The sequence below is a fragment of the Diadema setosum genome, chromosome 3 (assembly GCF_964275005.1).
Source record: "Diadema setosum chromosome 3, eeDiaSeto1, whole genome shotgun sequence".
NCBI lineage: Eukaryota > Metazoa > Echinodermata > Echinoidea > Diadematoida > Diadematidae > Diadema > Diadema setosum.
The window spans coordinates 45,699,566-45,843,744 of record NC_092687.1 but is presented as its reverse complement, the minus strand read 5'-3'; the positions used below and the strand labels follow the sequence as shown (position 1 = coordinate 45,843,744).

The following is a 144,179-nucleotide window of genomic DNA, read 5'->3' as shown; positions in this document are numbered from 1 at the left end:
AGTCTTCTTCTAGAGTATTTTTTTTGACGAAAGAAAAGAAAAGTGCTAAGTCACCAGATAACAGTTGTTTGTTTATTTGTTTGTTTGTTTGTTTGTTTGATTGTTTGTTTGGGGTTTTTTTGAGGGGGGGAATTGTCTTGGTTTTTCGCCTTAAAGTTTCATAAGAATTGTCTCAGCAATGCTTAGAGCAACTACAACTACATATACTCTCAAAGACAAGTACAACAATTTTTCTCCTCTATCGTCAACTTTTTCTTTGAAAAAAAAAAACCAGCACACTCTTCAATTTAAGGTATAGATGTCTCAAAATCACAGGAGAACCCTACAGGTTTGTCAGATTAACGTCGATTAACCATCAAAAAGCTATACTTTCATCAACAGAAAGTCTGATAGGTGCACAGTTGTCACTTTATTAAAAAAAAAAATGTCACATTCTAGTAAAATAATTCAACACAAACGTTTGATAGCTATATTTGTTTTGATTTGATTTATTAACAAAATGCATATATACACACATTACTCACAAATATGTTACTATACATTTGTGTATATCGTCATAAGCTTTGAAAGCTTGACAGGGACGTCCAGTATAGATAACGTACACATATTATGTACATGAACATCTTTCATAAATGTACTATGCACGTTCAATTGATTCATAGATAGGGAAATGTTATTGAGAGAAGGAGAGAGAAAGAAAAAGATTGAGAGGAAGAAATAAGAAGAGAGGTACTCTACATCATGGTGGTTAAAGGGAAGGTAAACCCAAAGAGCAATGTGGATTGATTGAAAGCAGCAACATTAGTAGAACACATCAGTGAAAGTTTAAGGAAAATCGGACAATCGATGCAAAAGTTATGAATTTTTAAAGTTCTGGTGTTGGAACCGCTGGATGAGGAGACTACTAGAGGATATGACGCATGAGTGGACAACAATACAAAGAAAATGTAAAGGAAATTCAACAAAAATGCACTTTTCTAGAATTATGAAAGAGCAATGGACCAACTTCTTTCAGAAAGCAGGGGGAACAATTGCTACCCTTAACATACGTCAATATCAAGTTGATGGAATTTGTAATTTTCATGAAAAATGGATTTTTGTAGAATTTTCTTTATATTTTCTTGGTATTGTTGTCCACTCATACGTCATAACCTCTAGTAGTCTCCTCATCCAGCGGTTCCAACACCAAAACTTTAAAAAATCATAACTTTTGCATCGATTGTCCGATTTTCTTCAAACTTTCACTGATGTGTTCTACTAATGTTGCTGCTTTCACTCAATCCACATTGCTCTTGGGGTTTATCTTCCCTTTAAAGGTATACAAGATTGACTATTCTGGTAACATAGAAAGATTCGCTGCTATTATGTACTTGATGTACGTATGACAAAATAAACCTGTGAACCTGGGGCTGGACAGCAGGCAAGGACCATGCAAATCGAATTGCTTTAACATATTCCCAAAGAATGGTATTCGTCACTAGTCTTTTAAAAGTATGATTTGATTGGCACCGTCGTACTTCATGAGAAAGAGAATTCCAGATGTCAGGACCGGCATGTCGTATGGATCGGTGGGCAAGGGCGGATTTTTGATTTTCTAGGTGCACGTTTGTCGAGGTTCTGGTGGAATCATTAAAACGAATTTGTTTAACAGGTTGGTGGTTCGTGGTAATGCAATCTATACATTAACACTGCTCTTTGGAGAAAATGAATGCCGTATATGGAGTGCGTGCGCAATTGAAAAAACGGGTGCTGTTCGTAATTCCAAAAGTTTGCTTTTCCGAAGGTTCTTTATTCCGAAGGTTCGTTATTCCGAAGGTTCGTTAATTTGAAACACACAAATTCCCTATACCTCGAGGTTCATTAATCCGGAAATGAAAAAGGGTTCGGTAATCCCAACATTTTTTTGCGTTATTCCGAAGGTTCGTTATTCCGAAGATTAGTTAATTCAACAATGAAATTCGGAATAACGAACCTTCCGAATTACGAATCTTCGGACTGAAAAGCCTTTGGAATAACGAACCTTCGGAATAACTAAATGGGTATAACTTTGGCAGGTTTCATTTTACTTGGAATAACACCAGTACTTAATGATAAGTTGACAATATGAGTAAGTGGGGTAACAATATTCAAACTACTTTCTTTAAAAGATTATTACTAATATCATCATGACTTATGGAATCACTATATTTAAGTGAATCATTAACGATATGTTGGTGGAAAAAATATAGAAAATTCACATGGGGTTTAGAAATAATACCTGAAATCTACCTTTGTGCTTGACACTTTGAAATTTGATTATTAAATGTACAGTGCGTATTAAGAAAAGGTATTCCAATTTTGAGGGCTAATACATTGTATTTCATAATTTTTAGCTATGGAGAGCTTAATGTTGATTGTGAGAAAAGAAGAACTATTTGTCTTTCCATTGATACGTAATTATGTTGACAAATGTTATGCACTACTGAGCACATGAACTTTTAAGACAGCAATGAAAAATTGTACCCTTTCCAATTTTGAGGGTCACATTAAAGAATAATTAATGTTTGACTGGATGGGTGAGATCTGGCAATGAAAGTGGTCAAATTAACAGGCCAGCCTGCATGACTGCAAGTTTGTTTTTAGGGTTTCTTCTAACCTTTTATCGTCCATAACCTTCAACACATCCATGTTCTCGATAACTTGGTCACTCCCACAAAGGTTATCCCATTATCCATTTTCTCCCATCATATTTTTCAAAACATGGCTTGCTGCCACGAGCTATGTGTTGAATATTAACAGAGAAATGGACTAATATAAGGATTGGCCTTGTGGGAGTGACCAGGTTATCGGAGAGGTAGCCATGTTGCAGGTTTAATATGGACAATAAGACATAAGAAAGAAACACAAACCTAAACACAAAGGTGCATTTTTACAAGCTGGCCTGTATATTTGAACATTTTTCAATGACAGATCTTGTTCAATTAGTGAGACATTCATTGTTCCTTCGTGTGACACTCAAACTTGGCATAAATGCAACTTGTCATTGTTGCCATAATCATGTTCAGTCATGCTTGATATTTGTCAACAGAATTAGGTACCAATTGAAAGAAAAAAAAAGTTTCTCTTTTTCTCAAAACCAACATTGAGCTCTCCATGTATAGCTGAAAGTTAAGAAATGGTAGCCCTCCAAAGTTGGATTACCTTTTTTTTTATACGCACTGTATAACACAGTGAGTAATATTATTATTGAAATAAAGTATATATTGAAAACAATCGAAAGAAAATACGCCAAACAGTGCCTGGAAATTTTTATCTTCGAGTTCTCTAAAATCAAAATGCTTTCGAAATTCAATATACATGTATTTTGTGACTTGACACGTTACACTGGTCTCCTCATCTTTTTTTTTTCTTTCTTTTGGGGGTGTTTGTTTTTCAGTACAGAGTGCAATTCATTCACATGAAAAAGCATGCTGGCTGAAGCATATTCAAACGAACAAATGGTTATCATTATCCTACGTGGATCTTCCCCGTGGCTATATTTAGATCGTGGAGAAAACCATAGCTCTGCGTTCAATGTCAGTGGTACAGTTATTGTCCGTGTTAGCAGTAAACAACCTTATGCTTTTTGTATTATTATCATTCCACTTTTGTCAAAGCTTCGCACATTGTTCTCTCCCCGTTCGTAAGGTCGAGACAACAATAACAAAAAAGAATCAACCTTGTAGGACCTACTGTTGTATAACACAAAATCAATAATGTTGTAGCACATGATGATTTTCCAGAAGGCCTGAAAGTGACATATTTCCATAAATTCTATTGATTTTGACCATAATTGCTTCTCTGGAAAAAGGATGGTATAAATATTGAGCTCCTTCACTTTGCGTGTATTTTACACTTGTACTCTGTAGAAGGTATGCACTCGTAATTTCATGCAAGTGGTATGGCGAGGTGACGACAAGGCAGTTGTCCCTCTCTCTTCTTACAAGAGCATAACACGACAGAAATACGAATGCAAACGTTCTATAGGTCTGGTATATACGATTAATATGAGATTTTACTTTTCAGTTAGTTGACTAAGTGCTTACAAACGTATTTGTAAACCGGAGATGTCATCTTTAACAAAAATGAGTATGCCTTCCAATGGAATCACATCAGCAGTTACAGTCTTACAAATATGTTTGCTGAAAGTGAGACAATTAATGAAAGTCTGTAATAGCACATTGTATTCTCTGCTTTGATAATCTTTCCTCTCAATATCATAATCCTAAAAATACGTTTAGAAACAGAAATTAACTTCAGGAAGGGATGGATTGATGTATGAGCAGGTAAAATGACATACCATTATGTTCGGATGAAGGACGGAACCAACAATTTAGATCGGTGACGAATAAGTATGTATCGCAATGAACTAGAGGCAATGCTTTTATGTTGTATTCGGTTCATTAAACAACACAATTGAAGACCTGAATATAAAAACGACCCAAGTCCAATTTTTGGCCAAATTCAGTTTGACATGGGAAATTGTAGCTTATGCATGGACTCATCTTGTGTATAAATGATAAATTCTAATTACCCCCGGAAGTGCCTGAAATGAATGAGTTAAATCTTATATTAATGTAAGAATGAAGGACTTGGGTCATTCGTACATTCATATAATAGCGCCCTCTCTCATCCTTCTCTCATCTCTATAGCAGAATATCATGTATATGAATCAAAGAACGACCCAAGTCCATATGAATCAAAGAACGACCCAAGTCCACCACACAAAATGGCCTCTCCACAATTAATGTAAATGTTAATTGTCATAATAATATATGTTCTAATTTGTATATACAATGTTGTCTTCCCATCACAGTTAAATAGAATATTATTGGACAAATAAAAAAGATATGAAGTTTTTTTTAGTTTACTCGAAATGGTCTTCCATGGACTTGGGTCGTTCTTATATTCATATACTCATTAGTGAACACATTATTCTATCTGTTCTACCGTGCAAAAGTGTAAAAATGCCCCTTATATTCTATTTTTTAAAGCAGATTTAATTGCAAATATCTTAAAAATTGGGGTTACCTCGATTTGCGATAAGACTCTTCATACACGTGCATACACTGCAAAAAGTCCGGTGTTAAAATTAACACCTACGGGTGTCACTTCAAAAATTTCAAACTGTTTTTTGAAGAGTTTCTTAGTAACTGCACTTCTTGTTGATTTTTAATTTAAACAAGACGATCAAGAATTTTACATTAAAATACTAGATTTTTGAAAAAAATGTGAAAATAAATTTACACCAAGGTAACACCAGCTGGTGTGGTTCCTTATTGAAGCTGGACGGGTGTTAAACCATTGATATTAACACCAGCAAATATCAAATCAACACCATGTGGTGTCATCTTTTAATTAACACCAGTACAGTGTCAAAATAACACCAGGTACAGTGTTAAATTAACACCACGAAGTGTCAGGTGAACACTTTTCAACACCATCACAGTGCATTTTTAACACCTGTGGGTGTGGTCCTTTATTGAAGTTTGATCGGTGTTAGATCTACCACCCGTGGTGTTAAATCTAACACCGATCTTTTTACAGTGTATAATGCACATGCACATTAAACATTCATTCAATTTTCTATGTCGTATCACGGGCGAATTTTGCTGGTATTCAAACATTACTAATGTTAGAAGGAAGGCCGGGATGGCCATGATACTCTCATCAGCTTCCGTTTAGAATACATAGCATGGCAGGAAGAAAACAAACAGAAGAAAACAAGAATGGCAAACCGATCAAAGAGGGAAGCTTTGATAAACCAAAAAAAAAAAAAAACATTATTGACAGGAAATGTATCAAGGTTATAATTATCATTAGCCAAACACAAATTGTTCGTATGATAAGGCTGACTATATACCAGGCACAAGACACATATCATCATGGAACGACCCGCACCCCTCTTCTTCTCGCTCTCTCTCTCTCTCTCTCTCTAACACGAAAGATATCTCTAAATGTAGCATAGTAATTCGTTCAATAATATGGGTCGGCAAAAATAAAGAAACAAACAAAGTGTGGGTTTGTTTTCTTTCAGAGAAATGAAAAGAAACAGTAAGGCTTATAAACAAAAATACAAAAGGAAAATATTTTGTTCTCGCTGAATTCCCCAAACCCTATCATGGACAGTACATACTCCCGTTATTAAGTAGTGTAGGATCGAAGGAAGAGCTAAATTCACATAATGTCAGCTTCACTATTTGTGACTGTACAGACACCCTGTGATATGAACTTCATGGTGGAATAAAGCGGATGACTAGTAACTGATCCGTGGGAGGTAGTGGGAATGCTGGGGGATGATTGTTCCAATCCTTGTGGGATTATATATCTATTGTGTGAAAATTATTTGCTTAAGAATGGTCTCATATTCAAGTAATGTGCAGTTTAATGTTTCCAGGTTAACATGCTTGTAGAGGGATGGGGCATTAAACTACACATTACTTGAATATGAAACCGTTCTGAAGCAAATAATTTTCATACAACAATAGATATATAATGTACTCTTAAATGAATCCCACAAAAATTGGAACAATCATCCCCCAGCATTGCCACTGATTCCCACTAATCATTTACAGCCATCCCCTTTAAATGATGTTCTCGTATTACACAGAAAGAATGTTTATGCAGGGGGTTACACTCACTGACCTTCACAGTACGTATTCAGATAAAAATTCCATAAGCCAATAGTCTTGAAGCCATTGCCCCGCCATCTTAGTATGCACATCGCCCATTAGTTTGTAGCTCACGCCGTCGGCATACTGTGATCTGCTTGTCAACCTGAGCTGGAAATGTGTGCTGCCCTGTAGAGTGTGCCTGGTAAGATGTGGGCACGTCTGCCTCGCGTCTTGTTTGTAGGGCTCACACATGTAAATAAAATAGAATGTCCCTGACCGCTTCACAAAATGCCAAAGATACCAAAATAAATGAAGAAAAGAAATTAGTTAAAAAATCAGAAATGCAGTTTGGCGAAAAAAAATAAATGAAAACTGATTACCTGCAGGTATTGAGTATGAATTCCTGTACAACATTCATTTTGGTTGGAAGATAAAAGCACAGGAAATGGGTGATTTTTTTTTTCGACCAGAACTCGTTGTCTGGCTTTGCGGACCCTTAGACAGAGTTTTAGCGGAAGAACCTGCCTTGGAAATTCGATGGATGAAAGGGTATATCTCACTTATCAAGGTTTGTAAATATGAAATACCTCATTTCTCCCAGCGTTTTTTACAGAATTCTTTGAATTTTGAATGTTAACTCAATTCTCTATGTGGAAATATTAACCCGTGTGAGCCTTATAGATCAATGGATATATCTGCTAATATTGGATACAAGAGATCGTACGCTGAGGCCGCACCTCACTCTTTACAAATAATTTACATAAAAGATAGCCTAGTGGTATTCCATTCGGTAATGAACCGAGAGTGCTCACCGGTCACTGTAATCGGTTACCAAGCAGTAACATCTTATCGGAGGTAAATATCAAAACTATACGTTTGTCAGCCTCAAGGTTTATGCTTAGGATAGAAATAAGGTTGAAAATAACAAAAATAGTGATTAATTTTGTATAATAACAGGAATTATAGTATCCTAGGATCTTTATGATATTATTGCAGTATCTATGCGCTTTGAATATAATTCAATTCAATTCAATTCAATTTAAACTTTATTTCATTTTTCGAAAAGAACATAGACATTTCACTTTCTTTGGTAACAGCGAATAAGTTTAAATAATAAAAACCAAATAAAATTGAGAACAATATAATTGAGGAACCTTTGGATAACAAATACGTTGTAGTGAAAATTGACTGAAGTGATAAAGACGATATAAATAAGTAAAATATCGAAAAAAGGAGGGACCCACTAAAAAGACAATGCTTGTAGAATGTGGGCCCCTCAAGTACAGAATGTCGATAGAAATTGAACTGATGCAAGAATGGGAAAAAAGACTGGGAATAAAGTCAGAGAAAAAAGTCTGGAAGCCCACTAAGATGATGAAGTATCAAACAGACACACATACACAGGCGAATGAAGATAAAACGAGACTGGGACGACGAGACTAATAAAGGGGGGCTTAAAGACAAGACAGAACGAGACAATACTAACATATCAGAAAGACAATACAACGGACAGAAAGGCAAAACAGATCCAGCGTTCCTCGACAGAATTTATTGAAAAAATGATGGGATGCGTGAAAAGGGTACGGAAATATAGAAAAATATAGAGAATTAGAGGCAGAAGTAACATTAATGAAATCAAATCTACTCTGTATGTAATAGTAATGATGACAAAGACAAAAAGGATCTATGACGTCACGTCAGCATTATCTTAAGTAATGAGAACGAAGCCCTTTTTTTTGAAGAGTTATGATGATTATATATAGTTGATTTCTACAATAAGTCTATGGCTGCCTGTGCGGTATTTAAGGGAAATTACAATCGATTATATCTGTTGATAAAACGAGGCCACAGACTGCTACCAGTTCACGATTTAGACTTAGGGAATTCTTCTCCATTCATTTTCATTTTTCGCATTGCTGTATAGATTTTGGGCTTTTCTACTGTTTTGTTTACATGATTTGATTTGACTTGATTTGTTTTGATTTGATTTGATATGATTTGATTGATTGGTTCCTGTATCATCAATTTTATAATTACATGTATATCATATACATACATTGTTCGTGCTATACATACATAGTATACATACATAAACATAAGTTGTTAACAAAATACTGTTTTTCATTGCCTTTACACAAGTACCTAAAAGCTTGAGCATCTACATATTATAATGCTATAATATACTCTACATATTGCAATGCTATATTATACATGAGGATTCTAAAAACAAACACAGATATATATAAATATAACTTACAACAAAATAATCTTACCAAGATATTCAAGAATGAAACCGCTGAACGACAATCACCAAAACATTTGGTTTCAAAAAGAGAAACATATCCCGCTTGTTGCATGATGAGACATAATTCGAAGAGAGTGATAACTATTGGGCATCAGTGATCAGTGATATCAATGATAGCTGTTAGATATAATTCTAATCACCTTATTTGTTTGAGATTTTTTAGCAGATTTAATGTTAGATACTGATCAGCTGACGTATCTGCCTTTCTTCATAAAGTTGCATAATTATGTCTTTACAACGTCGATATAAACATCCCATTTCCACCCGTACGATGGAATGCTTAATAGATCGTAGTTGGCAGGAACTCTGATTTAAAAAAGATTTGGTTTGCTTTACTATCATGATCCAGATGTAATTCTTCTGTGATATAAACCAATGTAGTTTTATATAGTTTTCTCATAATAATTACATTGTGATTTTTTTTTCTTTAAATTAACACAACATCAAAATTCAATTCCAAATATGGTACAAAAAATCTTGTCCAAGATTCCAAATTGGAATAAGAAATTATATTTCAAATTAGGAAATTAAGTGATACTCAACTAATCTATATTTTCTATTTCTAAAGCTCGTCCAAATAATACACATTATTATGTTGGTGATCGGCATCTCCGTTCGCATTGCATTTGTTTTTCTTCAGTCGGGTGAATAGTCCTGAGGGCACAGATATTATGCCCTTTGAAGTTTGATTTGAATTATTCTCAAAGCATCAGGACGACCATAACTCATTAAAGCAAAAAACAACACGTATATTAATATTTGTTATGACACATCCCAGAAAACTAGCTTTACATCGTCAATCCTGGTTATATATGCCATTCAACAGCGCCCCCTAGAATCCAAGGTCCGCTTGTCTATGTGTCTATAGCTGTAGTAAGAGGCATACAACATAATGACCCTTGTCGTAATCAAAATGATATGAAACCGTTGTGTTTCTAAAAGTGCTGTCTGTGCAGTCGGACAAGTTTATCACAAGGGCGTTGCCCACGGAAGACTACCATGAACTACGACACAGTGCACGGTGACTCCTTGGATACTTTTTAACTAAATCAGTTTAAGTTGTCTTGTCAAGGCAAGAAACAAAGCAATTGAAACACACACACACACAAACGAAATATTTCCAAGTACCGGATAACTTATTACATTACAGAGACCCGCACACGCTATCAAAGCTATACGGTTTTAATATCCAGACTAAAGGCAACTAAAGTACTAAAACCCATTTGCGGAACGATCCTGTAGCACCGACGAGGTAGGGCCCGACAACGGGTGAGTGCACGCTCAGCGAGGTCACCATACTTTAACACTTTACCTCGCACCTACCGCTTCCCCGGTGCAAGCTATTCCCAAATGCTCGACACAGGTGTGCCGCTCGCACAAACAAAATGTCAATCCCGTGTAGTCACAGCACGAGTGACAAAGTGAGTGACAAAGTTATCTACCAAGGATAAGGATATTCTAATCTTCCAGGGTGTCCAGAGCGGCCGTGAGAGAGCGTACTGTAGAGAAATCCAGTTTCAATTCATCCTTTAAAGATTTAAAGAAGAAATCGGGCACAGTGCTATGTTGCTTCTTCAGCTGTAGATGTTTGCAGCGTGACGTAATGCCATTGGTGGACAGCCATTCCTGAACTTCCGGAACTCCCCACTTCGTCACTTCCGGTTTGTCGGGAGTGGAAGTATCTTTTGGTGCTGCTGAATGTGGATGATAAGATAACGAATTACAATGGAAAATATTACTTTTTATCATGGTTATTAATGAAAAAAAATATGGTGAATAATATTATTTAGCTCATGTAAGAAGGGCAGGCATCAATCAACGACAGGAAAAGTATCATAAAAAGATCTAGACCAATGTGGCAATAATATTATAACATTCGAGAAGAAGACATTATCTCATCAAATCTATTTATGGTAGCAGCAGCTATAAATGATGGACACAGTACATTAGTCTTAAATGAAAATAATAGAATTTTCCCGCCACAATTCCCCCGAGCCAGCGGGAAGGACTAAACTCGGGTCCACCTTGATCGGGACAATCTTTTTCTTGCATTCGTAGGCGTACGAAGCCTCTACAGACAGTGCGTCAAACATGAGAAGAAAGAAATTCGATAGGCCTAAGTACTCTTGCCAATTTGATAGTCAGGATTTGTTTTCATGACATGTTTCATGCAGTGCCAATGACTTTGTGACCTTCATCCCCGTTTCCCACCGACATGATAAGGACCAGATCTACAACAACGGTGTGGCTAATTCTCTTGCCTAACTTTGTATACGTATCATTAAGTATATCCGGTACAAGCAAAGAAAGCATGTTATCGAATACTCCGCTCCAAGATTCCAAGATCCAAGATTAATGTAGTCCTTTATTGATGAGGAAGCACCTGTAATCGGGTAACAACTGAAACAGAATATGTTTTACCCATTTCCCATATACACCTACCCGAGTATACTCGGGCCATGTCTTCAACGGGTTAAAAACAGAAACAAAGCAAAATTACCGTATGCATTGCTGCCAGGACTTCACACATCTCCCTTTAGCACTCATTATAAAATGGGTTCAAGAATGTAGCCAATAGGAAGCGCTGAAATGAGTGACGTGTGCCTTGGTTACTCAGTCCCATTGCACTGCGTGTTAAATCCTATTGCCGATCGTCTGTGCGCGCGGCGGCTCCTTTGAATTGCATGCATACGCGCTGTCAATCCTGTAAACAACTTCTAGTTCGGGCTGCCGGCCGGCCGGCCTTTCTTCCCTTGTGCATAACATGAGTGGCACAGGTTTGGCGTACGTATACTCTACTTACGTACACTTAATTTGTACAGTACAGTAGACCAAGCGTTGTGGGACCGGACGCGTACATGGAGTCACTTTGAAGGGCAAATCCAACGATTTAGCAGGTTAATTCTCACGCCGTTTTCAGAGTATGTTGTCTAGTAGACCTATATGACGAGTCTATATCAAGTCTTTAAGGTAAAGGGTGCATATTCTATGTAAAATAAGTAAGTTTTCATGCGGGAACTCAAGTGTCCGGAAACCCAACCCTCATCATACTGTATGTGCGGGATTTCCGAGTGCGACGTGCGTAAATGTATGGGACGAACATCTTCGGACGTCTTGACCCACAAAGGTACGTGAAAAACGCTGAAAAATGCTGTTAGTTTTCGAATTTTCGACCCATTTTATAAAACAAATGATGCACAGGATTATTTCGTGGCGTTATGCACTTGTCAATTGAAGTCCCGGCCCATGGGTACCCGGGGATGGCCGGGACTTGCAACCAAGTTGGACGGGGATTTCAGCATTTTTTTCTCCCGGGTGGGTCGGGAATAGACCGGGCTTTGTAGGGGGAAATTCACTTAATTTGCCCCGGTGGGCCGGGGATGTACCGGAGTGTTGTCGGGGGAAATTCAATTATTTTGCCCCGGTGGGTCGGAATTGGACCGGGGTTTGTCGGGGGAGATTCACTTATTTTGCCCCGGTGGGTGGGGAATAAACCGGGGTTTGTCGGGGGAAATTCGCTCCAACCAAATGGCAGACATTTGGGGCGGGAATTTTGGCCGGGATTGAGCCAGATTTTGCTTGAGAGTTGATTATGACTTGTACCATATTTCCAGTACGGTAATGTGACCATAAATTATTTCGCTTGACTAGCAATTCCCCGCTATTGAGGACTCCGTAACGTTGCCCAAAAGTGAATCACGCATGAATCACGTAAAGAGCCTAGCGCGAAACATGCGCGATTTGCGCATTTCATGAATTTTTCTGAATTTTTTTCTTGTCCGCGGATGTGCGCCGGATCGGCGCTTTACGCGATTTCACGCGGGCGGGCTCGGTCACACTGCCCAAAAGTTGCGTAATCGCATAAATCACGTACCGGTAACTAAGAAATTTGGTTTTGTGTGCTTGTCCGTCGAGAATTTTACCATTTTCGCTGATTTACGCAATGAAAAATCACCGATGAATTGCGCAAGAACTACGGAAAGATCACGCAAAAATATAGCGCCAAAATCATACGTGAGTTGTTAGTGATACATTAGTGATTCTTCGATCAGTATTTCGTGAGTATTTACCGTGTTCTGTTAGAGATACATAGGCCTACGCCAATTTTTTTTTCAGTGATTTTCAGTGATACGTATAGGTGTTTCAAGCGCGAAACATGCGTCATTATTTATAGTCTCCTTTTTTGTCAGTGGAGAGTCGTTGGTGAACGCGATAGCGGCAACATTTTTGCGAACAATCGCTGATATTCCACGCATATTTCGCGCATTGTTCGCGTAAGAACCACGCAAACTACGCAAAAATCACGTAAAACAGCGCAATACTGCGTAAAATTTTTACGCGAAGCCGAGTTTTGAGCTCCTCAAAACATGGAACTGCGTAAAGTGCCGATCCGGCGCACATCGGCTGACAACTACGAATGTTCAAAATTGTAGACAAACTCATGAAATGCGCAAATCGCGCATCGTATCGCGTAAAACAAGGCTCGAATTTTACGTGATTCATGCGTTTACGTGACTTTTGGGCAGTGTGACAGGTCCTCAAAAGCCAGGTTTTTGAGCAGCTCAAAACTCGGCTTCGCTTAAAAGTTTACACACTTCTAGGCAGTAGGCCTATTGCGCTGTTTTAGTTTTTACGTAATTTTTGCGTAGTTTGCGTTGTTCTTACGCGAACAACGCGCGAAATATGCGTGGAATATCATTGATCGTTTGCGAAAATGTTGCCGCTATCACGTTTATGTGCGATTCATACGCAGTTAATCGTGATAAAAGCGCAGATTATGCGTGATTTTCCGTGGACCTCTGTCGTCAGGCGTCGCGCACAATCACGAATTCGCCCTGTTTGGGGCCTTTGCGTGCCTATGCGCTGATTAGTGATTTTTGAGTGATATTTCCGTAGTTCTTGCGCAATTCGTCGGTGATTTTCATCCCGTAAATCAGCGAAAACTCTCACCGGACAAGCACGCGCAAAACCACATTTCTTGCGTGATTCACGCAAACTTACGCGACTTTTGGGCAGTGTGACCGGGCCTTGAGGGTCGGGACTTGGCCGGGGATTTCTATACAAATATGCCCGACTTGTCGGGGACTTGGCCGGGGATTTCTGCACAAATATTGCCCGGACTGTCGGGGAATTGGCCGGGGATTTCAACTTCAATTTTGCCCGGCCTGCCGGGGACTTAGCGGGGGATTTCCGTGAAAATTTTGCCCGACCTGTCGGAGACTTGGCCGGGACTTGGCCGGGTAGTGTAACATGCAAAATTGCAAGTGGGATGCAAGTCCCGGCCATCCCCGGGTACCCAGGGGCCGGGACTACAATTGACAAGTGCATTAGTGGAGGCGTAGCTCACTCTCGGGTATTTACAATGTAGTGCAACATGCACTCGGCTTCGCCTCGTGCATGTTTCACAATTGTAAATACCCTCGAGTGCACTATACGCCTACACTAACGCACTCTATCCTGTGCATCATTTGTATACTAGTTACTAAGAATTCCACTAGCCGGAAAAACAACAACAACTGTTAAACAACATCTGGGCTCCTTTTTTTTTTCTGTTTGTGAGTAAATAGCGCCACCAACCTGATCGACAGTCTTGACTGTCCTGGTAACCAGGGCTGATGCAGGCCAAAACGATAGCCGCGTTCTCCACAGCCTCCGCCATGGCACCGATCTTATCTCCACCTGTACGTTACCAATATGGCCATAGACAGAATGATGGTAAAAGGCAGGGAAAAACAGTACAATATATATATATATATATATATATATATATGTGACCGTGCACCTCAAAACGAACATAAAGTCGCGCACACTGATTTTGTGTGAGGACTGAAAATACGTGAAATGGGTCAACCTATCCGAACTTGACTTTTTCATATTTTCTGAAAGAGCTGGTCTTCTTTTACATTATGCTAAAATTTGGTATCATAAAACGGGCGGGAAAGTGTGTTTTCTTAGCAGTTTATCTCGAACATTTTTGGTAGAATAGTTTGATTAGGTGTGTCTTTAGAATCCCTTTTTCATTTCTGAAAAACCTTGTCCACACTCTTCACTTTCAACTCTAATAACTTTTGAAAGGATAGTACTACTGCTTTGAAAGTTGGCACTAATTATGGACAGAATGTGTTAATGAGGCATGCCTAATTTCAGTTTAATCTGATAATCCCTTCATTGTTGTTACTCTGGTGGTTTACTTCCTGTTTTTTGTCCCATTCATAGCACAGCCAGCACGGTTTGGTAAAGATGAAGCGCTTAAATAGACACTGTACTTCAGAGCCTCTTTTCTCAGTTCACACTTTTCCTGAGTTTGTGCTTTCTTTCCAATATTTAGATAGGTTAGGAGAGTCCATTTGATTTGAGTTATACATCATTTTAAAGCTTAAAGTCTGCTCTTTCAGAATATGGTCTTAATTAAAAATTCATGTCTGGCGACTTTTTGTTTGTTTTGAGGTGCAGGGTCACATATATATATATATATATATTATATGAAGAGTTTGTTCGCAAAAACTGATGAGTCCATTTTTGAAGATTTTGAAGTGCGGTCTCGGTCATAAAATACAAAATAATACCTTTTAAATGACATATTGGTCCCTACATATAAAGGTACATTTTTGAAGTTATGGTCAAAAGAAGCAATATTTTCTTGTTATTGTCTTTATTTTTCCTGACCTTTAATCGCAACTATCTCCATTTGGCAAATATGGACTTATCGGTTTTTGCGAACAAACTCTTCATTATATAAATATATATATATATACTCCTTAAAATAAGTTCTGCAATTAAAGTTTAATATGTAATATTTACCTTGTACCCGCATTATCTTCATTAGATATGACATCATAAGAAAGCCTGATTGATTATCTTTGAAATGACACCTCACTTGCTATGATTGGGTGTTACTGGAATGCACAGTATGACTGAGTATGAGGGAAGGTCTAATGTAAAATGTTGCAAAATAGAGCAAACATGTTGTGTCAAACAGTATAATTCCCATTTGCTTTGTCGTTTCAGGAAAGGAATGTGTTTGAAAATAATGCATTGCGAGATGTTCATGAGATTCCAGGTTTCATCCATGAATTAAAAACTGCAGTAGTATGTACAGATTGAAATTAAACATAAAGGTTGACCAAACAGTCATCTAATGTCTAGGAAATGGGAGTTTTTGTAAGTTCTGTCATTTGAGCAGTTCTTATTTCAGTGGCCTTTTTTCATCAAAACTGTATATTATCAATAGCAAAATTCTTGCGACTTTTCACTTTTGATCTGTCCCCATACTCAGCTGTTTTGCACATTCCAAGAACACCAAATCATTGCAAGTGAGTTGTCATTTTAAAGATAATTAATCAGGCTTTCTTTTGATGTCATAATTAATAAAGATAATACGGCCATAAGAGAAATATGATATATCAAAATTTAATTGCAGAACTTATTTTGAGGAGTTTATAATTCTGAATTTTATTCGGAAGTTTGTGTTAGGTCTCATTCAACAGTTCTGAAACGCACTATGAAACGTCTTCCTTTCTCCACCCCCTCCCTCTCCCCTCCCTCCCTTTCTCTTTCTGTCTATCTCTCTTTTCTCCAACTTCACACTAGGCCATGCAACTTTCATGGGTTTTACGTGCATCATATGAAGAGCTTGCAACCAAAAGGCGCTAAATCCATTCCGGCTACTTTCGAGTAAATTGATGTTTTTTAATTACACATATTACAGCTTGTTTATTCATTAGCTCTATGCTCCTAGTGGAAGAGCCATCACAGTAGGTAATGAAAATGCACATTAAAAAATCCTGCACACACCATTTATTTTTTATGAATTTTTATATTTCAGATTTTTTCGGATTTAGCGCCTTTTGGAAGAAATCATGGATTTAGCGCCTTTTGGAAGAAATACTTTTGAGTTGTTCAATAACATTGGTATTAGGGAATGTCATTAATGTGCAATCAAGGTAAATACTAGAGAACTGCATAAATTTACATCACAGTAGCCACACATACCCACACACACACACACCCACACACACACGCACACACACCCACCCACCCAAACACACACCCACATACACATACACACACAAATGCACCAAAACACACACACATCAAAATGTGAAATCTTTCCCAGCATGCTGCTTTTAATTTTACTCATAATAGCAGCATACTGTACACCTATTCATTATACATTCCACACATGCAAAATACAACTGCAGCAGCAACAACAACAACAAATGAAATACTTTGATCTCCTAATGAAACTTTGCACTGAATATCATAAAGTCTATACAGAAGGTACAGTGACTCAAGGAAAGTGAGGACTTGCAGAGATTGTGAAATCATGTTGACTGATCTAGTTTTACTTCAGGTGAAAATAAAATACAGGTTGTCATGCAGAAATCTGACTGCAACAGACATGAAAACAAATCACTATGATAAGCCCTCACATTGTATGCTTTACCTATTAATACTAAGAAAGCCTCGCAAGGCTTTGCTGGAGGCTTTTTGATTTGGACTAACCTAACATCTGTTTAAAAAATGTCAATTTTGCTAAAACTGTAGTACTTATTAAGAAGGCAACAGATGCACATGAAAGCACATCTGTGGACAAAACTCTTTGTTTAATATACATAAGCCAACAGCAATAAGGCCTACATCTAGGCATCTGTGCTGTGAATCACATTGTCTTTTTTTGTCTTCTTACCATGTTCATTTCTAAAAAGTAAAAATTGAGTCATTTACAGCCAAAACAGGAGGTTTACCGCATGAAATGCATATCATCAAGTCCATGGCAGAATATCTCAACTAGTTAAAGTGCCTGCCCTAGGAATCATAATGTCTTGCCATAAGCTCGAGTCAGAGTTCCGTTCATCATTGGTGGCCACTGTTGCTTCATCCTCATTGCCTGAGATGTCCACTGTATTCAATATCAAGGAAGTCATTCAAAGCACTGGCCACTTGGTTAGTCCCTCGCCCAATTCCTGTCCACTGCCTCAATGCAAGCAATATCACCTTGATGTTGTTGTCCAGGGATGTTTTCTCCTCCTCTCAGCTTATGTTCAATGATGTCAAAAACACATAGCTACTCGAAGTACATTTCACCTCCCGGCGTACTCAAGAAAGCTTGATTCAGCATTCAATGAGATTAACACCACTGTGATGGTTCCGTTGTCTGGTTCAGTACGCATAAGCTCAGAAATGAACGATAAGCTCTGTGATTTCTCGCAATCCTCTGATTCACTTAAGAAATCTTGGCCTTTCATGTACTGCTATGAATGCATCCTGTCACCCTCCTGGTATAAGGCATGGTAAATGTCATCGATGTGCGCTTCTTCTTCTTCTTCTTGCATATGAGGCAGCGGCAGCTAAATAACGTCCCTCAGTTGTTGTAGCCAAGTTACAGTCTCAGGAGTAGGGTGTGTCAGGTCCATGTTGTCAGGAGGGCGGAGATCAGGGCACTCACTCAAGATGTGTTCAGCAGTCTATTCTGGTGCACCACACTGGCAGGCTGCTGACGGGCGTAGCCCCCACCGATGCATGGCTGCGTTGAAACGCCCAACTCAGGTTCGAATCCGATTTAATGACACCCACTCCCTCCTTGGGAGGTTTGCTCCTGGGGGGACAGATGTATTGGGCGTGACAACGAGTTGGGCAGGTTGTTGGGTGTCTTGCCAGCTCAGTGACACTTGCTGCTTGCAGATAGGCTGTAGGTTGTATGACTTCCAAGGATGATTTGCCATTAACCTGAATTGGGAGAAGAATAAGAGAATTCAATCAAAAGTAATTAATACTGATGGCCTAGAGTATCTGTCCACGAGTAGCAAACACAACCTCAAACTTCCAATTTTGATACATTTCTCAATAGCTTCTAGACAGCCATAGTGATTTGGAGCAACACTTACTCTACTTAAAGACCAAAAAGAAAGGGACTAGTGTGATTTACAGATTTTTGAACATAATTTTTTAATGTTTAATACAACCATAAAAAAACCACTAATGCAATCATATCAGGATTATAAGATCCATCAGTGAATATTAGACAGGCTCTATCTAATTCTATCATTACAAGGGCAATGCACCCGTGCTGCATAGACCAACTCAAACAGTTAGAAAAGTAGGTAACCAGGTCATTACCATTGCAACACAGCATAAGCAGTACTGTATAGACTTGAATAGTTACTCGCTGTAGATCTACAGAAAACTTAACTGAGAAAATGAGTCAAGGTAACTTCATTTGATTACAGTTCCTTCAACAGAAAATTAGTGACATACATAGTACTTGTGAAATGGACCCCACCACTGTCTCTCTATCATCAGTACTAAATAATACGGCAGCTTGCCTGTTACATCCCCACCATGTGGTGTTCAATATGGTGCTTTCTTGCACAATACAGAGCTAATACTGAGGAATGTGGCCCCAACAAACGACACTTTAATGTTATGCATGATTGATACGGCAACAGGACCAGTTTCCAGTCTGCATACAATGTAGCAATGCACTTCATTTGGCATACTCGTGAAGTAGGCCCCACCACTGTGTGTCAGTACTATTACTACAGCGGCTCGCCTGTTTATACTCGTGAATTAAGCCCCACCGTGTGGCGTTCATCGGTACATAAGCACGGCGTTGGGGCTTTCTTCCACAGTATAATACTTGTGAATGCGGCCCCACCAAATGGTGTTTACGAGCAATTGATACAGAGGCGGGGCCGATTTCCACAGCATAGTCCTCCCTTTCTCCCTTTTTTTTTTTCCTTGGGTCTTCATGTTTTATTCTTGGAAAGACTCCCTACTGTCCCTCAACTAATTCAACAGGCAATTCAACTATAAGTACAACCCTAACCTAACCTTAAACCCTAACCCTAACCTAACCTTGCTTAATTGCTAAATGCACGAGTGCAAGCACTGCTGTGGGGCCGATTTCACGATTTTGCCCTTCATTCTATCATTGGAAAGACTTCCTCATGACCCTTGATTATTCTTACCATAGGTATACAACCCTACGCTACCGGGCCTAGTAGCTAACGGCATACTTGTTAAATAGGCCCCACCACTGCATGTCAGTATTGGTTCACAGCGGCTCGCCTGTTTATACACACACAGCCCTGTTGCTGTAAGTCCACCCTATGTTAGTAATGTTAGTAGTAATTACGTTACCTTGCTTGGTATTGCATCGCCGAAAAGTACCCTGTTTATACACACGCAGCCCTGTTGCTGTAAGTCCACCCTATACGTTAGTAGTAGGCCTACTGGTAATTTACCTTGCTTGGTATTGCATCGCCGAAAAGTACCGGTAAATTTACCCTGTTTATACACACGCAGCCCTGTTGCTGTAAGTCCACCCTATAATATCTGGTAGTAGCTACAATGTACTAGTAGTAATTATCTACAGCAATGTATGTGAAATATATCAAATTTCTTTAATCTCAACTTTCATTTCGTTAAATATCTCACAGAATTGCACAAAATCGCGAAATATTTCACCTTGAAAATTCCCCAGTATACGGTCATCGGCTCCAGTATTCGGTCATGCGATGTGCGCGTTCAAAGTCAATGCGTGTTCAAGGCAGCTGAAAAACGCGCGCGCGCGCTACCTTGTTGGCGCAAAATTGCATCGGGGAAGTTGCGGCGACCGTTCGTGACCGAATACTGGGTCCTCGGCACTTGCATTCAACCCTTGTACATTGGGACACTGTATCGGCACGTACAGACATTTTGTTTTTCTTTTGCGTTTTTGAGTATACCATTACACTCCAAGGTTGCGATAAGCGAAAAATCCCGCGCGAGAACGGCGTATTTCTCGATTTTTAGCGCTTTTTCGGCGACCCGTACTCTTAAAACTGGGCCTTATCCGCGCGCGCTTTTGGAAAGTAGCGCCGATTCTGCACTTTTGACGGTAAAATTTGGGATTTTGGATGGATTTTTGGAGGGGGCTAAGGGAGTTTCTTGTTGTGAATGAGTGTGCAAGTATGTGAATTAGTGTGATTTGCGTGTGTTGTGACAGTTGAACTTACTGGCTGGTGACTAGTGATAAGTGACCGAATACCGGTGCCTGACCGAATACTGGTGCCCTTACCCTAGGCCTAGTGAGTAGTAGTAGTAGGCCTAGTAAATTTACCTTGCTAAGCTTGGTATTGCATCGCCGAGCAGAACCCATAGATCAAAAGGTTTAATATGCTAAAACATATTACATAGTACTAATATTTAATAGAGCTCTAACGTTAGAGCTCTACACTACAGCCTTGTACCAATGTATATACAGGTAACATTTAGCTGGTAGCCAACACGTAAAATACATAATTTACATTGATGCACGGCGAGCCCTGTTTGTGGTGCCGGTGCATGATGGGGCCCATTTCACAATTTTCCCCAGCAAATTATTGATCCCAGTGAATGATTAATTATAAAATTTGTAATAAAACCCAAATTTGACATTCTACGTTGCTCATAAATCAACTCAACATGTTCAAAGTAGGGTATGATGCCCATCTCGGTCCCAACACCAAGATGCACATATGGGACTGACTTAATCTGGGCGTCGTACAGATAAGTAAACTCACCTTTCACAGCTGTATTTCCACTGCTTAGCCTTGCATTTCTTCAACACTGCTTCATTTTCCACTTTTCGTACCACTTTTTAGATCACCGGCAGTCTTGGGTCTTTCATCCATTATGAAACTGTCATGTACTTTCGACTGATAGCCATGCCTGGTCCTGTACAGCACTACAGACAACAGTGGCAGTGATCCATGATCTGACCGTGAAGAATTGCCATTGAACTATGTAGTGCAGTATCGCGCATTGTAATAGTACGTGTTGCATATTCTCATTGGTCAGAGCACCCCTAGCTGGCGTGCTTTAACCAATCAGAGACCGGAATAGAGAAATTGGATATAGCGCCTTTTGGTTGAAAGCAAAAATGGATTTAGCGCCTTTTGGTTGAAAGCGTGAATTTCATGTTTGATTTTTTCATATTTCCTCAAACAATTTTCATAAAATTTTTAGTGCCTTATATGCACATGACAAAGATCTGTTCGAATCATGCGAAAGATGGAGTTCGATAAAAATTGGATTTAGCGCCTTTTGGAAGCAAGCTCTTCATATACAGTGAGCAAAATTGAGATGCATTTGATTTCAGTACTGGCGTTGGTTTGATTTGATTTGTGTTTGTTTTTTCCATGTTTTCGTAATCAAGTAAAGTAAGATTGTTCTTTTTTGTTTTGAATAGATACACGTGTGGAGGTACATGACATGACCATTTTTATGAAGTTCAATTTCCATGTGCAATTATTGTATCCCTGATATTTTTTTGTTCATTGTATCTTGTATTTTTTCTTCATATTCCTATGTTCTCACATTTACTCATGTAAAATGTCTGTAATTCAGCCTGCGGGCTGCTAGAGATGCTGCCAATTAAAGAATACCTTTTCATTCAATTTACAAACGAAAATACGGTAACACCGATTCTGGTTAGATATTCTTTTTTAGAAAAAGCAAGAGATTTTAAAAAAAATGGTGCAGGGGCACCGGGACGTGTTTTCGTGTGTGTTTGAGGGAGAGGGAGCATTGAGGTAAAAAAAAAAAATGATTGCCTCCCCCCCCCCTCCCACACACACACACACACACAGACACACATACATTTAAAGACACACAACATACACAAGGTGAACGGGAATCTGTCCTGATAGAATCCTTGGAATGTGATGGGGTTTGCTGTTGTTGAGTTATGATCGTTTGTTTCCTAAGAGGTCCAAATGTGGGAAGGTGGTTGCAATTCCATCCCCTTCCTGTTCTGTGTCCCTGCCATTACCTGAAAAATACCCAACAAGTGACGAGCATTATTTTCGAACCCGAGTCTCAAATCCGGTACAAACTAGTAAGAGATTGCTCCATAATCAAATAATGTTACAAGTACACTGTGTTTTTATGCAGACTGTGAAGTTATTGTTGATTGTTGATTGTTGATTTCAGTCAATGATAACTTTCGCTTGATAAAACGGGGCCAAGAACTCATGGGTGTCTATAGAATCAGAAAATGGTATAGCTCCACCTAGTGAGAAAGGGACACATTTTTCTGAGCGTCTTCTTTGATAGAATCGCGCCATCTATTGAAGGCCAACATAGGAATGCCATAGCTATAAAAGTACGTCACATGCTACATTATTTCTCACTTGGCACTGAGTTTAGTTGCTGGTGCACGCTGCAATCAAACAGGGCGTTAAGTTTTGGCGTGGCAAGCAGTCGGTGATTGGTGTGTTTTCAGTATACGTGAGTAGATATTACATGCAGTGTCAACATTTTCGTACAATGCACTAATTTATTGTCATTTTCTGTGAAGTGTGTGTTTTTTTCTCTCCACATTCAGAACTTATTTGAATATTTTTTCTTATGATTTTAAATACCATAATGCAATTTGGTCATCTGGTTCCTCCAACCCATGTGACACATTATCTTTATGTACACACGAAAACTTGTTTCCTATGCTTTGTTACGCAGATGGTAAATTGCTCACTTGAACATAATCCCGCAGAGATCAGTCTAATAACACATTCTTAACCCGTTCCTTCCGCAATTCTCTGAGTGCCTTTAATGCCCCCAAACGAGATTCTTTTCGCCCGTCGACAGAGAGGCACACAGGTTGGTAATCCAGCTGTGTGAAGGCAGTCAAGCGGTTCATTGTGTCCCTCATTTCTACGGTCAACTACATGTGCCCGTGGACAATGGAAATATCGATCGGGTGCGAGGTATGAATAGAGCGTGCGCTGATGAGCTCTCAGAATCTTTTGTTCTACACAAAACCAGGTACCTGAAAGAGGTGACTGGGGTCAGCGAACCCGCATTTCTAACTGATCTCAGCCTTGATCATTATGTACATGTTCGTACGAGTTTACAGCAGAACAAGCAAAAACTGAATCAGGAAAAGGTACATAATACTGTAAAAAACCATATTTTTTTAAACAGCAAGAGAATAAATCCTGATAGAATAAACTCTGATCTTTTTATCAAACCCACTTTTGTGAGCATTTTAGCACAAGGAAACATTAATTTGGGCCACTGAAATAGGCAACCTTGTCTTCATTTTGGGAACCTGGTAAACCAGGTTCCCGTATATCAGTTGCTCCCACGGGAACCTGGTAAACCATGTTCCCGTAAGGAACGGGTTAATAAAACATGAAGACCAAACTCTTACTGGTGTAAACAATAAGTGCAGGTAGATCCGCCGCCCAATTATTTTTTTTTTTTTTTGGTTTTTTGTTTCTGTTTTCTGTTTTTGTGTGTGTGTGTGTGTGTGTGTGTGTTTTTTTTTTTTTTTTTTTTGCTGTTCGTTGTGTTTAGGGTATATTATGTGGTTTCACACACAACATAAATATATATACGTTAAAATAGTTAATGACTTCTTCAAAAGCTCTATCTTATTATGGTAAATGAATATTCCCTTGAGCTTTTAGTAAACGTGCGTTACCTCAAATTTGTAATTTTGTCTACTTTTGTCAGCCTTAAAAGGGATGGTAAAGGTTTGGTTGAGGAAGGAATTCAGATTCTACCTTTTTTTTTCGAGAAAATGAAAAAAAAAAACACCTTATATGATATAAAAAAGCTTACAATAATCTAACGGTGACCGAAAAATTATTCCATGAAAATTGCTTTTAAAAGGATGAGATATCCCCCCAAAAATGTAAAAGAAAATAGTCGTAAAAAATGGTGGGCCCAACTTTGAATCTCCATCTCAACCTGATTTCCCGTCCCAAATTGAACTAGTGGTCGATCTTCTTATTTCTTTTTTCTTCTTCTTTTCTTTTTTTTTCGGCCAGCCTTTGCTACATTGATCAAGCTTTTTGTCAGGGCACTTGCTCTGACCTACTTATATTCGGTCGAGTTGAACAAAGACCCGTATCAGGATTGGTAAAGATACGTATCTTATGGCCTAATGAAAGAACTCATGATATTTAGTGTCAATAACACCTAACTTGATAACAAAGGAACAAAGAGTATGGGCTTTATGCAGTACTTTCGTAATAGGAAAATGTTATGTGTTAAGAACAAACAAAAACTAAAACTCGGCTTTTCTGGTAAAGGTAGAACATAAAAATGAAATTAAATCATCTAAGTTGGACTGTTTTCTCCTTGAACAGCGCTGATGCCTTTCCATGCTTAATTTTATCCGACGAAAGTAATTTTAGGGTATCTTTGGCCGGTATATGTGTCAATTGATAACATGGGTACTTCTTTCATATATTTTCGGCATTCGACTAGAAAATGAGCACACATTTCTTGAGAATTACTTTTCTGGCGGAGCCTTTTCTAGCTTCCACAAGTCGTAGTTCAAAGAAACGTTGACCCATAGAGCCTTACTTTTAAAATCCTTACTTTTAAAATCCTTCTTATTGTTTAATAGATTTGTAATAATCTTGGCCCATCTTACCTTTGACTTTATTTCTTTCCGATTCTCCACTCCAACCCGTTCTCTCCGTTCTTTCTCCACTTTCCAATTCTTACAAGGTCCAGGCACCCCTGCCCGGTGCCAGGTAAGAATGGCAGAGGTAAAAATGGCAGAGGTAAAAATGGCAGGGGTAAAAATGGCAGAGGTAAAAATGGCAGAGGTAAAAATGGCAGAGGTAAAAATGGCAGGGGTAAAAATGGCAGAGGTAAAAATGGCAGAGGTATTAATGTCAGAGGTAAAAATAGCAGAGGTTAAAATGGCAGAGGTAATAATGGCAGAGGTAATAATGTCAGAGGTAAAAATGGCAGAAGTAAAAATGACAGAGGTAATAATGGCAGAGGTAATAATGTCAGAGGTAAAAATGGCAGAGGTAAAAATGACAGAGGTAATAATGTCAGATGTAAAAATGGCAGAGGTAAAAATGGCAGAGGTAAAAATGTCAGAGGTAAAAATGGCAGAAGTAAAAATGTCAGAGGTAAAATGTCAGAGATAAACGTATGAAGAGGTTTTGAATGATAACCTAGCCAGAGCAAACTGTATTCATCGAATTATCAAATCCAAACTGCAGATTTGAAGAATATTTATTGAATTATGTTTTAAAAAGATTAGAGCACTCTCATTATTCCGAGTTTGATTCAAGTGCAGTGGGGTAATCTGTCTGTTCAGAGGAATACTAAAGGAGCTAAGAGTCTAGTAGGCCTATGGAAAATTGTTTTTATTATTATTGTTGTTATCATTATTATTATTATTATCATTATTATTATTATTAATATTGATATTATTATTACTATTATCTATCATTATAAGGGGGGTCCAACAATGCTGCAAAGCCCTTAAACAGTATAATCCTACGTTGTTTCGCCCAATGAAGTTATCACACACACACACACACACGCACGAACCCACTTTTGGTTAACATATGTGACCCTGCACCTCAAAACAAACAAGAAGTCGCCAGACATGAATTTTTAGTTAAGACAATATTCTGAAAGAGCAGACTTTAAGCTTTAAAATGATGTATAACTAAAATCAAATGGAATCTCCTAACCTATCTAAATATTGGAAAGAAAGCACAAACTCAGGAAAAGTGTGAACTGAGAAAAGAGGCTCTGAAGTACAGTGTCTATTCAAGCGCTTAATCTTTACCAAACCGTGCTGGCTGTGCGATGAATGGGACAAAAAACAGGAAGTAAACCACCAGAGTAACAACAATGAAGGAATTATCAGATTAAACTGAAATTAAGAATTCCTCATTAACACATTCTGTCCATAATTAATGCCAACTTTCAAAGCAGTAGCACTATCCTTTCAAAAGCTATTAGAGTTGAAAGTGAAGAATGTGGACAAGGTTTTTCAGGGATTCTAAAGACACACCTAATCACACTATTCGAAAAAAAAAAATATTCGAGATAAACTGCTAAAAAAACGCACTTTCCTGCCCGTTTTATGATACCAAATGTTGGCATAATGTAAAAGAAGACCCGCTCTTTCAGAAAATATGAAAAAGTCAAGTTCGGCTAGGTTGACCCATTTCACTTATTTTCAGTCCTCACGCAAAATCAGTGTGTGCGACTTTATGTTCGTTTTGAGGTGCACGGTCACATATACTTCTATACGCAGATATACATACTCTCACATACACACTCTTGCACAAACGAATTCCGCTCACGTCCAGGCTAGTATATTGTCATTATTTTTTTATTTTTTGAACTGTTTAGTGTAAAGAAGTGAAGGAGACATAGTCGAAGCAAACCACTAATTTTTCAAGTGTTCTATGTTATTTTCTCACATTCAGGTTTCGTAGGAGCCTATTTATCTCACAAGGCCTGATCACGACATAATGTAGAAGTAAAAATACAAAACGCAAAAAACAAACTACAGCAGACCTTCTGATGTATCGGCAGACATAAGTAAGCTCTAGCAAAATATTTCATTACATTGTTCAAGTATCATGATGGCGGAAAAACAAATATCTCGAAGTTTAATGAACACTTTGTGGTCACTTTACAAACTAATACCTATCAAAACTAGTGGAGACGAACTTAAGCAATAAACTGTCCTAAGAGTAAAAACCGATAGTTTTCCATGGGATTTCTTTCAATCATTGTTGAACGAATCCGCAGTCGAAAAAATGTAAATGTTTGATGCCTTTCAAACTTAGCTGTTGCTCCAAAGTTAGATTCCATTATGTTTAACATAGTAAATTTATCAACATGGTTTGTTGCTAAAGATTGGTAGATTCAGCCACCGAAAATGACGTTGTTCCCTCGTTATACAACAACAGTAAGAAAATCCAATCCAATCTCATCCAGGTAGATTGAAATCACTGCCTATGACTACCATATGATCGCGATTCAATTTACACAGGGATCGCTGAAGCTCTGCAAGACTCTCTTCGTCATTTTCACGACGCCGCCCTGTAGTACGCAGCCATATGAATAGTCTTAGACCCCGCCGTATTTAATTTACACAAGAGAATTTCACAATCCGTTTTTTTTTATGTTCTATGGAAGAACACGATCAGTGGTGGAAATGAGCGGCATGCTTGACGGAGGTCTGCGCTCTCAGAGTGCTTTTCTAGTTTGTTAGTTACCTCCACCAAGGGAGGAGGTTATGTTTTCGTTACCGTTGGTTTGTTCGTTCGTTAGTTAGTTAGTTAGTTTGTCCGTATGCAAAATATGTCAAAAAGAAGTTAACGGTTTGAGATTAAACTTGCAGGAAAGGTTGAGAATGGCACAAGTAGCAAACGATCAAATTTTTTGTGGTGATCCGAGAATTTTGGGGGAATTTATGAAGGATTTTTTATATTTTGGCAGGTAGGGTCAAAGAACTTGGGAGTTCAGGCTGCGCGTATTTGAGGTTTGCATGCCCGCACGAAAGTGCATGCTCTAGTTTCTGCTAGGGCGAGGCGCGCCGTGCAGCTGAGGGTTTATGACGTAACAAAGGTTTCTATATTGGGAAATTGGGCGACTTTCAGCACACAATGCTGTAAGTACGTACATCTGGGAGGGAATCACTGATATCTCTATGGAAGAACAAGATCAGTGGTGGAAGTGAGTTGCTTGGCGGAGGTCTTCGCTCTCAGAGTGCTTCGCTATTTCTTTTTTTTTTCCTTTTTTTTCTGGAACCGCTTTAGCAAAAAGTATTTTAGGGGTATGCAAAAAGTGATAGGGTCTATTATAAATTATTTGTACAGTATTTTGAAATGCTAGGCAAGATAGAAACATGTCGATTCATGAGGGTCACCTTTTTGAGAACAGGGGTGACTTCTGCAATTTTGCCACCCTTTACATGACTCGTGTACGGAAGCTTATAAGCGCCAACCAGATAACGAGATAAGAAGACGAGAAGACAAGCTAAATATCGAGAAGTCGAGTTATTGGAACTCGACAAGTCGACTTGTTTGGGTCAAGAAGACACGAAGCCGAGTTATTGAAACTCGGCACGTTGATTTGTTTTGGACGAGAAGACAAGATGGTAAGTTGTCGAAACTCAGCAAGTCGATTTGTTGGGGACAATAAGACAGTATAACGGGTTGTTGGATCTCGGAAAGTCGACTTGTTTTTGACATGAAGACAAGATGACGAGTTTTTAGAACGTGGCTAGTCTACTTGTTTGGGACAAGAGGACAAGATGATGAGTTGCCGAAACTTGGCAAGTCGACTCTTTTTTTGGACAAGAAGACAAGATGACGAGTTGTTGAAACCCGGCTTGTCTAGTTTGGGACAAGAAGACAAGATGACGAGTTGTTGAAACTCGGATAGTCTACTTGTTTTGGACAAGAAGACAAGATGATGAGTTGTTTGAACTCGGCAAGTAGATTTATTTGAGACAAAATGACAAGATGACGAATTGTCGGAACTTGGCAAGTCGGTTTGTTAAGGACAAGAAGACAAGAAAATGAGTTGTAGGAACGCAGCAAGGCGACTTGCTTTGGATAATAAGTAATAAAAAAGTCCTTAAACATTTTTTTTCAACATATTTTGACAGGATAACAAGATCAGCAGGTAAGTGCTGTTTTACATCAAGGTCCTGTACAATCCAACTATATAAATATAAAATCATGTTACATAAATTTAAGCATAAAATCACAACTAACAAGCAATCTGAGTTTTAAGGAGCAAAACGTCTAGTTGAAATCAGTAGTAACCAGATCAGTGTACGATATGAGAAAACAATATGATAGAAAAGGATATATTATAAGGGCGGAAAAAAATGATGGAAGATTAAATACACAATCAAACCATTAGGTGTACAAAAGGAGTTTAAAAAAAGTACAATTTCGTTGTACTTTCGCGGTGAATTAAAAAGTTGCTCCGTTCTGGTGGTTCTTTAACGCTTAATTGTGTGTGATTCTAAGCTTTTCTTGTAACCATTGCCTTCTTTTGTGCACGGAGGGAATGATGGAATTATTATTGAATGGAGCATAGTCATATATTTGTCGGTTATTGATGTTTTGGCCTTTTCCGCGCAAAGCCCGTGTCGAAATTGTCCTGTTGTAGTTGTGTTTTAATTCTACATTAGTTTTAATCTTTTATCATTCTAAGCATCGCTTTGTAAATATTGCTATGATTCTCATTTTGGATGGAATTACTGGGGGCCGGGGACTCCCCCAATATTTTCATTGCCAACTGCCCCAATCCCTCCCCCTACCCTTCAGGAGGAAAAATCAGGCGATTTGTCATGAACACATTATGTGTTATATTTTACTATTTCTGAAACCTGCGGGGGATGATTGTATATACCACCCCACCCCCAGCTATCTACGCCCCTGCTTGGTGCGGAGGGGTGCTCTGGGAGATGGGAACAGTATGATTGCGAAATATGATATTAATGCAGAAGTAAAGGAACGACCATAATATACATAAGTGACAGGTTTATGAACTGAGCTGCCTTCTCCCCTCCACCTCCGTAAATCTATCTATATATTGCCTCTGTTATCTTTTTTTTTTCTAGTTCTTGCAGCTTCTCCAAAAATTTAGTGCTAGTGGCCGAAGATAAATATGCCCTCTCCCAAGTCCACCCTTGGTAAATCAATGCTATGTGTTAATATCACATTTTGTTAATAAATGCTTATGATATTACTTTTGTCAATTGTTGTTTGTAGGTTGAATAACTCACAAGCCCTTATTCAGTGATTCTATTTTAAATTTCCTGAGTGAATGGCTATTAGATAGAACAGGTCTTTGACTTGGTTTTAATCCCAATCAGTTGCATGATTTATTTTCATTTTTTCCCAAAATTTCAAAATCTCAAATAAAGAGGCTTGAAGAGAAAGGAATATAGGTACGTCACTGTCGCAATTTATTCATAGTTTAATATAATTTCAGATAGTTTCAGATGCTTTAAAGAGCAAGTTGCTGCCTTCCGTCTGTCAAATACGTCAAATTCCAGCATTATTCTTTTCCATGATAACAATTTGTGGAATATGGCAAATAGCTTAAAAATCAGGAAGGAAATCAATTTTCACAGAGATTGCTGTCGTGTGGAAGAGAAACTCGGAATGCAAATCCACGACGCAATGAGGTTGCAAATGTAGCAAAGAAATCTGTATATCGACTTGCTGAGTTTCAACAACACAGCTTCTTGTTCCCTTGTCCAAACAACTTGTCATCTTGATTTCTTGTCCTAAACATGTCGACTTGGAGAGTTCCAACAGCTCATCATCTTGTCTTTTTATCCCCCAAAAGTCAATTTCCGAGTTTCAACAACTCGTTATCTTGTCTTTAGGTACCAAACAAGTCGACTTGCCGATTTTCAACTCGGCCTCTTGTCCCAAACAACTTGTCATCTTTAAATCTTGTCCCAAACAGTACTACTTGCTACATCCTAACAGCTCGTCATCTTTTCTTCTTGACCCAAACATGTCGACTTTGCCGAGTTTCAATAACTCTTGTCCTCTTGATTTCTTGTCCCAGCAACTTGTAATCTTGACTTCTCGTCCTTAACAAGTCGACTTGCCGCGTTCCAACTACTCATCATCTAAACTTCTTGTCTCAAACAAATCAACTTTGCGATTTTCGACCAAAGGTAATCTTGTCTTCTTGTCATAAACTAGTCGACTTTCTGAGTTCTTATAACTCTTCATCTTGTGTTCTTGTTCTAAACAACTCGACTTGCCGAGTTTCAACAACTGGTCATCTTGAATTCTTGCCCCAAACAAGTCGACTTTCCGAGTTTCAACAACTCGTCATCTTGTCTTTTTGTCCCAAACAAGTCGACTTGCCGAGTTCCAACAACCAGTCTTCTTGTATTTTTGTCCAAAGCAACTCGACTTGCCGAGTTTCGACAGCTCATCATCTTGTCTTCTCGTCCCAAACAAATCGACTCAACAACTCGGCTTCTTGTCTTCTTGACCCAAACAAGTCGGCTTGCTGAGTTCCAATAACTCGGCTTCTCGGTATTTAACTTGTCTTCTCGTCTTCTTATCGCGTCATCTGGTTGGCACTTATAAGTTTCCGTACACGTGCAATGAAACCTTTACGCGTGTTTTCTCGCGCATGTATATATTTTTTTTTTTGCGTTTTAATGTTTATAATAACGTACATCGTTTACGTCACGGTTTATGCACTCTTATCTCATAACCCGATGAAAATGTTTCGGATAAACCAGAATGAGGCCAGGTGAGGCGATATGCATTCTACCTGTTAAGTGAGGAAAACTAGGGGAATATTTTGTACATGTACGTAGCAACGGCGTAAATCCGTACTGAGGAGTGGGGGGGGGGGGGAGGGAGAGAAGCTTGGTCCCCCCCCCCCACACACACACACACAAACACACACTTTACAGGGATCGGATGTCCCACTCTTTTGCATGCAAAGTGGGAGGGAAGTGGCAGCAAAAATATGAAGACTTTTTGTTCTTGTTTTTGTTTGTTTGTTTGTTTTTGCTTATCAGCCGGCTTTCGGCGGAAAATCAGACCTTAAAGGACAAGTTCACCTTCATGTACATGTGGATTGAGTGAAGGCAACAATATTAGTAGAACACATCAGTGAAAGTTTGGGGGAAATCCGACAATCCGTTCAAAAGCTATGAATTCTTTAGATATCTGTGTAATCACTGCTGGAGGAGAAGACTACTACAGTGTATGATGTCACATGCGTACAACGATATAAGGAAAATAAAAAGAGAATTTCACAAATCTTGACTTTTTGAATAAAGTGCACATTTCTTCGACTTGTTACTGACTTATGTTAGGGGTAATATTATTCCCCCTGACTTCCGAAAGAGAGAAGTCGAGTGTCCTTTTATAATGTGAGAAAAGTGAGAATATCTTGAATTTTCTTTATACTTTCTTTATATAGTTGTACTCATATGACATCACAAGCTATAGTAGTCTTCTCATCCAGTCGTGACTGAGCAGAAACTTCAAAAAGTCATAACTTTTGAACGGATTGTCCGATTTTCCTCAAACTGTCATTGATGTGTTCTACTAATATTGCTGCATTCACTCAACCCACATGTCTATGAAGGTGAACTTGTCCTTTAGCGACCTAGCGGGGAGAGGGTGTGGGAGGGGGGGGGACCCCCCCCCCCCCACACACACACACACACACACACGAGGAAGATTTTGCATTTTCAAACCTGAAATTCAGTGATCTGGTGCACACTTTGGGTGAAATTTGGGATTTTTTTCCTATCAAAAAACAAGTAGACCTAAGAAAAAGAAATTTTCATAGATAATTGAATGACTACATCGTGGTATTCCAGCTCTTGCTCCGCCTGTGCGACATCACTGTGGAGACCTACTAAATGGTGGGGCCTATATCACCGGCGCAGCCAGGATTTGATCTTAGGGGGAGCGGTTAGATGCGAGGGAGCGAAGCGAGCGAGGCGGGAGGGTGTGGAAGGGGGGTTTACCCCTCCCACAGTGATATTTTTTCTGCATATTGATGTTGTAAATGGTGCAATTTGATGCATTTTTTTTGCGTGTTTTATCGACTTGAAACAGTCCCACATGTTTAAGGTAGCAGCATATTTTATGTACATTATTATTGGACGATTTTGCATATAAAATGGTATCATTTAAATAAACTTCTTGTATTAATTCTTACACTGAAGATCAGGAACGCGACCGAGCCCGAGCGAGCGGAGCGAGCGAGGGAGGGGGGGGGGGGTGGGAGGAGGGTGTCCTCCGTCCCACGGTGAGAACTTTTGGCATTTTGATGTTGTACATGGTGCAATTTGATAAATGTCTTTGCGCGTTTTGTCGACTTGAAACAGTTTCACTTGTTTAAGGTAGCAATATGTTTTGATGTCGATGATTATTATACAATTTCGGTATAAAATGGTATCATTTGAATAAACTTATTGTATTAATTCTAACACTGAAGATCATGAACGCGACCGAGCCCGAGCGAGCGGAGCGAGCGAGGGAGGGGGGAGGGTGTGGGAGGGGGTGTTCCCCCTCCCACGGTGAGAACGTTTGCATTTTGATGTTGTAAACGGTGCAATTTGATGTAAGTTTTTGCTTGTTTTATCGACTTGAAGCAGTTATATAATATTGACTGGCCTCGAGGGAGATACCAGAATATATTGCTCAAATTGAAAGAATGTTGCCCGAGTCGAAGACGAGAGCAATATTCTTTCATTGCGGGCAATATTTATCTGGTATCTCCCTCAAGGCCAGTCAATATCATAATTATTACCTATCCCCTAGGTAAATTAAGAAAATATGTGAATACGGCTATACACTATGATATAGATCAAGCCACATTTGACTACCTGTAGATCATCAACATGTCGAATAATTAAAAAATTATTTATCAATGTATATCTTTCAACTCCAACTTCAAAGATACATATGTAGTTGTAACAGGCGAACTTCAAACATCTGAACGCTTTTACACTTTATTTTTACTTCTGTTTAAATTTGGAGAGTTGTACAACTGATGGTCACTGTTCAATTATTGAGCACAAATGAGCCCTTTTTACACTTGTGTTTCTTAACCCCGTACTTTCTCTGACCCAGGACTATCGTTAGTCCCGTCACAATTTTTTCAGCTTTTTACACTCGCCAATTAGTCCCGTAGTAAGCTCTTGTCCGGGGCTAAGGAGAAAATTGACCTTTTTACACTCGTATTTCTTAGTCCGGTACTTTCCAAACCACATGAATATTCATGATTACGCTGTGTACTGTACACGTACACGCACGCACGGCAGCACTTGATTACCTCGTTTCTAATTGGTCAGTGGGGGTTTGACTTCGTCTCCGTCGCTTAGCCCAGGATTATTTTGTCGTTCTGTTTACACTCGCTTGCTTGGCACCGCAATTGCGGTGCTAACCCCGCTATTTTGCAGGGCCAGATAGTACGGGACTATCGGTGGGGCTAGCCCACTTTGGCAAAAACAAGTGTAAACAGAAAGTGGGCTAAGGAAAGTCCGGTACCAACAGTGGGGATAAGCCCCCCCCCCCCCCCCCCCCCCTCCTAGCCCCACCGTTGGTACGGGACTAAGCAAAAATTTGCAAGTGTAAAAAGCCCTACGGACTAGTCATTGTTTGACGCGTAGTGCTGCTGTAAGTGGTCGACCTTGTATGAGGTGATTTATCAGCGTTTATGGAAGGCCATATGTTGCAAAAGTCGGGGAAACCACTGATCAGTGGTTTTAAACTACTGATCAGGGGTTTTAAACCACTCATCAGGGGTTTTGAACCACAGATCAGAGGTTTTTCTTTGCTCGTGCAAAGTAAAAACTACTGATCACAGGTTTCCAACTCTGCACGAGCAAGGAAAAATCTCTGATCAGTAGTTTTAACTCTGCACGCACAGCTCGAAACCTCTGATCAGTAGTTTTAACTCTGCACGCACAGCTCGAAAACACTGATCAGTAGTTTTAACTCTGCACGCACAGCTCGAAAACACTGATCAGTAGTTTTAACCCTCTGATCAGTAGTTTTAACTCTTCACGCACAGCTCGAAACCACTGATCAGTAGTTTTATCTCTGCACGCACAGCTCGAAACCACTGATCAGTACAGTTTTAACCCTCTGATCAGTAGTTTTATCTCTGCACGCTCAGCTCGAAACCACTAATCAGTAGTTTTAAACCGCTGATCAGTAATTTCATCTCTGCACGCACAGCTCAAAACCACTGATCAGTAAATTTCACTCTGCACGCGCAGCTCGAAACCACTGATCAGTAGTTTTAACTCTGCACGCACAGCTCGAAACCACTGATCAGTAGTTTTAAACCTCTGATCAGTAGTTTTAGCTCTGCACGCACAGCCTAAAACCCCTGATCAGTAGCTTTTACTCTGCACGCACAGCTCGAAACCACTGATCAGAGGTTTCAATTAGGCAGGGCGGACACAAAATGCTCGTTGTCAAATGTCTCGCCAACAGTGTTAAGTTTTCTGTTTGAATGCTCTACCAAGAGAGGTGTCTTCTACCTCCCTGTTCGTATTACATTATTGTACAATATCTTGGTCGTCCATCGTTGGCGAAATAACCTGTCCACCACTGAAAAGTGTCCCACTGTCTCGAACATTGACAATTCTTCGCACGTGCAGGGTAACAACTACTGATCAGTGGTTTCGGGCTGTGCGTGCAAAGATAAAACTTCTGATCAGAGGTTTAAAACTGTACTGATCAGTGGTTTCGAGCTGTGCGTGCAGAGTTAAAACTACTGATCAGAGGTTTAAAACTACTGATCAGTGGTTTCGAGCTGTGCGTGCAGAGTTAAAACTACTGATCAGTGGTTTCGAGCTGCGCATGCAGAGTTAAAACTACTGATCAGAGGTTTCGAGCTGTGCGTGCAGAGTTAAAACTACTGATCAGGGGTTTTGCTAATTTGCTCGTTCAGAGTTAGAAACCTCTGATCAGTAGTTTTTACTTTGCACGAGCAAAGAAGAACCTCTGATCAGTGGTTTAAAACCGATGATTACTGGTTTAAAACCACTGATCAGTGGTTTCCCCGACTTTTGCAACACATGGCATTCCATAAGCGTTCTTCTGCGGTCCGTGTAACCGACACCCAGCGACGTCCTGGAATGTTTTCTTTTCGTGGTCGATCGGAATGTTAACATTTAAAGCAGGGAGGTGGGGGAGAGATTCCACTCTTTCTCTTCCCACCTCCCTGTGTAAAGTGAATGGTGAAAACCTGAAGATTGCACTGTTTGCACACATTGTTTTGTGTACGGTACCGGTGTGTGTAACCGACACGCAGCGACGCGGCGAAACGAATATTGACTGCTGACCTTTGACCCTGCAAAATAACACTGCTGACCTTTAACCCTGCAAAATAACAACTGCAACTGCCTCACAATACTACCTCGTATAGGTAATAATCCCACTTGTTTAAGGTAGCAGAATATTTTCGACGTAGATTATTATTGAACAATTTGCCTGAAATGGTATCATTTATAATAAACTTCTTGCATTAATTCTTCCACTGAATGTCATGAACGCGACCAAGCCCGAGCAAGCGGAGCGAACTAGGGGGAAGGGGGTGTCCCCCTCCCACGGTGATAACTTTTTTCATTTTGATGTTGTACATGGTGCAAAAAGTCCCACTTGTTTAAGGTAGCAATATATTTCGATGTCGATTGTTATTAAATAATTTGGCTTTAAAATTGTATTATTTAAATAAACTTCTTGTATTAATTCTTATACTGAATATCACGAACGCGACCGAGCCCGAGCGAGCGGAGGGGGCGAGGGAGGAGGGGGAGGGTGATGTGTGAGAGGGGAGGGTGTGGGAGGGGGTGTTCCCCTTCCCACGGTGAGAACTTTTTGCATTTTGATGTTGTACATGGTGCAATTTGATGCATGATTTTGCGCGTTTTGTCGACTTGAAACAGTCCCACTTGTTTAAGGTCATGAAGGTAGCAATATATTTCGATGTCGATTGTTATTAAACAATTTGTCTTTAAAATGGTATTATTTAGATAAAATTCTTGTATTAATTCTTACACTGAATATCACGAACGCGACCGAACCCGAGCGAGCGGAGGGGGCGACTACGAGGGAGGAGGGGGTGGAGGGTGAGGGTGTGGGAAACAGTCCCACTTGTTTAAGGTAGCAGAATATTTTGCTGTAGATTACAATGAACAATTTGCCTATAAAATGGTATTATTTGAATAAAGTCATTATATTAATTTTTACGAAGTATAATTATCATGAACGCTGTCTGTTAAGCGATTCAAACAGAAAAAGCAAGCACACGAGGGTGTAGATAAGGGGCATTTTTCCTCCCACACAAAGGTGATTTTGCATTTTCAGACCTAAAATTCAGCGATCTGGTGCAAAGTTTTGGTGCAATACTTGGAATTTTTTCCAGCCCTCCCCCCCCCCCCAAAAAAAAAAGTAATGGAAGAAAGAAATAGGGCTTTTTCAAGGAAGTGTTAAAATCATGGAATTTAGCTCTTATTCCGAGTGTGCACCATCTTTGTGTTATATTTACAAAGTCTAGTGAGGTAGAGCTTATAGGGGGAGGGTGTGGGACGGGGAACACAAGACGGAGCTTTTGCGTACTTAGAATTGACATAAAGCGATCTGAAGCACATTTTTTGTAGAAAATTCGTAAATTGTCATTCCCCAAAGTATACTAAGTCTATAGAGTGGACCAAGCAATGGGAGGGTGGCAAGATACGTCTCCCATATTCGAGGGAGCTTTTTTTCAGTTTTAGAACTGAAATTCAACAATCTGGTGCACACTTTTGTTGGAATATCTGGAAATTTGTCACTGACAGAAGGTGGGAGGGGATAAGCCCTATTCCCTGTTCCCCCTTCCTAAACGAGGGAGATTCTGTATTTTCTGATTGAATTTAAACGTTTTGGTGCACACATTCTGTGGCATAATTATTTGGAAAACTGTCTATGTTCAAAGTGTAACCACAGTCTACTTGTATGCATAGGGGCGAGGGGGGGGGGGACGGGCGAGCATAGAGAAGTTTCTATCAAAAAACGCATGAAAATGTTCTTTTTTCGGGAATCATTGGGGATCATAATGATATGAAGACCTGAATATAAGAACGACCCAAGTCCAATTTTTGGCCAAATTCAGTTTGACATGGGAAATTGTAGCTTATGCATGGACTCATCTTGTGTATAAATGATAAATCCTAATTACCCCCGGAAGTGCCAGAAATGAATGAGTTAGATATCATATTAATGTAAGAATGAAGGACTCGGGTCATTCTTACATTCATATCATAGCGCCCTCTCTCATCCTTCTCTCATCTCTATAGCAGAATGTCATGCATATGAATCAAAGAACGACCCAAGTCCATTATGATTCAAAGAACGACCCAAGTCCATCACACAAAATGGCCTCTGCACAATAATATAAATGTTAATTGTCATAATGATATATGTTCTAATTTGTATATACAATATTGCCTTCCCGTCACAGTTTGTTTGATAGATACTTTATTTTCTGCAAATCAATATACATTGTACATAAACTGAATAATCGTGAACATGGGAAATATACAAAGTATATTTGAAACAGAGTCGTTTGACTTGCATAAACAATGATATAAAAGGAAATTAATGATATTACAGTATGCATGTCTATGCAGCTGGGATTACAATAACAATATTATATTTAGGAAATGATAATGCAGAGGGCCGCCATTGTAAGCATTGCTTGAAAAGATGGCCGGCCCCAGGAAAAGGTAGGTAGGTAAATTGGTAAACAATACAAATTCTGCTGCGAGGATAGCAGGGGAAAATAAACTCTGATGTGTGAAGGTGGTGAATGTGCGTGCGAGTGCTTGAGAGTGCACAGGGGCAGATAGGCTGGGATTTGGAATGATAAAATTGGTTTGCTGGAAGAGGGAATGACTTACGATGTTGCTACTATCGGGAGACCAACATAAGTCATATAAATTATTCGGGCTTAATTCGTATTTGAAGTATACTGTGATAAAATATGCTTCTTTAAGTTTGCTTTGAATGAAAACAAGGAGGCACACTGTTTCAACTCTTCAGGAAGAGTGTTCCATGTATCCGGACCGTGATGTCTAAATAGAATATAATTGGACAAATAAAAAAGATATGAAGTTTTTTTAAGTTTACTCGAAATGGTCTTCCATGGACTTAGGTCGTTCTTATATTCAGATACTCGTATATTTGGCCCTCCCCTCTTCCCCCGTCCGCACTCCCCGTCCTTCAGGATCGACGCCCCTGCATACGAGGGTGCTTTTGCATTTTTAGAATTCAGATGAAAGTATCTCGAAAACACATTTATGAAGTAATCTGGGAAAATTTCAATCCCAGAAGTGTATACTGTTTTTTTGTTTTTTTTTGTTTGTTTGTTTTTTTTTTTTTGGGGGGGGGGGAGGGGGGGAACCCTCCGTTAATTGGAAGTATCTAGATATCTCCTCCCACCCACGGAACATTTGCATTTTTTTAAACTGAAGTAACAGACATGGTGCCCACTTTAGATGAAACATGTTAAAATCTGTCAATCTAGGTGTATTAAGTAGAAAGGACTGAACGGGGAGGGTATGGAAGGGAGATTTTATATTTTCAGAATTGAAATTAAAGGACAAGTTCACCTTCATAAACATAAGGATTGAGAGAATGCAACAATATTAGTAGAACACATCAATGAAAGTTTTAGGAAAATTGGGCAATCGATGCAAAAGTTATGAATTTTTAAAATTTTTGTGTTGGAACCGCTGGATGAGGAGACTACTACAGCTTGTGAGTCATATGCGTACATCAGTATAAAGAAAATGTAAAAGAAAATTCAACATATTTTCACTTTTTTCGCATGATAATAGAGCACTTGAATTGCCTCTTTCTAAAGGCAGGGGGAATAATATTACACATAACATTTGTCGGTAACGAGTCAGGGGAATGTGTACTTTTTTTCAAAAGATGAAATTTTGTGAAATTCTCTTTATATTTTCTTTATATTGTTGTACGCATGTGACATCTAAGTTATTCACACACTGCAGTAGTCTTCTCATCCAGCGGTTACTGCACAAAAACTTCAAAAATTCATAACTTTTGAACGGATTGTCCGATTTTCCTCAAACTTTCAATGATGTGTTCTACTAATATTGCTACATTCTCTCAATCCTTATGTTTATGAAGGTGAACTTGTCCTTTAAGCCATCTTTGGGTGAAATATGTAGACAGTTTTCTATCAAAAAAGTAAAAACATTTCCACATCTCGGGAGTTATGAGGAGGAGCAAAGTGATAATTATGTTTGTCCCCAATACTTTAATGGGGGAACCACCCCCCCCCCCCCCCCCCATCGACGCCTCTGCATATGAGGGAGCTTTTGTAAGTGAAAGATCTGCTGCACAGTCTTCGATCTAAGGAAACACGTCAATCTCAAAAGTGTACAAAGTCTATCGAAAGGGACCCAGTAGCGGAGATTTTGCATATGTTTATGATTACAATTCAACGATCTGGTGCATAGTTCTGGCGGTAGTTGGGCAATTTTCCATAAAGAAAGTTCGAGATTTGTCCTCATCTCGGGAATTGCTTGGGGGGACAAATGATTTGTCTGCCCCCAACATTTCCCCTTTGCCCCCCCCCCCCTCCCCCACCCGAGATAGATTCGACGCCCCTGATCATCCCTGGGTATGACAATAGATGTATCAGAGTCATCGTTTCAGGAACGATTCAGGAAATGGAAGGGGCGGTTCAATTATGGCGGTATAGTTTTGTTATTGTTTGTTTGTTTTCGTACATAATTTGCAGATGGTCCCGAGTTGCTTGCGTCATAGCATGTTTACATGTAAGCCTATGCTATTTGACGTTGTCAACGTCTGGACTATACCCTATGTCGATGTTACTTTCTTCACGAGCGAGCGAAGCGAGCGAGCGCTTGAGAAAATTATGTATACATTATCCTACAATATAGAATTCCCCTGATAGCAAAATATATGGGGCCCATCTAGGTTAAAATGTGGGCTATCCGGGCTGAAAAATGGGTCCCATATGGACAGCATATATGGGCACCATATGGGACATATGGGTCCCATTTGGACCAGATGGGGGACCAGATCGCATTTGCACCGTACAGACCATAAGGGCACCATATGGGCAATGTGTATTTTGTATGGGCTACATCTAGGCCATTACACATCATTCCCACATAATTCCCATATAAACCACATAGGACCCATAAGCAGCCCAGATCAAGATACCATATGGGCCCAAGATGGGTTATGTGGGAATAATAAGGGATTGATATTACATGGCCCAGATGGGGTACGCGTCGTGTTTGCACCGTGCAGACCATAAGGGCACCGTATGGGCAATGTGTATTTTGTATGGGCTACATCTAGGCCATTACACATCATTCCCACATAATTCCCATATAAACCACATAGGGCCAAAACGCATCCCAGATCAAGATACCATATGGGCCCAAGGGTTACAGCTCGTTATTCCGAAGGTTCGTTATTCCGAAAGCTCTTCAGTCCGAAGATTCGTTATTCCGAAGGTTCGTTATTCCGAATTTCATTTTCGGATTAATAAATCTTCGGAATAACGAGCCTTCGGAATAACGCCACAAATGTTTGGATCAACGAACCCTTTTTCATTTTCGGATTAACGAACCACTAGGTATAGGGAATTTGTGTGTTTCGGATTAACGAACCTTCGGAATAACGAACCTTCGGAATAGTGAACCTTCGGAATAACGAACAGCACCCGGGCCCAAGATGGGCTATGTGGGAATAATAAAGGATTGATATTACATGGCCCAGATGGGGTACGTGTCGTGTTTGCACCGTACAGACCATAAGGGCACCATATGGGCAATGTGTATTTTGTATGGGCTACATCTGAATTGAATTGAATTGAATTGAATAACTGAAACTGCACTGGTCTTGCACTCGAGACACAGTGAACAGTTCCAGCACGTTTATTTTCATATTTCACTTGACATCAAAATACATCCAAAAAGAATACAAACCAAGCAAGATACAAAACATGTCATACGTCGGGACATGAACAGAAAGTGTGTCAGCATTCATAATGTACATAAGACTAATTCTCTATAACTTGTGAAATATGATGGAACCGCAAAAGCAAAGCTTGTAAGCGCAGGTTCCATGAAAAAGTACCGGTGTAAATTTGCTATGCAATCAATGGAGATAGGACACAAAGTAATAATGACGAAACGATATGAAAGCTAAAATATTAAAGTACAAAGGGAAAAAGAAATAAGAGAATAAAGAGAAAAAGTGAAAAAAAAAAACAAAACAAAAAACAAGAACCCAAAGAATAAGAACTGAGTGAAAATATGGCATATAGGTACACAAGTATATACGTGCACATTATCTATAATCAACTTCATAGTGAGTTCTAAATGTTGATACAAATACCGATGCAGTGATTATATAACGGGAGCATAAACCAGAAATATACATTGAACGAGGATACTGCGCATATAACATATTGAAATATTCTAATCAGACTGATTATATTCATTTATTAACATTAATTTCAATTTTTGTTTAAATGTAAACATACTAGAACAATTGATTAAATCGGCGGGAAGATCATTCCAGAATTTAGGTCCGGTAAAAACAATTGTTTTTTGAGCAAGGAGTGTGCGGGTACGTGGAAGGTGAAATGATTCTCTTTGTCTTGTGGGGTAAGCATGGACGGCATAGTTTTTCTGAAACATATGAGTAAATACGTCAGGCAAGCCGTTGGCTGATAACTGAAACATAAATGTGCCTAGGTTGTATAAAAACAAGTCAGCAACCTTAAGGAGTCTGTTTTCAAAGAAGAAATCATTCGTGTGACAATAATAATCGGCTAGATTTACTGAACGAATAGCCCGTTTTTGTAGTTTGAAAATTTTATCAATGTATAATTTGGCACAGTTTCCCCAGGCAAGTATTCCGTAACAGAGGTAGGGTAAAATGAGCGTTGAATATAAATTTTTCAAAATATACTTTGGAAAAAAATGTTTTAGCTTATTTAAAATCCCAGTATTTCTCGAAAGCATTTTAGATAAATAATTTATATGATATTTCCATGTTAATTCATGGTCAATATGAAGACCTAAAAATTTAAACGATTCAACTTGAATCAAACAATCATTATTCATTTTTATATCGCCAGGCAAATGGATCACAGAATTACTAAATAACATAAAGACAGTTTTGTTTATATTAAGAGACAACTTGTTTGCTTGGATCCACATTTGAACCGACTCTAATTCTCTGTTCACTACATCTAAAAGGGTTGTTGGGTTTCGATGGGAAAAAAAGATATTAGAATCATCGGCAAAAAGAAGAAAAGATAAAACATTAGATGAATTTTTGAAATCATTTATATAAAGAATAAACAAAAGTGGGCCTAAAAGGGATCCTTGAGGGACCCCACAAGATAGTGTTTTTAAGTTGGAACTGAAGCCGTTGATATTTACAAACTGTTTCCTGCTAGTTAGGTAGCTCCTGAACCAGTCCAAGGCCTTTCCACGTATCCCATAGTGCGAGAGTTTGTATAACAAAATACCGTGATCGATAGTGTCAAAGGCCTTGGACAGGTCCAGGAATATACCAACAGTATGTGTCGAGTCGTCAATAGCGTGGGCTACTTTATCGATAAAAGCAAGCACAGCATGAGTAGTAGAGTGTTTTTTCCTAAATCCAAATTCAGACTCACAAAAAATATTGCATTCGTTTAGGAACTTAATTACACGAGAATATATCAACTGTTCAAGAATCTTAGACATCGCCGTCAAAAGAGAAATTGGACGATAATTACTTACATCTTGCTTATCACCTTTTTTTGTAAATCGGAACAACTTTAGCAATTTTCATTTGACTAGGCACTATGCCAGTAACAAGGGACAGATTGAATATATGTGTTAAAGGAGACAATATTGCCGATATAATATTTTTCAGTAAAAAATTTGTAATACCATCATGTCCAGCACTCTTTTTTGCTTTCAACTTGAGAACTACATCCCTGACCTCGTATTCTTGGATGGGAGTAAAAAACACAGATTGAGGATTTGGATCAGTTAGAAAATAATAAAATGCTTTATCTGTTACTGGGATATTACTAGCAAGACTGGGGCCTAAATCAACAAAAAAATCATTAAACGCATTAGCAGCATGCACCGGATTTTGAATCAAGATACCGTCCTGAGATATTTCCTTCACTTGTTCCGATTTATCTTTAACTCTGAGAACTTCATTAATCACCTTCCACGTACTCTTGGTAGGCCATTACACATCATTCCCACATAATTCCCATATAAACCACATAGGGCCCATAAGCATCCCAGATCAAGATACCATATGGCCCAAGATGGGTTATGTGGGAATGATAAGGGATTGATATTACATGTCCCAGATGGGGTACGCGTCGTGTTTGCACCGTGCAGACCATAAGGGCACCATGGGCAATGTGTATTTTGTGTGGGCTACATCTAGGCCATTACACATCCTTCCCACATAATTCCCATATAACCACATAGGGCCCATACGCAGCCCAGATCAAGATACCATATGGGCCCAAGATGGGTTATGTGGGAATGATAAGGGATTGATACTGCATAGCCCAGATGGGGTACGCGTCGTGTTTTGCACCGTACAGACCATAAGGGCATCATATGGGCAATGTATATTTTGTATGGGCTACATCTAGGCCATTACACATCATTCCAACATTATTCCCATATAAACTATATAGGGCCCATACACAGTCCAGATCAAGATACCATATGGGCCCAAGATGGGTTATGTGGGAATAACAAGGGATTGATACTGCATGGCCCAGATGGGGTAGGCATCGTGTTTGCACCGTACAGACCATGAGGGCACCATATGGGCAATGTGTATTTTGTATGGACTATTTCTAGGCCATTTAACATCATTCCAACATAATTCCCATATCAACCATATAGAGCCCATAAGCAGACCAGATGAAGATACCATATGGGCCCAAGATGGGTTATGTGGGAATAATAAGGGATTAATATTGCATGGCCCAGATGGGGTACGCGTCGTGTTTGCACCGTACAGACCATAAGGGCACCATATGGGCAATGTGTAGTTTGTATGGGCTACAGCTAGGCCATTCCACATCATTTTAAAATAATTTCCATATCAACCATATAGAGCCCATAAGCAGCCCTAATCAAGATACCATATGGGCCCAAGACGCAAAATGAAAATTACAATGCATTTCACCTACATTACAGAGTTGTGACAAAATACAGCACATTTTTTTTTTCTTTTTTTTTTTGGGGGGGGGGAGGGTTATATTGACAAACTATCTAAAAGAAATCACCAATGCAGAATTTGCATTAATTGCTATGCACTGCAACTACTACATTGTGTGGTTCGGGTTCTGTTCAGCTCAAGATATTGATGCTGTTAGAAGAGTCCAGTGTTTCCCCCGTATAACAGTCAAATGCGATGAAGTCAAATTCAATGAGAATGGAGAAAATCCTCTTTCTTGAGTTTTGATTAAAACATGTGAAAAGAATTATCAGCGTTTATATCAATCGAGGGTATAATTGTCTTGACTAAGACAATTTATTTGAACATTTTTTTTAGTATGTGCGAAGTTGACTTTGCCAAGGTTCGTCGACTAAAATGTAGAAAACGACACCTCACATCCTCTAGAGATGGAAGACATGTAGATGACTGTGCCATATATTTGGATGAACAGTTCCTCTTCTTTGGTGGTGGGCCCTCCTCCTTCACTAAAGAACTAAATATTATTGTAAGCATAAAATTTGTTGTTTCTGTGCACAGGACAGATTTAGTGCAACAATCAAGACACTAATAGCATAGAGCAGAGTAGTGCTGTACAAACGACTTGGTGCAAACTCATCTCACAAGAAGATCATCATCCTGCACAGCCAGCCTCTAGAGCTGCCAAGTGCTGGTAATACGCTTCCGCAGGATCAGGCACAAATTATGTCTTGCCACAGGCTATTCCAAACAGAACAATATTCACAGAAAGAAGTTGCAGTCTTGATTGGTGGTACATGCACAATTCTTGGTTGTGTGATTTTCCTGCCTTAATATCTCAGGACTTGCACGCTGGTGAACCTGTGTATGTAGGAGCTTGTATCAAATATTTCAAATTTATGTTGCATTTTGTAGAACATTACACGTCAAAAAATTTCCAAACTGATGAACGTGATGAGTTTGAATAATGACGCAGTGCCCCTTGCATGCCCGGTGGTCTAGTGGATAAGACACCTGTCCGGTGATCAGGAGGTTGTAAGTTCGAATCCTGCTCGAGTATATCTACCCATGATTTCATTTGTCATGGCTACTACTAAAACACTGAACAAATTAGTGCTTTTACGTCGCTGTTGGGCATTTGTCAATCAGTTGCAGCCAAACATTTTCTCGCCTTTGTTGTAGAATAGGTAAAATAGATATTACAGCATTTAATTACAGTAACACTGTCTTTATACGGACTCTTATATGGTTCATGAACACAAACAACTTTAGTTCCTTTCGTTGGGGCACCTCAATCCTGCAGATGTGTCAATCATGGGAGTAGGGATCCCACTCAGCATGCTCAGGAGCAGCACATTCAGTGACAGGCTATTTTTTTTTTATCTTGTGAGTTGTGTATCAATTGGCTGGGCTTGGATGTTGACTCCTCAAATTAACAATAAAATGTAAATACATTTGATGCCGAGATATTGTGTACATCCAAGTGCTTTTTGGTGAAGAAAATTTCTTTTAGAAATGTCAATACGTAGATGGTCTAAATAAAATCATGACATACTGCAAAATGAGTATAACTTCTCTAAGTTAAAAAATGGACGCTTTCATTTATATCATAGTTTGATTTCTCTTCACCCTACGTACATGTACCGCAATGATGAGTCAGTAAAGGAATGATATCCTATTTTAATTTTATGCAGACATGGGTAATATGCAGACCCCAATGCAGTGGAGCCCCACCTAGGCAGAGTCGTTTTAGTGCGTTTGGAGTGAATGATGGGGAATTTGCCCTTGTTATTAAAGGGAAGGTAAACCCAAAGAGCAATGTGGATTGAGTGAAAGCAGCAACATTAGTAGAACACATAAATGAAAGTTTGAGGAAAATCGGACAATCGATGCAAAAGTTATGAATTTTTAAAGTTTTGGTGTTGGAACCGCTGGATGAGGAGACTACTAGAGGATATGACGTATGAGTAGACAACAATACAAAGAAAATATAAAGGAAATTCAACAAAAATTCACTTTTCTAGAATTATGAAAGAGCAGTGGACCAACCGCTTTCAGAAAGCAGGGGGAATAATTGCTACCCTTAACATATGTCAATATCAAATTGATGGAATTTGTACTTTTCATGAAAAATGGATTTTTGTAGTATTTTCTTTATATTTTCTTGGTATTGTTGTCCACTCATACGTCATAACCTCTAGTAGTCTCCTCATCCAGCGCGGTTCCAACACCAAAACTTTAAAAATTCATAACATTTGCATCGATTGTCCGATTTTCTTCAAACTTTCACTGATGTGTTCTACTAATGTTGCTGCTTTCACTCAATCCACATTGTTCTTGGGGTTTATCTTCCCTTTAAGTTAGAGAGATTGGTGGGGAACTTACCTCAGTCGACAAATCTGTATTTGTTCCTCTTTTCTTTTAAAGTGGCACCCGGCGTTTTCTCAAATTACTCTAAATGCTTTTTCCTGTTATTGTGTGATTTCAACACATGTTATTACTACTGTATAGAGCGTAATTTATTTTCATGGCTCCTGTTATGGTGGGACTCCACTGCATAGGCAGGGAGACATTTTCGTTGTGTTGTGTTGTGTTGTGTTGTGTTGTGTTGTGTTGTGTTGTGTTGTGTTGTACTGTGGTGTGTTATGCTGTGTTCTATTGTATTGTATTGTATTGTATTGTATTGTATTGTATTGTATTATATCATATTGTCCTGGTTGTGTGTTCATTAATGCTCTGTTGAGCATTATAATTTCACAGATATGATCTTGTTTCATGGCAAATGTTATACAGTGTTTAATAAAAACAGAAAGAAAAAAAATAATGACATCTAATTGTCATTCATGGCACAATGTTTTTCATTGAACAGGAAATTTATGAAAGGTATGAAGATAAATCCCTACATTGAAAGCAACTCTGATGATCGTTACCGTGAGCGCGCGAGCCGCGTAAATTTGAGTACCAGTGTATGTGCACTGTGCAGGGACTAATCACGCAAGACTAGCGGAATGGCTTTTCGTTCTTAGACTAACCAGGGAGGTGGAAGAAGGCTGATATGTCTAATTTACACTTTTTAACACTCAACTTTCCATTCCAATATGTATTTACTAGTAACTCAAATTCACCGAAACAACGGCAACGAACGCTGTCCCGACGCCTACGCGGCGGCCCTACAACAACCCGACGAGTACGCTGAAAAGCCCCAGCTCGCTCGGGCGCAGACGAAAAAAATCCCACTTCGGTCTCTATGAAGCACTACTTTTACACTCGAACTGTTTGAAAACACGCTCGAACACGCTCATGTAACTTATATTATTTTGAAGATCAAGGTCAGGCCTACCTCTCTAACTATAAAAGAATTGCGGAAATGTGCGGAATTTCTCATAATCGATACAGAAACAATATGATGACATCTCTGGCGCACAAAACTAACTGCTCAGTAACTCCGTTGTTTGTGTACCGATTTCGCTGGTTCAAACGGCAATCTCCTCAGCACAGTCTGCTGAACCAGCGAAAGGTATAGACATACCACGCTACCCAATTTTTGAGCCATAAGTTGTAGCTTTCGAAGGGGGACGTCTTTCACTGAATGTAATAGACTTCCAAAATGTTGAATATGACGTCATTTTGTCGGTGCCACGCATCGCTTCAAAGCCCGATTTTTACGAGCGTGTGTTTGTGGAAGGCCTGGAAAGGAGATCATGTTGCGTCACTCTAGTGCGCCGGAGGGTGGTGGGTGGACCGATAAGGCCAGATTTTGACATATTTATCACAGAATGAGGGTTGGCCCTTACGAAGAAGTCCTGTGGTACTCCTGTGGTAATTACCACAGGACGGTACCACAGGACAGTACCACAGGAAAGTACCACAGGACAGTACCACAGGACAGTACCACAGGAATTGTCCTGTGGTATTTTGGGACATACCACAGGACAGTACCACAGGAATTCCTGTGGTATTTTGGGACGTACCACAGGGCAGTACCACAGGAAAGTACCACAGGACCGGTACCACAGAACAGTACCACAGGACAGTACCACAGGAATTCCTGTGGTATTTTGGGACGTACCACAGGGCAGTACCACAGGACTAGTACCACAGAACAGTACCACAGGAACTGTCCTGTGGTATTTTGGGACAGTACCACAGGACAGTACCACAGGAGAGTACCACACAGGACAGATCGAAAAAAAAAAAAATCTGGGAGACTTTTAGCCACATTTCACGGAATATTCCTGATAGGTGAGTGATGGATTTCAGGACAAACTTGGCCCTACCTACTCCTGACATATAACCTCAAACGAGAGTCTAATGGCCAAGTGCCAATCTAGTCCTATAATAGATCTATATAGTCATATTCTATTCCTAGGTAGCCATCGACCCTATCAGTACATATATATATGGCCGTCTATCCGTAAAGCATTAAGGCATGGTTACTAACTCGATTATACATTATTATCAAGATATGAAATTACACTTTCATAACAATATCTATGATATTGGGAATAATATAACATAATTAGACAATCTTTCATAAAGTTCAAAGTAAGTTCCATCATTAATACTTTGATTTCTAAAGACATAAATGTATTTTCTAAAATCTAGAGTGCTTTTTATGAATATTCATGAGCTATGTAAAAATTTGTACCACAGGAGTACCACAGGAGTACCACAGGAGTACCACAGAAGTCCTTATGAAATTTTTCATGCTTTACATCAGCACTTTCACTAAATAGGTAATACTGTAGGAGTATAGGACAGGATAAGTAATGGCAAATCAATTGTTATAATTCACAGCATAACTCATCTATCAATTAATTGAGGAATATTAATATGTGCTTTTTTGTTTGTATTTTTGTTATAAATTTCAGTTGATTCTGCCTTACAATTTTCCTGTGTGGTACTCCTGTGTGGTACTGCTGTTTGATATTCTCCTGATATGATAGTCCTCTGGTATAAAATGTTAAGAAAAAAAAAAGAATATCCTGTAGCATTTTTCTGTGGTACTTACGAATTTAATTTGCTGTGTGGTACTTCTGTGTGGAATAGCACCATATTATGATTTTCCTGTGGGATTTTGGACAGTTCCTGTGGTACTCTCCTGTGGTATACATCGAAAATTACCACAGGAATTCCTGTCGTACTGTCCTGTGGTACGTCCCAAAATTCCACAGGACAATTCGTGTGGTACTGTCCTGTGGTACGTCCCAAAATACCACAGGACAAGTCATGTGGTACTGTCCTGTGGTACTATCCTGTGGTACTTTCCTGTGGTATTGTCCTGTGGTACTGCCCTGTGGTACTGTCCTGTGGTACATCCCAAAATACCACAGGACAAGTCGTGTGGTACTGTCCTGTGGTACTATCCTGTGGTACTTTCCTGTGGTATTGTCCTGTGGTACTGTCCTGTGGTACGTCCCAAAATACCACAGGACAAGTCGTGTGGTACTGTCCTGTGGTACTATCCTGTGGTACGGTCCTGTGGTACGTCCCAAAATACCACAGGACAAGTCGTGTGGTACTGTCCTGTGGTACTATCCTGTGGTACTGTCCTGTGGTACTGCCCTGTGGTACGTCCCAAAATACCACAGGACAAGTCGTGTGGTACTGTCATGTGGTAATGTCCTGTGGTACTGTCATGTGGTATGTCCCAAAATACCACAGGACAATTCCTGTGGTACTGTCCTGTGGCATGTCCCAAAATACCACAGGACAAGTCGTGTGGTACTGTCCTGTGGTACTTTCCTGTGGTACTGCCCTATGGTACTGTCCTGTGGTACGTCCCAAAATACCACAGGACGAGTCGTGTGGTACTCTCCTGTGGTACTATCCTGTGGTACTTTCCTGTGGTACTGTCCTGTGGTACTGCCCTGTGGTACTGTCCTGTGGTACGTCCCAAAATACCACAGGACAAGTCTTGTGGTACTGTCCTGTGGTACGTCTCAAAATACCACAGGACAAGTCGTGAGGTACTGTCCTGTGGTACTATCCTGTGGTACTGTCCTGTGGTACGTCCCAAAATACCACAGGACAATTCCTGTGGTACTGTCCTGTGGTACTGTCCTGTGGTACTTTCCTGTGGTACTGTCCTGTGGAACTGCCCTGTGGTACTGTCCTGTGGTACGTCCTAAAATACCACAGAACAAGTCGTGTGGTACTGTCCTGTAGTACTATCCTGTGGAATTCCTGTTGTACTCTCCTGTGGTACGTCCCAAATGACAATTCATGTGGTATTGTCCTGTGGTACTGTTGTGTGGTATACGTCCCAAAATACCACAGGGCAATTTGCGTGTATACTGTCTTGTGGTACTGTCCTGTGGAACTTTCCTGTGGTAATGTCCTGTGGTACTGCCCTGTGGTACATCCCAGAGTACCACACGAGCCTGTGACATAGTACCACACAGTTCCTGTGTTAACATATATTTGTGTGGTACATTGTGTGGTACCAACCAGTACCACAGGGAATACCACATGAGCCTGTAAAACAGTACCACACAGTTCCTGTGGTAACATTTATTTATGTGGTACATTGTGTGGTACTGACAAGTACTACAGGGAGTACCCTACAAGCCTGTGGTACAGTACCACACAATTCCTGTGGTAACATTACAAGTGTGTGGTACATTGTGTGGTACCGACAAGTACCACAGGGAGTACCACAGGACTTTTTTGTTAGGGGGATTTCAAGACGTAATCGGTGTAAGACCACTTGATTTTTTCTCTGAGGGAAGCTCTCAGAGTGCCATCTCCATCTTTCTTCCACCTCCCTGGACTAACCATCCGAGCAGAAAGCTTACAGGGGGCAAAGTTCAAATCGAGCCCCCTCCGCCTCCCGGCATGATCCCGCGTTCGTAGAAAACACTGACGTGAGCATTTTAAGCTCACATTGTAACCGTTGTTCCCGGCGTTTCAATAGGGAGGCAATTCCCACCTCCCTGGTATAAATGTGCTGTTATACGATCAAACTGTCGACAATTCTAGTTGATATCTAGTTTCGCACACCAGGTGTGAAACCAAGTATGCTCATTTGTAATCAATTTATTTACATTACGTCAAGTTGCCCCCCCCCCCGATTTTCCATTCCTCTCTTGCCCTCTTGCTTGTTGATACACTGTATTCGACACAGTCTCTTCCTCTGTCTTAGCGGAATTCAGTAACTAGATGTACAGGTCCCTATTGTTCTATAATACTCAGTATGACATGTACATGAATATGGTGGAGTGGTATAGCCCGCTGTAAAACAACACTAGGAATAATGATCCAGCAACGCAGTCCATGTTAAACGATTCATATTAGGCCTATATATTGATCATACCATTTACCTAATAAGTCAAAAATGTATTGATCTACAATGTATCTGACATGAAGTGAATAAGGTCCCCGTAGGACGATTTCAGTGAAAGGCAAGCTGAAGGTATCTGGGAGTGTCACGAGAAGTCAGAATACGCGTGTCTCAGGTGTCGGCACTATGGCTACAGTAATTCAAGACTCACTCGTTCTTTAGTAACTTCGATTGCCTCTCGCGATTCCCATAGTAGTCCAAGAGCATTAGGTCAAAAAAGGCTTAAACTTGGACATTTTTGGTAACATGCTGATTTTTTCAGGATATTTCCAGAAAAATGTCTAGAATAACATACTAAAAGTCCTCATAAATCCTCCTTGACTCACTTGAGCGTTTTCCGCAATCCAAGATGGCGTCAAAAATGGCCGCCATTTCCAGAAATTCTTATATCTTTTCACCCAGAGAACCAAAGTACAAAATTTAAATGTCTAAATATATGTTTTTAAGCACAAAGAACTCAATAAAACACATATCAAGAGATTTTGATGCACGCAAGTACGGTCATCCAAGATGGCGTCCAAAAATGGCCGCCATATTTCGAAATTCCAATAATTTTCCAGCCAGGTAACCCACATACAAAATCTAAATGTCTAAATATATGTTTTGAAGGATGAAGAACTAAAAAAAATACATATTAAAAGATGTTGACGGACACAAGTGCCGTAATCCAAGATGGCGTCCAAAATGGCCGCCATTTCCTGAAATATTTATAACTTTTCAACAAGGCAACCCAATACAAAATTTAAGTGTTTATGTTTCGAAACATAAAGAACTCAATGAAATACATATTAGAAGATGTCGACGCACGCATGTCCCGATTAAACCGCGCGAGCTCTTCCTAAAATGCAAAATGGCTTGCAAAATGGCCGGCAGTCATAATTTCATCTCACAATAATGTAAGTAAATGTCAGTATAGTTTATAAGAAACTTTTTTTATTTAAAAATAGGTCTTGTGAGTAAAGTATGCAAATAAAACATTTGGATGTTAAACTCAAGGAGTGTGTCCTTGTTACGAGAGAAACATTTCACCATCAGATTTGTTGCTAAAAAAAAAAGCCTACTAGATCTTTTTACCATATGGTCTATTTTCATCACCTCAAGCACATGAAATGAAATTTAAGTGCTAGCCCTTTTTTACTACCAACGCATTTGGTGTCTACCATGAGGTGAGTTCCCTTTGAAACTGTCAGTTATCACTCAATAATTAAAATCAATTCTTGCTGATGTCTGTGCTACATAAATGTTGAAAATTAGTGTCTCCATGTGCAACAAAATAATGTGTAATTCATCACATGACAGTGAATTTCTTTGCTACAGTATATTGCTCCACCTTAAAACACATTGTCTAAATTATCTCATTCATTTCGTGTAGATTAGGTAAAATTATATCATAGATAGAAATCGGAGAATGTGGCACTCATAGTTATTGGTACATGAAGGAGGAATACTCCTCTCCCACACGAGGGATCTTCTTTTTTTTTTACTCGAAAGTGAAACATATAGCGCAAACGTTTGGTAAGATATTGAATTGTTTCCATCAAAGAGTAGGAAATATATAAAGTATATTCATGGAAATGGGCAATATATGGGAGGGTGTGAAAGGGGGATTCCCCCTCCCCCCCCCCCCAACATGAGGGAGATTTTGCATTTTCAGACTTGATATTCAGACATCTGATTCACCCTATTGATGAAATATTAAATTTTTGTTGCCATAAAAAAGGGAAAAAAAGTTATAACATGGAAGTGCGCGGTCATAGGGTTGCCCGCTCCCACACGAGGGCAAAATTTCGTATTTTTAGACTTGAAATTTACGGATCTGTTGCACCTATTTGGTGAAATGTCAAATATTTGTTTTCTATCTATTAAACGCTGGAAGAAATATATATTCACGAAACTGTCGGGGAGGGGGAAGTGTGTGGGAAGAATACTCCTTCCCATACGATGGAGATTTTGGCATTTTCCAATTTGAAATTCAGAGATCTAGCTCACTCTTTTGGTGAAATATCGGAGATTTGGCTTTATCCTAAAAGTAAGAAAATATATATTAATAGAAATATGCAGGGAGGTGTATGGGGAGACGCACCCTCTCACAAAATGGAATTTTTTCAGGTTACCGGTTTTATGGTGCACAGTGTTGATGACATACTAGATTTTTGTTTCTATCAAAAAGTGTAAGTAGAATAAAGAGTAAAGACTTCTATATCCAAGGCAATGAGCTAGTAGAGGATGTGGAGGGGGGGGGAACCCTTTCGACTGGAGGGAGTTTTGCATTTCTATGATCATTAACCGGCCTAGCGCACCTTTGGTGTTATATCTATTGTCCATCCTCAAAGAGTAGATAATTCAAAGTCTCAGTATCCCCATCCCCTCCAACTCCAGGGAGCTTTTACACTTGAATTGAAATAAAAATGATTATATCATTTACACACATTTGATGGAATATTTCGGAATTTTTAATCAAAGGGGTATTTAATTTATATTGGGGAAGTGAGCGGTGGAATGGTTTTGAAGGAAGGACAAATTACCCTTACTTTTGCATTTTGTAAATGAAAGATCTAGTGCACAATTTTTGATGACATATTCGGAAATTTGTTAATCTCAAAAGTGTACAAAGTCTATGGAAAGGGGCCAAGCGAGGGACGTTGTGCATTTTTATGATTGCAATTCAATGACAAAGTGCAAATACTTCAGGTTGAATATTTGGAAAGTAATGATTGTACAGGCCATCCCCTTTCCACAAGAGGGGGGGGGGATGCATCCAAGCGAACCTGTACCCGTGTTGTGCACATTTAAGGGAAAGATTCCACTCGACCTTCAGAATTGTTGAATCTCGAACATTATGTTGAATATCTTTGTCTCTTGATAAACAAACGGCGGCCATTTTGGGCAACATTTGGTTTTCGCGAAGAACTCACGTGGTTTTATTTGTACTTACGTGCTTCATGATCACTGAATAAGTATTTTGTTGGGTTCCTTATGTCTCAAAATATATATTTATACATTTAAGTGCGCATCTCGGTTACCTAGTTGCAGGCTTATGAGAAAAACAGGAAATGGCAGCCATTTTGGATACAATTTTGGATTTCTGAAAGTGCTTAAGTGCTTTATTTGTGTTTCAAAATCTCCGAATAAGTATTATATTTGGTTCCCTGTGACTCAAAACGTATATTTCGACATTCCAAGTGTGTACAGTTCTAATCTATTTGCAAAATTATGATTCTTTTTAAAAAAAATTAGGAAATGGCGGCCATTTTGGACGCCATCTTGAATTACGGTACTTGCGTGTATCAACATCTCTTAATATGTGTTTTATTGAGTTCTTCATGCTTAAAAACATATATTCAGACATTTAAATTTTGTATTTTGGTTCTCTGGTTGAAAAGTTTTAAGAATTTCTGGATATGGCGGCCATTGTGGACGCCATCTTGGATTGCGGAAAACGCTCAAAGAGGATTTATGAGGACTTTTAGTATGTTATTTTAGACATTTTCCTGGACCTATCCTGAAAAAGTCAGCTTGTTACCAAAAATGTCGCAGGTTAAAACTAATGCTCTTGGACTATAGTGAGCGCTCTGTTACCGCGCTTGATCATCACATCGCGGAACACTTGGTTCTTCCCATCAAGGAGGCCACACACTGCACGTTCTTTCGTGAATAAAGCCATTATACCAGTAGTTACCATCGGGCGCAGTGAGTTGAAAAGGAAAAAAAAAAATCATATCATATCAGATGCATAAAATAGTTCAGTTGTATCACACTCACATCTTACCCTATTGACCGATTCTGTGACGCGCTATGTGTATTTTTGGCATGGGCAGCGCCATTACTGGGTGTCTCAGCCGACCCCCCCCCCCTTCCCACTCCCCACCCCTCTCCCTACATTAGCACGCGCGCAGAATGAAAAACTGCTTTAGCCAATAGGCGTCTCGTACTAAGTGCGCGAATGCTTGCTTAGTGCGCGAACCTTTGTTACAAGAGCGTGATAAACATGTTGCCCCGGGGTGGGGGAGAGCAGGGGGGTCGGCTGAGACACCCACTATGGCTGCGCCCAGTGCCATGAAATGTCTGCTGCCCTCAACGAACCCGAATTGGTCAATAAAAGCCTAAAATATAAAAAGATATCCGTAATTTTCTCAATAATCCATAACTGTCGACGGTTTCGTCAAATGAAACTACAACACATTGTATTGTTGACATTATGCATAGACCTATAACATTGATTTACCATACACCATAGAGCCATACCATACATGTACCATACAATTTTTTTTTGTAAGGGTAAATAGTGTGTTTTTTTCGAGTTTTTTTTTTCTGTAATACTCAAACAAAGCAAGGATCACATGTGATCTGACAAATCAGCTATGGTTCCACCGGGCAAGAACTGATATTGATATTGAATAAATATGGCCAATCAAACTTGAGCTATACTATACTCCTATAGCTAGTCGTGTAGATATAACAATTTGGAATTGCGTACCATCTACATCATTCATATCACAAAATCGCCATGAACAATGCAAAAGCTTACCATAAATCATTTGATGTATAGGGGTCCTAATACATAGTTTTAGAACTGAATCATTGGGCCTATACAGAACGTATTATTTTTTCCACCTGGTTTTCTGTAGGCCTATATGGCAACAACAATAACGTTGGCAGGGACGGATCCAGGAATTCTGTAAAGTTGCGCATGCACACATCTCTTTTTCTGGTGCCACTTTCGAGTTTCACAGTTCATATTTTTCTTTTTATTCCCATTGTTTTTTTTTAACGAAAAATAAACGGGGGGGGGGGGGCATCGTGCATGATTAGTTGCGCCACCCTCTGGATCCGACACTGATTGGGGCCTGCTTATTATCATTGCATGTTATAATTTCATCATTATAATATCCACATCGACATTCAACATTCGGTTGTGATCTAATGCATGCGCTGCCGGCGAAACCCGGGGTGCATCATGTTGTACATACTAACATAGCTAAACCATCTGAAGAGTTTGTTCGCAAAAACCGATAAGTCCATTTGAAGATTTTGAAGTATGGTCTCTGTCATAAAGTACAAAATAATACACTTCATCTTCTCTGCCATCATTTCGACTTTGGTATTCAAAATTGTAATCAGATAAATTATACAGATGCCAAATTTGTGAAATTCCAGTAATCCAGCTTGAATTCAGACTCATTGCAGCGCGCTGTTTCATAAAACAGTTGTAATTTGTCGAAAGCGAAAATTATTTAGTGATACATTAGGCGTTGTCTCCATTTCACATGGGAGTGTGAATAAATAGGCCTACATGTATACGATCATTCGGACTTACGTGTGATTATAAATGTTTTACCGACGATTTTCGACTAAATCGTTATCTACACTGCAAAAAGTCCGGTGTTAAATAGTGAACACCGAGCTGGTGTTAAATTTTCGGTGCTCATTTATGGTGTTAAATTAACACCTACGGGTGTCATTTCCAAATTTTAAACTGTTTTTTGAAGAGTTTCATAGTAACTGCACTTCTCGTTGATTTTTGATTTAAACAAGACGATCAAGAATTTTACATTAAAATACTAGATTTTTGAAAAAATGTGAAAATAAATTTACACCAAAGTAACACCAGCTGTCGTGGTCCCTTATTGAAGCTGGACGGGTGTTAAACCATTGATATTAACACCAGCAAATATCAAATCAACACCATGTGGTGTCATTTTTGAATCAACACCAGTACAGTGTCAAAATAACACCACGAAGTGTCAGGTGAACACTTTTCAACACCATCACAGTGCATTTTTAACACCTGTAGGTGTGGTCCTTTATTGAAGTTTGATCGGTGTTAGATTTAACACCCGTGGTGTTAAATCTAACACCGATGTTTTTACAGTGTAAGTTTGCACACAATTATTCTCAAAGCATTGTTGAATGATTACATGATAACAATGATAGATATGACCTAATATTGATTACATTTTTAAAAATATGATGCTTTATATACTGGGGTTTCTATATAAGCACACTGATGTTATTCACACATTGAGATTATACAAGCTGTAACAATACGATAATATTGCAAAACAAAGATAACGGGAAAAACGAAGAAAAGACAATTCCTGTGCTACAGGCAGGGAGGAAGGCTGGGAGGCGTTCGGATTACATGTTGCATGGCCGTATGAAGCATGTGGCCCTGCACATCGGTGTGTGTCTGTGTTTGAAGCTCCTTGGTCCTGTGGTGTGTGTATCGCGCACTACGGGTGAGAATGGGGAGAGGAGGAGAGAGATTCTGCGGCAGGTCCTTGGGAAGTGATAAGAAGGGTGAGCGCTGGATAAAGATAGAAGCGTTTCGCTCAAGGGGTCAAACAGTCAGGAAAGCATGTCGCTGGTGGAAAGGAAGGTGGCTAGAATTGGGCTCGCAAGACGAGACTGGGATCGTATTGCATGGAAACAACAGGTGGCGCTCTCTAAATAACAGTCATCACGGCAGATCTTTGAAAGATTTTCCCTTCTTGCTGCAAATTAGTATGTACTAAATTCGTAATTTTCTCATCTATTTTAGACTGAATTGTGAAACTAACCACCGTGGATGTTCATACTATCCTTCCTTAACACAATGTTACAAAGTATTCTGCAAATGCTACCAAATAACAGTCTGATACGCCACACAAACAGGAACTGGTCCTCCCCTTTAACCATTTTGCGTAGGTTGTTTCTTCTTAACTCACATTTAAGAACTATTTTGAAGAAGCTAGTTAAAGCTGTTTTTTTTTTCTTTCATCTGCACAAGATAAACATAGAACTATAATATATTGAGTGGGTTTCAAGGGGAAAGCGTAAGCACAGATCGAGGTGGATGTGTTACGCCTCAATTGCCTGAAGATTTTCAACAGAATTCACCTTCGTGTCATCCTTGTTCAATAGGCCACAATGATGACACATCCTGGGTCAGCTATAATGGCATTTCTCCCTACCTTGTTTTTACAAATCAACTTAACTTTTCACTTTTCTATTCGTCTCGGAATTGATCAAAGACGAAAATTTTGATTCACAGCTACAAAAAGGATTCAATATTTACACAACCGTCTAGAATTTCAAATAAGGAATAATCGCGCATGGGCGAGATAAAATTATTATGATTAAGATTAGAGGTAATTAGATTGACTGTTTCGCCAAAGGATTACATGAAATAGACATATTACTTATTTTAACTCTGATATGTCGGAAAAAGGTGTTTTATTACTCTGTTTAAAAACCCCAAACGCAACACCTCTGTGCCGATGAAAACAACGTTAAGCTCGTCCATACGCACTTCAGAGAAAAGAGACAAATAGTGAACAATTCAACGACGTATGGCTGCGACCGAAAGGGCAGTCGGCGGACGAAAAGAAACTAGTCGTACTTTCCGTTTTCGTAGTGGCATTTATAAAAATGCCCTGAAAATAGTAATGGAAGCCGTTTGGGCATGAAATTTGAAGCGTAGGTGTGTAATGGTATACTTTATTTTTTACACACATCTTCAACATACTTGACCTTGGTCTTGTATTTTTAATTAAACGTAAGAAAATGAAACAGATTCCGGAACGCCCTTTCTCGACTGAGTGTATAACATCGCTTTTTTATTTACTGTCGCAGCTCAGTAAACTGAGTTTTCTGCTATTCAGTGCTTGTGATTGCATGGTTATGATGACGGATGAGGGTATAATTATAAGCTTATAGTGCCACACCAATTAAGATTTCATCTCATAAATGTGAGTATTGGATCGCATGTTTAGGGCATACTCTAGCACTAATGTTTCATATTGGCAATCATTCTATATTTCCATTTTTCAGCACATAAGGACAGAATGTGACACGTTGAGATTTTAGATTTCGTTCACTTTCAAGGTCAGTTCTTTCCAGTCTGATTTGTTAACTGTAAAAAAAAAGATCAAACTTACAAGGATAAAAAGAGGAATCAACCATAACATTTTACTTTGCTGCTATCTCAAAATACAAGCACAATTAGATACATTATACGATGGAGAGACACGCTTCCACCAGTGTATAGGTTTAAAACATGAATGGTTCTTAACTGTTGTTGTTCAACAGAAACATCGCTTGATTAGAATTGTTGAATGCTACATTTACATACTCAGTGTTTATTACAGGTCTCCGGCTACCTATTCTGATGTTGGCAACAAAGAGGAAAAAAAAAGTCAAGAGGAAAGTGGATAGGATATATACGGAGTCTAATCATGCATCACTGATTTTTTTCGTCATTCTTTATTTTCTTCTAGTAAAGTCGGCAGATTATACGCATCATAACTAGCTTTAAAAAGAGAGGTTAAACGAGATATCCACTATTATGGAAACAGATAAAGCTTGTAAGTTGTGAATCCTGGTCTGGCTGAACTGTATAGCAGAAATGGTGTTTTGAGAAGAGAATAAAATGGATATGGAAAAGGCAGGAGAATGTTACAGAGAGAGGAGAATATAAAAGTAAAGAGAAGAAAGAGAGAAAGGTAAAGGGAAGAAAAGAGAAGAATGTTACAAAAATGAAGAGAGGACAACATTTATCACGTACGTGCAGACAGTTCAAAAGAGAACAACTGTTATGTAAGTATAGGGGAATGTGACAGATAAGAATAAAAGAAAAGTGTTACAGAGAAATCATAAGCCCACGTGGGTTTGGTTTGGTGGGTTCGATGTTGACATGCCTATTTGAACTAGACTCGGAATTTGTCAACACTGACAAAATTTAGGTAATCCGATCTTTTCGGAAAGAGTCAATGATTTGAGTCCTGATGCAAATAGGCATAACCATACAGGTTTCATCTGTGTTGATGGGATATTGGCCGTGTGATGCTTGGATTCTCATTTAGAAAAGGGAGTCAGACCTGCCATCTTTGATACCGAATTCCGTATACACTAACGGAAATACAGAATTAAGTATATTTGACCTTTGACCTCACTTTGCACACCCAAAATGGCGTCTGAGCAAAAAGTGATTATTTTGTGAAATGAGTCTTGTAACATAGTCTTTGCGTGTGCAAAATATGGGAAAGATAGGACATGTATTTACCAAGATACAGGATGAAACATTTATGACCTTTGACCCTACTTTACATACCCAAGATGACGTCCGATCAAGTAGTTGTTATTTTATGAAATAATGTACGTGACATGAACTTCAACATGTGCAAAATATTGGGGTGATAGGGTATGTTTTTCTTGAGTAATTGCAAAGAAAGTTGCAGAAAGAAAGAAATATCTCAATACATCTAAGATAAGCTTTAATTTCAATCACGTTTTTTGACGTGATCCCGACAGTGTATAAAATTTAAAAGGCAAACATATGATAGCACAAAGTCTCAGCTACAACATATTAAAAACTCGAAGAAATTCACCGAAGGGTAAGTGAGCTAGTGCTCGATAAAGACAATCATGTCAATTTTCACATCTAGAAAAATTCCCTCCCATAGAGATAACACGTCATAACGAAGATACAGGAAGAAGTACATATGACCTTTGACCCCACTTTGCACAGACAAGATGGCCTCTGAGCCAAAAATGATTATATTGTGAAATGATCCTTGTAACATGGTCTTTACGTGTGCAAAATATGGGAAAGATAGGACATGTATTCACCAAGATACAGGATAAAAAAATTATGACCTTTGACCCTAATTTACATACCCAAGATGGTGTCTGATCAAGTAGTTGTTATTTAGTGAAATAATATACGTGACATGAACTAAACATGTGCAAAATATGGTGGTGATAGGGTATGTTTTTCTTGAGTTATTGCAAAGAAAGTTGCAGAAAGGAAGAAATATTTCAATACATCGAACATAAGCTTTAATTTCAACCAAGTTTATTGACGTAATGCCGACTCCGTATGAAAAAACAAAGAGAACAATAACGATAGCCCAAAGTCTCAGCTACAACATACTAAAATCTTGGAGAAATTCATTGAAGCCTAAGTGAGCTAGTGCTCGATAAAGATAGTCATGTCAGTTTTCATTTCCATAAAAACTGCACTCCCATAGAGATAACACGTAAACTGGTCAAATTTGACAACGTTCCTTTTAATCCCTTTTTACGAGGTGATGCCGTCATCCAATCAAAATGTTGTTACCATATGACTGAAAGACCATTTAATAAGCTACAACATATTGAAATTTGGACGAAAATCAACAAAAGAATAAGTGAGATACGCTAGAGTGAACTTAAAATTTGATTACGTCTTTTTGCAAATTTACTTTTTTTACTTTATTAAGAAATTTGATATCTTTTCATCATTTTTCCAGCATTGCCAACCCATGAAATGACATGTACAACTCATCAGCTTTTAGAATATGTAAAGAAAATGGGAGGTCACCGTCCATCCTGACGAGTAAAATCGGATTCAAAATTGGCGGTTTTTTTGCATTGTTGCACTGTATATCGCCATTGACGCGCGCGCGGAATTTCAACTTTGACGGGCCCGTGTGACGTCATATTGAGTCGGATTGACTTCAAACTTGGTAGAAATATCCCTTGACATTTCAGGCATTGGATCAGCCTGAAAAAACGGAAAATTTCTATTGCATATGAGCTGTGTGTGCGTATATGTGCGCGCGCGTACGCGTCCGTCCGATTTTTTCAATTTTTCAAAAAATGCTCCAAATGGTCTGAAACGTGTGCAAAAAAAAATTTGAGCTCGATTTGAGCATACAAATATTTCAACGCGCGCGTACGCGCACGTTTTAAGGGAAAATATGAATTCTGAAAATGAGTAGAATGCGCATAATTTGAAATATGTGACTGTGCACCTCAAAACGAACATAAAGTCGCACACACTGATTTTGCGTGAGGACTGAAAATAAGTGAAATGGGTCAACATAGCCGAACTTGACTTTTTCATATTTTCTGAAAGAGCAGGTCTTCTTTTACATTATGCTAAAATTTGGAATCATAAAACGGGCAGGAAAGTGTGTTTTTTTAGCAATTTATCTTGAACATTCTTGGTAGAATGGTGTGATTAGGTGTGTCTTTAGAATCCCATTTTCATTTCTGAAAAACCTTGTCCACACTCTTCACTTTCAACTCTAATAACTTTTGAAAGGATAGTGCTACTGCTTTGAAAGTTGGCATTAATTATGGACAAAATGTGTTAATGAGGCATGCTTAATTTCAGTTTAATCTAATAATCGCTTCATTGTTATTACTCTGGTGGTTTACTTCCCGGTTTTTTGTCCCATTCATCGCACAGCCAGCACGGTTTGGTAAAGATTAAGCGCTTGAATAGACACTGTACTTCAGAGCCTCTTTTCTCAGCTCACACTTTTCCTGAGTTTGTGCTTTCTTTCCAATATTTAGATAGGTTAGGAGAGTCCATTTTATTTGAGTTATACATCATGTTAAAGCTTAAAGTCTGCTCTTTCAGAAAGTGGTCTTAACTAAAAATTCATGTCTGGCGACTTTTTGTTTGTTTTGAGGTGCAAGGTCACATATATGTGACGTAAATTTCATCGTAAAATTCCATTCCATTAATGACGTATGATTGAGAATGTGTTTTCATATAATGACGTCATAGTGACGTCACGGTCGAATGATCACTTTGATTTTAGTTCGATTGCCGTCTTTGGGACATGATACATACACTCTTAAAACATCCGAGTCAAAACTGACCCGGAACTGGGTCCGTTGGGGTCATACACCGTTCCGGGTCAGAAATGACAAGGAATGTGGTCAAATATGACCCATTCAGAGTCATGAATCGGGTAAGGATGACCCCATTCGGGGTCTTCATGACCAAATTCCAATTCATTTCTGACCCGGAACGGTGTATGACCCCAACGGACCCAGTTCCGGGTCAGTTCTGACTCGGGTCTTTTTAGAGTGTATATGGTATGATTTTGACATTGATAGGAAGAGGACCTTCTGAGCTAATCCATACACAACTTTTGCGGAGAAAGAAGAAGAAAAAGGAGAAGAACAAAGAGCTAGAGATTGTAATTTGTCATTACTGACAAATTAAGGTGATCCGATTTTTTTTTTTAATCAATGATTCGAGGTCTGATCGCAATAGGCATGACCATACAGGTTTCATCTGTGTTTAGAGACATTGGCCGTGTGATGTTTGGATTCTCGTTTAGAAAAGGGAGTCATATCTGTCATCTTTGGTACCAAATTCTGTATACACTAGATAACGAAGATACAGCAACAAATACATAATTTAGGCATGACCATACAGATTTCATCTGTGTTTAGGGACATTCGCCGTGTGATATTTGGAATCTCATTTAGAAAAGCGAGTCAGACCTGCCATCTTTGGTACCAAATTCCGTATACACTGTAACGAAGATACAGAATGAAGTATATTTGACCATTGACCCCACTTTGCACAGCCAGGATGGCATCTAAGCAAAAAGTGGTTATTTCGTAAAATGATTCTTGTAATATGGTCTTTGCGTGTGCAAAATATGGAAGAGATAGGACATGTATTCACTAAGATACAGAATGAAACATTTATGACCTTTGACCCTAATTTACATACCCAAGATGGTGTCTGATCAAGAAGTTGTTATTTTATGAAATAATGTACGTGACATGAACTAAACATGTGCAAAATTTGAGGGTGATAGACGCTGTTTTTCTTGAGTTATTGCAAAGAAAGTTGCAGAAAGAAAAGAAACATCTCAATACATTGAAGATAAGCTTTAAATTCAACCACGTTTTTTAACGTGATCCTGACATCGTATGAAAAAGACGAAGGGTAAAATACGATAGCCCAAAGTCTCAGCTACAACATATTAAGATCTGGGAGAAATTCACCGAAGCATAAGTGAGCTATTGCTCGAAAAAGATAGTCATGTCAAATTTCATTTGCAGAAAAACTGCACTCCCATAGAGATAACACGTCATAATGAAGATACAGAAAGAAGAATATATGACCTTTGACCGCACTTTGCACAGACATGATGGCATCTGAGCAAAAAGTGGTTATTTTGTGAAATGATTCTTGTAACATGGTCTTTGCGTGTGCAAAATATGGGAGAGATAGGACATGTATTCACCAAGATACAGGATGAAACATTTATGACCTTTGACCCTAATCTACATACCCAAGATGGTGTCCGATCAAGTAATTGTTATTTTATGAAATAATGTACGTGACATGAACAAAACATGTGCAAAATATGGGATTAATAGCCATTCTTGTTGTTCATCTATTGCACAGAAAGTAGTAGAAAGAAAGAAAAATAAAGAAAAAATTGTGTTATTTTTATAGAAATTTGAAGGAGAAGCATGAAAAAAATCAGAAAAAGATAAAGTTAGGAAAGGAGATTAAGACTAACTAAAGAAAAAGAAGAAAAAATAGTGTTTAAAAAAATTTAAAAACAACTGGCAGGGGTGAGCATCGAACCAGGGACCTTAGGATTACGAGTCGGATGCGCTATGCAATGACCTATTTCATGCTCCATAGGCCCTGTGTATTAAGCAAAATGACGCTGCATCGAAACCACATGCAATTTTCAACCAAGTTTTTCGACGTGATGCCGACGTTGTATGAAAAAATGGAGGGCACATTACGATAGCCCAAAGTCTCAGCTACAACATACTAAAATCTGGCAAAAATTCACCGAAGCATACGTGAGCTAGTGCTCGAAAAAGATAGTCATGTCAATTTTCACTGCCAGAAAAACTGCTCTCCCATAGAGATAACACGTAAACTGGTCAAATTTTACAAGGATACTTTCAATCCATTTTTACGAGGTGATGACGTTATCCAATCAAAATGTTGTTTTTACATTAATGAAAGAACATTTCATAAGCTACAACATACTGAAATCTGGGTGAAAATTGGAGAAATTTAAGTGAGATACGCTCGAGTGAATTTGAAATTTGATGACGTCATTTTGAAAATTTACTTTGTTTACTTTATTAAGGAATTTGATATCTTTTAATCATTTTTTCAGTATCGCCAACCCATGAAATGACATGTTCAACTCATCAGCTTTTAGAATATATCAAGAAAATGGGGGGTCACCGTCCATCCTGACGAGTAAAATCCGATTTAAAATTGGCGTTTTTTTGGCATAGTTGCACTGTGTATCCCCATTGACGCACGCGCGGAATTTTGAATTTGACGGGCCCGTATGACGTCATATTGAGTCGGATCGACTTGAAACTTGATAGAAATATTCCTTGACATTTTGGACATCCGATCCGTGTGAAAAAACTGAAAATTTCTATTGCATATGAGCTCTGCGTGCGTATATGCGCGAGCGCGTACGCGTCCGTCCGATTTTTTCAATTTTTCAAAAAATGCTCCAAATGGTCTGTAACGTGTGCAAAAAAAAATTTGAGCTCGATTGACGCATACAAATATTTCAACGCGCGCGTACGCGCACGTATCAAGAGAAAATGTGAATTTTGAGAATATGAATTAAATGCGCATAACTTGAAATATATGTGACGTTAATTTCATTGAAAAACTTCATTCCATTAATGAGATATGATTGAGAATGTGTTTTCATATAATGACGTCATAGTGACGTCACGGTCGACTGATCACTTTGATTTTAGTTCGATTGCCGTCTTTGGGACACGATACATACATGGTATAAGTTTGAACTTGATAGACATAGCACTTTCTGAGCTAACCTCTGCACAACTTTTGGGGAGAAATAAAGAAAGAAGAAGAAGAAGAAGAAGAAGAAAGAATCCGTACAGATACAATAGGTGATCCGAGCGGATACTCGGATCACCTAATCAGTACAGATACAGAAGGTGATCCGAGAGGATACTCGAATCACCTAATTACATCTGGAGTAGCCCAAGAGGAACCAACCAAACCCAACACACATGAGACCCATATCACTCAACAGTGGAGTCCATCCATGTGTGAGAGTCGGTGGGTTCTTGGTGGGCACACCCATGTGAACCATCTGGGCTTGCCCACCAAGAAAACATCAAAAGCAACATACGTGATAGACCCCACATTAGTTCAATGTGGGTTCAATTCATTGTGTTAGACTCGGTGGGTTACTGATAGGCATACCGAGATTTGACCCATCTAGGCTTGCCTACCAAGAACCCATCAAAACCAGCACGCATGGGCCCCACATTTTTTTACAACGTGGGACTCATATGGCTATTACTTCGTGCCACTTCATGTTAACAAACACAATTATATTGTGTGCCCCATCTGGGTTTGCCCACAAGGAAACCACAAAACCAAACACTCACAGGACCCAAAGTAGTCCAATGTGGGGCCGATATATCTTGGACTTGGTTGGTTCTTGATGGGCATACCAATATGTGTCCCGTCTGGGCTTGCCCACCAAGAACATTATCATCAAAACCAACACACATGGGTCAAACATATTTTCAATGTGAGGCCCATGTATTGTGGCGGAGATAGGTAGGGTCGGGGTGGGCATATCCATCTTTATCCCATCTGGGCTTGCCCAACAGGCCTGGAACCCACCAATCCCAACACGCACTGGACCCACATTAGTCCAATATGGGGCCCACTTGTGTTAGACTTAGTGGGTTCTTGACGAGCATACCCATACTAGTATGTGTCCAATCTGGGATTACCCACCAAGAGTCAATCAAAACCAAAACATGGACCCCACAATTGTCCAAAGTAGGGCCCATTTGTGCTAACATACTCATGTATATTGCAGGGATGCCAAGTTCAACAAAAAAAAAATTATGAGTGATATTTTCATGACTCGGCATCTCGGCATGCGAATGTGCGCGCGAGCGAGGGTGTGGGAGGGGTTTTTCCCCCCTGTGGCCTCCCACGGTAGGGAGCTTTTTCAATTTTTAGCTTTTAATGGTGCGATCAGGTGCATATACATACTTAAGTGACTATTTTTTACTTATTTTGAAAGACAAAAGGGAAATATACCTTCATTTGCAGCTATCACTTTAATTTTTTGAGCTATGCTCATTATCATAGGCCCAAGTTGCAGACTTTGCCCGGTGCGTGAGAAAAATGGGTGCCATGCGTGAGATCGTGAGATAGCCCCTAAATGCTTGAGTCTCACGCAGAATGCGTGAGACTTGGTAGCTCTGATATTGTGTCCCATCTGGGCTTGCCCACCAAGAACCCATCAAACTCAACACACTTGGGGCCCGTATGGCAGAGACTAAGTGGGGTCGGGGTGGGCACATTCATCTTTATCCCTTGGATTTCCCACGAGGAACCCATCAACTCTAACACACATGGGTCACAAACGTTTTAAATGGGGGGGGGGGGGGAGGGGGGCATATGACATAGACTAGATGGAGTCGGAGTGGGCACATCCGTCTTTATCCCATCTGGGCTTGTCCACCAGGAACCCACTAAACCCAATACGCATTGACCGCACATTAATCCAATGTGGGCCCATTATGGGGAACACCCATATGTGTCTTTTCTGGGCTTGCCCACCAAGATCCCATCAGAACGAACATACACCATTATGAGTTCAGTGTGGGGTCCATCTGTGTTAGATTCCGTAGGTTCTTGATGGGCGTACCCAGATATGACCCATGGGGCTTGCCTACCAAGAACCCATCCAAACCAACACACATGGGCTCCACATTTTTACAGTGTGGGATCCATATGAATGATACTTCATTTATTCTTGATAGGAATACCCATGTATCCAATATGGGCTTGCCCACTGGAAACCCATCAACCTCAACACACATAGGCCCTACATTGTTTCAATGTGGGGCCCGTGTGTGACTGGTTCGGTGGGTTTAGTGCGGGCATGCCCATGTACATCCCATCTGGCCTGTTTCTTTTGTGTGTGTGTGTTTGTTTGTTTGTTTTTTTTTGTGAGTTTTTTTTTTCCCCAGACAGCCAAAATAAAAACCCAGATGGGTTTTGTACACATACACGTATTATATGGGTCAGAATTTTGAACGATGTACAATTGAGCCAAAACAAGGCAAAATTTAAAAAGTAGGAAATTCTCCAAATCATTCATCTTACCTGAAAGAGTACAACTCAAGCTTTCATATGAACCCAATTATACTATGATTTTCCCAGAGGAACAAGTTTTTATTCACCGCTAAAGTTTACCATGTCCAGAGCAGCGAACGTCCGTAAGGAATAGTACTGCACATACATTTGAATACCATTTAACATAGTTTCCAAAGATCTGATTCAGTTCAAAATCCTAACGAAATATCTTAAGGGACATGTGTACGTGATTGCAGAATATTAAGCTTGTACACTTAACCTGTACGTAATGGTAGACAACTGATGATTTAATAAACTAAATTCGTCATTTCTGTGAAAATATTGCTCTTCCGCTAAACACTTTCTCCACTTTACGCGCATTTTACAGAAACTCAATATTTTCACCTCTTATTTCACTATCCTATACTTTAATCCTCACTCCCAAATAATAATATACCTTTTTAAGATGTATCTCATCTGGGCAGTCTCTATAACCCACCAAACATAGCATAGTTTTCATCACGGAGCTTCGCATGTAGCTCACGGACGTTCGGAACAAACAAGATATTGAACAATGCAGCTCTCTTGACTTGGAAACGCATTCTGCTCACAACAAACAGCAATTTCATGTCGAGAACAAACTCCTCTGCAAAATCCTGAATAGATATTACCAATTCTCAATTATATAAGCTTGTTTATCTTCTCATACTGAGGAATCAAAGAAAAAAATGTTTCCATCTCTCGTAAATGAACGTACAAACGTACGTGTAATATCAGTGACGCAGTCCATCCTTGAGAACTAATATATTTATCAAAATTTCGCTATCATGAAGTAAATATTCAGGTCCTAAACTTCAATAAAGTCTACACTGCAAAATTTGCTTTTTATATAACGAACATGGTCACAGCTAAAATTATGACAAAAAATTAATATAGAAAAACAACAGAAATGTGCTCCGTTATAGAAATACGAAGTTTAGCTGGGGAGGGCAAACGAATACGTTAGGAAGAAATCCCTCTGTGTTTGCTCCTTGTGTTACACACTGTCACCGAGAAAAATTTGTGTTATATTAGTCAGAAATGATAATAGGTTCGATACTGCGAAGTGTCGTCATAATAAGACACAATAAGTCCATATATCTTGGATGGATGTTTGTGACTTCGATATTATACAATATGGTTTGTTATAACAAACCTTTTGTAGCGCGTCATTTCGGAGGCTCGTTATTCATACAGTTTGTCAATACAAAAATTGATAGAGTTCGTATAATCATGAAGCTTTTTTATTTGGTAAATGATAGGAATCTCCGAAGGTTATCCGAAAGGCTTATTATAATTGGAACATGAAAACTTATGTTCGCTTATCCAAATGTGGAGAAACAAGTTAACAACTAAAATCCTCCAATTTCAAAACCTCATAATAACCGTTTTCACCTAAACGAATATCAGGCCCATTCCACTTTTAGAAGAACGGACCTGAAATAATGATCCTTAATATCTATTTTTCGAAGAACATTTCTAATAACAAACCTCCTGAATTAACTACAATTTTTTTTTTTTCATTTTGGAATAACAAACCTTTGGACATCGGAGTAACTAATCTTTGGAAGAGCGAACGTATCAAAGTGCAACCTTAAACCTATTCTTAATCATTACTTTTTTAACATATGTTTTCAAAGTAAGCACAAAAGCACAAACAAACTGACGATCTCTCTGTCTCTTAAATATAAAATGAAAAACAAAATCTTGGAAAAAATTACAAATGAATATTGCTTTTCATTGATGAGTATAAAACAACACCATGTGATGATAAGCGGAGGATTTGTGTGTTTTCATCAGACAATAATTGTATACTGCATGATTTTTGTTCGCTTGTGGTGGCATTTCGATGAATAAAAAACATAAACAAACAAAAACTTCTCCAGAGGAATTTGGTATAACGGGAGTGCACTGGCAATTCTTTTCTCTGTGTGTTGGAGCTCGATCCCTTCTCTGTTTCTCAGTCATTTTCATTCAACTGCTTCCACGTCCTTTTGAAACTTTTCCGTTTCTTATTCAATACATGCTCATTACAGACTTCTTCCGTCATTATCCTGAATGTGATTGCGTAGCACTTTTCGGATTTGTTTTGGTTTGTTTTGTTTTGTTTTTGTTTTCAGCATGTTCAGGCTATTGAGGGAATGAAAGAAAAATCGTCATGAAGAGAAAAATAAGAAGAAATTAAGGCATTTAATATCATGACAATTACAATGAACGTCCGTTATGGAGACCAAAACTGGATGTGTTCTGTTTGAGACGGCAGCTACCATACTCAAAAGATAAACACTTAGAGCACCTGTCACTAAAAAGTGGCACTGATCCTCTTTCTCCTATACTATATAATCCATTGACTTATTCAACCAACGAACATCCGTGAAAAAAAAAACGTTTTCCGTTTGTTATTACAGGTAAATTGAGTGCTGAACGCTATTCACTTTCGGGTATGAGCGGCTCGGTGATTTGGTAATATTTTCAACTAACTTTAATCTTATGTGCAGTGATATATTTGTAATTGTCAGAAATTTCCTTTCTCGGACAGAACGTCCGTGAGCGAAACTTTCAGAACCTGTAACAGAACAAATTGTCTCCAGAACCTCATTAGAAAGAAATTTAAACGCACAGAAATTACAGATTACGCAAAATTCCATTTTCCCATAACTTTGTTTTAAGTGTTTAGCTGTTTTTGTATAATTAGAGGGAAAACAAGCATAAAATTGTGAGTAAATTTTCAATTGTTTGTTCATCATGATCACATAACGCCTTAAAAATTCTGAAAGTACTGCTCTAAACTCATTGTTTACTTTGTAAAACTTTATTTGTCGCTATTCGAGCCAAAAGTTTTAAAGAATACAGGACACTTTCGGGACAAGTTATCCCTATCGGAGGGATTGCATACGTCACGGACGTTCTCTGGAATTATCACGGACGTTCGTTCTACTACTAGGGTCATGTTCCAGGACGGATAACTAATCGGCAGAGAGTACCTAGCCTTCCTAACTCTTTCAAAAATTTGAAAAGGTATTGTCAACGCAAATTATAAGAAATTTGACATCCTTACAACATATGTATTGCTCAGAGGGGGATCAGGAGGTGAATTTTCAGAGAAAATATCAATTATTTGCTTGGTTTTTGGTGAATTGCATGGTCCAAAAACTGCGGACGAACCTCAGTCCGCTCCAAAAATGGCATGCAGCTCCTCGGCAAGAGAGCCAAAGGTAAAATGCACCTTCACCATCAAAGCAAGATGGTGTCCCACTCGAAAACGTTTTAATCATCACGGACGTTCTTTTTTTCTTGAAGGTTCGTCTAAAAATACAATTTCGGTTCCTATTTGACAAAGGATGGACAGAAACTCAAAACAAACATATCATCGTGTTGCTAGATCTTAGTTGATTACGACTCAGAACAATATCGCCAATAACGTTTCATGGGCTACGATCTTTATTAGAAAATAGCGGAAGCACGTCCGTGACGAAAACTGAGTATAATTTTGAATAAAAGAATATTACGTCCCATGTACAGCCAGCAGACGTAAATTTTTGCAGGATATGTTCATTAGGTGGAACACCAAATTTTCGTATACGTTACAGTTGGGACAACAAAGTACAATTTGCAGCAGCGATAGAAATAAAAGCATCACGGACGTTCGTCTGTTTAGGACTTTGATATTTTAATTGTTCTCTGTAATTTTGTACGTGCTCATAAAGTTCTTATAATTTTGTGGTACATACCCATGATATGTCAGATCCAGAACATGGTCAGATATTAGATGCCACGTACCATTAAAAATGCACATCATTAGTTTGAAAAACAAAAATTATTGTGAAAATAGCGTTTTTACCGTATTTTTACGCTTTAAGTCCTTGTGAAATGAAAAATATCAGGCAAAAGTCAACCAAACCATATATTTCCTGAAAGGAAATTTACCAATCTTTGAGATGACATGAAAAAATCTGGTTTCTTAGATCATCCTGGCGTGTTCTAAGGGAAAGAATGTCATAAGGTACGAAAATTGGCAATTGTACATCGTTCAAAATTCTCACCCATATACATCTTGGCTTGCCCACCTTGAAACCTCCAAACCCAACACGCGTGGGACCCTCTTAGTCTAATGTGGAGCCCATATGTCTTAGGTGAGGTTTTGAAGGCCTACCCGTATGTGTCCCATCTGGGCTTTCCCACAAAGAACACAACAAAGCGAACACACATGGGTCGTACATGTTTTCAACGTGAGACTCCCATGGCACAGACTATAGGTGGGTCGGAGTGAGCACAGTCGTCTATATCCCAACTGGGCTTGCCCACCAGGAACCCACCAATTGAAAGGGTCGGTGCAATAATAATAGTACTAACCCACACAATAGTCATTTTGAGATAATCGCTGTTGAATAGTTGGAAAGTCCATGCATTGTACGTTCACAAAGCATGAATGCATGCATTTTTTACCATCTTATTGGTGAATTCAAATATGATTTTTCCACGCAGGTAAGAGTGAAGGACAAGGAATATGAAAATGCATGTAACTCAATTTTGACAGAAGTGTTGGTCAGCACTATATTGCACCGACCCCTTCAATTCCAACACGCATTTCCCCCACATTACTTCAATGGAAAATATCTCGTGCTCGCCTCCACGGCTGACACACTCATTTTGGTGCTCTGATTTCTATGTCATTTTCTCATTACTAACTGTTGGTTTCAGTCTGTATTTGTTACAATCCATCAGAAGAATGTTTGGAGCATTTGCTGGACAATTTTGAAAGCATCAACTCCAGCAACGTACCTGTAAATGTGGAGGAAATTTCCTCACTTGTAAGTGCAGAAGGACTGGCAGACATCTTGCTGTATACCGAGCATGTTCAATCAACCGAGAGCAGCTCAGAAGAAGGTCAATGAGCCCGGGGACTCATCAAGCACCCCCCTTTGAATCCCGTTTGCACCTGTTGGAGCTCACAATCGTGAGTGAGGATTTTCAGTGTCAACTTGAATGAGAAACTTACCCAACAATGAAAGCAGCGCTATTGTTCCTGTTGCCCCTTCTCTCCATAGGAATTTGTGTGAATACAATAAGGATTTCTGTGACTCTCTACAAACCCTTGGATGCATTACTACACAAACGGACATGTATACTTGTTCCCAGCAAATATGTGGGGAAAAGGGTCCTCTACACCGCCAACTCTACCGCCACTTTCCGCTCATTACTTCTCCAGTGTGGCGATGTCAATCCCAACCCCGGTCCTTTGCCTGAAACATCTAAGGATAGACTGAAATATTCATGTGAGTACCTACGTAGCAAACGAGATCAATGTAGAGATATGAAGGTGTCACCTCAAACATGGAAGGTCATAACAGATCTAGGAATCAATTCTAAACCTAAATCACACAGGGGGAAGCGTGGTGGTAAATCAACAAAAATGTCCTCCTCCCCTGAAATCTCGTACACAAGTCTCGATGTTGGCCAAAAGATTCCAGTGATCCATAGACCGAGAGGAGGAAAGAGCTATCCCCCTCAACAACACCGCAAAAGGAAACAATTCCTCACTAACATTGATACTCACCACTCTCATCATCAGTTTTGTGTAAAAGGATATGATCTGCCTACAGTGTTACTGTCAAATGTGCGGTCTCTACATAATAAGTTGGATGATCTCACGATTGTGGCCACATATAATAATGCAGATGTTATCGCCCTGACAGAGACATGGTTTGACCCACTGACACCTCTGGAGCAATATTCCTTACCTGACTGCTCTCTCTTCTCTAATCACCGGAGTGGACGACCTGGAGGTGGAGTAGCAATATACGCTAAGCACCATCTTAAACCAAGTCTTCTGTCTGTCAAAATACCAGATAACATTGAAACTATATGGTTACATCTGAGACCGCCACGTTTACCTCGGCAGTTATCTAGTCTCATCGTCTGTGTCGTATACTACCCCCCTCGCCACCCGTATGCTGAACAATATATTGATCATTTGATATCTACAAGTGATGCACTGATGTTACAGTATCCTGAAGCGGGAATATCATTCATGGGGGATTTCAACGATTTGAATCTTGAAATGATCCTCGCTAATAACAAATTTACCCAAGTAGTGATGGAACCCACCAGAGGAAACAATGTTTTGGATAAGATCGTGACTAATCATGCCAATCTTTACTCTCATGTTCAAGTTATCTCTCCTATTGCTGCCAGCGATCATAATTGTGTTCTTTGGATCCCAGCCAACCGATCACGTCCACAAAATACAACAAAGAAAAGAGTCGTACGTCCCCTAAAAGATAGTGGATTGAGGTCTTTTGGAGATTGGATTACTCACCATACTTGGGAAGAACTTGCGCAGATTGATGATCTTTCCAAAAAGTGTGATGTGCTCTTGGAAAACATTCGCTCTCGTCTTGACACTTACCTTCCAACAAAGACCATCCGGCTGCACAAATTAGATAAACCATGGGTTACCGCTAAAGTCAAAACTCTTATACGTCGCAGGCAGATAGCTTTTGCTAGTAAACAATTATCTCTGTGGCGCCATCTAAGAAAGAAAACACTACGAGAAATAACAAAAGCAAAAAATCGTTATTACAACACCAGAATTCGCGATCTGAAGGCAAGAGATCCTGCATCATGGTATAGACAAATAAAACTCATCACACATGGTGCGCAAAATGATACTACCATCCACATTCCAGACAATGATACAGCTGATGACGTGTCAATTGCCAATTATATCAATGAATATTTCTGTTCGATAGCAGCTGACTTACCTTCACTGGACAGAAGCAGGTTACCAGCCTTCCTTCCAGCCCAACATCAGTGTCCTATAGTACGGCCTTGGGAGGTGTATAAAATCTTGAGCACATTAAACCAGGGAAAGGCGAGCATTACAGGAGACCTACCTGTACGGATCCTGAGAGAATTCGCTTGTGAATTAGCTTCTCCCCTTGCTGATATTTTGAATGCTTCTTTCCGAAAGGGTGTAGTACCATATCAGTGGAAATGTGCTGAAATAGTTCCGATCCCCAAGTGTGTATCCCCCACTGTACAGGGTTTGCGCCCGATAGCTCTCACGAGTTACTTTGCAAAAACTGCGGAATCGTTCATTGCTAAATGGTTAGTTGAAGACATAGCTCAGCATATTGATCCCAACCAGTACGGAAATCGGAAAGGCCTGTCAACAAATCACTACCTCATCCAGTTGCTTCACCAAATACTGACAAATGCTGAAAATTCAAAGGCGATATCAACGATTGTTTTGACCGATTTTTCTAAAGCATTCGATAACATAGACCATAACATCCTCGTACAGAAGTTGCTTGACATGAGTGTAAGACCCTGCCTTGTTTCTTGGATCGTGAGTTTTCTTGAATTTCGTTCTCAGTGTGTTAAGTACCATGGAAAGCTATCGGACTGGAAAAACATAAATGCAGGTGTCCCCCAGGGCACTAAACTTGGGCCAATTTTATTTCTGATAATGACCAATGATGTATGTTCAAATGTTCCAGTACAGCATTTAAAGTATGTGGATGATATGACTTTGATTGAGAGTAGGAAAATGACTCAACCATCCAACATGCAGCATGCTTTGGATGAAATTAACCAGTGGACCAGACACAACAATATGAAATTGAACCCCTCAAAGTGTGTATCAATGACAATAACTTTTTGTAAAAACCCTCCTCTGCATAATGCTTTGTTCATTGCAGACGTTGAACTAGGTACTGTCACCCAGACAAGGATATTAGGTGTTGTGATTCAATCAAACTTGAAATGGGATGGTCATGTTACTGAGGTCCTAAAAAAGTGCAACAAAAAGTTATACATGCTTCGCTCCCTCAAACGTTTCCACCTCCCCACAGCTGATTTAGTTACTGTATACTCAGGATACATACGTCCTGTTCTTGAGTATGGCTGCCCAGTGTTCAGTGGCTCCCTCACAAAGAAACTTGAAAGTCAGTTGGAAATGATTCAGAAAAGAGCCTGCAGAATAATATTAGGCAAAAACTACACATCGTACATTACAGCTCTTGAAACCTGCAAGTTGGGCACTTTAGCTGAAAGGAGAAGACAGCTGAGTCTAGAATTTGCTTGTCGGATGATTAAAAACCCGCTCGTATCCCACTGGCTACCTGCTAAACACCTAGGGCATCAATACACATTGCGTTCGAACACAAGGTACCAGCAATACAAATGTAAAACAAAACGGTTTCAGGACAGTGCAATTCCATATTTCATTAATTTACTGAATAATAAAGATTAGAAGTTTTTATGCATTTGTATAAGTAGCATTTCAAGTATGATGTTTTCCGGCTGTATGTTCATCAGTCTATTTGCCTGTGTTGTTTTTGATATGGTATTATTTGTAATAGAAAAAATATATTGCGGATTTGAGTAAATGACCGGATATTTGGTACATATGAAGTAATAGTGAGAATTTCACTGATCTTATCAGTTTTTGAGCCATAATTTTTATGATTGTTATAGCAGAGACGGGTAGATTTCGCTTTTCTTTTCTTTTAATTTCGGATATTGTTTTGTTATAAAGAAAAACAATGAGTGTGGATTGAGTTGATCTCTTTTTCATTTCAGATTTTGATTTCAGATATAGTTTCTTTTTTGCTGATGGATGTAGTTTTTTGATATGTAGGCCTAAAAGATATACATGTTTTATTTATGTTGAAGGATGAGCTGTCATGATGATAACAATTGTTTAAAAGAAAAGAAAGAAATATTGTTTATTTTATTGAAATTTGGCACACGTGATTAATGTGATGTGTAGGTGTGATTTTTTTTTAAAATCAAAATCAATATATGTAGATGAAATAGTAATGGAAATTTTTTAATGACTAGTTGTGTAATGATATGTTGACAGTGAATTTTTTCCCTTTTCCTCATTTCTTCTTTTTTTGTTTTTCTTTTCTTTTTGAAAAAGTAATCTGAGTATTGATGGGCTGGTACCCTCACTGATTTTATTATCAGTTGTAATAGTAATGATTTTTTTTTATTCAGTGTTGAGCAGTGTTGCCATGTTGACAGGATATTTTTTATCTCCTTTTTCTTCTCGTTTTTGTAAAAGCAATTTCAGAATTGATTGGGCTGGTACCCTCATAGATTGATCACTTCTTGTGATTTACCACATGTGACCACTGTAATATTTGTTCTTTTTTATGTCATGTCCTTATATCATTGTTTGTACAGAGCACCGAAATAATCTGTCTATTTTTATAACTATGATTGTAAAACATGTGCAATTCAGCCTTTGGCTGCCAGACATGATTTCTAATAAAACCTGTTCAATTCAATTCAATTCAATGTGGTTTATTCAGTGGGTTCTTGAAGGGCATACCCAGATATGTCCCATCTGGGCTTGCCCACCAGGAACCCAACATTCCAACACGCATTGGCCCCACATTACTTCAATGTGGGACCCATGTGTTTTATTCGGTGGGTTCTTGCAGGGCATCCGCAAATATGTCCCATCTGGGCTTGCCCGCCAGGAACCCACCAATCCAACACGCATTGGCCCCACATTATTTCGATGTGGGACCCATGTGTTTTATTCGGTGGGTTCTTGAAGGGCATCCGCAAATATGTCCCAGCTGGGCTTGCCCACCAGGAACCCACCAATCCAACACGCATTGCCCCCACATTATTTCGATGTGGGACCCATGTGTCTTATTCGGTGGGTTCTTCAAGGGCATGCCCAAATATGTCCCATCTGGGCTTGCCCACCAGGAACCCACCAAACCTAACACGCATGGTCCCTATATTATTCCAGTGTGGGGCCCATTTGTGTTGTATTGGGTGGGTTCTTAATGGGCATACCGGTATTTGTCGTATCTGGGCTTGCCCACCAAAAACCCATAAAAACCAACACACGTTGGTCCCACGAGTTTTCAATGTGGGGCCCATATATCTTAAACCTTGTGGGTTTTTGATGTGCATACCCATATGTATCCCATCTGGGCTTGCTCACTGAAAACCCATCAATCTCAACACACATAGACCCCACATTGTTCCGATGTGGGGACCATGTGTGATGAGTTCGGTGGGTTTAGTGTGAGTATGCCCATGCACATCCCATCTGTTTTTTTCTGGGGTATATGGGTCCCAGACAGCCCCAAAAACCCACATGGGCCCCAGTTACTTTGCTGTCTGGTAATACTTTTCAGCTCTGTTACCTGTCTGAAGGCGGGCGTACGAACGTAATGTAATATGCCAAAATTGATACAATCACATTTCTACTTCCTCCATTTTTTTTTCTCACATTTCGGGGGGGGGGGGATGATTGTACAGGCCATCCCCCCCCCCCCTCCTCCATTTTAGGGGGGAATACAATCTTCCATCCCCCTCCCCCCCCCCCCCCCGATTTACGCCCATGGTACTTAGGCCCTATTGGTCGTGAAGGAATGCAGTTTTCATTCCGGACAATTTTTGAACATGCTCCATTTGCAATAGTTTAGAGACGTTGGGGGCTGGGTGGGAGGTTTGGTCCTTTCCATTAAAACGCAGAGGGTATCCATGAGGAAAAAAAATGCAGGAAAGTGTCGGGAAGACCGGGAAGAAATGGGACATTTTTGCATCACCACGAAAGATTCCTTGTAACTTATTAAAATATTTTGTCAAGCTAGGTCATAATCATAATTATGTAGTATAGGTTCTGAAGTTTATAGTAGAGTATTAGTGATACCCCTTTATATATAAAACATTTTCGTGTAATTGATTATTTGTTTAACCCCTAATTTTGGGGGAAATGGGACATCAAGTGGGGAGAAATTAGACAACCTGGAGAAAAATTGGATAACCATCATGACCAAAGTATAGGATTTACATGTGCCGCGGGGATAAATGTAACGCTGCCCTATTAAATTTCTCCCAGTGGAAACAGAAACAGTAAAAGATCCCTGCCAATTTTTCATACCTGCATGTCTGTTATCAAGCAATTTTATTTTCAAAAGTTTGCACACTTGTTAAAATACCTACTAACATAGTATAGGACCTACCAGATCTATAGTAAGTTTGATATTTTACTGACAAGATACCTGTAGAGCTGTATAGTGGTTAATATGTCCATTTTCAGGTGTACCGAGGCTCATCTTTTTACTGATATAATTGGATTGTTGACTGGCCGAGCATTTTTCAAGTTACATGAGTATCCCATATTTCTCCTCGTGTCCCATTTTTCTCCGATCTCCCCCGTGCTTTATTTCAGGAGAAGGCACGTAAAGCGCGTATTGCGAGAAAGGTGTCAGAAACATGAAGAAAAAATCTCTGTCACTTTTACTTCTTCCTCTTGCATTTCATCGACTAAATCTTTATCAATGGCATTTTTATCTCTAGCATTTTGACCACTGACATTTCGACCACTGACAACTTTACCTCCGACATTTTTACCACTGACATGATTTTTTACCTCTGACATTTTTACCTCTGACATTTTTACCTCTGACATTTTTACCTCTGCCATTTTTATCTCTACATTTTTACCTCTGCCATTTTTACCTCTGCCATTTTTACCTCTGTCATTTTTACCTCTGCCATTTTTACCCCTGCCATTTTTACCCCTGCCATTTTTACCTCTGCTATTTTTACCTCTGCCATTTTTACCCCTGCCATTTTTACCTCTACCATTTTTACACCGAACCCCTGTGCCCAATATGGCAATAGGGCTTTCACTGTTATTTCTCCATCTCTTTGGAACAAACTCCCTCTCTGCATTTGTAATGCTGAAAGTATTGATAGATTAACATTGTTGCTGAAAATTATTTATTTCCTTTATCCTAATTTTTGTTGTTGTTATTTACATAATATTGATTTATTTTATTTCATTTTTTCAAGATCGATGAGCTTAGAAACATCAGTATTAAGCGCTATATTGTGTCATTCATTATCATTTCAGACACAAAAAGTCCTCAACATCTCACTTTACTTGAGGACTCAAAATTGGTAAAACGGGTCAACCTAGTCAATCTTGAATTTTTCGTAATTCTTCTACGTGATTCTGATGTTTGTGATCATAACACGATTGACGAATGGGTTGAGGGTAAAATAGTGTGATTATGTATGTTTTTTGGAGGAAACTTATTACAGATTATAAAAAAAACTCTTCACTTTTAGTTCTAGTAATGTTTGCAAGGATGATGCAACTACTTTGAAAGATAGTCTTCTTCATGGACAGACTGTGTTAACGAACATATTTGATTTAGCGTTTTCCAATAACCTGTTCATTGTTGTTGCTGTGGAGTTTTATTTTTTTCTTTTCATTCATCGCACAGAGCACGGCTTGGTAAAATCAAGCGCTTGATTAGACCCTATACTTCAGGGTCTCTTTTCTATTAAAGTACAAACTTTTCCAGAGTGTGTGATTTTTTCCCCATTTTTTTTTTTCGGATAGGTTAAGAACATTCATTTGAATTGAGTTATTTATCGTTAGATTAAGGTCTGCTCTTTTATAATCTGTCCTCAAGTAGAAATCTGTTTGAAAGTGACTGTGAATACCGTGCACCTCCGTGCGCCCTCGTGCGCCTCCGTACAGCTGCGTGCCACCATCGAATGGGTACCATTTGGCACGCTACCGTGCGTGTGGTGTTGGCACGCTACCGTGCGGGTCCGTGCGAATCCAGCATCCTGCGTGCCAATCCATCTTTATGTGGGACGGTACCATATTTTCGCGATTTCGTGCCGAGTAAAAGGGAATATCATCCCTATGATTTCAGCTGGCTGCTGACCCATCTAATCATCACGTTACACTTTAGGTATCATCTCAAAGCTGAATACTTTTCCTTTTACATGGTTCGTTGGTGCCTACGATGAAAAGAAGACTTTCTGGACAATTTTAGAAGGATATCTGAACCCATTATTTCCGGGACATTGGTAATTAATTAGCCACGAAGTTGATAACCTTTCATGTGTTCTTGGAAATTTTAACAACATAGCATTCAGGTTTTAACCTTAACCTTTCAAATAAAAGAAAAATCATGTGAAAACGTAATTCAGTGACCATGATCTGCGGGGTCAACGTCAACTCGAGGTCACGCGTGCGAGGATTTGGGTATTATAGACGGGTTTTTTTTCGGGCTTTCCGACTGACTGGCAAGTAACAGCACTTGTACATGTACTTGTCGGGAATCGTCTCATCACAGTTCACGCTTGTCGCGGAATGGCGCATGGACTCGCACGGGGTACACGCTTGATACACACGTACCGTGTAAGCACTGGGGGGAACCAAGCACTGGCGGCACGCGGCCGTACGGAGTTTAGGAGGAAAGCTGGTACGTGCGAAACCCCACGGGGCCGTGGGAAACCGCACGCCAAAGCCGCACGGGTCCATGCGATAGCGTGCGAGGGAGTATGGATCCGCACGCGGGTCCACGACTACGCACGGGCACGTATGGGGGCGCACGGAGCCATACGCACCCGTGCGAGGTCGCACGAACCTGCACGCAACGGCACGAAGCGGCACTGTGCGCAGTGCGTGCGGGAGGAACATAACTTAATGGTCTGACTGTATGTGAATCATTTCACGGTTCTAGGAACAGTACCCCCTGGAAAACCACCCTCCGGATAACTACCACCCGGATAATTACCCCCCAGGACAATTCCCCCCTAGGGCAACTACCCCCCGGACAACTACCCTCCAAGGGCAATTACCCTCCAGGGTAATTACCCCCTAGGACAACTACCCCCCGGACAACTACCCTCCAAGGGCAATCACCCCCCAGGGCAATTCCCCCTTAGGAAAACTACCCCCTGGATAACTACCCCTCGGATAACTACCCCTGGATAACTACCCCCTCGGATAACTACCCCCTGGATAACTACCACCCGGATAACTACCCCCTGGATAACTACCCCCCGGAGAACTACCCCCTGGATAACTACCCCCCGGAGAACTACCCCCTGGGTAACTACCCCCCGGAGAACTACCCCCTGGGTAACTACCCCCAGGATAACTACCCCCCGGATAACTACCCCCCGGATAACTACCCCCCGGATAATTACCCCTCGGATAATTACCCCCCGGATAATTACCCCCCGGATAATCACCCCCCCCCCCGATAATTACCCTCCGGATAACTACCCCCCCCCCCCCGATAATTACCACCAGGATAATTATCCCCAGGTTAATTACCCCCTCCTCCGATAACTAGACCCCAGATAACTTCCACCCGATAACTAGACCCTCCGATAACTTCCCGAGGATGATTACCCCGGATAAGCAAGCCTACAACTCCCCCTCCCCGATAACTATCAAGACAAAAATTACCCCAGGACAGTGCACCACGCCAATTACCCCCTGGGTAACTTCCTCCCGGGTCATTGCCCCCCCCCCCATCTTACCTTTAATAAAAAGAATATCATTACTACAGGAAACGAAGTTCTTTGTATTATTTGCCAGGAATCACGGAGATGCCATACTGATACATCATTTTATGAAAACAACATCTTAAAGATTTACGATTTGTATCGTTTGCACTTAGGACAATTTATGTAAAAGCTTAATTTCTCCCTCTGTATTTCGACTCTATGTTCATAAAAAACGAAGCTGTCCCTTCATATCCTACCCGGTAATCCAGTAAATGTCAATGCCTTTAACCAAACTATTTTCGCTAAATCTGTATTTTCTTTTACTGTTCCGAAATTTCGGATTTCTCTTGATAGTATAGTATAAAAGAAGTTTTAAGTTTGAATGCCTTTACCATTGAACTAAAGACATTTTGAAGAAACGTTACACTTCAGAATGAGTTAAACTTTTTGCAATATTTTTTTAACCACAATTGTCTATCGTTTACCACAACTCCATGTAACACTTCTTTATTTTGAGGAGCTTATATCTCATGCCTCACGTGCCCTGGTTTTGACCCATCATCTTCCTCTTCCCTCTCGCTTTTCTCTGTCCACTGTGAAGGTAGTCTATTCCTGTCATTCATAACTCACCTTTCCTCTTTCTCTCATTACAAGGGATTTATCTCGTGTGTGTTCATGTGCAGTGCACTCCCGTTAAAACGAAATGCTCAGGACCGGCAGTTTTTTTTTTTTTTCGTTTTAACGAAATTTCGTTGTAACCGAACAAATATAATATGCAATGTATAACGAAAAGAAGGAAACCACGCATAAAAAAATTTTGTTTGTTGAATCCTCATCATACGCTGGAAAGCTATGTGAAATGGGAGAATACCTTTTTAATTTCGTTTAAATATTACGTTTTAAAAAGAGCATAAAGTTGTTTGTGTTGTCACACATGTGTAGAAAATGACGGTGTAGGATTTGGTTACAGTTCGCTATTCCAAAGGTTCTTTTCTTACTAAAGTACGTTACTCCGAAGACTCCTTATTCCGAAGTTTCGCCATTCCCGGGATTCCGATGGTTTGTTTATGTGAAGGTTCGCATTTCCGCAGAATCATTATTCCGAAAGTTCATAATCTAGATCAAAATAATATATTGTTCATTTTCCGAAGGTTCGTTGATCTGAAAATGAAATGAGGTTCGTCATTCTGAAGGTTTATAAATCAAAAAAAAAAAGAAAAAGGTTCACTAGTCAGAAAATCCGTTGTTCCGAAGGCTTTTTCATCCGAAAATGAAATAAGGTTCGTTATTCCGAAGAAATTTTGTTAATGAAAAAAAAAATGAGAAAGGTTAGTTATTTCGAAGATTTATTTATCTTAAGACGATTATAAAGATTGCAATTCTTAAGTTTTGTTAGTGTACTCTCTTTTTTCCACCATGGATTAACGATACTTTTTGTAATGTTCCGATTAACGAACGTTTTGAATTCCTATCATTTTCGGACTAACGAACCGTATAAGAATAAGAATAAGGACCATATTTTATTACCGAATTAACGAACCTTTGGAATAACGCCAAAATGTGCTTAATCACAAACCCTCTTTCATTTCCGAACTAACGGACATTTAGTTGTATCAGAATCTGTGTGTTTTGTATTAAAGGACTTCGGAACAATGAAACAAACCTTATCTGAATTCAAATTATTTTATTACAACAACGCAAGTTCCCCTCGGAAACTGTGCGTGATACACGGAGTGAACATTTAATGATGCGTTCGCTCATGCAGAGACGCTTTAATAATGCTTGTTCCGCTACGCATTTTCGAATGCGATCCGCATTTCGTTATAACGGAGCGCATTTCTTTTGTTTTTCTTTGTCAGTGGCGCTCAGAAAAGACTTCGTAATAACGAAAATTTTGTTATAACCGTCTTCGTTATAAGCGAACTTTGTACCATAGACTTTAATGACGATAATTTTGGGACCAGAAGTTTTGCTTCGTTATAACGAAATTTCGTCATAACCGTGTTCGTTGTAACGGGAGTGCACTGTATCTTTATTTGTGTACTTCGTCTCTGTCTTAATTTGCTTTCTTTGCATTGTTTCATCAATTTTGTAACTATTTTACTGTTATACCGTTAACGCTCATTTCAGAATTGCCCTACTGCATTATTGGGCATATTAACAACTAGTATATCAAGGATGTGGGAAGAGATTGTCACATCCTTGGTATGATCACTGCAGAACATTACCTCCCTTGACAATTACTCCTTATCAAAATTAGGCTCCAAACAATCACCCCTCTTACAATAACTCTCCCCCAGAAAATTACGTCTCTCATTGTTATTTTCGAACACATTAGCTATTTGAACTGAAAAAAAAAACCAACATTTTTTCATATCGTCTGGTTTTGGTCGAGACCTAACTTCAGGTTTTAAACATCTTTTGGGTGAGATAATTAGAAACCCCTTACGAAATATTAAAGAGCATGTTATTCCAAGAAGGATTCAATTTTTTGAGAAAAAAAAATACTCTTGAAATGGCCGGGATAAAACAGAGCAGCCCTATAATGTAAAAAGGATTCTGTCAACTACAACTCTCCCTAGATCTATTCAAAAAGAGGGTGCAGGACAAAAGACTTCGTTAACAACTAGGGGTATTTTGTAAAAAAAAAAAAAAAAATACCGTTAAACTCGTAATATTTTACTCTTTCTAATGAGACTAACTTATATTTGAACTGGATTTCCTCTTAAAGTGTCGAGAACATTTAATTTGAAAACTAGCACAATTCTACTTGTATGTAAAACAAGCTGTAATTTTACTCTCATGACAGATTAGGGCACCTTTTGATAAAAGTTGCCAGTTATGACATCTTGTTAGTATCTAATAATTTCAATAAAACCATGGGTTCTGCTTGATTGATAAGCTCGAGTCACTGACTTGTTACCATGGACCTGCTTTGATCGACCTACAACGATTGGTAATTGTGTGGAACTGACAGCTTGTCAGGACTGATAACTTTCATAAAACCGTGCCCGGATCCTATCAGAAATTATGGCTTTATATCGAAGAGTCCCTCGCTAATGTTAAGGGAATATGAATTGCAGTGAAATCAACTCTCCTTTTCTTATGTTTATCGTCTATCATGTGTTATAACGGTAGAAAATAAATGACAAGCCAAAAGAGTGATGACAGTGTAAGAGAAAGGTGCATCTTCTGATATGGTGTTATGAACGTATGGAAAATATACGAAAGGTGGTAACTTTCGGGGGGCGGGGAGGGAGGGTTGTCCAGTAGGTAAGTATCAGGAGGGGGCGGGGGGGGGGGGGGGTTCGGGGTATTGTTAATGGGGGGGGGTAGTAATCCGGGTGGTAGTTATCCTGGGGGTAGTTATCCGGGGAGTAATTATCCGGGTGGTAGTTATCCTGGGGGTAGTTATCCGGGGGGTAGTTATCCGGGGGGTAGTTATCCGGGGGGTAGTTATCCGGGGGGTAGTTATCCGGGGGGTAGTTATCCGGGGGGTAGTTATCCAGGGGGTAGTTCTCCGGGGGGTAGTTACCCAGGGGGTAGTTCTCCGGGGGGTAGTTATCCAGGGGGTAGTTAGCCGGGGGGTAGTTATCCAGGGGGTAGTTACCCAGGGGGTAGTTATCCGGGGGGTAGATGTCCTAGGAGTAATTGCCCTTGGGGGTAGTTGCCCTAGGAGGGTAGATGACCGGGTGGTAGTTTTCCTAGGGGGTAATGGCCCTGGAGGGTGATTGCCCTAGGAGGGTAGTTGTCCGGGGGGTAGTTGCCCTAAGGGGGAATAGACCTGGGGGTAATTATCCGGGTGGTAGTTATCCGGAGGGTAGTTGCCCAGGGGGTAAGTGCCCGGATACGCATTTCACAAGAACTGGTTGTGGAAATGAAGTTTAAAGATTTGAAAGTATCTCACTCTGTATTTTGCAAAAAATAGAAAATAAAAATCTATGTGACATCCCTTCCGTAATTTGTCTTTTTTGTACAGACGCCACGTTAGCTGTGTAGAGAATGTTCCATGGGCAAAAATGTCTTATCCTGTATGTCATGCCCTGCCATGCAAATATTTCGCTTTACATATCGAACACAGGCGTAGCAAGGGGGGGTGGGGGAGGTCCCCCCCCCCCCCCACAGATCACAGATTTGGGATTGGGGAGGCGGAAAAAATAATGCGTCTATACTGTATATATGTATGAACTATGTACATGAAGCGGGTCTCCCTTTCAACCTTTCATCAAGTAAGATTATAATAAATGTGACCCTGCACCACAAAACAAACTAAAAGTCGCCAGATATGAAATTTTAGTTAAGAGCATATTCTGAAAGAGCAGACTTTAAAGTGGGTCTGCACTGGAAAGAAACATGTCTAGCGCCATCATAAGGCTCATTTTTCTCTGTGGTGCCCAGCATTTCTCCCATAATGGCGAGCGGCGTGCAGCAATTAGCCCGTTCCATATTGAATTCTGATACATGTATCGCCATAAACACACATATCACCAGGTTCCCGTAAACGTAGGGGATGGCCGAGCAGCGCAGCGGCTCGCTTCGATCCCGCATTATTTTGCGCAGTCCAGTGCATACGTATATGTATACCACGTACCATAGTACGTACCATTATACGTTGTCACTTATCACTTCGCGATCTGTTCGGTGCTTTCAAACACTGTCTTCAACACTCAGATCGTTTATTCTGATCGTTGTGTCGAACTTCAATCTGCGATTATGTCGCGGATACGACATGGTAAATGCTGGATCCAGTGGGAGGAGATGCGAGCTGCGCTGGTGTATAGCGAGTAGGTCATTTGGTTGAGTGAGTGGATTGTCGTGGATCTCTCGCGACAAGTAACCCGTTCCCTCTCGATCGTCCGAAAGATCAAGGCCGCGCCGGGCGGGCCGGGCTGGGCTCTCGGTACCCCACCATCTTATGCACTGCTTGTGTGTGTTCTCTCGGCTATGCGCACAGCTGCTGTGAGATCGTGCGCTGACCGGCATGCGGCGATTAGCCACAGTATAAAATAACGATGTGACCACAGAACTAGAGTTCTGTGGATGTAACCCGGCCACCGGAAGTTTTGATAGATGGCGCTCTTTACAACAAAAAAAAGTTCTAGCATCAAAATAATGGCTAGTGCAGACCGGCCTTAAGCTTTAAAATGATGTATAACTCAAATCAAATGGACTCCCCTAACCCATCTTGATATTGGACAGAAAGCACACACTCAGGAAAAGTGTGAACTGAGAAAAGAGGCTCTGAAGTACGGTGTCTATTCAAGCGCTTAATCTCTACCAAACCGTGCTGGCTGTGCGATGAACGGGACAAAAAACAGGAAGTAAATCACCAGAGTAACAACAATGAAGGGATTATTAGATTAAACTGAAATTAAGCATGCCTTATTAACACATTCTGACCATAATTAATGCCAACTTTCAAAGCAGTAGCTTTATCCATTCAAAAGTTATAAGGGTTGAAAGTGAAGAGTGTGTACAAGGTTTTTCAGAAATGAAAAAGGGACTCTAAAGACACACCTAATCACACTATTCTACAAAAAAAAAAAATGTTCGAGATAAACTGCTAAAAAACACACTTTCCGGCCCGTTTTATGATACCAAGTTTTAGCATAATGTAAAAGAAGACCTCCTCTTTCAAAAAATATGAAAAAGTCAAGATCGGCCAGGTTGACCCATTTCACTTATTTTCAGTCCTTACGCAAAATCAGTGTGTGCGACTTTATGAATGTTTTGTGGTGCACGGTCACATGTATGTTTTAATATTTCACTCAAAGTTTGCACCGAATTGTTGAATTTGAATTCCAAAAAAAAAGCAAAATTTCTCGTGCTTTGGAGGGGTATCCCCTCCCCTCTGTGCTCCTTTCCCTAACCTTAATACGCTTTTTAGATTAACCAGAAAAATAAAAATAAAAAATTGGAATAATTCTGAGTGCACAAGACTAAATTACTTATATTCCGAAAACTCAAATTTCCCTCATGTTCAAGTTGAATATTCCCTTTTAATCAACCCTTACCTCCATCAGTTCCCCCAGTTCTGTTTTTTTTTTCCAAATATGCGTATACGAGATGTCTCAATTTCAACTACAAAAAGGCAAAAGCTCCATCGTACGGGAAGGGTGGAGATAACACTCACCCACGCCTTGTCTCTGCTCACCCACCTCCCCCCCCCCCCCCCCATGCATACAAGTAGACTGTGGCTATACTTTGGGCATAAATAGTTTTCTAAATACAGTACTCTCCGCGTTATCGGGTATCGCTTAAACGGGTACTCCGTTTAATTGGGTAGAAATGTCAAAGTCAGTTCCAATGCACATTAAAATTACCTGATAATCGGGTTGCCTCTCCACATAAATGGGTAAATAATTTTCTTCTAATCTACTTTCTACCCACATTTTATCACAGATATAACACTTTAAGAAATCATGAATGTCAAATTTTCCACATTAGCGAGGATTTTATAATCAAACCACACAGTTTTATGAAGACATATTTGTCCATTAAATAAGTGTAAATTATTGCTCCTGACTGAGCAAGTGTAAGGTATGTATAATGTGCCGTGGAAGCACGCGTGTTTAGCATACAGTGTAGGTGTTCGGTACAGTGTACAATGCATGTAATACATACATATTGTGTGTGTCAAATGTGAATGAGACGTGTTCTTCTGTTAGTCGGGTACTCCGCTTAATCGGGTAAGAAACGCTCTGCCCGAGTCTACCCGATTATGCGGAGAGTACTGTATGCACCAAAATGTGTGCGCCAAAACGTTTAACTGCAATCACAAAATACAGTATCTCCTTCCACAGACTTGCTACACTTCTCTGATTGACAACTTTTTAGATATTCCAACAAAAGTGTGCGCCTGATTGTTGAATTTCAGTTCTAAAACTGAAAAAAGCTCCCTTGAATATGGGAGAGGTATCTTGCCACCCTCCCATTGCTTGATCCCCTCTATTATACTTAGTACGCTTTGGGGGATGACAATTTAAGAATTTACCACAAAAAAGTGCTCCAGATCGCTTTATTTCAATTCTAAAAATGCAAAAGCTTCGTCGAGCGGGAAGGGGAACCCCCGTCCCACGCCCTCCCCGTAAGCACTACCTCAATAGACTTTCTACAATCCGTTGGACATACTGATGATGCACATTCGGAATAATAGGTAAATACCGTGATTTTAACCCTTTTCCGAAAAAGCCCTATTTTCCATTATCATTTGGCGCTGAAAAAAAAAGTTAGGCCTATACTAAAAGTTTGCACCAGATCGCTGAATTTCAGGTCTGAAAATGCAAAATCACCTTCGTGTGGGAGTAGAAATGCCCCTTTAATATCTACACCCTGGTGTGCATGATTTTTTTTTTCGGTTTGATTGCTTAACAGACAGCGTACGTTCTATTCATTGTACGAATAAATACAAGAAGTTTATTAAAATTATATGATTTTATATAGGCAAATTATTCAATGATAATTTACATCAAAATGCATTGCTACCTTAAACAAGTGGGACTGTTTCAAGTCGATAAAACAAGCAAAAATAGAATGCATTAAATTGCAACATTTACTACATCAAAATGCAAAAAAAAAATCTCACCGTGGGAGGGGGGACATCCCTCCCACAGACTCCCCCCACCCCCTCCCCCCTGCTAAGAATTAATACAAGAAGTTTATTGAAATGATACCATATTATAGGCAAATTGTTCAATGATAATCTACATCCAAAAAAATATATATACTTCTAACTTAAACAAGTGGGACTGGCTGTGGAAGTGAGAGTGAAAAGTCACATTATACTGTAGGCTAGTTCCTAAATGCAAGGTATAATGCTAATTCGTACTCTGCACTTTACACAAATGTCAGATGAACCATTTTGTAACATAACACCTCTGTGGTCAAATGCCATCTTCGGTGCTGAGCCCATTCCACCCATGAAGGCTTTGCAGGACCTAACCTTGTACTCGTAATAAATTATATTTGTTCCTTTGTCATTCCAGTGTTTGATGTCTAACGAACAACAAACTCATCGCAATGCCGCAGTCAACCTCAAAGAAGCATAGGGATCTGGTGTCAGAACCCCTTGGACATAAGCCAATTACATCCTTGCCAGGGATAGGGGAGAAAGCTGGTTCTCGTCTTGTTGCCAGGGGCTATTGCAAGGTGAATACTTATTGATCGTTTCTAACAGTTACTCTTTTGTCATGTTTTGCAACAAAAAAAAATGGGAAAAAAATAAGCTGCTTACATACTCCATTTTGAAAGGAGTTCATGACCACCTTTTGCAATAAAACAGTGCTGATCGGTATCATTCTAAAGGTGCTTTTCAGCACAATTTCATTGTAAAGGTTATAGACCGGGGCCCAGAATATTTATTCAGCGGAAAAGGGTCACACTTTTTGATGGTGTCATCATATTAAGATGTGGCCAAGGGTCAATAAAGTGAATTGCTGGCAAGCCACATCCTGTACCCGTAAGCCTAAGGGCCACAAAAAGGGGCCCCACAAATGCATTTATTCAGCCGAAGGGGGTCACGGACAAAAGTTGGTGGATATTGTTCCTTTAGGTGTACTTATCATGAAAACAGCAATGCCAGCTATTTTATCCTGTACGGGGCCCCAGACAGTAGCCCCAAAGCAAGTTATCTTATCCTGTATACGAGTCCTATAGGCGACAGTAGCAAAACACCAAAGAAGCAATCTGCATGCAAAGGAAGCATACTTCTGTATAGTGCACAAAAGAGATGACCAAATCATGAAACCAGTCATTTCATCCTGTACTGGACCCGGTACTGTAGCCATAAAGTGCCCTCCCCCACATATTATGATATCATTTAGCTGAAAAGAGTCATCGTTTTTTTAATTTTACAATCGAAGTAGGCCTTAGTATACATCTATATACCCAAAACACCAAAGCCAGTTATGTTTTCCCAGCCAAATTCGCATTTTGTCGGGTAATTTGATAGAAGGTTCCATGGGCGTCGCCGGAGGGGGGGGGGGGGCGTTGGGTGCAGACACACCCCCTTTAGACCAAAAAAAAAAAAAAATCACCACTTCACTCCACTGGCTTCAGTCTGCCAGTGACCTCAACGCCGGACGCTAAATGATTATTCTTGTTTGTTTGTTTGTTTGTTTGTTTGTTTGTTTGTTTGTTTGTTTTTGTACTTTTTTAGTTTGCATCAGGAACAACAAAATCGTTGGCAAAAACAATTCTTATCCTGGACTCTGTCAGTACTAATTTCAAACATATCTACGAGTCTTCTACAGTGTTTACTATGTATTATCGACCGTACAGTACATCCATGCGGTACGGAGCACGTACACGTCTGCTTGCATGTACGTGTGCTATTTACAAATATGTAGGGTCTATGTACAGCACGTTACTTCTGACCAATCCATATTTGAGAAGTGCAAGCCCTAGCCTCATTAAAAAAAATGACGGGACAAGTATATCATTTTTGCCCCCCCCCCCATAATTCCCGAGACGAGAAGATTTTTTTTTCTTTTTTGCCAGAAAAAATTTTATCCCCGTAAAAACATTGGAAGGGCGAGCATATTACAATTTTGCCCCCCCCCCCCATAATTAATAATAAGTGCGAAGAGAAGATTTTCTTGCTTTTTGACATAAAAAAAGTTGCCTCCGTAAAATACTCGAGGGGCAATTGCACCATATCTGCCCCACCCCACATAATCATAATTCCCGAGATGAAAAGATTTTCTTGCTTTTTTTTGTCAGAAATCTGTCCAAATATTTCACCCAAAGTGTGCAACAGATGGCAGGTTGCTGAATTTTAATTCTAAAACAAGCAAAGTCTTTCTCGTGTGGGAGGGGGATACCTCTTCCCGCGTCTTCCCCCGTTCAGTCTATTTTCCATGGACTTAATACACCTATAGATTGTGTTACGGTCAAGTTCACACAAGTGAATGCACGGCGGTCGCAGTGAATTGAAATGAACAAATCTTCCGGAGCTTTATTAGGAATTTACTTAACAATCAGTTTCCAACCGGAATAATGACAATTGTTCAACACATTACAGCGAAATTAACCATAACAATTGAATGTTAGATCGGATCGTTTCAACAAAAGATAATTTAAGACAAATTATGTGATACCTGGCCAGGATTTTACCCTAACAGAACCAACGTCGGGGCCCAACTCATCTGCGACGTGACGGGGAGGCGACGCCAGACGCTATCATATCACGTGGAGAACGCGTCGTTGTCGATGCACGGGGACGTCGTCGAATCAGCAGGCGACGCTATCTCACTCAGGTCAGCTTGCAGCTCCGCGACTACGCCGGGCAGAAGGGCGTTGGCCGCCAGGTGCGCGTTGCCACTCACACAGTCTCGACGCCCTGGATCGACCTCGGCGTGGCTCCCACTAGTTGCCGTGTAGCAGTCACAGGTGGGCGTTGGCTCCAGACCGCCTGGTGGTTCCCTGGTCAAGTCAACGAAAACTTATCGACGCTGTCGTCGTCGAAGGGAAACGGGCTAGAAGCAGGTTGGCATCTCCTGGATTACCCTGCTGATTAGCACTTTAACTCAGTCCGCAGGATACAATATGGGAAAGCAATTTCTCCTAAGACCATGGACGGGACGTTGAGAAAGTTATAACGGTCCTCTCTAACCGGAGTCTGATTGTCGACTGACGCGAGCAATGGATTTTTAACATGAGCATTATTACATACATGGAAAATTCCGTCAGGCACGCCCAGCTTAATATATTCATAACATTAAACTCAACCTGGGCATTGCTGGGCGAAGTGCATAGGCTGCAGTTCAAAACGAATAACTCAAAAGGGGATTACATAACCGGCGGTGTTTACAAACATTCGCGATCGTGCACGTGTGATCGCATACACATGATCATAAAGCATGAAGACCACATTGTTAAGTGATTACATGGGCAAATTCGTAACACCCCCACCCCTAAAAGAGAAAATATTGCTCTGAAGTAATATTTTCGTTGCTATAAAATGATATTTTCGTTATATCAACACACGTTACAAATTTCAACTTCATCATCCTGCATAATTTGTAACAAATAACAAACCTCGGCTATTTCTGAACTTCTTAGGGTATCCACTCACTATATAAGGCAACTGCTCACAGAATGGCTCAAATACACACAAAATACACATATTTAACCAGTTCAGATTATGATAACACGGGAACATTATCGCATGTGTTTCACAACATTGTCTCTTCGCTTGCTATAAGTTTGACATTCTGTCTGTATTGTGACAGACCTGTATTATAATCTTCTTTCATGTTTGCACATAATGTTTTCATACAAATACCGGTAAAATTTAGGGAGTAGTTAACTGCAAACATTTCCTGTTAAAAGGAAACACCATAATATTTCAGAAGGAGCCATTTTATGTCTCCCTTACAAAATACTTTTGTTGGTATCGTGTCCTTCCACACACAAAAAAAAAACAACATTTGAGCATCGTTTCTCCATTCTTTGAAATTCATTTCAATCCTTCCAGTTTGGAATGCAACACAACCTAATATTTCTCATGATTTCAATTATCTCTTCTTCTTTTTTCACTCACAAAAAATAGGAAATGGCGGGAAGGAAGCTAACCGTGTGTTTAAAACTTGAGACGTTTAAACCCCACGAAAATGAACATTCCCATCCTACTTCGTGCTTTAACGAGAAACTACACTCCTGCTTGAGTTTTCCTAATGCCAACGTAACCTCTCATGGGAATTTCCTGAGCAACTCTCAGTACAATGTATCTCCCTACGATAGTACACTGGCAACACTATTCGCTATACCACTGACCAGCTTACACGAGCCGGTCCATCAGGGGGGCCGCCCCTTCCTCATCAACACACCGGATCTCCCGTGGAAGCACTCCGGCATACTAGCAGCTTCAATCTCGGAAACAACAGTAAGAAGCAAACGTTCGAGTGTCGGATCTTTTGGCTGCGCTGCAATCAGGGAAGAACGACAACTCTTGTCATCACCAGACTGAGCAGAAACATCATCGAAGTTAGCAGAAAACGTGTCTGCTAACCGAACAGAGTCATCTACAGACCCAAATCATCTGCCTCGTCTTGCTTCGCCTGACCTGACTGTGACCATGTCACCACACAAACAGGGAATACATCCGGGAATTCTTCAAGCAACTTTTCAGTTTCATGTTCAACCACCGGATCACTCGACACAATTGGTGAGACTGAGACCTTTCTCCCAGCCAAATCGTTCCCCATCAACAAATCAACCCCATCCATGGGCAGACCGGGAACCACACCAACCATAACAACTCCAGTGACTAAGTCACTCTTCAAGTGTATCCTATACAAAGGTACAGAAACGTAGGTTCCATCAATACCCTGTATCAGTGCACTAGCACAAGATGAACCATCAGCAGGCAATTTATTCAAATCACCTACAAGGAGAGACTGTGCTGCTCCGGTGTCCCGCAGGATTCTCACCGACTGCACTGCACCGTCATCAGACTGCCAAGAAACCACACCCTTTGACATGAAGCCATGGTAACACTCATACATGTTATCTACACTTCCAGGGTTAATATTTCTATACACTATTTCAAGACGGTCATGCACACAAATAGCAGCACAAATTCTTTCTCCTAAAACTGCAAGTACGGGTTTGGCACCCTGCTTTTTACTATCCCGTTGTAGCTTCCAACATTGTGTCTTAACATGTCCCTTCTTGGAACAATAGTGACATGCTACCTCTTTCTATTCAGCCTTTCTCAACTGTTTAATCTTTGGCAAAGAAACATCACCGTCCAAAAAATCCTGCACTGAAATTCCCTAGACATGGTTCAGTCTACTCCACAATTAACACAGCAATTAAAGCTGGACTGTAAACTTTGCAACAATAGAACAACAGGAGCACAAAAACAAGCTTATTTAGACCTAATTTGAACAATGTAATATAAGGCTTGCGAAATTCGGCTTCCCGGACAAGCCCCCACTTTGTACGGTCAAGTTCACACAAATGAATGCACGGCGGTCGCAGTGAATTGAAATGAACAAATCTTCCGGAGCTTTATTAGGAATTTACTTAACAATCAGTTTCCAACCGGAATAATGACAATTGTTCAACACATTACAGCGAAATTAACCATAACAATTGAATGTTCGATCGGATCGTTTCAACAAAAGATAATTTAAGACAAATTATGTGATACCTGGCCAGGATTTTACCCTAACAGAACCAACGTCGGGGCCCAACTCATCTGCGACGTGACGGGGAGGCGACGCCAGACGCTATCATATCACGTGGAGAACGCGTCGTTGTCGATGCACGGGGACGTCGTCGAATCAGCAGGCGACGCTATCTCACTCAGGTCAGCTTGCAGCTCCGCGACTACGCCGGGCAGAAGGGCGTTGGCCGCCAGGTGCGCGTTGCCACTCACACAGTCTCGACGCCCTGGATCGACCTCGGCGTGGCTCCCACTAGTTGCCGTGTAGCAGTCACAGGTGGGCGTTGGCTCCAGACCGCCTGGTGGTTCGCCTGGCCAAGTCAACGAAAACTTATCGACGCTGTCGTCGTCGAAGGGAAACGGGCTAGAAGCAGGTTGGCATCTCCTGGATTACCCTGCTGTTTAGCACTTTAACTCAGTCCGCAGGATACAATAAGGGAAAGCAATTTCTCCTAAGACCATGGACGGGACGTTGAGAAAGTTATAACGGTCCTCTCTAACCGGAGTCTGATTGTCGACTGACGCGAGCAATGGATTTTTAACATGAGCATTATTACATACATGGAAAATTCCGTCAGGCACGCCCAGCTTAATATATTCATAACATTAAACTCAACCTGGGCATTGCTGGGCGAAGTGCATAGGCTGCAGTTCAAAACGAATAACTCAAAAGGGGATTACATAACCGGCGGTGTTTACAAACATTCGCGATCGTGCACGTGTGATCGCATACACATGATCATAAAACATGAAGACCACATTGTTAAGTGATTACATGGGCAAATTCGTAACAATTGACAGATTTACAAATGTTTCATCAAAAGTGTGCACCTAATCTGTCACTTTACTTAATAAAAAAAAAAAACCAAAAACGCTAAAGTCCCGTCGTGTGGGAGGGGACACTATCTTCTTTCAATTAACAATCAACCCTTTTCCAATGACGTAGTCGGGGGGGGGGGGGTGATGGGGTAGTCCCCACCCCCTCCCCCACCCCCACCCCCCCCCCCCCAAAAAAAAAAAATGACCGGGGATTTGGAAGGCGGAAAAATTGTTCATTAACAATTTACATCAAAATGTACTGCACCTTAAACAAGTGGGACTGTTTCAAGTCGATAAAACAAGCAAACACATGCATCAAATTGCACCATTTACAACATCAAAATGAAAAAAAAAAAGTTCTCACCGTGGGAGGGTGTGTCCCCCTCCCACACCCCACCCCCCCCCCCCCCTTTGCTCACTCCGCTTGCTGTAATTGCTTGGTCGCGTTCATGATATTCAGTGTAAATATTAAAACAGGATGTTTATTTGGATGACACTGCAAGCAAAAGCATGCATCAAATTGCCCCATTTACAATATCAAATTGCACAAAGTTCTCACCGTGGGAGGGGTTTAAAATCCCCTCCGCAAACCCGCCCCCCCATAAAAAAAATGAAATCATAGCTACGCCGATCCTCTTTTCCCTGCTTGGTTCCCCTAAAAAAAAAAAAAAAAAAAAAAAAAATCTGGGGATTGAGAGCTTCCCGAATTCCAAATGTCTGTCCAAAAAATCTCGCTACAAAGCTCGTTGTTTACTTTGTAAAATTGAACTTTTCATTATTTGAGCTGAAAGTTTTAAAGAATAAAGGACACTTTCGAGACAAGTTATCCTTATTGGTAGGATTGTCTACGTCACGGACGTTCGCTGAAATTGTCACGGACGTTCGTTCTACCACTAGGGTCATGATTGTTCCAGGACGAAAAGCTAATCGGTAGGGAGGGCGTAGCTTTCCTAACTCTTCCAAAATTTCGAAAATGTTTTTTCAATGCAAATTATTACAATTTTGACACCTTTTCAACATATATATTGCTCAGGGAGGAAGTAGGAGGTGGATTTTTAGAGAAAATATACACTATTTGCTTGATTTTCGGTGAATTGTATAGTCCAAAAAGTGCAGACGAGCCCAAATCCGCTCCAAATATGGCATGCGGTTCCTCGGCTAGAGAGCCAGAGGTGAAATGTACCTGCTCCATCAAAGCAAGATGATGCCCCACTCGATAACGTTCTAATCATCACGGACGTTCTTTTTCTCACGGAGGTTCGTCTGAAAATGCAATTTCGGTTCGCATTTCACAAGGAATGAGCAGAAACTCAAAACATACATATTACCATGTGCCTAGATCGAAGTAGTACGACTCAGAACAATATCGCCAATAATGTTGAATGGGCTACGGTCTTTATTTGTAAATAGCGGACGCACGTCCGTGACAAAAACTGAGTATTTGTATAACAGAATGTTACATCCCATGTACAGCCAGCAGACGTACAATTTTTGCAGGATATGTACATTAGATGGAACACCAAATTTTCGTATGCGTTGCAGTTGGGACAACAAAGTAGAATTTGCAGCATCGAGAGAAATAGAAGCATCACGGGCGTTCGTCTGTTTGGGATTTTGCCATGTCAATTGTTCTCTACAATTTTATACGTGCTAACAGAGTTCTTATAATTCTGTGGTATATACCAATGATATATCAGATCCAGAACACGGTTAGATAATAGATGCCCCATACCTTAAAAAGTCATATCATTGGTTTGAAAAACAAAACATATTGTGAAAATGGGATTTTTACCGTATTTTTACGCTGTAAGTCCCTGTCAAATACAAAATATCAGTCAAAAGTAAACCAACTTCCTGAAATTAGATTTGAGATGACATAAAAGAAACTGGTTTCTTAGATCATCCTGGTGTGTTCTAAGGGAAAGAGTGTCATAAGTTACCAAAATTGGCAATTGCACATCGTTCAAAATTCTCACCCATATCTACATATAATAATTATATATATATATATATATATCATATATATATATATATATATATGTATATATATATATATAATATGTATATATTATAACTGTTATATTATCATTATTATTATCATCATCATTATTGTTGTTATCATTAACCTATTTTTCTTCTTTTTGCTTGTTCTTCTTTTATAATAGGCCAGTGCTGCCGTCGGACAATACCTGGTTATGAATCAAAGCCCAAATAAGTTCCAATCCTGGGTGAAAACTACGGGAAAGACAAACAACAAGCGTGCCGCAGACTGCACTAATGCCGTGAGGGAATACGTCAACAATCACATGTAACTTGTGATGAAGGATACCCACTGAGTGTCGGCGTGCTGAGTGGAAAAAGTCAATAGGCTCATATGCCCCTAAAAAAAAAGGAAAAAAGTTTGAATGTGACTCGGTGTAGAATTACCATTCATAGCAGACTATTTTGACGCCTTCCTCCTCAATGGCAATCAGTTAGAACACAAGCAAAACACATATAGCATTAACATCCTTGCGATTTAGATACGCCGTTACATACTTGCAGCTGCCATGAATTGTACAAATTTATCGTAGAAATACAAACTCTGTTCATTCCTTCTCAAATATTTGTTGCACGTTGCAGTTCCCCTTTGTAATATGAGATAGAGAAGTTCCCTCCCAGTATTAGAAAACCATATGGACAATTTAATTACGACATATTTCCACACAATTCTAGTAACATTCCCAGCATGTCTATACTAAATTTGAATTTATCCGTTCATGTTGCAATCCAGTCTACAGGATTAAAGAGATACTGTCATGTATAAGGTGGCATTTTGACATTTCTAGCCGTCCATTGAAAGGGCTATTATAACTCACTGGAGATCTGGGAAATAATCAGAAACCTTGATTGTCATTACAAAAAGTGTACACGAGTACCTCTGGCAGATAGTTCTGTATTTTCATCTCTTAATGTGCGTTTCCAAATCTGTACAAGCTATATCATCAACATTAGTCAGTTTTGGAAAGTAAAATGACTGTCCGTATTATGACTTAATTATTTCAAGTTTTGAAAACTTTGCTGTTAAAGCATGCCAAATCGCACCTTGAGCTTCTTGTCTCAATATCGAACTCACAATGAACTGCATTAGGAATTCATTGTCCGTCCATTGTTGTAGCATCTCCATTCGTCTTTTTCTAGAATTCAAAGAACGAGATAACAAGTATTTCATAAACTTTTTCCGCAATTGTCTAAGAGTAGTATTATTAAAATGTACACGTTTGCTTTTTAAACAGTTTCGTTATCTAGTTTTGGTGTAAAATAATTTTTAATGTAATGAATTAAGATGAAGTATGTACCCAAGAATAAAAGTGTCTTTAAAATATAGTTCCATGAAAAAGAAAGAAGTACTTGACACACACACACACACACACATCATACGTACTCACAGTTACACACACAAATATAACAATAATGCAGTACCATTGCTTCTCATTGGCAATCTGCGGTGTCCGGAAGTCGGGTTTTGATGCTATATGTTCATCTGAGTATTAAGTCTACCCATGTACCCATGTACCCATGTACCATGTGTGAATAATGAATTTATGCAAACTTACCCTGAACATCTTCACAGAATTTCTTTATTTTTGTTATATTCATTTTTTTTGTAGCAGTATCATTCTTAAACCATGGACACGTTTGCATGAAAAGTTTCAACTCTACATTTCAAATTCTACAATTTCACATTCTACAAATTGTATGGTACATGTTGGACCTGCTTTGCACTTTGTTCAAATTGATGTAAAACATTATTTGTAATTTGTTTTTAACTTTGGAAAGACAACTAAAATAGATTAACGCATTACATATAATTTTAAAAAGGCATTCTATGTTTCCACTTGATTAAATGATTCAGTGTTTGATTGCTGTAATATGTAAAAAAAATATATATATCAAATAATGTGCAGGCTGCATAAATCTCTGTTTCAATCTTTAAGGAAGTGAGTTACAATAATCCGGAGCTGAGTAGCTGGCACATTTCGATATGTCCCAAACGTCTGTCTCGAAATATGGTATCGCTTATCATGTAGTTGACACACTGTATTTTGATTCATTCAGTTTCTGTTCCTTCAAGCATGTAGTGAGTTTTTATATAAGCATAACAAATATTTATTTGATGTAGGGACTTTTTCTTTCTAGTTTCAAATTTCTACCATTTTACAAAATTATGAAACAGTCCATGTGCGCTGCATTGTGTGTATTGCATCCAAGGAAACATAGGTGAGGACGGAAGGGCATGTTAGATATACACAGGTTACATCCATATGCGCGTAATATGCATTTTTTCCCGAAAAAAAACCCTGGTATTTAAAACGATTTATGGTTTCTGTACTTTTCATGTACATAGTAATAATTTCTGCAATAGGTTTCCAGTATGTGTATCAATTATTGCTTTGGCGAGATTCGATTCTCTTCTTTGCATGAGTTTTCATTTCTTTCTGAATAAAATACCGAGTTCCTTCAGCTGACGTCTCCTGTCATTAATCTTATTGGTGGAAACCCCTGTTAGATGAGTGACAAACATGGAGAATGAAGAACATTTCTTTATAAGGGTAATCTAACGTGTGCTTGATTATATTCTTGATGGAAATCAGTGACAATGTGTTGCATGAATGGACAAGTGCATCACAAAACAACCAAAAAGTCGCAAACCCTGATTTTGTGTCATAACTCAAATTAGGTGAGATGTGTCAACCTCGTCAATCTTTAGTTTAGTTTTGTTTTTATTTTTTCTAAAAGAAAAGGGCTTCTTGTACATCATGGTAAAGTTAGGATTCATAAATCGTATGGAAAATTGCGTTTTTAGCAGTTTTTTCTGGAACAGGTTTTTGTAGAATAGTGTGATTAGGTGCTTCTTAACGAGTTCTCTTTTCATTTCTAATAAACCTTTACTACCTCTCCACTTTCAACTTAAATAACTTTTGAAAGGATAACGCTGTTGCGTTGAAAGCTCTAAAAAGTCATGGATAGAATGTGTTAGTAGAGCATGATCAATTTCATCTTAATCTGATCTTCCCTTCATTGTTAATGTTGCAGAGTTTCACATCCTGTTTCTCATCCCATTCATTGCACAGCTGGCACGGCTTTATTTTTTTTTTCAATATTTAGATAGGTTAGGAGAGTCCACTTGAATTGAGTTAAACAACATACTAAAGCTTAAATTCTGCTCTTTTAGAGACTGTCCTTAACTAAACATCTATTTATGTCCGGCAACTTTTTGTTGGTTTTGTGGTGCAAGGCCACATATAAAAAGTTCGGTTTTAAATGGTACTGTACATCCATAATTTCAAGTTCTGATATAAACTTGATTTGTTGATTATCATATTTAGCAACCTCAGATTGGAATGATATTTCCTGATAATTTTCTGTTTTCTTTTCCTGTTTTTTATCTTTAATTTTCACCAGTTTCCAATTTTCTCCCTTCTCTTTTGTTTTTCGTCTTTGTATTCAATTTTTTTGGCTATTTTCTCTCTTTGAATCCACCATTCACGTGTCTTAAGAATACTCTCTATCAGTAACCTTTTTTTTTCTTCATTCTGTTTTCAATTGAACTTCGAAGGGAAAAGGTGGAAAAGCAGCATCCCAATGTGCTGTAATTTCCCAATAATGTATTTATATTCTTTACATGAATTTCATTCCGAAAATTTCTTACAGGTAAGATAAAGATTGATACTTTAAAAGCTGATAGATCAAAAACGGTCGGTAATAGAAGTAGCCTATACTAAACATACATTTGGTATTACCTTTGTGACATTCCTAAAACAAAATACATAATTTGAAGAATTATTGATTATGCATCTGATTTTCAAAGCTTCATACTGTACCACTGATTTCCTGCCCTGGAACTTTACATAATGCACGTATAGAATAGCATAGCATATCCACAGGTAAAGCACTGTTAGTTAGGGCATTTTAGAGAATTTCTGGACCATCTGTGAAAAATTGCTTACCAATAGCTTTCTTCACCAATGTGTTCACTAAGGTGTCTACTAACACCTCTCAATTAGTTCCAACCCAAATCCTTGTGGAAAATTCTGGGGAGCCAATCAAAATCGAGCACCCGGAGGGGGGCGGGGCAGAAATGGAAAAATATATATATTTTTTTCCAATATAAGCGTGTGAGATGTCTAATTAGGGGTTTCTGGGGGTGCATAATCGATTCCCACAATTAGTTTTGAGTATAAACAACTCTCTGACCGTGAAATAGGCCACGCCTCCTTTTTGCCCCCGCCGAAATACGTAAATATTGGTATTTTTATACGTATCTTAGGGTTTATATAGTAGGTTTTTAAAGGACAAGTCTACCTTCATATACATAAGGATTGGGAGAATGCAGCAATATTAGTAGAACACATCAGTGAAAGTTTGAGGAAAAATTGGACAATCCGTTAAAAAGTTACGAATATTTTAAGTGTCTGCGCAGTCACTGCTGGAAGAGAAGACTACTACAGAGTATGATGTCACATGCGTACAACTATATAAGGAAAATAAAAAGAGAATTTCACAAAACTTTACTTTTTGAATAAAGTGCACAGTTCTTCGACTTGCTACTGACGTATGTTAAGGGTAATATTATTCCCCCTGCCTTCTGAAAGAGAGAAGTCGAGTGCTCTTTTGTTATGCGAGAAAAATGGAAATATGTTGAATTTTCTTTATTCTTTCTTTATATCGTTGTACTCATGTGACATCACAAGCTATAGTAGTCTTTTCATCCAGCCGTGACTGCGCAGAAACTTTAAAAATTCATAACTTTTTAACGGATTGTCCGATTTTGCTTAAACTCTCACTGATGTATTCTAATAATATTGCTGCATTCACTCAACCCACATGTCTATGAAGGTGAACTTATCCTTTAAGGTGCACTGAAAATATTTGTGTGCGATGGGAAGTAGTTGTTCCCATTTCCCTTTAACACCAAATATAATCATATTACTGTAAATAGGCTTTACTTATTAAATGTTTGATTCTCAATAATTTCGAACCAACATCCTTGTGGGGGGGGGGGGGGAACCCAAAAACTGTGGAGCCAGTGAAACCTATTAAAGCAACAAAAGGGTGGGGGTGTCAATCAATAGGAAGATTTTTTTTTCCAGTATTAGTTTGTGAGATGTCCAATTAGGGGTTTCTAGGGGTGCGGAAAGGATTCGAAACATAGGTTTTGCGTAAAAAATACTACCTGACCATTAAAATAGGCCTACTTTTTGCACCCGCTGAATCATGTATTATTGGTATTTCATACGTACATCAGTGGGTTTATTCAGTGAGTTTTTTAGAACACTGAATTGAGTTCTATTATTGAATTTGAGCTGTATCAACTCTTAAAATAGTGAGCAAAAAATACTGCAACAAGTATACCGTTAACTGTGCAATCCACTTCTCTTACTTCCATTATGCCACATTTAAATCTGGCACAACAGAACTGTGTTGAAACCTTGGTACTTTATCCTACTCCCCAACATCTCCCTTACTGCTCCCATCAGCTGTTTGGTTGATGTTCTGACAAGAGTTACCATGCCATTTGCCGCAAACAGAAATGCCTAACTCCTTGCTTTTACAACTGCACTTCAGTGCGCTACAGTCCCTTCACAGTTTGCAGCTAACAAACTTCAGAAAATAGTCCTTTGCGATGGGGTTTGTTGAAGGGACCGGTGCGTAACCTTGGTCCTCAAGCTTCCATCCATACTCCAAGACATCCAATGATGGAATTTGCAACATTAGCCAACCTCTGGTTTGGAGATTAGCTCGTAGAGGATGCTCCGCTGCAGCTTCTGTTGTCAGGTTTGATGCGCTCATCAGCAGCCCGCTTGGTGAAGATGTCAAATCTCAAGCCTCCAAGTCTTTCGGGTGGTTTTCCATGGAACATGAGCTTAGATAATGCACAGCCGGTTTTAATGATATAATCTTTCTTGCCTCGGATGTCCAGAAACACATCCATGGCCCTTTCCGCCTTGTCAGTCTCTCAGAGCTTGTTTACCAAAGTTGATTTGCGAACCCAGAAATCGCTGACACTGTATTGCAGCCAGAGAAGCTGTGCAAGAGTTCAAGATCAAACACTTTCGGTATCTCTCTGGGAGGGCCTTCCTGATCTTTGCGATACTACAAGATGTTTCTTTTGTTCTTGTGAGGAAGATGGGGTGAATCAGCAAAACCATGATATCGGTGTCCTCCGCCCTTACCTCAACAGGAGAATACTTTGCCTAATCTAGATATATGCCCGGACTATAGCAGTGCCTGCATCATCGTGGCATTGCCGTACACTGATCCCATTTCTACTGAATTTCTCAGTAAGCAGCAGAATGACCCGGGGCTTGTTGCTCTTGTTGTGGATGAACTTTTCTCTTGGAACGAGGCTTTGGTGTCTGGGCGAAAGGGAATGTCACATCGTGCATTCTTTGTTCGTCTCAGGTGATCATTGTCCTTAGCAGAGCTGCCGTATCTACCAAAGACTACAGTGATTTGGAGAAACTGGCTCCCCATGGACTTCAAAAACTGAAGGTAGCTCTCGGAAATGCCCTTCCAGGACAGGTCAGCCTCCCGCTTGACGTTGTGCAATAAAGTCATCCACCATCAATAAACAGACTCATGCAGGGGGTTCGTTCAACGCTTTCCACAAATGCTTTCAAAAATCTTGCTTGGGCAGCATTGTCTGGATTTCGCAACTTCTAGTCTTTGTCAAATAGAGACATTGGTGTTGGCGTCAACTCAAATCACAGACCTTCGGTCTTGACTTCACGCAAACTGATGATGGTTAGACGGTTGAAGAGCTTGAGTGAGTCAATAACCAGCTTCTTTCCATTGGCTTTGGGTCCACTTCTAAGGCTCTCTCTAATAACTTCACCTTTTGCTTTAGTTTCAGTTGAATCCAGAACCGTTCGTCCATTCATCTTGGCCAGCATGGCTCTGCCAACCTCCTCTGCCTGATCAGCGTTGACTGGGTCCTCTGGAGTGCTGCTGAATCCTGTTATAAAGGATACTAGGGTCTTCTTGTCCCATGTTGCATCGAAGAGGTCGATCTCCTCCAACCATCCGAAAATGGCGTTGACAGCATCTTCGTCATTCTTCATCTGGGCTCTTGTGACGTGCGTGTGGTCAGGTACTTCACGCTTGTTCATACCTTGTTCAAGTTCCTGGTGAATGCATGAAAAGTGGTTTAGCGACTTAACCCAACACCTGTGAGGAGATTCATTCTGGAAGCGTCCTCTGTTAAGACTGTTTGAGGATTTGGCCTCACCCATGAGTGTGGTTTCTATCGTGATTTTAGTCCATGTACCTGACCGCTCATGGTCTGAGAAACTGACTGCATGGTTTCCATACAAAGTGAATTTGGTAAGAGCTTACCAAATTCACTGTGTATGGAAATCATGCACCCTAGCAAGACTTCTGTGGAACCCGTAGAATAAACACCTGCACGAGTCTGGTGACGGATGGTGGATGGCTCTTGCGCAACGTCAAATGGGAAGCTCACCTCACCTGCTAAGGGCATTAATTGCCAAGAGATACCTCTATTTTTTAAGTCCATGGGGAGCCAGTTTCTCCAAATCAATGTGGTCTCTGACGGATACGGCAGCACCACTAAGGGCCTTGATCACCGGAGACCAACAAAGAATGCTTGATGTGACATTCTGATTCGCCCAGGCATCAAAAGCCTCGTTCCAAGAAAAAAGCAAGAGCAACAAGGCCCATTTTATTCTGCTGCTTGCTGAGACATTCAGTAGAAATGGGATCAGTGTACAGCAATACCATGATGATACAGACACTGCTATAGTCCGGGCAGCTCTAGATGAGGCAAAAGATTCTACTGTTGAGGTGAGGGCTGGGGACACCGACATCATCTTTTTGCTGATTCACTCTATCTTCCTCACAAGCGCCAAGGAAACATCTTATGATTATAATCCCAAAGATAAGGGAGGCCCTCCCAGAGAGATACCGGAAGTGTTTGATCTTGAATTCTTGCACAGCTTTTCCGGCTGCGATACAGTGTCAGCAATTTCTGGGTTCAGCAAATCAACTTTGGTAAACAAGCTCTGCGAGACTGACAAGGCAAAACAGGCCATGGATGCGTCTCTGGACATCCGAGGCAAGAAAGATGATATCATTAAAGTCAGCTGTGAATTATTCAAGCTCATGTTCCATGGAAGACCACCCAACAGACTTTGGAGACTTGAGATTTGACGTCTTCAGCAAGCGGGCTGCTGCTGGGAGCATCAAAACTGAGAAATTACATGTCCCCGACAACATTGGCTGCAGAGCAGCATTCTCTACAAACTTATCTCAAAACCAGAGATTGGTAATGTTGCAAACTCCATCATTGGATGTCTGGAGTATGGATGGAAGCTTGAGGACCAAGGTTACGCACCGGTCCCTTCAACAGATTCATCGCAAAGGACTATTTTCTAAAGTTTCTCAGCTGTAACTGTGAGGGGGACTGTAGCACACAGTCGCCGGCCCTCAGTTGTAAAAAGCAAGTTGGTATAATAAAAAGTAAGGAGTCAAGTGTATTTCTTTTTGCGGCAAATGTCGTGGTAGCTGTTGCCAGAACATCGACCAAACAGCTGATGGGAGCAGTGAGGGAGATGTCTGTGAGTAGGATAATGTACCAAGGTTTCAATATTGAGATACATTTCTGTTGGATTTAAATGGGCATAATGGAAGTAAAAGAAGAGGGAACGACTACTTTTGTTATTTTGCACACTTATGTTTCAGTGTTTTGCCAACTGTTTTTAGAGGAGGTGTAGCTCAAATTAAGTGATGATAGAACTCATTGCAGCATTCTAACCAACTCACTACATAAACCCACCGAGATGCGTATAAATTAAAATACCAATAATACATGATTCGGCGGGTGCAAAAAGTAGGTGTGGCCTATTTCAATGATCAGGTAGTAGTTTTAACTCAAACTAATCATTCGAATCCATTCAGTACCCCTAGAAACCCCTAATTGGACATCTCACACGATAATACTGGCAAAAAAAAAAATCTTCCCATTGTTTGACAACCCCTCCCATTCTGTTGCGTAGATTTAACTGGCTCCACAGTTGTTGTTGTTGTTGTTGTTGTTGTTGTTTTCCACGAGGATGTTGGTTCAAAATTATTCAGAATCAAACATTTAATAAGTATACACAGCAGTAATATGATTATATTTGGTGTTATGGATATAAGAGAAATGGTAACGACTACTTCCCATCGCACACAAGTGTTTTCAGTGCACCCTGAAAACCCATTATATAAACCTAATGAGATAAGTATAAAAATACCAATATTTACGTATTTCGGCGGGGGCAAAAAGGAGGCGTGGCCTATTTCACGGTCAGAGACTTGTTTGTACTCAAAACTAATTGTGGGAATCGATTCTGCACCCCCAGAAACCCCTAATTAGACATCTCACTCGCTTATATTGGAAAAAATATATATTTTTCCATTTCTGTCCCGCCCCCCTCCGGGTGCTCGATTTTGATTGGCTCCCCAGAATTTTCCACAAGGATTTGGGTTGGAACTAATTGAGAGGTGTTAGTAGACACCTTAGTGAACACATTGGTGAAGAAAGCTATTGGTAAGCAATTTTTTCACAGATGGTCCAAAAATTTTCTAAAATGCCCTAACCATGTTGGTTGCAGTGTCAGAATTTCGTGTCACAGTATTTTATACGTACATTTAAAAAAGTAAATTTGATTCCAGTCTACTGTTTCACACACTAATTAGCTGTGAAGCTATTTATATAAGGCATAGTCCATACCTTCAGAGTGTTTGTACTTAATTTCGGGGACAATTTATGACTCAAACTCAAAGTCAACACCCTAGCAGTAACGAACAGTACCTTCAGTAAACGCAGTACGTGAGACTACATGAAATTCACGTAATTTCTCCAGTTTCTCCGCTGTTTCTCCTGTGCTCTTGACTAATGCTTTTCGTCTTTAATCCTTTTCTTGGGTTGATTTGTTATGCTAATGATTTCTCCTTAATTTCCTCCGTTGCTTGATGAAAATGTGATGAGTTTTTTTCATCGTATTTTTCAGATTTGGGTGGTGATTTTAACAGAAAGCATCTTCATTGTTTGAAGATTAGTTCAGCAGACAATGGTAGAGGGTCAAGTCAATACTGCTCTCTAGTTGATCAATTTCCCGATGATGTCATTGGAGTGGATGTAGTACAATTTGAGATCAAACTGATATTTAAACGTCATTTTAAACATTTTCTGGTTGGTAATTAACCTTTTTGTTACTATGTGTAAAGAGGTCCTAAAAATGAGTACATCAAGGTCAAAAAAATGAATTTTGATGAAAAATGGATGTAGTACCTTTCCCAACTGAACTCTTCGTATACTGTTTCGTGTATTCATACTGCCGTTTACGCATGAGCGATTATCAGTGTGTTTGTGTTCTTCTTGAATGTGAGTGTGTGTTTGTGTTTGTGCTGTGGCGGCGTGGATTTGTTAAAAAATTGAACTTTGAAATGACCCTTACTGACCTGGTGTGAATGATAGACGAATGTTATATTGAGAGTAAATCAATGATTGAAAAGGAACTGGTCTGACCAACATTTTTAGGAAAGCTGCTCCTTCAGTATCATTGTGAGTTGCACTTGGAAGTAAGACGTTCTCTTTTAACGATAAAATTAATTGAGTTAAGGACATTACTGGAAATTAAGGCGTAAGGCGTTCCACTGTGTGAGTGATACCTGATGTAAATAGAAGATAACGCATGAACAAGTGACAGTCAGTTATTTAGCGAGTCATATATGAAGAGCTCAGTTGCAAAAGGTAGTACATCCATTTTCCATCAAAATCCACTTTTTGGTCTTGATGTAGTCATTTTTAGGACCACTTTACACCTATACTAACGACAAGCTGAATTTCCAACCAGAAAGTGTTTAAAAATTACATTCAAAAATCAGTTCAGTTTCAAAAGGTAGTACATCTATTTTAGTTGGGTTGCAAAAGGTACTACATCCACTCCAATGACATCATCAGGAAATTGACCAATCAGAGAGCAGCATTGGCCTGACCCTCTACCATTGTCTACTGACTTAATCTGTAAACAATAGAAGTTGATTTTTGGCTTTTTGGCTTTCTGTTAAAATCACCACGCAAATCTGACCAATATCTTGAAAAACTCATCACATTTTGATCAAGCAATGTAGGAAAATGAAGGAAGAACTCATTGACAAAACAGACCATCCCAGGAGAAGGATCGGGAATCAAAAGCAGTAGACAAGAGCAAAGGAGAAACGGCGGAGAAACTGGAGAAATTACGCGACTCTCATGAAGTCCCACATACTGCATTTAGGCTACCGTTAGTTACCGACACTGTGCGTTACTGCTAGGTGTTGAGTTTTAGCCATAAATAACATATTGTCCCCAGAATAAAGTACAGACACTTTGTAGATATGGTCTATTTCTTACATAAAAAGCCTCACAGCTAATAAGTGCTTGACAACTAGTCTAGCTTTACCTGTGGGTATGCTGTTCTATTCTATACGTGCATGATGTTAAGTACCAGGGCTTGAAAGTGCATGGTGACATACAGCTTTGAACACTAGATTTATATTCATTCTTGTAAATGACACCTTTTACTTATACAATGTCACAAAGTAATAACAAATGTGTGTTTAGTATAGGTGGTCATATTACTCATCGACGGTCTTGAGTTTTATCAGCTATTAGATTATCAGATTTATCTTACCTGACAAAGAACATACAAGAATGAAATTCGTGCAATAAATTTAATTACAGCGTTGAGAAAATACAGCACAATCAGAGGCTGCTTTTCTGCCTTTTCCCTTACAAGTTACATTGAAAAAAGAATGAAGAAAAGATAATGAATACAGTATTCTTGAGAAACGTGAAGGGAGAATTCACAGTGAGAAAAAATAGCCAAAAATGTAATACAAAGAGGAAAAAGATAAGAAATCATGGGATAAAGTTCGTGAGAGAAAAACTACAGGAGAAATGGGAAGAGAAAAATCACCTGGTGAGATAAAATTACGACCCCTCCCCATCTACAACCGTTCACGCATAATGGATCCCCCCCCCCCTCCATGCTTATGACCAATGACAGTCATTCATTCAAAATATTGGTCAGCAAGGGAGAAGTGGGGCATTGGGTGTGCACATTGGCTTATTATTCTTGCTGCTAGATAGGGCGGGGCATTGTCAATTACCTAGCCCCCCTTGACCTCGTATCCCATCCCCATCAACACCATTGCTGAAAAAAAAAAAAAATCCGCGAAACATGTCATAACATCACACTGAATATATCTCTGGCATGTAAAATTTCGGTTTCAAAAGGTACTACATCCACTTTCGGTTGCAAAAGGTACTACACCCACAAAAAAATAAGAATGATTAATTCATTAAAAATAAACGTATGGACCTGGATTTTCTTAGAGAGTGGTTTTAGTGTTGTATCATTTAGCAGTATAACAGGGGGAAATATCATTCCAGTCTGAGCTTGCTAAATATGATTATGAAAAAAATCGCGTTTTTCTCAGAACTTGAAATTATGGATGTAGTACCTTTTGAAACCGAACTCTTCATATGGGTGTGATATCTATTATGAAATTTGAATTACGATTGTACATGCTATAAAATAGGAACAGTAGTAGCATGCACTTTATGGTGAATGTAACTACAAATGTAGCAAAAACGGGCCTTGGCACTTATGCCGACCGAGCCAACCGTCCATTTGATCGAAATATACGATCACTCTATGAAGAGGATAAAACCTTAAGTTTCCCACCACTTGTACGTCACCAGTCTACACCTTGCACTTCACACCATCTGATTCAAAGGCACATCTCACTTTCATATCTATCTCATCCAACACACTAACAAGTGAATTCTCACTTTACTCTCGACGTCGTATCTAGAGTGCGTTGTTCTTTGACGTCATTCGGAAAGCAGGTACGTTGTTTCCAGACGTCTGCCCTTGTACTTCAATCATGTAAGTGCAAGGAAAGAAATACAATGGACCCGGTTCATTACAAGAACAGTTGACAAGGACACTATTATGCATGATATTGTGTCCATTTACAAACAAAAATTTCACCTTTCAAAGGCTTTTGATTCTCTTTCTCATTTTATTTTATTTTATTAAAGAAATTAGAGTATTATGGTATTAGAGGTATTTGTTTGAAGTGGTTTAAGTTTTATCTCTCACGTAGAATGAATTATTTTTTATTCTGTCTTCTGATTTTAAAACGATTTGCACCGGGGTCCCAGGATTTTAGGTCCTTTGCCCTTCTTCTTTTTTTTTTTTGCTTTATATCAATGATATTGTTAATTCTTGCTCTGATTTTGATTTCATTTTGTATGCTGATGACACTCCATTCTTGCTTCACATAGTAATATAGATACTTTATATGATATTGTAAACAAAAACGTGTTTAAAGTTGTGAATTGGTTTTAGTGCAATAAATTGTCATTAAATGTAGATAAAACGAATCATATATCATTTCAAAAGAAGAAAGGAAATATGCAATTCATAAATGACATCAAAATATATGGAAAGCCAATAACTCAATGTAAATCAGTTCAGTTTTTAGGTATTATTTTGGATGAAAATATTGACTGGCGTGAACAGATAGAAAATGTATGTGGAAAAGTTGCGCACTTTGAAGGTGTTTTAAATCGTTGGAAGTTTGAATTACCATCTTTTGTTTTGTTTTCTCTTTACAATTCTTTTATATTACCTCATTTCTTGTATTGCAGTGTTATATGGGGAAACACTTTTAATTCCAGACTTGATAAGTTATTTAAATCATAAAAGAAAGCAATTTATAATGTTACAAAATCTCCACATTTAGCTCACACCTCTCAGTTATTTAAACGATTGAATACACTTAAGTTGCATGATACAAATACATTTCAAATAACTTCCTTGGTGCAACGTTTCCACACACATACACTCTCTCCTTACATCATGAATATGTTCACATTAAATTCAAATATACACACTCATAACACACGGAGCTGCAATAAAGTTTATCAGTGGAAATGTCCTAGTACGAAATTAAAACAAACTCTTCGTCATACAAGACCAGTTTTTTTGGAATGCAATAAACCAAGATTACTATAATAAGCGGCGTAATAATTCATTTGAGAAGCAGTATAAAAGACATCTGTTGTCTTTTTATAAGAATTACATTGATGTATTTAACCATTCTTTTTATCTTTGTTTTTGTTTTGTTTTTTGTTTCATGTTCTTTTGTGTAACTTCTGCATAAAACTGATTTATGATTTTTTAAAATAACTTAGATTCCAATTCTACATGATTTGTAACAACGGTGTATGTGCGCCTACAGGCCTTATTGGCTTTTTATGTGTACACCATTTTCCATTTTACTTGTTGGCTGCTGCAATCTGGAACAATTCATGACTGTAAATTTGATGTTGTTGTTGTGTTTTTTATATGTCATTGTTTTTATGTTCATCTGTAACAAACAATGCTTAATGTTGTTTTTGTGATTGAAATGGAAATAAACGAAAAATAAAGATTGTATTTGATCAGCTATTTCAGGACAATACTAAAAAACAAAATTATATCAACATACATTTGGCGTAACACACACACATAAACTCACACACACACACACACACACACACACACACACACAAATAACTCTAATCACTCATTCAATTATACAAATCTACCGAAATACACCACCAACAAATTTCATTAAATTCACCCAGCATGATCTTATTTCACATCCAATACTAAAGGGGGGAAAAGAGAAATTTTCCTAACGGAAGAAAAATACAACAAACACATAAATCCTACACATATTCGAACAATTCAATTCAATTCAATTCAACAGTACTTAACCCGTTTAGGACGGTTTGCTTTGGCGAGCGAACACCCCCACAGACGGACAGGTTTTCCAAAATCGAGCCCGAACCGAGGGTTACTAAGGGGGTGTGACTTACGGTCCCGCTTTACCCAATCATCAAATTGCCGTGTATGCGGTGTAGGAATCCGCTTTCTGATTGGATGAATAACGACCGCTCATGAATAATAATGTCGCTTCCCTTCGCTATCTGGGTTCGCGCGCGCGGTTTGAACTTCACGTACTGTACGATCGTCAATTTACGTTCCCTCGTCAACTCAAATGAATAGCGTCTTTTATTATTGGGCACCAGGCTATGTCGAGGGTGTCGCAAATTTCTATTACATAATTGTCTTGAATTTACTGATTCATGGAGTCAATCTTTTATGGAAACTGTAATCCGTTGATCACAAGCCTTCAAAGTCTTTCAATGAAAAGCGATCGATCGGAGGTTTGTGTACAGGCTTGCGTATTTCCATTTACACGACTGTAAGACACGCCAAGTAAATCTCGTATTGTGGCGATATCAAAGGCACACGAACCCACTCTTGACTTCCTGTTGTTCACAAAATTCCTTACCATAGATAGTCAATGAATTTTGGAAACAGAAGGAAGTTTATTCATTGTATACAACATTTGAAAATCTGTTACACTTTGTTTGTCCCCGCTGCTTGTATCCAAATATAGCTCGCGTGTCTGTAACAGAAGCACGTGGCTTTATTTCAACACTAGGCAAACCATCAACGATGTAATATTACAAGTAGAATTGGTGTTACTGATTCATCAAAGTCGAATTTCGTAATAGAATAACGTCCACTTGAGTTTATTTCTTGGTTCTGTTTCAGTAATTCCCATAAAATTGACAAGAGCCTGGAATATGTTCAATATTCAAACAAATCTTTGCATCTTTCTAACTTTCTTTGAGACGAATAAATATGCATAATCCACGCTTGCGCGATACCTGCCATCATCTGAAGAAGTCTGTATAAAGAAGTTTGCTTCCTGAAATTATCAATCGTGTCTACCTACAAATTTCGATCATGCGACTTATAATAGGTTTTCATTGGATGCATACAAGATATCACCGAGTGGATTTGTGAGTTTATTATCGGGGTTTGATGCTGCTATTTTTCTGTGCGATCTTACAATTCCTTTACAACTTCGACGTAATGTCGGGAAGATAATGATTATTCACTATGTATCAAGTGAAATGAGATTTCACACAGTGATACAAGACATATATCTAATTATTATAAAAAGTAATCACCAACCTAAATGAGTATCGTTATTTCTTACATAGAAAAAAAAAACTAAGAATAAAACACCGGTCCCGTTTTTAACCAGTTGACAGATATGAGCTCTTCAGATGAAACAGGGGAGTCTATACGATGAGAAGAAAAAAAAAAAAAAGGAGAGAAAAATAGGCTGGTCATCTAAATTTTGTTTGATTGACAGTAGATAATCTGAAAAGATTGTTCAAACGTAATGTAAAATTATACAAGATGAGGTTTGCCTACAACCTGTGTTTTGGTAATATCTTTCTATGTTTTCATCTATATATATATATATATATATATATATATATATATATTATATATATATATATATATAAATACATATAAATTTTATGGGCAGAGTATCTTGGAGAAGAGATCATCACCATCAATGATAATATTCAATCTACACGTTTGTATATGGGAATGAAGAAGGGGATAGCTGGAAAGGAAAGTGATGAGATGTAATGAGATAAAATGAAGGAGCACTAATTGAGACAAATTAATGTATTACAAAGGAAGAGCAAAACGGCAAAAAAGGGCAAAAGGGTACAACATTATGCAAAGATTTTGCAGTCATTTTTTGTGTACGTTTGCCTTCCAATTTCGTAGTTACGTAATTCAAAATAGCCAACAAAAAAAAAGAAAAAAAGATAGCGCCATGAAGATGTTCATTCAACCTCGTTTGCCTTTCACTATGTCCTATCACTTCAAAAAATGTAGCATTAGCACAATTCAAATTAGAATTCCCATCGAGAATTCAGATTCGCATCAATGTGAGAGAGTGTCTTTTCAGACAGGGTCGCAGGTGAGCATTTCCGAGTTCGTCGGAGAAGTTCATTCATATTAGAAACAAAAAGGTTGACCACCCGGCAGCTGATAGAAGAAGACGACATGACCATGGGAGAACGACGAGCACATGTCACACAAGCTTGAAGGTCTAAAATCATTACATCACTTCAGAAAATAACGAAAAGATGATATGTTTGTTGAAATAAACGACATTTCTCCCGACATTCTTCGATCTCTCATAACAGACGGTTGATTTTGCTGAAACGATCTTCTATTATTTCATGAGTGTAAATCAATAGTATTTTGTTTTATTGTGTATACCAGTCATCGCCCGATAAAAGACAGAAAATGAAGTGCTATTCTCATTCAATAAGCATAATGTATAAAGGAAACGAGCATTTGCTGCAATCGTTTATGAATATGAAAATGCTTCAATGCGATTTCACGAAGTTTAAAGGAATGAATGCAAGTAGGTCTACCTAAATACAGAGATGTATAATGCAATTATTATAAAAAATACACAGCCACGATAAGTGCATAAACCACTTCAATAGCAGCATGAAAACATTTGATCACATCAATATATGAGATGGACAAGAACATTTCATGCTTTTATTGCTCGAAATTCCTTGCTCCTAAACAAAGTAGAGTGTTCAATTGAAGCGACGGGTTATCACATCTCCGTCTCTCGCAAAACTGAATCATCACTTCGCAAATTTGGAGTGCTTGCTACAAATTTACATAAAAAAAGTTTGTTTTTTTTTTTCTTTTAGGCATGAGTTACCATATTCTACTGAGTATAAATCGATTGAGCTACAAAACGGTAGTGTTTTGCTAAAACCATTATGAACTCAATGATCGCGAAATCATTTGACTTGTGAACTTCCGAAAGAGATGGACTGAAAAACCCAGACTTCTAAACGTATAAATAATTGACAGCGACTATAGCCGAAAATTAGCATATTATGAAGAATTCATACAAAACTAGAACCAAAAAAGACTAAACAGTCGACATCACCATTGCCGGTATCGTCGTCATATGGGATGTAATTTTATTTTGACTGCCTCTTTGAAATGCTGCAAACATCAAATACTGAACATCGTAATTTTTATTTGTGAATTCTAAGCGTATGAGAGAGAGAGAGAGAAAAAAAGACAACTTCTGCCGTATGTCTTGTTTCTCCCTTTATTGCAGCGTATGTCATTGTCGAAGTTTAAATTCTGTAATACATGTTCGTAACAAGTACATGAGAACTTGCACATTGGATTCCCAACAACCATAAAATCATTGGGGTCCGTAAAAGCGGTTACGTAATACATACGAAGCACATCATTATAATGCATTCTATGGACCGGTGCAGAATAAAGAGACTGTCTGTAATCGGCCTTTGAACTTCTTTATTATGCTCATAATCCCCGACTTTTCAGATGGCGTCTACGAGTGCGTCTTAGGAATGTTTTTGTATCAACATCCTGTCTATTCAAGGGGTACAATGTAACTTGATACTCTGGCCACCTGGTCTATTCAAAGTGCTCTTGCCTATAACACGCGCACATGTTACGCTGTGTTTCACCATGATGAATATAATTGTAAGACCCCATAGTGGCAATATCGGCTCTTGCATTGTATGAAAATGATGACTATTATACAGTATATCCTCTATTTGGTTCGTTGGCCGAGTAGATTTTTGAACGATCTTATAAGATAATCACGCTGTCATTCATAAGTATGAGAGAGAGAGAAAAAGCTTCAAGCAACATCGAAGTTGAGTTTCTCAAACCAATCTTCCATTTGAGTTTGTTTTTTGGTTTTGTTTCAACAATTTTCATAATGTTGACAAGAGCCTGATGGGATGTTCAATATTCAGATAAATCGTTGCATCTTTCTTGCGATCTTTGACAGCTAATGGTGACTAAACCTGCGAACTCCATGCATTTTTGTATAAAGACGTTTGCTTTGTGAAATTATCCATTATGACTGCCTCCAGATTTCGACCATAATATATGACTTAGGTTTCCATGAGATGAATAAAGGAGATCAACGAGCGCATTTGTAAGTTTACTGTCGGGTTTTATGTTGTAAATTTTATGTGCAATCATGATTCCCTTACAACTCTACCGTAATGGCGAGAAGGTATTGTTCACTGCACATCACTTGAAATTAAATGTCACACAGTGATATGATAATCATCAGCAAACGGGATAGATTATTGTTATATATCTATCTATCTATCTATCTATTATATATATATATATATATATAAAGCACCTATTCAAGTCAGTTGATGGAGCATTTAGTTATGATCTCTTCCGGTCTGCAAACGAAACATCGGAGTCTATGCGATAAGAAGAAAGATTGAGAGATAAAGAGATAAAAAAATAAGCTGGTCTTCTAAATTATTTAGTTCCATGGACGGAAATCTGAACACACTTTTGCAAACGAAATGAAATATTACACACGGCTAGGTTTGCCTATAATCTGTGTTATGGTGATATCTTATGAGATTATATATAATAATACGGGCAAAGTATCTTGGAAAGGTGATCGCCACCATCAATGGGGATATTCAATCTAAACGATTAATTGTAGATGATGGGAATGAAGAAGTGAATAGCTGGAAAGGAAAGTAATGAGATGCAATGAGATAAATCGAAGCAGCACTAATCGAGGCAAATGTATTACAAAGGAAGAGCAAAACGGCATATTCGAGTGTTCAAAATGGTTCAACATTATGCAAAGATTTTGCAGTCATTTGTGTGTGTGTGTATGTACGATTGTCTTCTAATTTCACAGTTGAATAATTAAAAATCGCCTAAAAAGAAAGAAAGATCGCGCAATGAAGATGTTCATTCAATCTCAGTTTCCTTTCACTATATCCTATCACTTCAAATTACGTAGCCTTAACACAATTCAAATTAGAATGTCCATTGAGAATTCAAATTCGTTTTAATATGAGAGAGCGTCTTTTCAAGGGTCGCAGGTGAGCATTCCCGAGTTCGACGGAGAAATTCATTCAATTTAGCAACAAAAAAGGTTGGCCATCCGGCAGCTGTAGAAGAAGCCGACATGATCATGGAAGTATGGCAAGCACAAGCCACACAGGCTTGAAGGCCTAAAATTATTACATCACTTCAGAAAATAAGGAAAAGACGATATTTTTGTTGAAATATGATTTAAACGACATTTCTCCCGGCATTCTTTGATATCTCATAACAAACGGCTAATTTTGCTGAAATGATCTTCTCTTATGTCATGAGTGTAAATCAATATTTTTTTATTGTGTATACCAGTCATCCCCCGATAAAAGACAAAAACAAAAATGAAGGACTAACAATCTCATTCAATAAGCATAATGTATAAAGGAAACGAGAATTTGCTGCAATCGTTTATGAATATGAAAATGCTTCAATGCGATTTCACGAAGTCTAATGGAATGAATGAATGTAGGCATACCTAAATGCAGAGATATACGTAGACATAAAAAATACACAGGCACGATAAGTGCATAAATTACTTCAATAGCAACATGAAAAAAATTTAATTACATCGATAAACATGAGATAAGACAAGAACATTAATTTCATGTTTTTATTGCCCGAAATACCTTGCTCCTAAACAAAGTGTTCAATTGAAGCGATGTGGTTATCACATCTCCGTCTCTTGCAAAATTGAATCACCGCTTCGCAAATTTGGAGCGCTTTCTACAAAGAAAAAAAAGAAAAATCGTTTTTTTTTTCGGTATAAGTTGTCATATTTGACTGATTATAAATGGGTTGAACTCAATGATCGAAAAAAAAAAATTGACTCGTGAACTTACGAAAGAAGTGGACTGAAAACACCTCAGACTTCTAAATGTATAAGTAATTGACAGAGCGATTATAGCCGAATATTAGCATATTATGAGGAATTCATACAGAACTAGAACAAAAAAGACTAAACAGTCGACATCACCATCGTCGGTATCATCGAAATATGGGATATTATTTTATTTTGACTGCTTCTTTGAAATGCTGCAAACATCAAATACCGAACATCATAATTATATCTACAATTTTTTGGCGAATGCTAAGCGTATGAGAGAAAAAAAAATGCCATATGTCTTGTTTACTCGCTTTATTGCAGCGTATTTCGTTGTCGAAGTTTAAATTCTATACATATATGTTGGCTATAACCACATGAGAACTTGCACATTAGCTTCCCAACAACCATAAAATCATTGGGGTCCGTAAAAGTTGTTACGTAATACATACGAAGCACATCACTATAATGCATTCTATGGACCGGTGCAGAAAAAAGAGACTGTCTGTAATCGGCCTTTGAACTTCTCTATTATGCTCATAATCCCCGACTTTTCAGATGGCGTCTACGAGTGCGTCTTAGGAATGTTTTTGTATCAACATCCTGTCTATTCAAGGAGGTACAATGTAACCTGATACTCTGGCCACCTGGTCTATTCAAAGTATTCTTGCCTAAAACACGCACATATGTTAGGCTGTGTTTTACCATGATGAATATATGGGACCCCATAGTGACAATATCGGCTCTTGCGTTGTATGAATATTATACAGTAAATCCTCTATTTGGTTCGTTGGCCAAGTAGATTTTTTGAACGATCTTATAGCATAATCAGGCTGTCATTCATACGTATGACAGAAAAAAAAAAAACTTCAAGCATCATCAAAGTTGAGTTTTGCAGACCAATTTTTCATTTGAGTTTGTTTCTTGGTTTTATTTCAGCAATTATTTTTTTCATAATATTGACAAGAGCCTGATGGGATCTTCAATATTCAAATAAATCACTGCATCTTTCTGGCTGTTTTTGACAACTAATGATGACTAAATCTGAAAAATCCATGCTCTTGCGGTACCTGCCATCCACACTGAAGTTTGTGTGTATAAAGAAGTTTGCTTTCTGAAATTATCCATCACGACTGCCTACAGATATAACTTAGGTTTCCCTGGGATAAATAAAAGATATCAACGAGCGCATTTGTGATTTTACTGTTAGGGTTTAAATGCTGCCAATTTTACTAGTGCAATCTTACGATTGACTTATAACTCTATCGTACTGCGGGGAAGATATTGCTCATTACGAATCACATGAAATAAGATTTCACAAAGTGATAAGACATAAGTTATTCATCATATGACAAAAAGTAATCACTAACAGGAAAGCTGATTGTTTTGATGAATATGTATATTTGATATAACATTCTATTTTATGAGGTCTTCCGGTCTTCAGGCGAAACATTGGAGTCTATGCGATAAGAAGAAAGATTGAGAGATAGAGAGAGAGAAAAAAAATAGGCTGGTCTTCTAAATTATGTTTGATGGATGTAATCCGAACACTCTTTTGCAAACGAAATGTAATATTATACACAGCTTGGTTTGCCTATAAAATATGTGTTATGATAACATCTTTTTAGAATATATATATATATATATTTATATATATATATATATATATATATATATATATATATATATATATATATATATATATATATATATATATATATATATAATGTGAAGCGGGCTTGGCCTCGTACGTGGTGGGTACTGCATCATTGGTATATGTGAGACGGAAGGAAAACTTGCAGTATAGACGTTGCAGTGGTGTTCAGTCTTGCCTTTATTCCCCGAGCTTTCGGCTATTTCACTAGCCTTTTTCAAGGGCTTGATGAGACATAACATAAAAGCAAAATAGCAACCAATTTGCATGCATTTGAACAGAAATAGAAATAGAAATAGTAATAACAAGAAGCCAATCAAACGGAATATAGGCAGTGGCACCAATTCGCATACATTTCAACAGAATAAGGCAGACAACAGAACAAAAACAAAACAAACACAAAAAACAGAAAACAAAGCAAAAGAAACATGGGCAGCAATATTACATTCGCTCCAACGGAAAGGTAGTATTATCACATACACTTGCGGTGAAAAAATACAGTTGTAGTAGTAGTTTAGTATAGGTAATACCAACGGTAATACATAAACCAACATAAATTAAAGCACAATAGTTACCTTTAGGGCGTGGGGATTTGCTTGTGTGTGGTGTGTGTGGTGTCCGGAGGGTGAGTGTGAGGGGTTCGTACATGTAATGCGGGGGCAGTGAAGTGTGAGGGGTGATATGTGGCGTGGGGGTATTTGGGACGGTGACACAGTAATAATTACATGCCTTTGAAGGTCATTCGCGCCGTGAAACTCTTTTATAAGATATAGGTACAAGGTCTTTATAGTAAATAAGGTGCACCTACATTCTTGACACTGTGAGTAGGTGCTCAATAAACTTCAAAACTTCTCGTACGTTCTGGATAGAGAGTAAAACAGAATCTATGAAAAATTAAGGATCGGCATTAATTCCATGTGGACGTAAAGTTCGAAGTTTAGATATCCAGTACGATTCTCGTTTGAGAATGATATGGCTTTCTTTCTTTTTGATGAGTTCAATACCTGTGATTTGTACATCCCGAACTGAGTGATTTGGTAGGTTAAAATGTAAGGTGTAGGGGAGGATTTTGCGGCTGGAGGTGTTGTGGTTGATAATCTCAGAACGTGTGTTGTTCAGGCGGGTGTACAGAGACGTTTGAGTTTTGCCGACATACTGTAGGCCACATTGACAACATGTGACGAGGTATATTACCCAAGATGATTTGCAATTAATGTAGTCTGTGATGAAGTACGTTTTCTTTGTTGATGAGCTTGTGAATGTGTGTGTGTCTTGGATGTGTTGGTGCAGGATGCATTTTTTTGACTTACATTGGTAGAAACCAGGCGTTGAAGAGCTGATGTCTGTAGGTGTGCTGTGGAACTGTGGTGGGTTTGGGTGGGGTGGGCTTGGAGAATTGTGTGAGTTAATGTTTGTTGTTGATTCAGAGCTTTGTAGGGCGTCTTCCTGAATTGCGTCTACAAGCATGGATATTGTTTGTGTTTGTGTATGTTCTTCATGATCTGTGGCTGGAGTGTGTTGTTTGGGTGATGTGGCATTCACTAGCATGTCCCGTAGCGTTCTACTACGTCGGAAGGATGTGATGGGTGGCCTTGGGAAGATATTTCGCATGGTATCGCATTCGCTGATGATGGAGAAATGTTTGTGGATGATGCGCGAGACGTTGGCTGTGGCGGGTGTGTATGTGATAGGGAAGTGTATGTTGTTTGTTGTGGTTCGTTCCTTGTATGAGAGGAGATTTTCCCTAGTGATTTGTGAAGCTCGCGAGATTTGTTTGTTTACCATTTTGGTATTGTAATTTCTGTCTTTGAGGTGCATTTTTAGTTGTTCTAAGTGGTGAGAGGTCTTGTCGGGGTCTGAACAGATGCGGCGGATGCGTGTTGCTTGACTATATGGGATGCTGATGAAGACATGTTTGGGATGACAGGATGAGGGGAGTAGGTAGGCGTGCGTGTTGGTGGGTTTGGTGTGGAGTTGTGTTTGTAAGGTGCCTCCTTCAAGATAGAGGGTGACATCCAAGAAATTGATGTTTGTGTCGGATGAATCAAACGTGTATTTGATGGTTGCATGTTTTTGATTCATGTCATTTTGAAATTTTGACAGGCTGCGTGGGGAACCAATCCAGATGAATTGAATATCGTCTATATAACGCCGCCATGATTTTTTCAGCATAGGCATGTGCATCGATTTGAGGATTTCCTCTTCTTTTTCTGCCATGAAGAGATTAGCGTAAGAGGGGGCTACAGGAGTGCCCATAGCTGTGCCCTGGATTTGAAGGTAGTTGGTGCCCTGGAACTGAAAATTGTTGAGGGTCAGGACCAGCTCCAGGAGGCGCATTAGTTGTGGTGTGGGCGGTTGGGGGTGCTCTCGCCGCGAGAGGGCGTTTTTGTATTGATTTTAGTCCTTCAGCATTGTGTTTGTTTTGTTTTTGTTCTGTTGTCTGCCTTATTCTGTTGAAATGTATGCGAATTGGTGCCACTGCCTATATTCCGTTTGATTGGCTTCTTGTTATTACTATTTCTATTTCTATTTCTGTTCAAATGCATGCAAATTGGTTGCTATTTTGCTTTTATGTTATGTCTCATCAAGCCCTTGAAAAAGGCTAGTGAAATAGCCGAAAGCTCGGGGAATAAAGGCAAGACTGAACACCACTGCAACGTCTATACTGCAAGTTTTCCTTCCGTCTCACATATATATATATATATATATATATATATATATTCATAATACAGGCAAAATATCTTCGAGAAGTGATCGTCACCATCAATGATAATATTAAATCCACACATTTGTAGATGATAATGAAGAATTGGATTACGGGAAAGGGGGGAGGGGGAGAAATATGGTGGTCTTCTAAATTTTGTTTGGTGGATGGTAATCCGATCACACTTTTGGAATCGAAATGTAATGTTACACACGGCTAGGTTTGCCTGTCTGTGTTATGGTAATATCTTTTTAGATTATATATATATATATATATATATATATATATATATATATATATATATATATATATAACGGGCAAAATATATTGGAGAAGTGACCGCCACCATCAATGATAATAATATATATATTATATATATATATATATATTATATATATATATATAAATACATATAAATTTTATGGGCAGAGTATCTTGGAGAAGAGATCATCACCATCAATGATAATATTCAATCTATACGTTTGTAGACGGGAATGTAGTGGATAGCTGGAAAGGAAAGTGATGAAATGTAATGAGATAGAATGAAGGAGCACTAATCGAAGCAAAATTGATAATGTATCATAAAGGAAAAGCAAAATGGCAAACTTGAGTTTACAAAATGGTGCATTATGCGAAGATTTTGCAGTCGTTTTTTGCGTATGTTTGTCTTTCAATTCATAGTTAGGTAATTCATAATCGGTAACAAAAAATACAGTTCCATGAAGATGATCATTCAGCTTTGTTTTCCTTTCGCTATATCCTATCACTTCAAAAATGTAGCATGAACACACTTCAATTTAGAATGCCAATCGAGAACTCACATTCGTCTCTATGTGAGAGTTTTTTTTTTTTTTTTTTTTTTTTTTTTTTTTTTTTTTTTTTTTTTTCCAAACAGAGTCGCAGGTAGCATTTCCGAGTTCGTCGGAAAAGTTCATTCAATTTAGCAACAAAAGGTTGGCCACCTGGAAGCTGAAGAAGTTGTCATGACCATGGAAGAATGGCGAGCACATGCCACACAGGCTTGAAGGCCTAACATCGTTACATCACTTCAAAAAAAAAGGAAAAGACAACATGTTTGTTGAAATTACACCATTTCTCCCGACATTCTTCGATCTCTCATAGCAGAGGGCTAATTCCCCTGAAATGATCTTCTCTTCTGTCAAGAGTGTAAATTAATATTTATGTCATTGTGTATACCAATCATCCCCGATAAAAGACGGAAAATAAAGTACTTTTCTCATTCAATGTGCATAATGCATAAAGCAAACGAACATTTGCTGCAATCGTTTATGAATATGAAAATGCTGCAACGCGATCTCATATAGTCTTTAATTCGATTGAAAGTATGTACCTAAATGCAGAGGTAGATAGAGAGAAGACACATGCACAATAAGTGCTTAAACCACTTTGGTGATAGCATTAAAACATTAATTACATCAAATAAAGAGAAGAGCATTTCGTACTTTTATTGCTCGAAATACCTTACTCCCAAAAAGTCGAGTGCTACAATTGAAGCGCTCCATAATCATATCTCCGTCTTTCGCAGAATTGAATGACCGCTTCGCAAATTTGTAGCGTTTTCTACTACAGTGTAATTTGAATGAAAAATATTTTTTTTCGGCATGAGTTGTCATATCCGATTGACTGAAAATGGATTGTACAACCAGTGGCGTTTGGCTGAAATCCTTGCAACTCAATGATAGCAAAATCATTTTGACTTATGAACTTAAGAAAGAAATGGACTAAAAACCCACATTTCTAAACGTTTAAATAATTTATATAGCGACTGCATCCGAAAATAAGCATATTATAAAGAATTCATATAAAAAATAGAAATATAGACTAAACAGTCGAAATCACTATTGTCACTATGAACGTAATATGGGATATAATTTTATCTAATATACTTTTTTTGAACTGCTGCAAATCCCAAATACCGATCGTTTTTTTTTTTCATAGACAATTTCTCGCAAATGCTATAAACGTATGAGAGAAAACTTGTGCCATGTGTCTTCTTTATTCGCTTTATTGAAGCGCATTTCGTTGTTGCACTTTAATTTCTATAATAAATTAATGTTTGGAACATGCCCATGAGAACTTGCACATTCAATTCCCAACAACCGTAAAGTTATGGTTACATACGAAGCACATCGCTAACATCCATTCTAATGGACCGGTACAGAAACGAAAAGACTGTCAGTAATCGACCTTTGACCTTCTCTATTATGCTCATAATCCCCTGCCCTTTTAGGTTGCGTCTACGAGAGGGTCTATCTAGGAGTGTTTTTGTATCTGCATCCTGTCTATTCATAAATATACAATGTAACCGGATACTCTTGCCAGCTGGCTTATCTAAAATATTCTCGCCCATAACACGTGCACATGTGATGCTGTGTTACGCCATGATGAATTTACGACTTCGATGAAGTAGCACAATCGACTGCGTTGTTTGTATGCAGTACATCCCCTACTCGGTTTGTTCTTGGCCAAGTGGTTTCTTCTTTTTAAACGATTTTATAACATAATCAAAATATTATTCATGACGGTAAAACTCTTCAAACAACTACAAGTAACATCGCTGTCATGATAACAAACAGACACAAAAACATTCACACACATCACATGCATGCAGGGACACGCAAAAGATTTACTTTTGAATCTATTCAATTCGCCGAGTTTTGGTAAATCCCAGGACTCGGCAGCGGAAGAAGAAGGCCAACATTTCATGCCAATAATGGTAAGCAGGTTGCCATGCCGAGATGGCTTTCATAGAAAATCCATAAGCACGACATTGCATTACTGATATAACACGAAGTAGTATGCTACAATACTTTATCATGGAAATGTGTGCTAATAAGGTAGGTGCGTGCACGCAACGGTCTTGACCGCCGCACGCACGCTTTTCACTTGAGTGTGACAATTTGCATACCGATGCAAATGAGATCGCCAGAGCGTGCGGCTGGTCGCTCGTCATTGGTCAGTTTCCCGACCGTTGCGAAGGTCTGAATGTCGTGAAAATTGCACTCATGTTTGTCAATATTTTGCTTGTTTATAGACATAAGATATGACCAATCATCACAAAATGTTCACAGATGGCAACTTTGATGTATGTAGTCCCACAAAATATAAATCATTTTCAATATAGGCATCGTATTGTTGGTGAAATTCTAAGTTTAAAAATGCGTGTTCATTTCACTCTCTCAGCCCGAGTATACTCGGGACCAGTCCACAGCCTGGAAAACGTCAGCCCGAGTATACTCGGGACACGTCCTAAACGGGTTAAGGGGAAAATCAAAATGAATATGACCGGGCCGTAAATAATTGCTGTGTATAAGCATGTAGGCCTAATATGCGTATCTATGGTATAATAATAAATAATGATAATACAAAGTGTCCGCATCCTATGATCTTTATGATATTATTGCAATATTGATGAGCTTTGATTATAAAAGTAATAATAGTAAAGTAGACCTACTGAGAAAGAGACTGCTAATAACTCACCATTTACACTACTGGAAGTCTACTTAATTCATTTCAATTTTTCGCATTGATGTATAATTATGGGCTCTTCTACATTTCTATTTACATGATTTAGTGCCTAAACATTTGGACAATCTATGTCCAAACGCATCTATGTTCATATATCATGCATACATGAAGAGACTAAATGCAAAAACAGACGTATTCAACTTAAAACAATATCATCTTATCTAAGATTGAAATATCTGAAAAACGAAGTATCACTGAAAAGATTATGTCAAACAGAGAAAAGTAACGTCTTTCTAAATGTATGATAAGATACGTTTGTTTTAATGTTGGTAGCATTATCACATTTACTTTTAATTATCTTATTTGTTGAATTTTAGAAGATTTAATCTCAGATATTGATTACTGTAGACGTATCTGCATTTTGCGTTAAAAATCTTCATAATAATAACTGTTTTGGAATATCTTTACGATGTTGATACACTTCATTTTTACCTGTACGATAAAATTCCTAATAGATCATATTTGAAAGGAATTTCGGTATAAAAAGTTTGGTTTGCATGAGAGTCCAAATAATATGCTTCTCTAACATTTATCTTTTTTTAGTTTATCATATATTTTTCTTCAAACTAGCAAAATATCAAAATTCATTTCCAAATATCGTACAAAATCCCTGTTTTACCATAAGATTCTGAATCTAAATGAGAAATTATGTTTTCAAGGAAGAAATTAAGAAAATCTTAACTACATTCTAATAATACACGTTATTTGTTGTTGTTGTTGACCTCCATTTTCGTTTGCATTACAATATTCTTTTTTTTTTCTTTAATCGGTTGAAAAGTCCTGAGGGCACACATACTATGCCCTCTGAAGTTTACGTTAAACTAATCTCGAAGCAACCAAAGCAAAAAAAAAAATCAAACATTTATTTGTTATGACTGAAGTCAGAAAGCAAGCTTTACAACGTCGGGCTCAGTAATACATGCCATTCAACAGCGCCCTCTAAAATCCAAGGTCCGTGTGCCTTCGTGCCAGCTCTAGTAAGATGCGCGCAACATAATGACCCTTGTCGTTATTATAATCATATGAAACCGTTGTGTCTCTAAAAGGGTTCATTAATGTAATTAATTAGTTATCTCCCAAGGACTAGGATATTTTAATCTTCCAGGGTGTCCAGAGCGGCCGTGAGAGAGAGTACTGTAGAGAAATCCAGTTTCAATTCATCCTTCAAAGATTTAAAGAAGAAATCCGGCACAGTGCTACGTTGCTTCTTCAGCTGCAGTAACTGTTTTCCGTTCAAATTCTTAAGATGCTTGCTGCGTGACGTAATGCCATTGGTGGACAGCCATTCCTGAACTTCCGGAACTCCCCACTTGGTCACTTCCGGTTTGTCGGGAGTGGAAGTATCTTTTGGTGCTGCTGAATCTGGGTGGTAAGATAAAAAATTACAATGGAAAACATTACTTTTTATTATGGTTATTAATAAAAAATAATATGGTAATTGTTAGTTCTATAAAGGGCAGGCGTCAATCCACACAGGAAAAGTATCATAAGAAGAACTAGACATATGTGACAGAATATTATAAGAAGAAGACATTATCTCAACAAATTTATTCATAGTAGCAGAACTAACGAAGGACACACGTAGGCCACTACATCTGTCATAAATGAGAGTAATCATATTTTCAAATACGTCATCGTGATTAATCGAGTTAATAGTCCACCGTAAAAGACGTTTTCATATCCTCCCGATGAAAACCCAAGCTCTCAGTTTTTTGTTTTGTTTTGTTTTTAAGATATAGAAAATTATCGCGCTATTTCATTCCTATTTAATCAGTCCGAAGAGAATGAGCCCGATTTTTTTTCTCGAGTTAAATCGATAGCTGAGTAGGCCTATACGCAAACAGTGTCTGTAAAACGCGCGCCTTAAAAGAATTACCTGCGATGTGCGTGCAGGTTGCCTCGATCGTTTGGGTCAAACACACTACGTCTAGGAATGATGGGATGCATCGAGTTAATTTCTTGAGGCGAATTCGCATTATCAGTGCGCTTGTTCGCAAATCATCCCGCTTTTTCGAAAATTCCCCAGTTTACGTGGAGAAATGGAATTCACGTTAGAAAATAGCGCGCTATTTCGTCATCACGTTATGAAAATGTAAGCTCGAGATTCTCAAAAATAGCGCGCTTATTGGAAATATCGGTTGATGTGGAAACGCATAATGATGTGTATGATTGCAAAACTTTGTGAGATGCCTTCCCATAGACAAACAATTCCGGGATCTGCTCCAAAATAGCGAATGTTATACTGATAGGATGAGAGATCTACTGCAGTCGAGATTGAGGAATTTGTGCTCAACACAAGACCAAAAACTAAACAGAATTAAACTAGAAATGTCGCTATGGCGACTGGTATGCCTCCTCCATAATGCATGATTCTCCTAATAGGTATATAGTACAAATGTACATGCATGTGGACAATGTGTGATTACATTTTCACAAAACTGGCAAAATATCAAAATGACACGTTTGTCACAAATGTATTGAATGTTCACCTTCCTTGACCTAGGTTTAATTGGATGAATGCGAGAGCATGTATTTGGGGATTTGGGGACTTTTACTTGACTTTGACCCCTTCATAAGTTTATGCATTGAGTACTTTTCAAGGTACGGAGAAAAAGTGCAATTTCTGTATTGAATAATGAATTGTTACCATTTTCATCTGGCCTTTGACCCTTGACCTTTGACCCTAAAATTCATTAAGAGAACCATTGTCAGGCAGAACATGCATAAATATGTACCAACTTTCAAGATACCTTGAGCCACTTCCGAGATATGAAGGAAGAAAAGTTCAGCTCTTTCACTTGATCTTTGACCTTTTGACCTTTGACCTCTTTGGCAAGAAACAAAAAACAAAACAAAACCCACACTTCCCAGAGAATCTCTGTTGGGTTAAACATGCATGCGCCAAGTTTAAAAAGAAAATAATCCTGCAGGTATTGCATAAATATGAGGGATATAGTAAAATTTTGAAGTGTAACCCTTGACCTTAACGCTGACCTTGACCCCATGAACCCAAAATTCCCTAGATAATCACTGCCAGTCAGTACATGCATATATACTATGTTCCATGAAGTTTGAGAAATTTTTTAATCGATCAAACACAATGTTAATCAGTGGCTTTAAACTGAAGTTTATAGGTCTAACATCTGTAATGTTATAAAAATATTTTATTTTTGTTATATCATAAGGAACTTTGTGACCTTTGACCTTTGACCCCCAAAATACCAGTAAATATTTGTTTTGTCATACTCTACCCTCACACCAAGTTAAACGTTCATGTCTCATAGTATGTAAAATACGGTACCAAAAGTTTTTTTTTCCACAAAATAACCTGTGACCTTTGACATTTGACCCTAAAATCCAAACAAAGTATTATCCCTCAGGATATACCCTCATACCAAGTTTGATGTAAAACCACCACACGGTTCTTGAGATATCGACAAAAACAAGACGGGACGGACGTACCGGACGTACGTACGGACGTACGTACGTACGGACGTACGTACGGACGGACGGATGGACGATCCGAAAACATAATGCCTCCGGCCACTTCGTTGGTGGAGGCATAAATACGGCAATTACCGAAAAGAGGTTCAGTATTAGGGTGATTCGGGAAAGAGCGGTGTATTCATACATATGGGCTTAGTGCTGAGGCCGCTAAAACATAAAATTAGGTTAAAGGTATGCACTCATTTAAACATGCTTTGAACGGAGCGTTTACAAAGATAATGACTTTTGTCGTTGGGAACACGCCGTTATGGAGAGCTCTTTTCGTGACAGTAAAATGATGTGTATTTTTACATGATCTATACCAGAACAAAAAGAAACGAAAGGCATGCAGTCGATATTTCCTTGTTATTATCAACACGTTCTACTTTTTCTCACCTTTCTCGTCCACAGACTTCTCCTTAGTCCTCTTTTTCCCCATGTCGCCGATCTCCTTTTCAATGATCACCGATAGGACTTCGGGAACCTTCGGGACAGACTGCACCACGTAGTAGATTTTTCCCGCCACAATTCCTCCGAGCCAGCGGGAAGGATTAAACTTCGGGTCCACCTTGATCGGGACAATCTTCTTCTTGCATTCGTAGGCGTATGAAGCCTCTACAGACAGTTGAACACGAGAATAAAGAAATGGGATAAGCAATGTTGCCAATTTGCTAGTCAGGATTTTCTTTTCATGAAATGTTCTATACAGTGCGAATGACTTTGTGATCTTCACCCCCGCTTCCCACCGAGGCCAGATCGATATGTGGCTAATTCTCTTGCCAAACTTTCTACACGTATCATTAACTATGCGATGCAAGCAAATAAAGCATCATTGTTATCAAATACTCCGCTCACTCTGTGCCAAGATTAATGAAGTACTTTATTGATGAGGAAGCAACAGCAATCCGGTAACAACTGAAACAAAATATGCTTAAAAAAAAAGCAAAACAGAAATGGATTGCTTTCAGGACTTCACACATATCCCTTTCCCCCTTAACTAGTTAGTAAAAACTTTACTGGTCGGAAAAAAAAATAAACAACATCCGGGCTCTTTTTTTTCCTGTATGTGAGTAAATAGCGCCACCAACCTGATCGGCAGTCTTGACTGTCCTGGTAACCAGGGCTGATGCAGGCCAAAACGATATCGGCGTTCTCCACAGCCTCCGCCATGGCACCGATCTTATCTCCACCTGTACATTACCAGTGTGGCCACAGACAGAATGAATGTTAAAGGCAGAGTTATATTTATATATATATATATATATATATATATATATATATAATTATAATATCATATATAAATATACACATGTGATATAATTATATATATATATATATATATATATATATATATATATATATATATTATATATATATATATATATATATATATATATATATATATATATATATATATATATTATATATATATACATATAAACCCGGGATGGTATAGCTTTCGCTGAGATGGGGCTTCAGTGCCCCGTTTCATAAAACGTGTTTTCAGTCAAGTTGTCATTGATGTTATAAGCTACTGAAATCCTTACATCTGATTAGCTGAAAGTAAATTTGTCATAGAAATGTGGCAGTTGACACTGATAATAAGTTTTATGAAATGGGACCCAGGTTTTTTTCCTTCTTTTTTTCTTTTCTTTTTAATGTAATCATAATCATCTTATGAATAATGATAAAGCAATATGTTTTCGGTTTTAACAGGATTTTTTTTTATTTGTATCGCTTTTTTTACTTTGCTTTGGATATCTCACCCATTTGAAAACTGATTTTCATCAAATAGACTCTAAAATCCTTTTAGAATATCAAGTTTTTGATTTGTATACGGTAGTTTGTAAGTAGCTCGCAAAGTTTAAAGCTGAATCCTGTTTCAACCAATACCATACCATCCCTCTAACAGAAATGGAGTTAATACATAAAGAAACTCATAGACAACCCCCGTCGCTGGGGCGACAAAACCTCGTATCTACAAAATGTCAAACGTTCAGGAGAGCCAAAAAACATGGCAGCCAAAGCACTATAGTGAATAGCATAAACTTTCCTTTGACATGCCGCGGTGGCTTCATTTTTGGAGTAAGATTTGGTAAGATTTGGTTAGGACATCATTTAACCCATTATATGACCATTAATCCATAAAAGTCATTTTTCACAAAAATTTCAGATACAAGGTCTTGTCACCCCAGCGACGCAATGTCGTTTATCAAAATAAACGACATTGCGTCGCTGGGGTGACAAGACCTTGTATCTGAAATATTTCACTTAGTCTTTCCCCTCACACGACGTCGATTCATGCGGGGTTTCCGGATAGGTATAGGAGTTAGTTTGTTAATAAACACACACTATTATGTTCAAGCACACACCGTCAGGCTTACTCGCACACACAAAGACACTCACACGTTTTTATGTCAAGTTAATAGAGACTTCCGATACATTTTTGGCTTTCCCCAGGCAGAATTTGATATCGCATATTTCTTCCGGACCCTAAAGCATCCCGTTTCAGCTCCATAAATAATCTGTTATTGGGAATATTCCATTAGGTTTTCCTTGGCTCAAGGTTCAAGGTTCGAGGTTCTAGGTCCAAGGTTCAAGGTTCAAGGCTTTACTGTACTCACTCATGTGATCTTCGTCCATCCACACGTTGTATCCACGCTTCTTCAATCTCTGCTTGATTTCCCGCATCACTGGTTTGGCGGGGTTTTCCCACTTGTAGCTAATCATGATGTGATTTGTCTGCAGCCCGCCCTCTGTCGGCGACCCTTTGGTTCCGTCTTGGGTTGCCGCAGGTGCCCCGCCAAGTTCCTCCGGTAGTTTGGATCCGTAAATTTCAAAAAGCGCCCCCTTGGCTGCATTCTTTAATGTCTCATTTTGATGTTTTGCATTCTTAGTAAGATCTGCAGATTCACAAACCCATGATAAAGAAGCATAAAAAAACTGATTAAGTGGATTAAAACAAAAGACTAGTTCAACTTCCGCTATCAGAGACAGAGAGAGAGAGAGAGAGAAGGATTAATTTAGACATTGTTACATTAGAGACAGACAAATTTAGGAAGGATACACAGAGCCAATTACAGAAAAGGAAAGAAGGAAAATCACCGTCAGTAAATCTTTCATTACTCTAACCCCATTCTGTTGAATAAATGCACTCAGAGAAAAGTATTCATGTCCTTCATTTATGAGAGTCCAATTCAAATCATTTTCATGGAATCATACAGTAGGCCTATGCTCTACGGCAGAGAACATTGTTTCTTTTGATCGCAGTCGTCAGATTCAAGGCAAAAGTGGACATTTTCCATTTGTAAGGAAATTTTCGTGATCAATCTATCCTGCATAAGCACCACGCAATTGCACTCTGTTACAGAAATATCACAAGCAAATAATGAAAATGAAGACCTGAATATAAGAACGACCCAAGTCCAATTTTTGGCCAAATTCAGTTTGACATGGGAAATTGTAGCTTATGCATGGACTCATCTTGTGTATAAATGATAAATCCTAATTACCCCCGGAAGTGCCTGAAATGAATGATTTAAATCTTATATTAATGTAAGAATGAAGGACTTGGGTCATTCTTACATTCATATAATAGCGCCCTCTCTCATCCATCTCTCATCTCTATAGCAGAATATCATGTATATGAATCAAAGAACGACCCAAGTCCACCACACAAAATGGCCTCTCCACAATTAATGTAAATGTTAATTGTCATAATAATATATGTTTTGATTTGTATATACAATGTTGCCTTCCTATCACAGTAAAATATAATATTATTAGACAAATAAAAAAGATATGAAGTTTTTCTTAGTTTACTCGAAATGGTCTTCCATGGACTTGGGTTGTTCTTATATTCATATACTCAAATGTATGGTACAACCATAGGCCTACCAAAGTTGTAGTTATTTGTTATGGCACAATAATTCGGACAGTGCAGAGTAAATGAAATGAGTATCTGAATATAAGAACGACCCAAGTCCATGGAAGACCATTTCGAGTAAACTTAAAAAAACTTCATATCTTGTTTATTTGTCCAATGATATTCTATTTAACTGTGATGGGAAGGCAACATTGTATATACAAATTAGAACATATATTATTATGACAATTAACATTTACATTAATTTTGGAGAGGCCATTTTGTCCGATGGACTTGGGTCGTTCTTTGATTCATATATATGATATTCTGCTATAGAGATGAGAGAAGGATGAGAGAGGGCGCTATAATATGAATGTAAGAATGACCCGAGTCCTTCATTTTTACATTCATATAAAGCTTTAACTCATTCATTTCAGGCACTTCCGGGGGTAAGTGGAATTCATCATTTATACATAAGATGAGTCCATGCATAAGCTACAATTTCCCATGTCAAACTGAATCTGGCCAAAAATTGGACTTGGGTCGTTCTTATATTCAGGTCTTCAAATTATGTCGCTAGGTTCTGCAAAGAATCATTTTCCTTTATGAACTCAACCACTTGAAGCCCCCTTCCTTCCACAATTAGGCCCTTCTGTGACTTGGGTCCACATACCAAGCGACAAAACTAGGTTATTGCCTCCCTCAAAACAAGCGCCTCACAAATTATCACAAAACTGTCAAAACCAAAGTATTATCATACAACATACACACCCACCCACCCACCCACACACACACAGTCTTCGTACAGCGGTCGACCATTTCTTACCTTCCACCAAGCTCTTCCTCTTTAGAATGTCCTCTTTATTACTGGTGCTGAAAGCAAGTCTCCACAGGGTATTAGCAGCACCTGTTCTCTCTTCTACACTAAATCTGTCTCCCAGCATTTTCCCGATGATGGAGATGCCGTCCTTCTTGGCGATCAAGGCCTTGTTGTCATCGTTGATGGCAAGCTGTTCGATCCCCTGGATGAGCTCGAGGGCCGAGAAACTCATACAGGCCCCGATGCTCGTTTCGGTCTCTTGCACGGAAAATGTGATCTTGTGGTCTTTTTTGTGAGAGTACAGTGCCCGCCTCAGCAACGTCAATAGAGTGGCGAGGCACTTTTCATTCAGCGATACTTTGTGTGACTCGTCTTTGCGGATTACGTAAGACATCGTTAAAAACGCGCATGTCTGCAGGACGTCTTCCGGGGACTCCCCAAATTTCTCTAAGGCCGGTAGAACATCTCGGCATCGCTCTCGAAGCAGGGGTATTCTTCGCACGACATTGTGTAGAATGTTTAGAGTGTCTAACACCATTTTCTTCACGCTTTTGTTCATGGAACTTTCGTCCTCGAGACTTAGCATCCAATCGATCAGATGACGGTTGCATTGACAATCTTCCATTTTCGCGCAAAATATCGAGGAGTTATCGGTGAAGTTCCACACCGAACCCAGAAGACAAATGTAAAAGTTAAAGTACAGGACGCCCTCAATGGTTTCCTCTTCACTCGAGATGCAGTCGAACTGAAGTCGTTCCCAGGTTTCAGAAAACAGCTGGCAGAAATCCGTCGAGTCTGCAAGATGGTCAGAAATGGCCTCACGATCCAACGAGCCCCTTTGGGAGATCTTCTCAACCTCCTCGCTGTTGGTGCAGCAATCCTCACATGGGAAGGTCTCGCAAGTCGTCCAGTGTGACATGCTCTGGACTATGCTGTCAACGATTTTCCGGACACTTCCGGACACTCTTTTCGGCTCTGGCAACACTGCTCTAACTTTAGTCGCAATTACAGGGGCGACCACAGATGGGGTGTCTTGTTCATCTGTATTTCCGTCTGGAATGAATGCAGCATCATTACCCTGCTCCTGTGGAGATTTTGGAAGGTGTCCATTTTTCTCCTTTCCCTCGTTGGAGGAAATTTCTCCTCCAACATCCTGAAGGCAGTTTGGAGCCTCTGGGCCGTTGATCTCTTCAGCTTTCGGACCGGTCCTGGAATTCTTCTCAGCCGGGTTATTATCTGTCTTCAACTCACTCTTAACCCGTCGAGATGAGCTCACCCCTGACCCCATGTCAGTTTCCGTTCCAATTTATATGCAATGTGATGAGTATTCCAGTATCATATGTCTCCTATGGCACACCATCAGAAATGAAACGCAAAGACAGTAACTCCAGGAGGATAAGGAACGGGTCAGATACACAATTCCCACAAGGCTATAGTATCCAATATGTCAATATGTATGTGTTCTCAATAGGCATTCCAATGCGACTTGGTGTGTATATACGGTATGAGCGCGTCATTTCATATTAGCACACTCTTATTTCAGTCCGTGGTTGTGAATCACTTCAACACGAAACAATTTGTGCTCGTTTCCCTCTGTGCGAGCAAAGGCTGCTGCGGTACAGACCAGGCTGGAATATGCGCTAATACCGGAGTGGTATTTCTCGTCCACCACATAATGATAAGCTGCAATTTAGGGTCACATTTGTATGACCACACAGTCGCGCACTTTCCACCTGTTCCATACCGAAACCCGTAGCAACAAGAACACAGCAACACGTGCAGTTTTCAAAGGACAGTCTACAAAGGCATTTCAATGGCCACGGAGAGAACAAGGTTAAGTGAAAAAGGGAAAAAAAGAGAGAAAACTCCGTGGTATCGGTGTGGCAATTGTATAATGCAAATAAGCGCTGATATTACAGTTTCGTTATGAACTATTTGCCAATGTGGAATAATCGGGGTCGTTATTATGAATCGCAGAACCGAGCACAGAAAGCGTCCGTATTGCATTATGAGTGTTTACCACGGTCGCGTAGCAACAGATGCCACCTCAATTATTGTACGCCGTGTGATACACAATCAGAGGAAATACACAGAGTGAGAGAGTGCATGTCTGTATATTGGTGTACGAATATAGCGTGTTTAACACAGTATCGACGTTAACGAATGAGCGTGATGCATGTGGTAAAATTGGACAAATTCCTGTACCGTTTCGGCGGTTGCATATTTGTATACGATTTGTAGTAATCCTCTGGGGATTCGATACAATTGGGAAAACATTATATCTTATTGTTAGACAATCCTAAAGGGGTTATAGGATGATGCAGCCACCGGCAGGTTTCAATAGAATCAAAAGGAGGTCTTACATTGGATTTGTTTTACATTGCATTTGACATAACATTTGGCTTTATTTTGCTTATTTGTATATTTCGGTTATATCTAACAACTTGTCTGTTAGGGTGCGGGCTCTTTTTAAAAAGGCTGTTTGCAATTAAACTCTTCGTCCTTATATACATACACTCTTTCCTTTCCCAGGTTGTTCAAACTGGTGGGTTCGACTTTTTTGTGCTTACTTTATCAACAGATATTTTCAACTTGCCTCTAAACCTACCTCATGAACAATCGTTTTGCTACTGTGTTTATACTATTAAACGAAAACAACAAACAAAGAAACCAGTAAGTCAGGAATTTGAAAACGTGTCGGCAATGGTTTAGAAATAAAATCAATTATTCTAGTTGTCTTTTTTTTATTTCAAGACTCTGATCAAGACCATTCCCACCGCATCACATAAAAAGGAAAAAAGTCAAGATGCTGCCTTCTAAAAAGTGTCTGTGCCACAAGCTAATGTGATATGTTACATAGTTTATACGTTTGCATTCTAAATCCTAGTAAGTATTGTTCATAGTATCAGCATCATATATCAATGAGTTAAAATGTACAGTAGTATATATGAAGAATTTAAAATGAATATGTTTTATTGGTATAACAAATTGGTGCTGTTGCTGTTTTGTTCCAGTGTTCCACGTCTTACAAGCTTGGCTTTTTTAGTGGAACACTGTTTTCCATCATTGTAATTATTCACTATTTTTGTTGCCATGGCAAATTGCACCGTTTCTTTTTTACATCATTCGTGTATATTCTTTATATTGTGTTAAAAAAGAATCCTTTATCAGACGAGTGTAAGTGAAATGAAACAAATTGTATCACTTTGGATTATGTCAACTTTTTCTTTTTCTTTTCTTTTTGATGATGGAAATAAATAAACTATTGAATTGAATTGAAAAGAAAACAAAAAATTTGGCTTCATGTTCATATTAAAAACAAAAAAGATCAACATGACAACATAGATTTAGCCAAAGACTCATAATTATTCATAGATTCTACAGCAAAAAATAAAAAAATAAAAAAGAAATATATATATATATATATATATATATATATATATATATATATATATCAATGCGTACCATAAGGTTTGCTTCTTGTAGACACTAACAGAGAATAATTATTTGAGGCGCTGACATCATCACATCATTCACTTTGTGTTTTTATAATAATGCATGGTAATTGCCTGTGTAATTTCGCGATATCAGTATAAATACGTAAGGCTCTCAAACGTCCTGAATGCATAACATTTTGCAGTGAAACATTGTGCACCACATTCAAGTTGGCTTTTACTGATGATAACAATACAATAAACTGCAGTACAGTGTATACCAAATTGGTGAGTCCAAGCGTTTAAGTGTCTATTGTTAACATTTAGGGCGCCATCCTGCGTCTTCTAACTTGCAGTGTCTCGCGTCTATAGATCTCTACAGAGGAAATGTGGACATCTCATAGGCCAAACTCTTTGAAGCCACCGCGCCATCTTGCGACATACATACATCCTTATAGGCCCGAATTCACGAGGGTGGTACAATCTTTGTCCATGGTTTAAACCATGGACAAAGATTGTACCACCTTCGTGAATTCGGGGCATAGAGTGTGCGTGCTAAGAAAAACTAGGCGGAGGCTTCACTTGTTCAATGTTGTTTGTACAGCGTGAATTTGTCTGATACATGTGAGACATCCAGATACCTCTTTTTAGAGCAGTGCTCGTAAAAGGTTCACATTTAACAGATGATGAAAATCAAATTGGAGACATTCAAATTCATTATCTTTCAGACCAGAGATGTATGCTTTTTTTCTCCTTTATTATTTTATTTGTTTGTTTGGGGCGGGGGGCTTATCCTGCGTAGTCTGCAGCAACCAAAATTGTTATGTGTGTAGAGATTCTGTCGCTGCCCGAATGGGAGCTTTGCAAACATTCACTTTTTGCAATAGACCAAACGCAATTTGCAATCAAATGGAAATTTGCAATTACTTGCAAAATTTGTAATTGATTTTGAGGATTGAGGTGAAGATGCATGTCAATGTGAATAATGGTACAACATTATTTTGAAAATTTGTTGCATATAGGACTACCTCATACCATGATAATTAACTGTTCCCCCTTAAATGTGTAGCCAAGAAGGAAACGAATTGATTTCTTTTTCGGCACATGCAGTAGTTATCTTTAAACTCCAAAAATCCTCATCTCTTCAAGCTATCTGCTATAAATCTAACGCCATGCCTTTATATTCACGTGACGATTAGAACTATTTCTTTCTTTTTTCTGTCATTATGAAACCACTGGAGGGAGAGACTAATGCTGAATGAGGCAAAAGCTGTGCCCTATTAATTGTGTGTGGAGGCAGTCGCGTGGCAACGGACGCTTTCCGCATGGCGTTATTCATTTTTTTTTTCTAATGGAGTCATAAAGCGCACATCTGTGTGTGTGTTGTGTGAGTGTTTACCCGTTATGAATGTGTATATCGATGGCATCGAGCGTACGTCATCACTAAGTATCTGCACTGCACGTTAATTGATTACCTGGTCACAGCGTTTGGTGTATAAGCCCTACACTGTGAAGGTCTCATTGTTTGATTTTTAATTGCATTGTAATCTTTCCATTTGTGTCTGTTTTTGAACATTCGTGCATTCTTTTAATGGTAGAGTAACTAAATGCTTTGGTCGAGTTCCTATCATTTTGTTAATTTTCACGAGTAGAGGTAATACAAAATAAATAAGTAAACGGCACTTCGGCGGTACACTGTCATATCAAAAACCGGGAGGAAAAGAAAAACCCAAACAAACCAAATCAGGACTCCGACGATATGAGCAGAACTTCTAGTTCATGATGACTTCAATCTATAATGCAGAGCGTTTTATCTAGAAACGCTTCGCACATATATCATTTCATGCGACAATCACAAAGCTCTCCTATCTGTAATCCCTTGTTACAGTAGTGATACATATTTTGCTTAAATAAGATATAAATGAAGAGTTTGTTCGCAAAAACCGATAAGTCCATTTTTGAAGATTTTGAAATACAGTCTCTGTCATAGTGTACAAAATGATACCTTTTAAATGATATATTGGTCACTACGAGATATATTTTTGAAGTTATGGTCAAAAGAAGCAAAAAAAAAATCTTATTATTCTCTTTATTTTTCTTGACCTTTAATCGCAAATAACTCTATTTGGCAAATATGGACTTATTGGTTTTTGCAAACAAACTCTTCAAATATATAAAAAATATTATATATATACACGTATATATATATATATATATATATATATATATATATATATATATATATATATATATATATATATATATATATATATATATATATATATATTATATATATATATATAAATCAACTATATTGTAAATTTGATATTATTAAACATGCACTTCAGACAAATAAAATCTCTTCAGAGAACAGTGATTCTGTATGATTTCCGACTAGCATGACTAGAATATTCTTGGAAGAATTTAAGATAACCCTGGCGTCCATACGTTTCTCAAACGCAGATACTCAGAGCATTTTGAAGCACAGAAAAAAAATATATATATAAATACATGTATATGAATCTCTTTCTCATGAACACAAGAGAGTAGAACGGGGGGGGGGGGCAAAGGAGGAGGGGGGCATCCACATGTAGTTTGAATCAGTCACTGCGTTGGCAGCTCAGGTTTGATGCAGGGATGGTTGTGACACGAATAATAATTAAACCAGGAAGCTTTCTACGTCTGGCGCAGTTGGACTGGATGTAGACAGTCAATGTACTCAATTAATAGTGAGTGCGATTTTGTGTGTGTGTGTGTGTCTGTCTGTGTGTCTGTCTGTCTGCCTGTCTGCCTTTTTTTTTTCACTTTGAACGAAGATGTTACCACCTTTCTCCACTCCTTTTATTTATACTTTTTCCATCTCATTTTGTTTTCACGATACGACTTTACTTTTATTTCTCTTTCTTTGGTCTGATATTCCCAAGAACGTTACACCACGAATTTTTCATGCATGCTGATTTTGTTAGCTCATGTTCATTATATGTGCGAAAAATTACATGAATGACACTTAAAGGTTACCGTTATCTTTCGACTGTGCAAAAACAACTGGACAGAAAGATAACTTATTCATGTGGCGAGGGCTGTGCAGTATTACCGCTGTGTACGGTAGTCGCCTAGCAACAAATGCTTCCCCATTTGTGTTGTTTTGATTAAGATTTTGTTTGCTTCCGTTACGCTTAGCCTTCACTAGGTGTACGTCACGTGTAAAAGTGAGTGCAAAGCACTTTAACTAATTGCCTGCCTTTATTTCATTTTCTACAGGACAATACCCTCCGTACTCTATTCTTATTTTATGTAGGCCTACTTTGTTTTTCAGACATTTGCAAGTTGTAGCAAAGGTGGTTTCATGTGATTGTTACTGAATCACTGCCCTGTGAAAACATATTGCATACAGTTCGGAATGACATTCCAGACGTACCTTGTTTTTGTCCGAATTGATACATTTCAGTTTCTTCAATTTTACCTATACAAAATCTACTTGAACAAAGGATGTGATCTCTCTTTTAAGCTTGGAGAAAGGATATACTCCATGAGGAAATACTGGTAATGGATGCGACTACAAAGGACAACCACGTGACCTATGACAATCAGCAGTCAGCAATCTCGTTAAGACAAGGTATGTGTTTTCCTCCTGACGTTCATGACGGTTGCTTAGCAGCTTCAATTGCACTAGCATATGAATATAATATTCTGTTTTATAGTCATTGATGTTTCCCTGTTATAGCTTGTCATTCACGGTGTGTTGTGGCGAAACGACCATCAATTAAGATATAAAGGAAATGTACAACACGTATATCCATAAGGTAAACTATAATAAAAACAACAAACATCCATTTGTTACCATCACAAGGATGGTGT

The 144,179-nt window shown here is 39.0% G+C and overlaps 1 protein-coding gene and 1 long non-coding RNA gene across 2 annotated transcripts; one reads left to right on the top strand and one right to left on the bottom strand.

Annotated features, from left to right (window-relative positions):
• The first annotated feature begins 23,098 nt into the window (after positions 1–23,098).
• On the top strand, positions 23,099–102,587 carry LOC140226425 (uncharacterized). The gene is made up of 3 exons (XR_011900955.1): positions 23,099–23,190; positions 92,080–92,242; positions 100,250–102,587. It is a non-coding gene; the product is annotated as an uncharacterized lncRNA (long non-coding RNA).
• A 27,222-nt stretch (positions 102,588–129,809) lies between these two features.
• LOC140246931 (uncharacterized) lies at positions 129,810–138,175 on the bottom strand. The gene is made up of 5 exons (XM_072326251.1): positions 136,894–138,175; positions 134,827–135,105; positions 133,291–133,392; positions 132,599–132,817; positions 129,810–130,078 (listed from the first exon to the last, which is right to left on the bottom strand). The coding sequence occupies exons 1-5, from the start codon at positions 138,173–138,175 to the stop codon at positions 129,810–129,812; spliced, it is 2,151 nt and encodes a 716-aa protein (XP_072182352.1).
• Positions 138,176–144,179: the final 6,004 nt, after the last annotated feature.

What these genes read in the sequence shown, in the direction of transcription:
- LOC140246931 (XM_072326251.1), bottom strand. Translation starts at nt 138,175, where the DNA reads ATGGGGTCAGGGGTGAGCTCATCTCGACGGGTTAAGAGTGAGTTGAAG. An exon ending in GAGGAAGAGCTTGGTGGAAG is followed by an intron (nt 135,106 to 136,893) that starts GTAAGAAATGGT and finishes GTGAATCTGCAG; the next exon opens with ATCTTACTAAGAATGCAAAA. An exon ending in GAAGTCTGTGGACGAGAAAG is followed by an intron (nt 130,079 to 132,598) that starts GTGAGAAAAAGT and finishes CTTACCACCCAG; the next exon opens with ATTCAGCAGCACCAAAAGAT.